Here is a 119491-nt window from a genome sequence, read left to right on the forward strand (position 1 = left end):
GTGCAACCCATACTCATCCTGTGACCCGTAATTTATTGTGCATCCTGTAACGTAAAGTATGGTGACAAATAAACAAAGACACTAAGATACTATATATATATTTGGTCGAATATACAGAAGTACACAGGTGATACTTTGGTGTGAGTTGAGCACACTGAGCGTCGGTACAGTATCTCGCAAGTGTCTGCTCTAGACCACACTTGAAAGTAGACTAGCCAATGTTCGATGAAGATTGATGAAGATTAAGCCACCCAAAAGGTGGCACGGGCATGAATAGCCCGTAAGTGGTGGCCCTTTTAAGCCATTACCAGTATCAAGAGCTGATACTGGAGATCTGTGGAGGTGCGAATGCACCCTGCATGACGGGAGATGTCTCCCTTATGAATGTGTTAAGATGAAGATGAAGCAACCCAAAAGGTGGCACGGGCATAAATAGCCCGAAAGTGGTGGCCCTTTTAAGCCATTACCAGTATCAAGAGCTGATACTGGAGATCTGTGGAGGTGCGAATGCACCCTGCATGACGGGAGATGTCTCCCTTGTGAATGTGTTAAAATGAAGATGAAGCCACCCAAAAGGTGGCACAGGCATGAATAGCTCGTAAGTGGTGGCCCTTTTGAGCCATCACCAGTATCAATAGATGATACTGGAGATCTGTGGAGGTGCGACTGCACCCTGTGTGACGGGAGATGTCTCCCGGACCAAATGGTGACCAGATGGTGTGTGTCCAGATCCTAATGGTGAGCCAATGTTCGCTACACCGCTGCTTATATTGCTTGGGCAACACCTCACCGTGTTGCCCGGGCAACGCCTCACCTCATTCATCTCCAAAGGTTGACAGGAATATTAACACTATATTTGGAGCGAGTATATTATTGGGATAATCTACTCGCTACAGAACTCCCCCTCCCAGGGGATGAAAGGAAAAAATAATTGATCAAGGAACTTAGCTGGTCGGTGAATTGTACGCCCTGCTCGCGTTACATAACCATCAAAGTTAACTTCCTCCTCTTCGCTGATGTCATCTAACTGGGGTCGTAGGAGGATCCTGTGCTGGGAGGTCGTCCGTCGTCGTAGGAGGGTTGTGGTGCAGCTGGTAATTGGGGTCGAAAAGTGAACTGCGTAGTCGGCGGATGTGTCTCTGGATTTAGCAGTGTCGCAGACGTTGAGACGAAGCCTGGAGCAGAGCTGAGTGAGGCCGGAGTCGTGGAGCTCAATGTGGGAGAGCGTGGCGGCTCGATTGAGATTTGTGAGTGTCTAAACTCGGGGAGCGAGAGCGTGGCGGCTCGATGCGGTCGTAGTCTGCTGTCTGCTCTGTGTCTAAGCTGTAGCGTCTTGGGTTGATTAGGACTGTACACGCCGAGTACTACATTGTTGACTGTGGAAATTGTAGTCTGGTACCAAAAGATGTAGGCAGTGTGTGGACAAGCTCGGTGTAGCAGGAGAGAAGAATGTGCATAATTGTTGCGTCCTTGGGTCGCTGGTGGAGCATTTAGATCCGGGGCGGATGGGCTCGGGCACCAGGACATTAGGAGGTAATGTAGGCACGTAGTTAGGACAACGAGGTAATCACTGCTAGAGCTGAATTGTCCTGGAGGCGACGAAGAGTCGGAAACGCAAGCTGTAAGTCCTGTATTGCACAAAGGGCTTGAGTCGGCTGAGTATCAAAATGCAGTGAACGGGTAAATGAATCTGATGACAGAGCAGCTGTCGTGGGCGTAGGACAAGCAGTGCTCTGGCAGCGACGGAGAGTCGGCAGGACAAGCTGTAGATCCAGCATGATGTAATCATTGATGAGGCTGTCAGATGAGTGAGTAACGATCGTGGAGCAGCAAGCCGTAGTAGATGAAACTGCAGAGATGGACGCGATGAAAATCATAGCTGTGGCGAGGGTGTTGGCAGTATTCCATCACAGCAAACAGTAGCACTAGAGGTCCAGTGAGAGTCCATGTTGTAGTCCATCGTGGCTGGGTATAGTCGAAACTTCGTGAAGGTCGAAAATAGCCTCCATCTGCATGAACCAAAATTCTGGCTCATCTGCGTTGTATGCTGGGAACCTGGTAGATAAATCCATGACGAAGATCTAGTTTGTGACTAGGTGTTCTTTTTCACTCACTGGGTCACCAATGTAACGGTTCTATTGTTACGTAAAGTATGGTGACAAATAAACAAAGACACTAAGATACTATATATATATTTGGTCGAATATACAGAAGTACACAGGTGATACTTTGGTGTGAGTTGAGCGCACTGAGCGTCGGTACAGTATCTCGCAAGTGTCTGCTCTAGACCACACTTGAAAGTAGACTAGCCAATGTTCGCTACACCGCTGCTTATATTGCTTGGGCAACACCTCACCGTGTTGCCCGGGCAACGCCTCACCTCATTCATCTCCAAAGGTTGACAGGAATATTAACACTATATTTGGAGCGAGTATATTATTGGGATAATCTACTCGCTACAATCCCATACTCATCCTGTTACCGGTAGTTTGTGCAGCCCATACCCATCCTGTGACCTGTAATTTATTGTGCAACCCATACTTATCCTGTGACCTGTAGTTTATTGTGCAGCTAATACTCATTCTGTGAGTCATAGGACATTGCGCAACCCTTTCTCATCGTGTGAATCTTTGTTTACTTTGCTCTCCATATTCATCCTCTGCGCGATAGTTTCTTGTGCAACCCATACCCATGATGTGAGTGGTAGTTTATTGTGTACCCTATATTCATCCTGTGAGTATAGGGTACACAATTCTTGTTTGGATTCTTGTAATGTTATTTGTCTATTTGTAGTCACAGTATTTGTGCGCCCCCTGAGGGACTTGAATTAGAGGGGGGTTGAAATAGCCTAAGCTACTCTATCCCTTTGAGATGTATTTATTGCTTATCTCAATAAACATACTTGAACTTGAACTTGGGTACACAATGAGTTCATTTGTACTCCATACTCATCATCAAGAAGTGTATTTTACCAGCATTGTAATATAAATTAAGAATAAAAGCTTAACTGGATTACGGACCCATAATCAAAATAAGAGTCATCACTAATTATCATGACAAATTCTCTAGGCTACACTTCCGCCTTCGACAAGCTGCCGCCGGATGTGGGTATAGTTTATTGTACACCCCCGCACCCCCAGTCCTGGAAGGGCGGGCATTGGGATGTGGACATGTGTACCATTATCCCCCCCCCTCACACACACACACTCCTCTCCTGTTAATAATAATACTAATAATAATAAAAATTAAAAATAATAACGTTAATAAATATTATAATTAAAACACTTACTGTAATACCCTAGTGCTTGAATGAAGGTGAAGGAAAGACCCAATAAATGTGTAAGTGTATTAAAAACCAAATTTTCGTTGGGTGAGCTGGCAGGTGAGCACCACCTGCCAGCTCACCCAGTAATGAACATCACCTGCACACTGCACCGAACCACTTGCCAGCAGGTGCAGAAGTACGATGGAAAGAGCAAAGTATACAATATTTCAAGTATAATATTGAAGATATATTTAGGATTTAATGTTTTCCTATAAAGTTTCAATAATACCTTTAATTGATTTTTTGTATTATTTTCTACCACAGACGTGGCCACACATTAACAATGCTAACCAGCATATATACATTTTCTTCAGTCCGCCATGGACTCTAACCCTTTCCACTACCGCCCACAAGATGGGTATAGGGTGCATAATATAAGAACTAAACTAACTAACTCCATTGATAGGGTTAGAGATTTGTTAAACATATAGTTCAGGGATTTATTGAACAATCAACCACATAAGGTGATTGTAGTGTTTTTAAAATGCTAGGCTAAGCTACATACGTAAATACATAAATACACAGATTTACGTATGCCCTACATAAAGTGTTCGATGTGTCTTTTACATAGTGTCATTAACGTGCATTTACAAAGGTGAAATTGAATTCTGACCAGCTTCCACATATACTTTATACACATACATATACACACACAGACGTATGCGTACATATACATATATATACATACATATATACACACATACATACACATATATTTGTCTCTTTTACTCTGACAAGGTGAGATAACTGATAGAGAAACTAGTGTGCAATTAAGCACTTAATCACTGAAGGTGATTAAGGTGCTTTCACAAGCTCAGGTTATAGAGTTACATCACATACATTCATTGTATAATTGATACGTTACATGGTCAATCTAGGGTACAAGTTCAATATATCATCAAGTGTTCCAGTACTCAAATAGTAATTACACAGTTCAGCATACCTTAGCCCAGGAGGGCGAAAGTCAGTCAGTATGGGACATTCTACAATATAATGTTCAAGGGAGTGCATATTTTCTCTTTCACAAAGTTGACACATTGTGTACTCGACATTTGGGTTTTGAGAAAGCTGCCAGATACGTCTATATCCCAAGCGTATTATGGCCACTATAACATCACATTGCTGGGTTCTTGTTCCATTAATCCTGTATGTGAATGTCTCCGCACGATATCTATCATAATATTTAATGCTACAATTTTCAGGTCTTTGTGAATTTGTTAGGTCGGTGAGATTTTCATTAGATGTTTGCTTAAGTATTCTCTTTGTCACTGCTAATGAAACACCCATATAAATTTCTACCACTGGTTTTCTACAGGCTGTCTTTGCAAGCATATCAACAGTGTCATGCCTTGAGATGCCAACATGTGATGGTATCCATAGGAATTTAATTTCAAATCTCTTTTCTTTGGCAGCTAAAATATTCATTCGAATATCACTGACTATTTTCTGGGTGTCACTACTATGTGCGTTCAATACCAGGAGTGCACTCTGCGAATCATGGCCCACTGCCTTTTGACGAAAGGCGGTGGAGTTTCTGACGGGGGAAGGAAGAGACAATTGCGCATCGCGTCCCGCAGGCGTGGTGCGGCCAGCCTGGGTGGCATAAAAGGCGCGGGAAGTCAGGTCCCGCTCTCACTCCCTCTCCCGACCAGGTCCAAGATTCACGAAGCGGCTCCACGCTCAGCACCACGCCTCATCGACACGTGGGCCAGTACCCTTACCACTTCTACGTTTTGTTTACTGTGTACACGGGATTTCTCAAGCAATCGGACTCCCTCTCCGCTACTATGGTCCCACAACTGATATTCTCCGATCCTTTGGGGCCTTCCACATCCCAGGCCGGTACCGCAGGGGCCCCCTGCCCTACCCAGCAAACCCTAAGGTAAGAGAGTTTCCTGTACAAGTTAGTCAGGACTACCCCCAGTGCTGGCGTGTGTTTGCGCCGTCCCTCGCGGCCCGTTCGTTCCGCTTAGCTAGTTCCCTAGGGCCTTCCGCCTGCTTGCCTCCCTGGGGTTGCTGGCGTTCCTCCAGGTCGGGACTGGTGCGCTGGTTATCTGCGGCGACTTCATGTGGCCTGGTTTCGGTGGTCCTGTGCCCTGGGGCCCGGCCCTATTGCGTGCTCGGTGGACCATTCGTCCCAGGTGTGCCCTCCCCGGTTTGCTGTGCCCCTAGGCTTGCCCTAGGGGCCATGTTTCGCCCGCGCCTGGCCGTGCGTGCGCGGCCAGGCTCCTTCTGTGGTCTGGCATCGCCCTCTGTGGCGACGCCACGCGGCGGTTTCCGGGGTTCTGAGCCCTGGGGCCCAATCCCGGTAGGCGGCGCCCACGTGGCTTTGAGCTCGGTGAAGCACTCGCCCCAAGGATGCCCTTCGTTTCCTTCCCCGTCCCAGGCGTTTTCCCCGGAACCTGGTTTGTTGCGCCCTCTTGGCTTGGCCCTAGGGGCCAGGGTTCGTGATGCACTTGGACGTGCGTGACCGGCCAGGTTCCCTGCGAGCGTCCTGGCGTCACCCTGGTGGCGACGCCTCCTGGCCGGGTTTTTTAGTTGTCTTTGTCCCTAGGGCCCGACCCTAGGGGCCCATGCCAAGGTCGGCATCACCCACGTGGCATGGAGCTCCAGGAGCGCTTGCCTCGGGCTGTGTTCGCTTCCTTCCTGTCCTTCTCCCTTTTCGCCCTCGGGCAGGAGACGCCCTTGTGGCGGCGGTGCCCCGGTGGGTAGGCCCAACACTTGCTTGTTATTGGCTGACTTGCGTCAGCCGGTGTCGTCCGGCATGTTCTTCTGATGTTTGTCTGGACGGTGATGCCCTGCTTGTTCGTCCCAGTTGTTTGTCCGTCCGGTGTTGCTCGTTTTGTCCGTATCTAGGCGTTTTGCCTGGCTGGGGTAGATCAGCCTGTTCGTTCCTAGACGTTAGTCTGGCTGGTGTAGCACAGCCTGTTTGTCCCTGTAGTTTGTCTGGCTGGTGTAACCCAGCCTGTTCGTCCTAGACGTTTGTCTGGCTGGTGTAGCCCAGCCTGTTCGACCTAGACGTTCGTCTGGCTGGTGTAGCCCAGCCTGTTCGTCCTAGACGTTTGTCTGGCTGGTGTAGCCCAGCCTGTTTGTCCTAGAAGTTTGTCTGGCTGGTGTAGCCCAGCCTGTTTGTCCTAGAAGTTTGTCTGGCTGGTGTTGCCCAGCGTATTCGTCCCTAGACGTTTGTCTGGCTGGTGTAGCCCAGCTTGTTCGTACTAGACGTCTGTCTGGCTGGTGTAGCCCAGCCTGTTCGTCCCTAGACGTTTGGCCGCTTGGTGTAGCCCAGCTTGTTCGTCCCAGTTGTTGTCTGGCCGGAGTAGGCCAGCTTGTTCGCCCCAGACGTTTGTCTGGCTGGTGTAGCCCAGCTCGTTTGCCCAGACGTTTGTCTGGCTGGTGTAGCCCAGCTCGTTCGCCCAGACGTTTGTCTGGCTGGTGTAGCCCAGCTCGATTCGCCCCAGACGTTTGTCTGGCTGGTGTAGCCCAGCTCGATTCGCCCCAGACGTTTGTCTGGCTGGTGTAGCCCAGCTCGTTCGTCCCAGACGTTTGTCTGGCTGGTGTAGCCCAGCTCGTTCGCCCCAGACGTTTGTCTGGCTGGTGTAGCCCAGCTCGTCGCCCAGACGTTTGTCTGGCTGGTGTAGCCCAGCTCGTTCGCCCAGACGTTTGTCTGGCTCGTGTAGCCCAGCTCGTTCGTCCCAGACGTTTGTCTGGCTGGTGTAGCCCAGCTCGTTCGCCCCAGACGTTTGTCTGGCGGGTGTAGCCCAGTTCGTTCATCCCAGACGTTTGTCTGGCTGGTTTAGCCTGCTTGTTCGTCCCAGTCGTTCGTCTGGCTGTTGAAGCCAGTCTGTTCGTCCCAGTTGTTTGCCTGGCTGGTGTAACCCAGCTTGTTCTTCCCAGTCGTTTGTCTGGCTGTTGAAGCCCAGCGTGTTCGTCCCAGTTGTTTGTCCGGTCGGTGTAGCTCAGCTTGTTTGTCCCAGTCGTTTGCCTGGCTGGTGTAGCCCAGCTTGTTCGTCTCAGCTGTTTGTCTGGCTGGCGCAGCCCTGCTTGCTCGTCACAGACGTTTTGTCTGGCCGGTGGAGCCCGGCTTGTTCGTACACGGATGTTCAGTCTCATCCGGTGATGGTGTAGCCCGATCTGTTCGTACCCAGTCGTCTGGGATGGCCGGTGTATCCCGGCTTGTTCGTACCCAGTCGTTTGGGCTGGCCGGTGTATCCCGGTTTGTTCGTCCCCAGGTGTTTGCTGGCCCCGGTGTCCCACGTTATGTTCGCCCCAGCCGTTTGGCCTGGTCGGGGTAGACCGGCCCGTTTGTACCTTTACGTCTCGTCCACTCGGTAGCCGCCTGTTGTTCCTGCACGTACACGTTCCCTCCTGTTTCCCTGTCCTGTCCTCCAGCGCAGGCGCATGCCGTCGGGCGGTCTGTCCGCTTGGGTGGGCTATGTTATGTTATTATCTTTTATTTAAGTTTCTAAATTAATTATTGCATTGTTCAGCTTAGTTATGCCTTGTATTTACTTACTATTCCTCTAGCAGCGTTAATGCAGTGTCCATTGCTGTGGGATACTCAACTAATTTTGTTTCACTTTTGAGAATATTATTGCTAGGCTAGCCATTCTCCCTTGATTAATACTGTTTTAATAACCATTCCATCCCTTGAACATTACAGTTTTACGCTATCCAAACCATACCATGCACATTACTGCTTAACCTACCATCCTATCCCTTGATTAATCCCGCTTTAAGCTACCAAATCTTCCCATGATTACCACTGTTTCTTTTATTTGTTCAGCTTATATGCAAGTACATTATATTACGGTCTTATTCTATTATTAGAATATATTATTCCCCTCCCGTTCTCACTGTTCTGTTCTACTCCTCCAGGGTAGGCGCATGCCGTAGAGCGGTCTGTCGGTTTGGGTGAGCTACGCCATGTTATCATTTATTTAAGTTCCCTAAATTATTTTATTACTTTGTTCAGCTTTCAGTTATGCCTTGTATTTACTTACTATTCCTGTTGCAGCGTTAAGGCAGTGTCCATTACCGTGGGATATGCAAATAATTTTGTTTTCACTTTTGAGACTATTATTGGTTTACTCTAGACCATCTATTCCATGAATAAGTACTGTTTAATTAACCAATCTATCCCATGAACTTTACAATTTTAATCTATCCAAACTATACCATGCATATATTACTGTTCAACCTAACCATCCTATACCTTGTATAGTCCTGCTTTAATCTACCCAAATTATCCATGATTATCACTGTTTACTCTTTTATTTGTTCAGCTTAAATACAAGTATATTATATCTTTTATTTGTTCAGCTTAAATACAAGTATATTATAATACGGTCTTAAGCTATTTACTTGTTCAGTTTCAGTTTGTCTTGTATTTACTCCGCTATTTATTCTCTGTTTCTAGCACTGCTTACGCCTCATGCCTTTCTTACTGTTTTGGCCTCGCTATGTTATTTATATTATTTAAGTTTCTAAGATTAATTTGTTACATAGTCCAGCTCCAGTTATGCCCGGTATTTACTTAATAACACTGTTGCAGTGTTAAAGCAGTGTACATTTCTAGTGGGATACTCAAATAATTTTGTTTTTACTTTTGAGATTATTATTGTTTGAATTCTTCTATACTATACCACGATTAATACTGTCTTAATATAAACAAACTATACAATGAGTAATACGGTCTTATTATAACCAAACTATACCATGAATATTACTGTTCAATCTATACATGAATATTACTCTCTTAATCTATTTTAACTGCTCAGAGTTTATTACATTGGTTTTATTACGATAGCATTGGCTATGTCCGGTATTCTCAATCACTATGGACACTTAACTTTACCTTGCTTTTGTCTACTTGTGTATGTGACGGTTGCCGGTGCGGCAGCTGGGCCTCCCTGCCTGTTTTCCCCCGTTAGACCTGTCGATGCTTACTTTTTCATTTTCCGCAGTGGCGAGAAGCCGGATCACGCAGCAACTGCAACACGGAAGAGGGCTCGGGCGACGTCGCGTGAGGACAACAGCGCAGTGGGGTGAGGACGCAGCCGGCCTTCGCTTCGCCTCCCCCCCTCGGGGGCCTCCTCGGGCGGCTCTGATGTGCACGGCGACCACACTTCCCAGAGGCCACTGCCGGCAAAGCGGCGGGTGGCACAGCGTCGCAGCCTCCACCTTTTTCGGCCGACGATTGGACGACGCTGCAGGCGCCCATCGCGCAGGCTCGGGGGCCCTCTCATGTCACAAGCCTTCAGGGCATGGGAACCACCGAGGCAGACCCTGCCGCGGCTGCTACAGCCGCCCCTGCCCCCCACCTTCACCGACCGTCGCCCACGGGCCAAGGCCAGGGGGCATAAGTCGAGGCGATGTGCGAGCTCCTCCAGTTTGTCCTCCTTCCTTCCTAGTTTTGTAGCGTAGTTGCTCTGCCTCCCTGAGGTTTCCCTCGCGGCCAGCGGGCACTCGCCCTTCGGGGGGGGGGGGTCCGGCCTGCTGGCCTGCGGGGTGGGGGTGCAGCGCCCGTCCCCAAGTGTTCCGCTGTCCGCAGCTACTACTTTGACTTTACAGACATTCTACTAGTAAGCCCTACCTTGTCAGGTAATTCCTTCCTTGGCGGCTCGGCCTCTGGCCTGGGGTTATTTTCTTCTCCAAATACATATCAGGCTTCCCCAGTCACTATGTTTTCTGCCGCCTGATTATTCTCCAGCTAGGGTTTCCCTTATGTTATGTTGTTCACTTTGGTGTCCTGTTATACTTAGTATTAGATTTGTTACATTCGCCTCACTGCTAATTCTAGACATTAGGACATTAGGTTTCTGCAGAGTTTGTTACTAGGCTATAAGATTACGTTTTACTACGGGTGTACAATTTAAGATGTTTCGTGTACTTCGCGTTAGCCACGGCTATGTTATACATTTGTTAAGTCCTATTTAAAAGCCTGTTTTACTTCTGCAGAATTATTTATCATGTCAATAAAATTACGCCCCCAAGGCTTGGTGTCTTCCTTCCCCTGATCAGAAAATGGCCCACTGCCTTTTGACGAAAGGCGGTGGAGTTTCTGACGGGGGAAGGAAGAGACAATTGCGCATCGCGTCCCGCAGGCGTGGTGCGGCCAGCCTGGGTGGCATAAAAGGCGCGGGAAGTCAGGTCCCGCTCTCACTCCCTCTCCCGACCAGGTCCAAGATTCACGAAGCGCCCACCCTCCTCCCCCTTTCTGCTGGCAGCCAGTTCTCACGGTTCTGACTACGTCAGTCGTTGTTCCTCACGTTTTCCTCCCGTTTCACTGGGGATGGGTGGGGGGGTGCAGCGCCCGTCCCCAAGTGTTCCGCTGTCCGCAGCTACTACTTTGACTTTACAGACATTCTACTAGTAAGCCCTACCTTGTCAGGTAATTCCTTCCTTGGCGGCTCGGCCTCTGGCCTGGGGTTATTTTCTTCTCCAAATACATATCAGGCTTCCCCAGTCACTATGTTTTCTGCCGCCTGATTATTCTCCAGCTAGGGTTTCCCTTATGTTATGTTGTTCACTTTGGTGTCCTGTTATACTTAGTATTAGATTTGTTACATTCGCCTCACTGCTAATTCTAGACATTAGGACATTAGGTTTCTGCAGAGTTTGTTACTAGGCTATAAGATTACGTTTTACTGCGGGTGTACAATTTAAGATGTTTCGTGTACTTCGCGTTAGCCACGGCTATGTTATACATTTGTTAAGTCCTATTTAAAAGCCTGTTTTACTTCTGCAGAATTATTTATCATGTCAATAAAATTACGCCCCCAAGGCTTGGTGTCTTCCTTCCCCTGATCAGAAAACAGTATATAAGTCGACTGCCTTTGTGTTTTAAAAATTCAGTGGCAAGGTATATGCCTGCAAGTTCGGTTTGAGTTGTACTTGCCCAATCATTGACGCGCTTCATTCATGTATGTACGAGAGAAGATTGTTCAAATATATTACATGCACATCCGGTACATCGTCCACCTTCTTCTACAGAACCGTCGGTATAGCACTGATACACATCGTTACCCATACTCTGAGTACTTTCAGTGATGCTTCACAGTGTTAACTGTTTTAATAATGTAGAGTGTACATTATCTTTCTTGGGTGCATTTACAAAATCAACTGCTAGATCCAAGTTATCCCATGGAGTAATTGGTTGATTAATCGTTAATTGAGTTGGGTACATATTTAATATTTTGATGGAGTTGGCTACCTTGTAGAACCAAAATGCATTCACGCCGAAAACTGTGCTAATAGACAAAATTATGTTAGAGATATGGGTCTATAATTATCTGAGTGTGCTTTGGGGATGTGAACAATGACACTGTCCAATCATCAGGTAATACTCCTTCACTTAAACTCATTCTGTACAACACTAAAAGTGGATTACCTGGTACTTGTGAGACTAATCTCAGTAAACTGTAAGTAATACCGTCCTCTTCAGGAGCAGTTGACTTATTTGATTGTGCTACACAGCCTTCCCGGCTTGGTGCCTTCTTTGGTAATTACTTATCAAAGGCAGCTCCATACGAGGAGCTGCCTCGTATGGGTCAATAAGTCTTTTGCAGTTACCTTCATTCTTATGTTCTTACTTACATTTACTGAACTTTATCATCATCATCATTTACAGAAAGAAATTAACATAAAAAGTAGTCATTTTAATACACAAAACAGAAGTAGATATTATGTAAATTATGATGCAGGATAGGATCACTATTAAGAACTTAATTATAAACCACAATATGTTTTATATCGTCAGAAATTCTGAAACATACCATATATTTTCAAATATTTACAATTAAAGTATTTATTTAGGAAATAAGTATTTTAGTTACCCTAGTTAGCTCTGAGAACACACATTCTTGCAGCAAGAATTTCTTCCCACTAATCTGAGCGATGCTAATGAGACCAGTCTCGACCCACTGGACAGGTCATGAACAACAATCAACTACAGCACCATCTATGTCAGAAGATATTCAAAATATTCTTGATGTCATTCAAATTGTCAATACGAGAACAGAATACATAAGTTGAGTGATGTCAAAGGAATTATATTGACTGACCGAGCCCCATTGTAAATATCCGTGGCTTCCTGACCATAAAGGTACCGACGCGGTCGAGGGTAAGAGACCGGATGTACCCATATACCTATGAGGCCATCAAAAATAGTGAGTCACGCCAAACAAAAAGAAGTACTGGTAAACAGGTCAGACACAACCAGTACTATGATGATGCTAAACTGAAAGAGCTTAAATCAATTGCTAGACAGACAGGTAAAGCATATAAGAGCCTTAGAACTCCTCAAATGTTAAAACTGTTTCAGGCCGCGCTTGCAGCGGCAAGGGAGAGAATGATTGAACTGAGACAAAATGAATGGGAGGGTTTTGTTAGTGGACTTAACCTGCATACTCCCCTGGGCAAAGCCTGGAAAGGCATAAACAAAATTATTGGTAAAAACAGTAGACAAGTTTCACACTCAAACCCGCTACAGAAAGCCAATCAGTTAATTGCAAAATGGGCTCAGGTTTCCAGCCTTGGAATGCTACCAGCTAGCACTGGGGAGAAATTGCAGGCGAGGTCCACAGACAGAAATTCTCTCATAAATTTCATGTTGAGCAAGCAACATGATGAATGTGATGTTCCATATACAGATTATGAATTGGATGCAGCCCTCTCCAGGGGCAGTAGCACTGCTCCTGGTGAGGACGGTATCACCTATGATATTCTAAGACTCCTACATCGTGTACCCGGTAACCCATTATTAGAATTGTTTAATGCCAGCTATGTCTCTGGGCAGTTGCCTGTATCATGGACCACCAGTCTTACGGTACCTGTACCAAAGCCTGGCCAACCTGATGCTTTCCGTCCCATCTCACTGACCAGTTGCATGTGCAAAACCTTTGAGAGAATGGTGCTTAATAGATTATTGTATAGAGTTAAAGAGCACATGTCACCTGATATCAATGGTTTCACACATGGTAAAAGTGTACACAACTGTATCACAACCTTTCTTACTGTTCATGGAGATAAAAGGCACAAGTACACAACATTTCTTGATTTAAAAAATGCCTTTGATATTGCTAATAGGGAAGTGATTATGTATGAATTAGCGAGAATGGATATAGGGGGACATTTATTACAGTGGATACGAGGCTATCTTACCAACCGGAAGTCCTCTGCGCTGTTCCAAGGCTACAAGAGTGAAACTAAAGTAATGCAACTAGGCACCCCACATGGAAGAGTACTTAGTCCTACCTTGTTTAATGTTCTAATTAATGCTTTACTAAAATCAATCCCAACTAGTCCGGCAAACATCACTATCAGCTATGCAGATGACATCCTTGTGCATACTAAAACCCATCGCAAAATGCAAACAGTCTTAAATTGTATACATACAGCTTGTGAGAGCCTTGGTCTTGTAATCAACGCTGCTAAAACTAAGGTATTTAACAGACAAATTGGCAACCGCAAAAGTGGACCACGAAAACTTAAGATAGACAACATACCAATAGACTATGTCTCTTCTTTCAAATACCTTGGTGTCTCTGTCCCTTGTACCTCAACTGCAGTCAATAAGTTACATCAACAATGTAGAGACAGACTCAAGGCTCTCAGAACTGTAGTGGGGTACAGCCCGAAATATGGTGTTAATATTAGAATAGCAAGAATGATGTATTTAGCGTATATAAGGTCTCTGATAGACTATCATGCACCAGCTTTGGTCCTGCAGAATGGCAAAAGTATTGATAGACTGGAAAAAATGCAAAATGAAGCACTCAGAATTATACTTGGCTGTCCTATAACTACCAAAGTTCTCAACATGCGGAAAGAATTAAATATACTTAGCATTAGAGATAGAATATTTGAAATTAATCTTATGATGGGACTAAAGCTGCTGCGTGATAACAAAAACAACATTGTGTCAGTTGCACTGTTAGAACACATACGAAATGGAACTAGCGAGTCTAAATGGATTCAAAGAACTGCCACTCATATTAAAATGATGGGACTGCACGATGTATATACAGATGAAAGAGTACAGCCCTTCCTTCCACCCTGGCAGATAGTACCTTTTGACATCCTGACCCCTGCATACCCCACCAAGAAACTAATCACAAGCAACCCTCATGCTCAGCTTGCTGCTAAATTAAGCACCATAGAACACATTCACAATATACAAGCTGAAAACAACATTGCACAGACCATACACACTGACGGATCACTCAATACAGCTACAGGGAGGGCAGGAAGTGCTGTTATTGCTCATCAGCCCGATGGCAGCACAATTCAAAGAAATATCCGAATTAGTAACTGGGCGTCCACAATGCAAGCCGAGTTGGTAGCGATACTGGTAGCACTCGAAATTATTGACAACACTGAAGTAGACAGCTTAATTATTTCTGACTCCCTATCCTCACTACGAGCAATAAACAGTTTGCAATCAAGTAATAACGTGCTTGTCTTGGAAGCTAGACGTAGATATATAAGAATACTTAGCAAGAGGGTAAATATAAAAATGTTGTGGATTCCTTCTCACATTGGCATGCAGGAACATGTCAAAGTTGACGCCCTTGCTAAGGCTGCAGTAAATAAAGACAGTATTGAATGGAATCTTGAGTTATCAAATAGGTCCCTTAAAAGTGTCATTAGACGAGAACTGCTAGATGGATTTGAAGAAAGTAGAACAGTGCAAACTGGAACTAGCAGGTCCATCGTTCATCACAATGAAATGTGTGAAATAAAACATGTGTATGGGGCAAGTAACAAAGTCAGTAGACTAACAGATGTTGTCACAGCTCGTATAAGACTTGGCTACAAGTATCTCTGGCAGTTCGGCTTGACATTATATATATATATATATATATATATATATATATATATATATATATATATATATATATATATATATATATATATATATATATATATATATATATATATATATATATATATATGTCGTACCTAGTAGCCAGAACGCACTTCTCAGCCTACTATGCAAGGCCCGATATGCCTAATTAGCCAAGTTTTCATGAATTAATGTTTTTTTCGACTACCTAACCTACCTAACCTAACCTAACCTAACTTTTTCGGCTACCTAACCTAACCTAACGTATAAAGATAGGTTAGGTTAGGTACGGTTGGTTAGGTTCGGTCATATATCTACGTTAATTTTAACTCCAATAAAAAAAAATTGACCTCATACATAATGAAATAGGTAGCTTTATCATTTCATAAGAAAGAAATTAGAGAAAATATATTAATTCGTAAAACTTGGCTTATCAAGCAAATTGGGCCTTGCATAGTTGGCTGAGAAGTACGTTCTGGCTACTAGGTACGACATATATATATATACACACATATATTTATAATATACACACACACACTCATCCTAGCGCAGTAATTTATTGTGCAACCCATACCCATCCTGTTACCAATAGTTTGTGCAACCCATGCTCATCCTGTTACCTTTAGTTTATTGTGAAACCCATAGTTGACAGAACTATTATTATTATTCACTATGATGAAGTTGCACACTTAACGCCTGAATATATATTTTGCTTGTATGTACTCGATATTTTTGTTCACTACCTTTTGTTCAAAATGGACTCGGTAAGAGATGCCGCTGTTTCGCATGATTACTGAATTGTCCTGGTTTCTAGGAACTGTGAGCATGGGTCTGAGGAAAAACTGTCCTTACTCTGAATACCGCAACGTCTGTGCTTATATGAATATATGTCACATACACATATTTTATAGCACACATTTAATTTGTATCTAGTTCTTTATTGTTAACTTACATAATCAAAGAACCTTGCAACATCTACATTCGAGGAAGGATTCCAGAAGCAGTTAACAACTGCCATTTCTTGTTTCTGGAATTCTTCTTTATGCTGTAGGTAAAGTAGTTAATAGAACTACTGTCTCCTGCTCCTGGGGTTAGTGGTTCGAGACTACTTGTGCCCAGGGTGAATGTGGAGGTCAGTAGTTCGACCTTGGAGGTAGACCTCGATATACACCTAACGAATAGACATGCACAAGCTGCCTGTCCTCAGTGTATATTTTACACACACACACACACACACACACACACACACACACACACACACACACACACACACACACACACACACACACACACACACACACACACACACACACACACACACACACACACACACACACACACACACACACACACGTGAGTGTGTGATTATGCGAGACTGGCTAACATCAGAACAGCCTTCAGGAACCTGTGTAAGGAATCATTCAGAACCTTCTATACCACATATGTAAGACCAATCCTGGAGTATGTGGCCCCAGCATGGAGTCCGTACCTAATTGTCAAGCACAAGGCGAAGCTTGAAAAAGTTCAGAGATATGGCACTAGGCTAGTCCCAGAACTAAGAGGCATGAGCTACGGAGAAAGGCTGCGAGAAAAGCACCTCACGACACTAGAAGGCAGAAGAGTATGGGAGACATGATCACTACCTACAAAATTCTCAGAGGAATTGACAAGGTAGATAAAGATAAACTGTTTAACACGGGTGGTACGCAAACAAGGGGACACAGGTGGAAACTGAGTACCCAAATGAGCCAGAGGGACGTTAGAAAGAACTTTTTCAGTGTCAAAATAGTTAACAGATGTAATGCATTAGGCAGTAATGTGGTGGAGGCTGACTCCATACACAGTTTCAAATGTAGATATGATAGAGTCCAGTAGGCTCAGGAATCTGTACATCAGTTGATTGACAGTTGAGAGGCGGGACCAAAGAGCCAGAGCTCAACCCCCCAAGCACAAATTAGGTGAGTACACACAGACACACTCACTCTCTCCCTCTCATAAGGGAGGTGGTGGCCGAGTGGACAGCGCTCTAGACTCGTGGACCTAGGGAGTAAATGTTACTCCTACTGCTATGTAACAAGATTTTGTTGGTACATTTTCATGTAAATTCACAACTCTTCGCGCCGGAAACAAGTCATGAGAGAGCCACACAATAATTTTCGGATCTAACCTTCATTCTTTCTCAATGTGTTGTATACAATGAAATGATTATACATTGCTCTGTTGTGAACATTGTATACAGTACCTCAAGATATACATCCCACAACAGTTAACTAGCTCCCAGATACCTAATTAATTCTCTACTCTCTGTAAATGTTAATGTGATGTCACCGAGCAGTAAATAGGTACCTGGAAATTAGACAGTTGCTACGGGTTGCTTCCTGGTGTGTGTGTACTCACCTATTTGTACTCACCTATTTGTGCTTGCGGGAGTTGAGCTTTGGCTCTTTGGTCCCGCCTCTCAACTGTCAATCAACTGGTGTACAGATTCCTGAGCCTACTGGGCTCTATCACATCTACATTTAAAACTGTGTATGGAGTTAGCCTCCACCACATCACTGCCTAATGCATTCCATCCGTTAACTACTCTGACACTGAAAAAGTTCCTTTTAACGTCTCTGTGGCTCATTTGGGTACTCAGTTTCCACCTGTGTCCCCTTGTTCGCGTCCCACCAGTGTTGAATAGTTTATCCTTGTTTACCCGGTCGATTGTTTGTGTGTGTGTGTGTGTGTGTGTGTGTGTGTGTGTGTGTGTGTGTGTGTGTGTGTGTGTGTGTGTGTGTGTGTGTGTGTGTGTGCGAGAGAAAAAAAATTAGTTAGTCAGTAATAGTTGATTGACAGTTGAGAGGCGGGCCGAATGAGCAGAGCTCAACCCGCGCCTGCACAACTAGGTGAATACTCTCTCTCTCTCTCTGTCTCTCTGTCTGTCTGTCTGTCTGTCTGTCTCTCTCTCTCTCTCTCTCTCTCTCTCTCTCTCTCTCTCTCTCTCTCTCTCTCTCTCTCTCTCTCTCTCTCTCTCTCACACCACTCACATATGTGTTGTATGTGGATGCTGAAGTTCAGTCTCTTGTCTATGTATAGGTCAAGGAACTTTCCATAATCATTATTGCTAATGTTAACATTGTGTATCTGAAGTTGAATTTGGTTTCAGGATTTATTTTCGAACAAAAATAGTAGTCGGTCTTTTTTATGTTTGATGTGAGTTTGTTAGTTTACATCCATGAGTGGACTTTTTAAATCTATTATTTTCATTATTATATAGTGCGTTTGGGTTGGGGTCTGAATAGAGGAAGGTAGCATCGTCAGCACTTATGTTTACACTTATTGGAAGTATCTAAGTATCAACTAAAGTATCTTCACACTTGACTTAAACTTTAGTAGCTATTTTCTGGACCATTCCTCAAGTTTCGGAGGTCAACGAAGATGGAATTCACATGAAATGGCTTATGTTACCATCACTAATAATGTTGTGTTTTCTGTCTAGCTTCAGACACGGTCATGTTACAATTGTGTCTTAGAGAGTTGCGCGCAATTAAGCATGATAGAAATCACTTACAATTAATGCAGGATGGTAGAAAATCACTTACAATTAATGCATCAAGTTTGGAGACTTGAATTGAAATTGAAATTGAAATAAGTTTATTGAGGTAAAATACACACAAATGGATGAGGTAGCTCAAGCTATTCTCACCCCGTTCAGTACATCGTGTTAATACATACATAGACACACACACTTGTACACATTTTAGTGTAACAAGCAAGGCAAATAGTTCTGTCTGATGGGTAGAGGCAACTGCACTTGCAGCTGCACCCGTGTGGCGGTGTAGGAAACCATCAATGTATATGATTTGAGAGAGAGAGAATGATCTGTAGACAGAGCATCAATATGGCGTAAGGTATTGGGCTTTGCCTCAAGATAAAGCATAATAAAGAACCCGAATATCAGGAGAAAAAATTACATTAAAAACTGTCCACATGATACATATATATATAATCACGTTTTAAACATTTTAATTGTATTATTTGCATATATATATATAATTAGGAAGTAATGTTTATCTGGGTAAGTTGTCAGCTTTTATGAACTAATAGCTAGTGCGGCTTGTATATGGGTACATCCGGTCTCTTACCCTCTGCGGCGGTAACTTTATGGTCAGGAAGCCACAAATATTTACAGTTCAAGTTCAAGTATGTTTATTGAGACAAGAAAAAAATACATCTCAAAGGGATAGAGTAACTTAGGCTATTTCTACCCCCTCTACTTCAAGTCCCTCAAGGGGCGCACAAATTCAGTAAGTACAAATAGACAATTAACATTACAAGAATCCCATTTAACATTGCAGGTTAATATAGTAAGTACAGCATACAATTGTTACACTCTTGGGGTAAAATTTTTGTAGCTCCTAAGTATACTGTCTATCATACCATTATCACACATACAAACAATTTGATGTGGTACATTACTTATTTCCTTATTTCTATAGTTATCAATAAGTTGACACTCTAATACATAATGTTCTAAGGTGTGGGCGTGCGGCATACTACATAATTTACACTCCTTATCTTTTTCACTGACATCAACTCCGTATTGCCAGATATATTTGTATCCTAATCTTAATCTCATGTAAATTGAATCCTTCCAAGTTGACTTTCCTTTATCATAGGTGAAGGACGAGTTTGTATTTATTACTGAATAATTCTTAAGTGTGTTACTACTATCCACTATTGCCATTCTTTTTATCATTTCTTCATCTTCATTTCCTCTTATTAATGTTATATATACATGTACACATAATCATACATACATGTACATATATATACATATGCGGTAAATCCAGAGAAATGAAATATGGAATTTTCCGCATACAAATGATTATTGTTTCGTGATCGTCAATTGCATATATACATATACATACATATACATTCACATACATATTCAATCACCCACACAAATACACACATCAATAATCTTTGTATCACAAGTGTTTCAACAAGAGGCTCACAAGTCACTATACTAGGCACTACATCTATGGTGAGTCGTCCAATTACTAGTCTTGCTCTACACCCACCCAACTGGGCGGCAGCTTTACAGTCATGTGCTCCACACCCACCCAACTGGGCGGCAGCTTAACAGTCATGTGCTCCAAACCCACCCAACTGGGCGGCAGCTTAACAGTCATGTGCTCCACACCCACCCAACTGGGCGGCAGCTTAACAGTCATGTGCTCCACACCCACCCAACTGGGCGGCAGCTTAACAGTCATGTGCTCCACACCCACCCAACTGGGCGGCAGCTTTACAGTCATGTGCTCCACACCCAACCAACTGGGCGGCAGCTTAACAGTCATGTGCTCCACACCCACCCAACTGGGCGACGGCTTTACAATCATTTGCAGGAATTACTTACAGTAAACAAATTTTAGATACTTCGCTAAGATTTCGGGCAGCACATCATTATAAATGAAGTACTTACACTTTTCTTGGACACCAATGATGGTGTTATCTCTGAATTCCGCGATTTTATTTAAATTCCAGTACTGTATATAATGACGCAAAGTATGCGAATAGTTCTGCAATAGTGATCCTATCCTGCGTCATAATTTACATACATATCTACTTCTGTTTTGTGTATTAAAATTACTACATTTTTATGTTAATTTATTTCTGTAAATGATGATGATGATAAATTTCAATAAATGTAAGTAAGAACATATGAACGGAAACTGGTCGCGTAAATGGAAATGGTTGGGTACATTTCCTTTCACCTACCTAATGCGAATATTCATGTGTCCGGACACTGGCGATGGTGTGGTATTGCCTATTTATTTGACCATATCTTTGCTTTCATTTAAGATATGTTTTCCTTGAAATGTATTTACATTATCGTCTACATCTGTCTTTATTCTGAAATAAAAACCTTTGACGTTACTTTGCATATATGTACATTAATTATAAAATTGATTGGCTTGTGTGCAGGCCTTCACACTCCCTGAGCGAGCCATCAAGTAACTATAAAAAGGCATATATCTTCACTTTCACTTCAGTTATATTTATACCAAAGTATTAACATGCAGCTTATATGTCTTTCTGATGACATAAAAAACTTCGTTTTTTACAATATATAGATTCAATTAACATTGATTTTCAAAAGGTCATAGTTCCCATCGAAAGGGAGAGCGTCGGCCAAGAAGCCTTGTTTAAAATATGAATATTTTTCCTCTCTAATAAGGTATAATCTCTGTGATGCATTAACACAAACTATTTTATATCTGCCTTTCTGATAACATATATAAATATAATCTTTATTTGTGAATATTTGTTAATTAAGCAATATATCAGAGCGTGTAGGGTTCGGTGTTCTATGAACGAAAAGGACTGGAGTAGTTTAAATAGCGAACGCATACCAACGAATAACGCTAGTATCTATATAACAAATTTATTGTCATGTGGAATTGATTTAACTTCCAGACACTTCTTTTTAATAAATATTAAATATTTTGTAGCTGTTTATGAAAAATATTATTATAAATACACATTCTACTTGTTAATATTACCAATTAAATTTGCGACAATTTGAGCCATGAAATACGACGACTGGATCACTGTGTTCAGGAGGCTGTTATGGCAGCAAACACTCTCCAGGCGACCATATATCTTGGATAAGTCGCTCCACACAATTGTCGCTTGGACCGTCGACTTCCTATGGCGTCACCTCTCACATATTTACGTCTCATTTCGTTATGAAATTAGATTATTTCAGAGTAAAAATAGGTTTGATCATGTTCTACGTGTAGCACCAACATTATAGTAAGTAAATATACCATATTTCTTCATTACTTACGTAATGCTAGGACGATTTGGGTAGTTTTGGCCTGATTTGGGCCGACTTGGGTAATTCTATGGACCGCTCCACACTTTCCGACTTTCATATTATTTCACCTGTCAGCTAATGATATTAGGTGAACATGCTTGTGCTTTAATTTTATTTAGTAGCCCCTCATATATAATATGGTATTAGTAGTAGAAGTAGTACATTGTACTACCTAAGCTTTTAATCAAAACAAAATGCATAAATTCACTACACAATTGAGGTTCTTATTTGCGTCTTATTTCATTGTAAAAGGAGTTAATTTCCAAACAGGGTTGTATAAATAAATCTTATCTTTGCATTCAATTTTGTACGGTAATTTTTCAAACTTAAAATGTAAATAGCTATATATATATATATATATATATATATATATATATATATATATATATATATATATATATATATATATATATATATATATATATATATATATATATATATATATATATATACCCCCTCTAAATGAAAAATGGCCTAATTTAACATGTGCTAAAAATATTAACATAAATAATTCGTTTGTTAGATAACAAGATATTCATAGCAATAAGGTTTCTTGAAATGGCCTATAATGCACGCAAATACTAGTTTACGCACTTTTCGGGTAGTACGCCTGGAATTTCAAAATGGCGTTCAAACGGCGGTTGGTTGAAGGCTCAGGCGCTCAGTATTGTCGCTGCCGCCAACGCGACAACATGTACCGCTGATTTCCATCAGCAACATTGCTCCAGGTAAGAGTGATAATTCTTTTTGACATATTTATATCTTATATATACACAGTATATAGAATTATATAATATAATGGGGTTTTGCGTATGGAGTTTGCTTCGAACAATGCCTATCAATGTTAGTTTAGTTCGTTTATTATGCACCCCATACCCATCTTGTGGGCTACCGGGGCTTCCGGGGCTTAGTGTCCCCGCGGCCCGGTCGTCGACCAGACCTCCTGGTTGCTGGACTGATCAACCAGGCTGTTGGACGCGGCTGCTCGCAGCCTGACGTATGCGTCACAGCCTGGTTGATCAGGTATCCTTTGGAGGTGCTTATCCAGTTCTCTCTTGAACACTGTGAGGGGTCGGCCAGTTATGCCCCTTATGTGTAGTGGAAGCGTGTTGAACAGTCTCGGGCCTCTGATGTTGATAGTTCTCTCTGAGTACCTGTTGTACCTCTGCTGGGCGGTAGTGGAAAGGGTTACAGAGGCACATAATGGGCTCAGGGACTGAACCCCACAATTCATTTAGCTAAGCAAGTTACAATCTTGATGAATTAGTTACAAAATTCAATATAAGTCGTCACATCAACAATGGGTTCGAGATCGACCTCAAGTACAGGTTCTAAATTAAGCACCTGACATATGTGGAGAGCTAGTGTCACAATTTATGTTTGTCCTGCACACCGCCCCCCATCCAGTGGGCAGCGGTGGATAGGTTACAATCACTCGGTTACTACCTACAGTTAGCAGACTGGGGATATTTGGCTAAAATTTCTGGTAGCAGATCAGGTCCCCCATTTGTTCCGATTTTTTTTCAAATTGGATTTTACAATTCAAGTGTTATGTTATTTACTGCTTTAGCAGATAGGCGGTTCCATGGGTTTATAACCCTGTGGGTGAAAATATAGCTTATGTTTTCAGTCCTACACTGCGGCTTGTTGGACTTGAAACCGTTGTTCCTTGTTTGTGTTCCATCTGACCTTTTGAAGTTCTCTGGATCCATATCTTCGAAACTGTTCAATATTTTAATAGGCAGGCGATGAGTCACAATAACGTGCCTGAAGTATGTTGACCAGACCACACACTAGAAGTTGAAGGGACGACGAGTTTCGGTCCGTCCTGGACCATTCTCAAGTCGATTCAAGTCGATATTTTAATAGTTTCGGTGAGATCCATCCTGACATGCCTAGTTTGCAGTGTTGTTAGCCCTGTGACCCTCAACCGTTCAAGGTATGAAACTAGACCTCATTCTGCAATTATTTTTGTCGCCTGGTGTTCAATTTTCTCCATGAAAGGTTGGGCGCGGGGTGGGTTCTCTGTCGGCCTCCAAGTGGGTTCTCTGTCGGGCTCCAAGTGGGTTCTCTGTCGGGCTCCAAGTGGGTTCTCTGTCGGGCTCCAAGTGGGTTCTCTGTCGGGCTCCAAGTGGGTTCTCTGTCGGGCTCCAAGTGGGTTCTCTGTCGGGCTCCAAGTGGGTTCTCTGTCGGGCCCCAAGTGGGTTCTCTGTCGGGCCCCAAGTGGGTTCTCTGTCGGGCCCCAAGTGGGTTCTCTGTCGGGTCCCAAGTGGGTTCTCTGTCGGGTCCCAAGTGGGTTCTCTGTCGGGTCCCAAGTGGGTTCTCTGTCGGGTCCCAAGTGGGTTCTCTGTCGGGTCCCAAGTGGGTTCTCTGTCGGGCCCCAAGTGGGTTGTCGGTCGGGGCTCCGGGGTGGGTTGTCGGTCGGGGCTCCGGGGTGGGTTGTCGGTCGGGGCTCCGGGGTGGGTTGTCGGTCGGGGCTCCGGGGTGGGTTGTCGGTCGGGGCTCCGGGGTGGGTTGTCGGTCGGGGCTCCGGGGTGGGTTGTCGGTCGGGGCTCCGGGGTGGGTTGTCGGTCGGGGCTCCGGGGTGGGTTGTCGGTCGGGGCTCCGGGGTGGGTTGTCGGTCGGGGCTCCGGGGTGGGTTGTCGGTCGGGGCTCCGGGGTGGGTTGTCGGTCGGGGCTCCGGGGTGGGTTGTCGGTCGGGGCTCCGGGGTGGGTTGTCGGTCGGGGCTCCGGGGTGGGTTGTCGGTCGGGGCTCCGGGGTGGGTTGTCGGTCGGGGCTCCGGGGTGGGTTGTCGGTCGGGGCTCCGGGGTGGGTTGTCGGTCGGGGCTCCGGGGTGGGTTGTCGGTCGGGGCTCCGGGGTGGGTTGTCGGTCGGGGCTCCGGGGTGGGTTGTCGGTCGGGGCTCCGGGGTGGGTTGTCGGTCGGGGCTCCGGGGTGGGTTGTCGGTCGGGGCTCCGGGGTGGGTTGTCGGTCGGGGCTCCGGGGTGGGTTGTCGGTCGGGGCTCCGGGGTGGGTTGTCGGTCGGGGCTCCGGGGTGGGTTGTCGGTCGGGGCTCCGGGGTGGGTTGTCGGTCGGGGCTCCGGGCAGGCTTTAGGTACTCAACTGGCGGGCGCTGGGTGGGTGACTGTTCGGGCTCCAGGTGGGTGTCTGTCCGGCTTCGGGTGGGTTCTTGGTAGGGCTTGGGGGGTGTGGGTTCTTGGTAGGGCTTGGGGGGGTGTGGGTACTTGGTAGGGCTTGGGGGGTGTGGGTTCTTGGTAGGACTTGGGGGGGGGTGTGGGTTCTTGGTAGGACTTGGGGGGGGGGTGTGGGTTCTTGGTAGGACTTGGGGGGGGGGGGTTCTCGGTAGGGCTTGGGGGGGGGGGTGTGGGTTCTTGGTAGGGCTTGGGGGGTGTGGGTTCTTGGTAGGGCTTGGGGGGTGTGGGTTCTTGGTAGGGCTTGGGGGGTGTGGGTTCTTGGTAGGGCTGGGGGGGGGTGTGGGTTCTTGGTAGGGCTTGGGGGGGTGTGGGTTCTTGGTAGGGCTTGGGGGGGTGTGGGTATTTGGTAGGGCTTGGGGGGGTGTGGGTACTTGGTAGGGCTTGGAGGGGTGTGGGTACTTGGTAGGGCTCGGGGGGGTGTGGGTTCTTGGTAGGGCTCGGGGGGGTGTGGGTTCTTGGTAGGGCTCGGGGGGGTGTGGGTTCTTGGTAGGGCTCGGGGGGGTGTGGGTTCTTGGTAGGGCTCGGGGGGGTGTGGGTTCTTGGTAGGGCTCGGGGGGGTGTGTGTTCTTGGTAGGGCTCGGGGGGGTGTGGGTTCTTGGTAGGGCTCGGGGGGGTGTGGGTTCTTGGTAGGGCTCGGGGGGGTGTGGGTTCTTGGTAGGGCTCGGGGAGGTGTGGGTTCTTGGTAGGGCTCGGGGGGGTGTGGGTTCTCTGTAGGGCTCGGGGGGGTTGGGTTCTCTGTAGGGCTCGGGGGGGTTGGGTTCTCTGTAGGGCTCGGGGGGGTTGGGTTCTCTGTAGGGCTCGGGGGGGTTGGGTTCTCTGTAGGGCTCGGGGCGGGCTCCAGGTACTCAACTGACGGGTTCCAGTTCACTCAACTGGCGGGCTCCGGTTCACTCAACTGGCGGGCTCCGGTTTATTAAACTGGCGGGCTCCGGGTGTTTGACTGGTCGGGCTCCGGGTGGGTGACTGTTCGGGCTCCAGGTGGGTGTCTGTCCGGCTTTGGGTATGTTCTTGGTAGGGCTTCGGGGTGGGTTCTTGGTAGGACTTAGGGTTGGCTCCCGGTCAGGCTCAGGGTGGGCTCTTTCGGGTTCGGGATGGGCTCTCGGGCTTGGGGTACCTCTGTAGGGCTCGGGGTAGGTTCTTGGTCGGGCCCAGGGTGGGATCTCTGTAGGGCTCAGGGTGTTTTCATGGTAGGACTAGGGGTGGGTTCTCTGTAGGGATCAGGGTGGGTTCTCGGTAGGGCTCTGGGTGGGTTCTCGGTCGGGCTCGGGGCGGGCTCCAGGTACTCAACTGACGGGTTCCAGTTCACACAACTGGCGGGCTCCGGTTCACTCAACTGGCGGGCTCCGGTTTACTAAACTGGCGGGCTCCGGGTGTTTGACTGGTCGGGCTCCGGGTGGGTGACTGTTCGGGCTCCAGGTGGGTGTCTGTCCGGCTTCGGGTGGGTTCTCGGTAGGGCTTGGGGGTGGGTTCTCGGTAGGGCTTGGGGTGGGTTCTCGGTAGGGCTTGGGGGTGGGTTCTCGTAGGGCTTGGGGGGGTGGGTTCTCGGTAGGGCTTGGGGCTGAGTTCTCGGTAGGGCTTGGGGCTGAGTTCTCGGTAGGGCTTGGGGCTGGGTTCTCGGTAGGGCTTGAGGCTGGGTTCTCGGTAGGGCTTGGGGTTGGGTTCTCGGTAGGGCTTGGGGGGTGGGTTCTCGGTAGGGCTTGGGGGGTGGGTTCTTGGTAGGGCTTGGGGGGTGGGTTCTTGGTAGGGCTTGGGGGTGGGTTCTCGGTAGGGCTCGGGGTGGGCTCTTTCGGGATCGGGATAGGCTCTCGGGCTTGGGGAACCTCTGTAGGGCTCGGGGTAGGTTCTTGGTCGGGCTCAGGGTGGGTTCTCGGTTGGGCTCGGGGCGGGCTCCAGGTACTCAACTGACGGGTTCCAGTTCACTCAACTGGCGGGCTCCGGTTCACTCAACTGGCGGGCTCCGGTTTACTAAACTGGCGGGCTCCGGGTGTTTGACTGGTCGGGCTCCGGGTGGGTGACTGTTCGGGCTCCAGGTGGGTGTCTGTCCAGCTTCGGGTGGGTTCTTGGTAGGGCTTGGGGTGGGTTCTTGGTAGGTATTAGGGCAGGGTTCTTGGTAGGGCTTGGGGGTGGGTTCTTGGTAGGGCTTAGGGGTGGGTTCTTGGTAGGGCTTGGGGGTGGGTTCTTGGTAGGGTTTGGGGGTGGGTTCTTAGTAGGGTTTGGGGTTGGCTCCCGGTCAGGCTCGGGGTGGGCTCTTTCGGGATCGGGATAGGCTCTCGGGCTTGGGGAACCTCTGTAGGGCTCGGGGTAGGTTCTTGGTCGGGCTCAGGGTGGGTTCTCGGTAGGGCTCGGGGCAGGCTCCAGGTACTCAACTGACGGGTTCCAGTTCACTCAACTGGCGGGCTCCGGTTCACTCAACTGGCGGGCTCCGGTTTACTAAATTGGCGGGCTCCGGGTGTTTGACTGGTCGGGCTCCGGGTGGGTGACTGTTCGGGCTCCAGGTTGGTGTCTGTCCGGCTTCGGGTGGGTCCTTGGTAGGGCTTGGGGTGGGTTCTTGGTAGGTATTGGGGCTGGGTTCTCGGTAGGGCTTTGGGCTGGGTTCTCGGTAGGGCTTTAGGCTGGGTTCTCGGTAGGGCTTTGGGCTGGGTTCTCGGTAGGGCTTGGGGGGGTGGGTTCTCGGTAGGGTTTGGGGGGGTGGGTTCTCGGTAGGGTTTGGGGGGGTGGGTTCTCGGTAGGGCTTGGTGGGGTGGGTTCTCGGTGGGGCTTGGGGGAGTGGGTTCTCGGTGGGGCCTGGGGGAGTGGGTTCTCGGTGGGGCTTGGGGGGGTGGGTTCTCGGTGGGGCTTGGGGGGGGGGTGGGTTCTCGGTAGGGCTTGGGAGGGGTGGGTTCTCGGTAGGGCTTGGGAGGGGTGGGTTCTCGGTAGGGCTTGGGGGTGGTGGGTTCTCGGTAGGGCTTGGGGGGGTGGGTTCTCGGTAGGGCTTGGGGGGGTTGGTTCTCGGTAGGGCTTGGGGGGTGGGTTCTCGGTAGGGGTCGGGGTGGGCTCTTTCGGTTTCGGGATAGGCTCTCGGGCTTGGGGAACCTCTGTAGGGCTCGGGGTAGGTTTTTGGTCGGGCTCAGGGTGGGTTCTCGGTAGGGCTCGGGGCGGGCTCCAGGTACTCAACTGACGGGTTCCAGTTCACTCAACTGGCGGGCTCCGGTTCACTCAACTGGCGGGCTCCGGTTTACTAAACTGGCGGGCTCCGGGTGTTTGACTGGTCGGGCTCCGGGTGGGTGACTGTTCGGGCTCCAGGTGGGTGTCTGTCCAGCTTCGGGTGGGTTCTTGGTATGGCTTGGGTTGGGTTCTTGGTAGGTATTAGGGCTGGGTTCTTGGTAGGGCTTGGGGGTGGGTTTTTGGTAGGGCTTGGGGGTGGGTTCTTGGTAGGGCTTGGGGGTGGGTTCTTGGTAGGGTTTGGGGTTGGCTCCCGGTCAGGCTCGGGGTGGGCTGTTTCGGGATCGGGATAGGCTCTCGGGCTTGGAGAACCTCTGTAGGGCTCGGGGTAGGTTCTTGGTCGGGCTCAGGGTGGGTTCTCTATAGGGCTCGGGGTAGGTTCTTGGTAGGGCTCGGGGCGGGTTCTCTGTAGGGATCGGGATGGGTTCTCGGTAGGGCTTGGGGCTGAGTTCTCGGTAAGGGCTTGGGGCTGGGTTCTCGGTAGGGCTTGGGGGGTGGGTTCTCGGTAGGGCTTGGGGGGTGGGTTCTCGGTAGGACTTGGGGGGGTGGGTTCTCGGTAGGGCTTGGGGGGGTGGGTTCTCGGTAGGGCTTGGGGGGGTGGGTTCTCGGTAGGGCTTGGGGGGGTGGGTTCTCGGTAGGGCTTGGGGGGGTGGGTTCTCGGTAGGGCTTGGGGGGGTGGGTTCTCGGTAGGGCTTGGGGGGTTGGGTTCTCGGTAGGGCATGGGGGGGTGGGTTCTCGGTAGGGCATGGGGGGGTGGGTTCTCGGTAGGGCTTGGGGGGGTGGGTTCTCGGTAGGGCTTGGGGGGGTGGGTTCTCGGTAGGGCTTGGGGGGGTGGGTTCTCGGTAGGGCTTGGGGGGGTGGGTTCTCGGTAGGGCTTGGGGGGGTGGGTTCTCGGTAGGGCTTGGGGGGGTGGGTTCTCGGTAGGGCTTGGGGGGGTGGGTTCTCGGTAGGGCTTGGGGGGGTGGGTTCTCGGTAGGGCTTGGGGGGGTGGGTTCTCGGTAGGGCTTGGGGGGGTGGGTTCTCGGTAGGGCTTGGGGGGGTGGGTTCTCGGTAGGGCTTGGGGGGGTGGGTTCTCGGTAGGGGTCGGGGTGGGCTCTTTCGGGATCGGGATAGGCTCTCGGGCTTAAGGAACCTCTGTAGGGCTCGGGGTAGGTTCTTGGTCGGGCTCAGGGTGGGTTCTCGGTAGGGCTCGGGGCGGGCTCCAGGTACTCAACTGACGGGTTCCAGTTCACTCAACTGGCGGGCTCCGGTTCACTCAACTGGCGGGCTCCGGTTTACTAAACTGGCGGGCTCCGGGTGTTTGACTGGTCGGGCTCCGGGTGGGTGACTGTTCGGGCTCCAGGTGGGTGTCTGTCCAGCTTCGGGTGGGTTATTGGTAGGGCTTGGGGTGGGTTCTTGTTAGGTATTAGGGCTGGGTTCTTGGTAGGGCTTGGGGGTGGGTTCTTGGTAGGGCTTGGGGTGGGTTCTTGGTAGGGCTTGGGGGGTGGGTTCTTGGTAGGGTTTGGGGTTGGCTCCCGGTCAGGCTCGGGGTGGGCTCTTTCGGGATCAGGATAGGCTCTCGGGCTTGGGGAACCTCTGTAGGGCTCTCGGTAGGTTCTTGGTAGGGCTCGGGGCGGGTTCTCTGTAGGGATCGGGATGGGTTCTCGGTAGGGCTCGGGGCGGGCTCCAGGTACTCAACTGACGGGTTCCAGTTCACTCAACTGGCGGGCTCCGGTTCACTCAACTGGCGGGCTCCGGTTTACTAAACTGGCGGGCTCCGGGTGTTTGACTGGTCGGGCTCCGGGTGGGTGACTGTTCGGGCTCCAGGTGGGTGTCTGTCCGGCTTCGGGTGGGTTCTTGGTAGGGCTTTGGGTGGGTTCTTGGTAGGTATTGGGGATGGGTTCTTGGTAGGGCTTTGGGCTGGGTTCTCGGTAGGGCTTGGGACTGGGTTCTCGGTAAGGCTTGGGGGGTGGGTTCTCGGTAGGGCTTGGGGGGTGGGTTCTCGGTAGGGCTTGGGGGGTGGGTTCTCGGTAGGGCTTGGGGGGTGGGTTCTCGGTAGGGCTTGGGGGGTGGGTTCTCGGTAGGGCTTGGGGGGTGGGTTGTCGGTAGGGCTTGGGGGGGTGGGTTCTCGGTAGGGCTTGGGGGGGGGTGGGTTCTCGGTAGGGCTTGGGGGGGTGGGTTCTCGGTATTGCTTGGGGGGGTGGGTTCTCGGTAGGGCTTGGGGGGGGTGGGTTCTCGGTAGGGCTTGGGGGGGGTGGGTTCTCGGTAGGGCTTGGGGGGGTGGGTTCTCGGTAGGGCTTGGGGGGGTGGGTTCTCGGTAGGGCTTGGGGGGGGTGGGTTCTCGGTAGGGCTTGGGGGGGTGGGTTCTCGGTAGGGCTTGGGGGGGTGGGTTCTCGGTAGGGCTTGGGGGGGGTGGGTTCTCGGTAGGGCTTGGGGGGTGGGTTCTCGGTAGGGCTTGGAGGGTGGGTTCTCGGTAGGGCTCGGGGTGGGCTCTTTCGGGATCGGGATAGGCTCTCGGGCTTGTGGAACCTCTGTAGGGCTCGGGGTAGGTTCTTGGTCGGGCTCAGGGTGGGTTCTCGGTAGGGCTCGGGGCGGGCTCCAGGTACTCAACTGATGGGTTCCAGTTCACTCAACTGGCGGGCTCCGGTTCACTCAACTGGCGGGCTCCGGTTTACTAAACTGGCGGGCTCCGGGTGTTTGACTGGTCGGGCTCCGGGTGGGTGACTGATCGGGCTCCAGGTGGGTGTCTGTCCAGCTTCGGGTGGGTTCTTGGTAGGGCTTGGGGTGGGTTCTTGGTAGGTATTAGGGCTGGGTTCTTGGTAGGGCATGGGGGTGGGTTCTTGGTAGGGCTTGGGGGTGGGTTCTTGGTAGGGCTTGGGGGTGGGTTCTTGGTAGGGTTTGGGGTTGGCTCCCGGTCAGGCTCGGGGTGGGCTCTTTCGGGATCGGGATAGGCTCTCAGGCTTGGGGAACCTCTGTAGGGCTCGGGGTAGGTTCTTGGTCGGGCTCAGGGTGGGTTCTCTATAGGGCTCGGGGTAGGTTCTTGGTAGGGCTCGGGGCGGGTTCTCTGTAGGGATCGGGATGGGTTCTCGGTAGGGCTCGGGGCGGGCTCCAGGTACTCAACTGACGGGTTCCAGTTCACTCAACTGGCGGGCTCCGGTTCACTCAACTGGCGGGCTCCGGTTTACTAAACTGGCGGGCTCCGGGTGTTTGACTGGTCGGGCTCCGGGTGGGTGACTGTTCGGGCTCCAGGTGGGTGTCTGTCCGGCTTCGGGTGGGTTCTTGGTAGGGCCTTGGGTGGGTTCTTGGTAGGTATTGGGGCTGGGTTCTTGGTAGGGCTTTGGGCTGGGTTCTCGGCAGGGCTTGGGACTGGGTTCTCGGTAAGGCTTGGGGGGTGGGTTCTCGGTAGGGCTTGGGGGGTGGTTTCTCGGTAGGGCTTGGGGGGTGGGTTCTCGGTAGGGCTTGGGGGGTGGGTTCTCGGTAGGGCTTGGGGGGTGGGTTCTCGGTAGGGCTTGGGGGGTGGGTTCTCGGTAGGGCTTGGCGGGTGGGTTCTCGGTAGGGCTTGGGGGGTGGGTTCTCGGTAGGACTTGGGGGGGGGGGTTCTCGGTAGGGCTTGGGGGGGTGGGTTCTCGGTAGGGCTTGGGGGGGGTGGGTTCTCGGTAGGGCTTGGGGGGGTGGGTTCTCGGTAGGGCTTGGGGGGGGTGGGTTCTCGGTAGGGCTTGGGGGGGTGGGTTCTCGGTAGGGCTTGGGGGGGTGGGTTCTCGGTAGGGCTTGGGGGGGTGGGTTCTCGGTAGGGCTTGGGGGGGTGGGTTCTCGGTAGGGCTTGTGGGGGTGGGTTCTCGGTAGGGCTTGGGGGGTGGGTTCTCGGTAGGGCTTGGGGGGTGGGTTCTCGGTAGGGCTTGGAGGGTGGGTTCTCGGTTGGGCTCGGGGTGGGCTCTTTCGGGATCGGGATAGGCTCTTGGGCTTGGGGAACCTCTGTAGGGCTCGGGGTAGGTTCTTGGTCGGGCTCAGGTTGGGTTCTCGGTAGGGCTCGGGGCGGGCTCCAGGTACTCAACTGATGGGTTCCAGTTCACTCAACTGGCGGGCTCCGGTTCACTCAACTGGCGGGCTCCGGTTTACTAAACTGGCGGGCTCCGGGTGTTTGACTGGTCGGGCTCCGGGTGGGTGACTGTTCGGGCTCCAGATGGGTGTCTGTCCGGCTTCGGGTGGGTTCTTGGTAGGGCTTGGGGGTGGGTTCTTGGTAGGGCTTAGGGTTGGCTCTCGGTCAGGCTCGGGGTGGGCTCTTTCGGGTTCGGGATGGACTCTCGGGCTTGGGTTACCTCTGTAGGGCTCGGGGTAGGTTCTTGGTCAGGCTCAGGGTGGGCTCTCTGTAGGGCTCAGAGTGGGTTCTTGATAGGACTCGGGGTGGGTTCTCTGTAGGGATCAGGGTAGGTTCTCGTTAGGGCTCTGGGTGGGTTCTCGGTCGGGCTCGGGGCAGGCTCCAGGTACTCAACTGACGGGTTCCAGTTCACACAACTGGCGGGCTCCGGTTCACTCAACTGGCGGGCTCCGGTTTACTAAACTGGCGGGCTCCGGGTGTTTGACTGGTCGGGCTCCGGGTGGGTGACTGTTCGGGCTCCAGGTGGGTGTCTGTCCGGCTTCGGGTGGGTTCTTGGTAGGGCTTGGGGTGGGTTCTTGGTAGGGCTTGGGGGTGGGTTCTTGATAGGGCTTGGGGGTGGGTTCTTGGTAGGGCTTGGGGGTGGGTTCTTGGTAGGGCTTGGGGGTGGGTTCTTGGTAGGGCTTGGGGGTGGGTTCTTGGTAGGGCTTGGGGGTGGGTTCTTAGTAGGGTTTGGGGTTGGTTCCCGGTCAGGCTCGGGGTGGGCTCTTTTGGGATCGGGATAGGCTCTCGGGCTTGGGGTACCTCTGTACGGCTCGGGGTAGGTTCTTGGTCGGGCTCAGGGTGGGTTCTCTGTAGGGCTCGGGGTGGGTTCTTGGTAGGGCTCAGGGCAGGTTCTCTGTAGGGATCGGGATGGGTTCTCGGTAGGGCTCGGGGCGGGCTCCAGGTACTCAACTGACGGGTTCCAGTTCACACAACTGGCGGGCTCCGGTTCACTCAACTGGCGGGCTCCGGTTTACTAAACTGGCGGGCTCCGGGTGTTTGACTGGTCGGGCTCCGGGTGGGTGACTGTTCGGGCTCCAGGTGGGTGTCTGTCCGGCTTCGGGTGGGTTCTTGGTAGGGCTTGGGGGTGGGTTCTTGGTAGGGCTTGGGGGTGGGTTCTTGGTAGGGCTTGGGGGTGGGTTCTTGGTAGGGCTTGGGGGTGGGTTCTTGGTAGGGCTTGGGGGTGGGTTCTTGGTAGGGCTTGGGTTCTTGGTAGGGCTTGGGGGTGGGGTCTTGGTAGGGCTTGGGGGTGGGGTCTTGGTAGGGCTTGGGGGTGGGGTCTTGGTAGGGCTTGGGGGTGGGGTCTTGGTAGGGCTTGGGGGTGGGGTCTTGGTAGGGCTTGGGGGTGGGGTCTTGGTAGGGCTTGGGGGTGGGGTCTTGGTAGGGCTTGGGGGTGGGGTCTTGGTAGGGCTTGGGGGTGGGGTCTTGGTAGGGCTTGGGGGTGGGGTCTTGGTAGGGCTTGGGGGTGGGGTCTTGGTAGGGCTTGGGGGTGGGGTCTTGGTAGGGCTTGGGGGTGGGGTCTTGGTAGGGCTGGGGGGTGGGGTCTTGGTAGGGCTGGGGTGGGGTCTTGGTAGGGCTGGGGGTGGGGTCTTGGTAGGGCTGGGGGTGGGGTCTTGGTAGGGCTTGGGGGTGGGGTCTTGGTAGGGCTTAGGGTTGACTCCCGGTCAGGCTCGGGGTGGGCTCTTTCGGGTTTGGGATGGGCTCTTGGGCTTGGGGAACCTTTGTAGGGCTCAGGGTGGGTTCTCTGTAGGGATCGGGATGGGTTCTCGGTAGGGCTCGGGGCGGGCTCCAGGTACTCAACTGACGGGTTCCAGTTCACTCAACTGGCGGGCTCCGGTTCACTCAACTGGCGGGCTCCGGTTCACTAAACTGGCGGGCTCTGGGTGTTTGACTGTTCGGGCTCCAGGTGGGTGTCTGTCCGGCTTCGGGTGGGTTCTTGGTAGGTCTTGGGGCTGGGTTCTTGGTAGGTCTTGGGGCTGGGTTCTTGGTAGGGCTTGGGAGTGGGTTCTTGGTAGGGCTTAGGGTTGGCTCTCGGTTGTCAAGCTCGGGGTGGGCTCTCGGGCTTGGGGTACCTCTGTAGGGCTCGGGGTAGGTTCATGGTCGGGCTCAGGGTGGGTTCTCTGTAGGGCTTGGGGTGGGTTCTCTGTAGGGATCGGGGTGGGTTCTCGGTAGGGCTCTGGGTGGGTTCTTGGTCGGGCTCGGGGCAGGCTCCAGGTACTCAACTGCAACCCGTTCTCGCAAATTCGTAAAGTCAATATTGACTTATTAAATATGTGCATAGGTGACATACTTAACATAATAGATACCCTTAAAAAGATTCATGGAAAACACCGACCTTACCTAACCTTGTTAGTATCTTAAGATAAGCATCTTATTGCTTCGTAATTACAATTATTACCTAACCTATAATAGGTATAGGTTAAGTAATAATTGTAATTACGAAGCAATAAGATGCTTATCTTAAGATACTAACAAGGTTAGGTAAGGTCGGTGTTTTCTATGAATCTTTTTAGGGGTATCTATTAAGTTTAGTATGTCACCTATGCACGTAGTTAATAAGTCAATATTGACTTTACGAATTTGCGAGAACGGGTTGTCAACTGATGGGTTCCAGTTCATTCAACTGGCGGGCCCCGGTTCACTCAGCTGGCGGGCTCCGGGTGGGTGACTGTTCGGGCTCCAGGTGGGTGTCTGTCCGGCTTCGGGTGGGTTCTTGGTAGGGCATAGGGTTGGCTGCTCAGACAAGTACAAGGGGAATGTTGTCTACGCTTATGTCGACCGTGCTCTAAGCCACAGCTCAGGATGGAAGCAAGTCGATGAAGAACTCTGTAGGGTAAGGCAGGTCCAAGTCAACAACGGCTTCTCCAATGGTTTCGTTGAAGACATCATAAAAAGGAAGGTGAAACACCATGCAACCTCTGAAGAGTCAACTAACACAACACCTGTACCCCCTATTAGACTATTTTACAGGAACTTCTTTTCCACAGCTCATAAAACGGAGGAAAGGGTCCTGAAAGATATTGTTAATAGGAACGTTATCCCTACAGACAAAAATCAGAAGATACAATTGACAATTTACTATAAAACCAAAAAAACAGCCAACCTACTCATGAAAAACTCTCCTGACACAAAGCAGAACGCCTTAAAGGAGACTAACGTCGTCTATACCTTCGAATGCCCACTTGGGGACTGTAAGCCTCAAAGAACTCAGTATATAGGCAAGACAACAACATCTCTTTCCAGGCGATTAACAATGCATAAGCAACAGGGCTCCATTAAGAAACATATCTCTTCCCACAACCAGGCCATCACCAGAGAAGTCTTAACAAACAACACAGAAATCATCGATAGATACAGCGATAGCAGGCAGCTTGACATCTGTGAGGCACTACACATCAAGAAGTCAACACCAGCAATCAACAGCCAATTGATGCACAACTATATTCTACCCACTTCAAGACTCCGTACCAATATAGAAGCATCAAGAGGAAGTATGGGTCAATAGGCCCTTTGCAGTTACTTCCATTCTTCCCTCTCATTTATCCAATTTATACCCATTGTTCCATGTTCTGCGTTGGTCAAAAGTTTGTTCACCTCTTCCAAAACTGTTGCAACACATCACCTCACCCAAATGCGAGTATATAAGACAAGCTGTTTAATGTTAGCATAAGTAAAACTCTGTTTAGTGTTCTCAGGTTACAGTTGTGTGTGTATAAACTAAAGTCTCTGAAAATGTAACAAGTTATTACGAAACGCGTTCAAGCCTTACGTCAGACTAGAAATAAAAATGAATTTTGGAGAATTGATTTTTCAATTACCATCCACAGTAAAAAAGAAACATAAGAAATATTGAGAAAATTCATGGTAGAATTATTAATCTTACCTTTTCGGTCATATTTAACAATATATACATTATATATAATATATATATATTACTCTTATTACAAATTTGGTACTTACCGCAGTTTGAATCTGGCAACCGAGGAGGTCCCCGTGGCCTGGAACCCTCGGCCTCCACCAGCACTGTTGTGGACCAGCAGACGACATACAGGAGCAGCTCGCCAGCAACATTCCCACTCAAAATGCAGACGTCAAACAACAGCTCTGACCCACGGAGAGTGGATAAGATTGTTAGGTAAGTGAATGTAAGGGGGGATATTGTAGTGCAAGATGTTATTATTGTGTAATGATGAGGATCTGTGTGTGTGGGGGGGAGGAAGTTAGTAGGTCATCATATGGACAATTCGTTCTTATATAGGCATGGGTTTTCTTGTCTCTGTACAATGCTTTGGTGTGATGTTTAAAGAATTACTTGTCTGTACACCTATATGGGTGGGATTTAGGGTATTATAGTTCGGTATTTTTGCTGTAGGGGGTATAGGTCATTACGTATACAAGATGCTTAGTTAGCAGACTTAAAACGATAATGATTAATGATAAAACAACCTAATCCATATAACATAACCAAGTCTAACTTAGTAGTACATTTTTATCAGAAAACTAGCCTTGTTGAAATGATTTTTTACTCCCATTTTGTTTGGAGTTTGAAAAGAAATGGCGAGGGTTAAACAAAGCTCATTTATTTATTTATATACAAGAAGGTATATAAGATTTTTACTTAATTTTTAGTTTTGACAGATAAGACCATATTAAATCAGATACAAGTCATACCACATACACGATGACTCGCAAACAAATGTTAAAACCTATCTAACCTAGGGTTTCCGGGTTCGATCCCCGGTGAAGGCAGAGACAAATGGGCAAAATGTTTTTCATCCTGATGCCCCTGTTACCTAGCAGTAAATAGGTACCTGGGAGTTAGACAGTTGCTACGGGCTGCTTCCTGGTGGGGGTGTAACAAAAAAGGAGGCCTGATCGAGGACCGGGCCGCGGGGACGCTAAGCCCCAAAATCATCTCAAGATAACCTAGCTCAACCCAACCTAAACTAACCAAACCAAGAATCAACCTAACCCAAACCAATGGAGTCCAGTACAGCTTAACCTAAGCTAATACATCCTACCATAACAGTATAGTGTATACGGTTTTAAGGGGGCATATCAATGTAAAATTAAAAGTGGTTCAATTTGCTTATAAATTTTTTTATGAAATGGTTATAGAAAGGGCTGCAGCTGGTCCAAGTTTCATCATCACACCCTAAACAGAAAAGGAGAAAAAAATAAACAACGAATTATGCAACGAATTTTCAAATAGTTTCAGGGAACACGTGTCAACTAAAATCATTTCTATAACACTCAGATATTAAATTAAGCACATAATAAAGGATTCTAGTGATCAGTTTTATCAAAAAAGTGTTTAGTGCAATAATATAATTTTTCAAAGTTACCCTTCTAAAAAAATATGCAATATATGATATTTATAAATTTTTATAAAAACAAATAGACTTTGGACTAAAATGTCTACTAGATTCTGTAGAAGCACAAACGCTACATATAAGGTGTAATTTGCATGTAAATTGATTAATAAATGAAAACTCTGAAGTAATTTGAAGGTGTAAATTACTTTCCAGAGTAAAATAAAGATCCAAGTTCGGCCACCTGTAGCTGAGCTTGACTTCGACAGATTTCGTTCATAATTGGCACCCTTGCAGATAGGCATCCATTGAGCAAGGTGTGCAAGTTTCATGCAAATCCCTTGATAACAAACGAGAAAAAAATATTGGCCAAAAAAAAAAGAAAAAAAAAAATTTAAACATAATTATATTGCACATACATATTACAATTATTACAAGAGTTTGTGCTTCTACAGCACATAGTAGACATTTTAGTTGACACATGTGTTCCCTGAGATTATTTGAGAATGTTGAACATTCGTTGCATAATACGTTGTGTATTTTTTTTCTCCTTTTCTGTTTAGGTGTGATGGTGAAACTTGGACCAGTTGCAGCCCTTTCTATAACCATTTCATAAAAAAATTAATAAGCAAATTGAACAACTTTTAATTTATAACGATTTAGAATGATATGCCCCCTTAACAAACGGGAAAACGAGCATCGTCGAATTATTTCATGTCCAAAAAGTACCATCCATAAAGTTTGATACGTTAAGATATATTAGCCAAGATTAGGCTGTGTTAGGCTTGGTTGGTTTGAGTTAGCCTGGGTAAGGTTAGATAAATTTTCCAATCCATTGGTGAACAGTCATGTGTACAGGGTGACACATTATTACAGACCGTTTTACTAGTGATAAAAAAGCAATGTAGGACTAACACAACTATTGGAAAACAACAGTTGTGTTATCAGTGTATAGTAGTAATTAATAATTTTGTACAAAGTTTGCATAAAAATGTTAGGTGTTTCAAGTAACTCACTAGGTTCTGGTAGACCTTTCATGACCCGTATAAAGGCCAGGCTGTGTGTGAAGAACTGTTAAAACCATCAACAGGTAATATACAGAAATGTTTATTGAACTAAATGCAGCTGGCCGAAGCAGCCATTGACATGAAACTGTTAGCGGCCAGTTTCATGTTAGTTACGTATTTATGGAAACTCTCCATCAGCGACCACATAACCAGATTTTAAAATGCACTATAATCTTAATTTAAATATATTTTGTTATTACAGTACTGTATCTGGTTTTCTTTACAAAGTACAGTATTTATATCATCCTACCCACAACAGTTGTTTAATTTCCGAGTACTAGCTCTATCTATATATCAATCCATTAATGTAACATCACTTGTATGTATATACCTTACCTGAATAAACATCTGAATCATCTAAACAACATCTACTGTACCTGTTTACTGCTAGGTGAACAGAAGAATTAGGTGAAAGGAAATGTGCCCAGCCATATCTGTCCTGACTGGGAATTGAACCCAGGATCCCCAATTGGGAGTCAAGGGGGAAGGCAACCGATTTTTACCTGACTTTACCTGAGGGCCACTAACGTATTAGTGGCCTCGACGAGAACAGAAAAGCTTGTCCAAAGTCCCTTCATTTGCCTTGATTATTTTTTTCCAGTTGGATTTTAAAATGTAAGAGTTTGGGCAATTATGTTTGGCAGGTAGGCAGTTCCATGGGTTTATAACCGTATGGGGGTAAAAGGCATCTCTTGTTTTCAGTCCTATGTTGTGGTTTGTTGAGCTTTTATAAGACATTATCTGGATCAACATCCTCCAAATTGTTCAGTATTTTAAAATTTCAATGAGGTCTGCTAAGTCATGTCTGGTTTGAAGTGTTGTTAGTGCTGTGGCTCTCAACTGTTCCTGGTATGAGAGTTGATTACACTGTGATACCCTCAACTATAATAAATTCTGTTTTCAGACAACATACAGCCTCTTTGCTCATACCCCTGGACATACTAAATATTTAATCCGTACTCTTCATTCTCTTCACATTATAAACACTTGCAAAGCTCTGTTCCTTAATACTAACTCAGATTTTAAACTTCCGAATTGTATGAAATAAAAATGTTTGTGATGTTCTGCATGAACATCACTGCTGAAATATCTCTAAGATTCTCTATGCAGGTCTCTATATAGAGAGACCAAATGTGTGGAATTTCCTAACCCAATGTCTTCACTTTAGTATCCCACATTGTGCTAATTACTCATCTAGTGCTGTACTATCTACAAATGCACTCCAACATAATTTCTCATCACCCTTATTACTACCTTACCTCTCGCTTAACAATTAGCTTAGCTTAGATGTCACGCTATTGTGATTTCTGTGTATAATGAAGTAAGGGCGAAGAGGTAGAACGGCCTATTGACATAGCTCGAGTGCATGGGGGGAGTTGTGTAAAATCCTGGGGCCAGATTCACGAAAGCACTTACGCAACCACTTACGAACGTGAACATCTTTCCTCAATCTTTGACGGCTTTGGTTACATTTATAAAACAGTTTACAAGCATGAAAACTTCCCATTCAACTGTTGTTATTGTTATAAACAGCCTCCTGGTGCTTCGGGGTTCATTAACTGCTTAATAATTGGAAACAAAGCCGCCAAAGCTTATGAAAAGATGTACAGGTTCGTAAGTGTTTGCGTAAGTGCTTTCGTGAATCTGGCCCCTGGTTTGTCTCTCGGAGAGGCTGCAGGATCCAAGTAAATTCAGAAGAATTTCTGGTTACGATTCTTATACCATGTCGTAGCTCAGTCGATTAAGGCAGCGTCTGGGATGCTCTTGGACGCAAGTTCGAATCCTCGTCACGGCCCCTTGTAGATTTGTTCTCTTAAGATTAACTGTTTCCCTTGTACAATAATTTAAAATTCACTGCAAATTTTGCGTTAGCTTTAAGATTTGCCTAAAATGCTATGCATGTTAGTGGCTTTACAAGAATGTACAGATAATGGCGATTCATTTGTACAAATAACCCATTGTAGTGAATAATATTGTAGTGTCAGGGGGGGCCTAACGGCTGAGTGGACAGCGCTCCGGATTTGTATTCCTAAGGTTCCGGGTTTGATCCCCAGTGGAGGTGGAAACAAATGGGTAGAGTTTCTTTCACCCTGATGCCCCTGTTACCTAGCAGTAAATAAGTACCTGAGAGTTAGACAGCTGCTACTGGCTGCTTCCTGGGGGGGTGTAACAAAAAGGAGGCCTGGTCGAGGATTGGGCCACGGGGACGCTAAGCCCCGAAATCGTCTCAAGATAACCTCAAAATACTGTAGTGTAGTGGTCAACACAGTCAGCTCGCAATTGAAACGTTCCGGATTGATTTCTGCCGCAGGACAGGGACGTTTGGCACGTTTGCTTTTGCCCGATGCCTGTGTTCACCTAGCGGTAAATAAGTACCTAGGAGTTGGGCAACTATTGTTGGTTGCATCTTGGGAAAGACTAGTAGTTGGCCTAGAGGGGACCTTGATAAACCTAACTGGCTTTGTCCCAATGGGAAATCATACTTAAGTACGATACAAGTAAAAAACTTTTCAAAATCTTTTCTGTGGAGAGCCTTGTAGGCTCCAGGGAGCCTCTGGGCTCACCCAGAAAATGGTGTTTCATTACATTCAGTGCTGTATTTTTTTTTTCAAATAATGTTACTTTTGTGAGGGTTTGTGTACAGTAATTATTGAACTTCATTGTTGTTTGTATTTGTAATATGTTCTCTCATCTTCCCTCCTGATTTTCCATAACTAATCACTTCTTGCAAAGAGAATTATAAAACCTGTGTTTATTGAATTCATTTTATTTGCCTTCTCACTCATGCTTTAATGTTACTTATTTGATCAATAACACCTTACTGATACAGTAATAATAATAATACATTAATATTACATTTTTATACATACCAACTGCAATATAATGTAATTTGACCATTGACAGGTACAAACCATCAGCACAAGGGACTCCAGGGGCCCCTGGTGAAGATCCAACTACTGACTACATGAATGTACTAGGCATGATCTTCAGCATGTGTGGTCTAATGATGAGAGTAAGTTTTGGGTTTCTGGCATTATAGGGTCTGTTCTGAAGCCCACGGTATCATCCCTATTGTCTACCACTATCATCCCTATTCATCCTGGCACTAGCTTGCTCAGTTTTTTTGTTTTCAACTCATATTTTATGAACTACTGTATATTGTATGTAAGTGATGTTGGCATTCATGGGAACATTTTCTGTGGGAGCCATGCTTTTTGTATTGTTTATATTCATGCTTCACTTGTCAGTTTAAGGCACCCATCTTGTGTGCCCTTAGCTGTTCATTCATTCTGATTTAGTTTCTCAACTCTCTGCCTTGTAGCTAGTTTGTATTACCCATTCCCACCAGTAATATTTTTCAAGATTCTGGGTGTTGTCCTAGTCAGGGCTTCTCCTTTTGAGTTGCCATTACATCAGTACTGCTTGGGACTCGGTCCACGTGGCCAGGCCTGTTGCTGGGTATTTTAGTGTGTGTTATGTCTGATTCTGACTCGTGTGCCATGTTGGTGCCTTGCATCATCTTCTGTGTGTACAGTTGGAGTCACACTAATAATACTTCAATACCTGTCACATAGGTCTGATCTTTCTAGTTTTTTAATTGATAGGAGGTTGGAGAACCGTCAACTCAACCCTTGTGACTAACATGGATGTCCATTATTCGGTAATTATTGTGCCGAAGATTGTAATTAAGTCAAAATACATTTTCACTTTACTGAAAAATTTATGGCATGAGCGTGAAGTGAGCCAAAAGTGTGACAAAGCAACAGCAGTCGGCTGAATGCTGGGCATGGGGAAAGAGGGAGGGAGGGTGTGAGACTATCCCTTCCTCATTTCCTCTCTCAAGCTTGGTGAAAAAGTTCTCTCCTTTTGAATGTTTGGTTTCAGTAAAGTTGTGTGTGTGTACATCTATAATTTTAATACCAAATTATCCGTGATCAGTATCATATGCCATAATCAAGACGCATCATAAAAGAATTTTTTGCGAATAATTTATTAATAATAATAATTCATTGTGTTGGAGGACTGGCAGCCAGGGTATACATACAGTACATGTTAGGTTTGTATCCAGGTTCCCTCCCCCCCCTTTCCCCCCTATCCCTAGGGTCTAATTACTGACCCTCCCCAGTATGCAACCCCACAATAAGCTGACTGACTTTTGGGTACCTATTTCCTGCTAGGTGAACAGGTACATTAGGTGATAGGATACACACCCGCCATTTCTATCTTGCCTGGGATTTGAACCCAGAATTCTAGATTGCGAGTCAAGAACGAACTCGACTATACTACCGGTACCCTCAATTTACTGGGATTTATGTCAAGAATGGTTGAGTTTGTGTAAATCCTGGTCATTATGTTATGTTGGGACCACCAATAATTGTCATATACTGTAATTATGATTTTTAAATGGAATTGTTTGCCAATGATTGCTCTATCATATGTCATTGTCAAAATGATAAGTACATACTGTAATAGATCATGTTGGACCACAAATTTTAGATAAATTTGGCATAGGGTCTCCATTTTTGTGCAACTCTGGAGCTCTTCTCAGTGTTACCTTGAGGTGCTTCCGGGGCTTAGTGTCCCCGCGGCCCGGTCGTCGACCAGGCCTCCTGGTTGCCGGACTGATCAACCAGGCTGTTGGATGCGGCTGCTCGCAGCCTGACGTATGAGTCACAGCCTGGTTGATCAGGTGTAATTATGTTTAGAGCAGGGTTCTTCCCAGCTGGTTTCACCATTTGTGTTGTCTTCAAAGATTGCCTTGATAGCATTGCTCTAGTTGTTTGAGCTGCTGCTGTGGGATGTGGTTGCATATTTACACTATATGCGGCCTGTCGTGCTTTCCAGCGTGCAGTTCTAGATCATTAGGAATCTTCTTAGTTGTATTCCTTGCGGTTTGCCTCTCTTTTTACACCCTTTCTACTTTCTGGAGGGAAAGGGAAGGGAAAGGAATTATTAGGAGAAATCACTAAATCATTATAACTATATAGCATTTGGAAGGGATCAATATAAGGATTTTTGATGGGACATGGGGACGAAATTGTGCCCAACCACTTGGACAGTCGGGGATTGAAAACCGGCTTGCAAAAAAATGGGCCTTCGCTCTACTGTCTAGCCCAAGTGGTTGGGCGGGAAGGGAAGGTAGATCAATCTTTGATAGCTGGCAGTGCAGTATTTTAGCCTCAGTCTGCTTCAGTTGAGTTCTTCGGATCCAGCTTTGGGCCATGTGTAGATCCATATCTCCTGGTTCCTGGCTGGGGTAAGGGTTCTAGTGCATCGTTCGCTCTGGACAGTGCTCCTGTTCACCCTTCGTTTTTGAAGTGTTGACCTTTTAGGCAAGTTGATTGAAACCTCAGGTAACCTCAGGGCTGTCATCTGGTGGAAGATGGGTAAATCAAGGGCCTACCAGAAAAAGATGTTTAATTATACAGTATTCAATGCTTAATTTTCACATATATAGTACAGTACATGTTTTAAGTAAATAATATCAGACTTTATCTTGGATCATTTTCTTATTTAGGGTTTTAATCTTATAATACTTATATTGAGGAATGTGATTTCTACTCACTTTATGAATTTTAATCCTCCAAATACTGCATTATTAAAACTATGATTATAGAAATTTTAGACATTGTTGTTATAAATGATACTCTATAGTGAACTCATTATTTCTTACTTGCAGTTGAGGTGGTGTGCTTGGGTTGCGCTATACTGCTCCTGCATCAGCTTTGCCAACTCGAGAGTCAATGACGATACGAAACAAATGCTCAGCAGCTTCATGTAAGGTTTATCTTGTTTTCTTCTGAAATTTGTATATTACTAAACCCATAAAGGTACAACCTGTCCCCATAGCATGTCACATTTTAACATATACTTTACTTTACACAAGGCCAAAACCTGGTGTACTAAGGCAAATAAACATTGCGACGGGGTAAATACCCTAACTGTGCAACCTGTCCTCTTACAAATTACGTCTGAATTTGGTCGTTTGCCCATATGGCCGAAAATGGACGTAATTTAAAAATCAAAAAATTAAAATAAATTTTGGATTTTGTTTCAAAACAGTAAGTTAAGGGTCCTCTCGTAGGTTAGGAGGGCAGGAAATTGTCCAAGTTTCAAAAGCTATGAAAAACGTTAAATGAAAGTTTCCTCTCCTAACCTTTCCAAGTAAGCCAGAGGACTTAGAGAAAACGCGACAGTATGTCACTTTCGTGGGCCAATTTCATTTCAAATTACGTTCATTTTTGGATATAGCATGCATTCGAACGAAAAGCGACGTTATTTTCAAGAGGACAGGTTATTTATTTATTTATTTATTTATTTATGCATATACAAGAATGTACATAAGGAATGTGAGGATACAAATATGGTAATTACAGTCTTGTAAAGCCACTAGCACGCGCAGCTTTCGGGCAGGTCCTTAATCTAAGAAAATTTTAAGGAGGTAAATACTTGCAAAATTTATAGACAAAAAAATAACAGATTACATGAAATGAAAAAAAAAAAAGATGAGAGAAAATTGTAGGTACAGTATATTAAAGCACATAGGTAGCTAAGATTGATTGCAATGACAGCTTAAAATGGTAGTTGACAACAAATGAACCATGATGTGCCTGACCACCATCATATGGTGGGTCAGGTCACCTAAAGTCCCAGCTAGCCTGCCATCCCCGCTCGTTGAGCCAAATGGAACCCCCAAATATTCTATAAGGAAGAGAACAGGACTGGGAGGTGAGCGATTGACTACATGCCTGAAAAGGGCATTTCATTACCTGGATCTGGATTTGTACCTGGATAAGGGGGTTCTGGGATTTTTCTCCAAGCCTGGCCTGGGCCAGGCATGACGTGCAAGATCTTGGTCCAGTAGACTGTTGCTTGGAGTGGCCTGCAGGGCCATATTCCCACTTACAATCTAGTTAGTCCAGCACTTCTTGCAAGAAACTCTAATTTTTTCTTGAAGAAATACTTTTGTTCCAGCCATACTTATTTTATTTGCTGTGAGGATATTAAGGAGCCGTGGTCCTTTGATATTCATAGTGTTCTATGATTGTTCCTGTGGCACCTTTATTCTTCACTTGCGCTGTTCTGCATTTCCTACCATATTGTTCGCTCCACTACCTTACCTTACCTTGAGGTTACCTTGAGGTGCTTCCGGGGCTTAGCGTCCCCGCGGCCCGGTCGTCGACCAGGCCTCTTGGATGCTGAACTGATCAACCAGGCTGTTGGACGCGGCTGCTCGCAGCCTGACGTATGAGTCACAGCCTGGTTGATCAGGTATCCTTTGGAGGTGCTTATCCAGTTCTCTCTTGAACACTGTGAGGGGTCGGCCAGTTATGCCCCTTATGTGTAGCGGAAGCGTGTTGAACAGTCTCGGGCCTCTGATGTTGTTGAGTTCTCTCTCGGAGTACTTGTTGCACCTCCGCTTTTCAACGGGGGTATTCTGCACATCCTTCCATGTCTTCTGGTCTCATGTGATGTTATTTCTGTGTGCAGGTTTGGGACCAGCCCCTCTAATATTTTCCACGTGTAAATTATTATGTATCTCTCCCACCTGCGCTCAAGGGAGTACAGATTCAGGCTCTTTAGTCGGTCCCAATAGTTTAGATGTTTTACTGAGTGGATTCTAGCAGTAAAGGATCTCTGCACACTCTCCAGGTCAGCAATTTCTCCAGCTTTGAAAGGGGCTGTCATTGTGCAGCAGTACTCCACTCTAGAGAGCACAAGCGTTTTGAAAAGTATCATCATCGGTATATCATCTGATTCAGATTCAGATTCAGATTCAGATGTTTATTCAGGTAAGGTATATACATACAAGTGATGTTACATTAATGGATTGATATATAGATAGAGCTAGTACATACAATGCCTAAAGCCACTATTACGCAATGCGTTTCGGGCAAGAAAAACATTAATATCTAGAACTTAATACTAATTGAGCATAAAGAATAAAAGATGTTGAGAACAAATACAAATAAAGATAAAAAAAAAAGGGGGAACATGACTGAAAAAGCAGCACAAATACAATAGGTTGACAAACAGTGTTGATTACAAAAAAGAAAAAAAAAAGAAAATAACAGACATGGGTTGACAATAGAGGAGTGAGGTAGATTACAGGGAATTTATTAGGTAGTGTTTAGTTTTTATCTTAAACTGGTTGAGAGAGGGACAGTCTTTAACATGGTTGGGAAGGTCATTCCACATTCTGGGCCCCTTGATTTGCAGAGCATTTCTAGTTTGATTAAGACGTACTCTAGGAATATCAAAACTGTATTTATTTCTGGTGTGGTGCTCATGGGTTCTGTTACAACCTTCTATGAAGCTTTTAAGATCAGGATTGGCATTATAGTTTAGCGTTTTATATATGTATAATACACATGAGAGAATGTGCAGTGACTTAATATCTAACATATTAAGAGATTTGAGTAGGGGTACCGAGTGATGTCTGGGGCCAGAGTTGGATATTGTTCTAATAGCGGCTTTGTGTTGGGTAATTAGAGGACGTAAGTGATTTTGGGTAGTAGAACCCCAAGCACAAATACCATAGTTGAGATAAGAACAGATAACAGAACAGATAATGATCTGTTATAATATTGTGCAAATTTTGGACCTGGATATTCATACAGTGTTCTATGACTGTTTCTGTGGCACAGTTTTTCTTCACTTGCGCTATTCTGCATTTCCTACCATATTGTTCGCTCCACTATGTTATAATACTGTGCAAATTTTGGACCTGGAGTTCAGTCCATGTATACAGTACATGATACCTCTCTTGTCTCCTTTCCAGAGTACATTTTGGGAGCTTCAAATGGTCCCAATAATTTATGTACTTTATTGTGTTTGTGTGCTGAGTATGTCCTCTGTATTCCCTGTGTTTCAACAATCTCTCTTGCTCTGATTTGTTATTTTTGGGAGAGCCCTGTCAGTAGTTTTCTGAGCTTACTTGTCAGTCACTATAGCATTGACCTCATGATTTTCCTAAGGGTGACAACACTTACATAATTGTCTTTTGTTATTGAATGGAATTTAAATAACATTAATCCAACCCATTGTTACTGGCTAATAGTTCTGATTTTCAAAGTAAATTATCATAATTAAACAAATATACTTTTATTTGCTTGTCACAAATAATTTACTAATTATATTAACATTTCAGGTTGTCCATTTCTGCAGTTGTGATGTCCTACCTTCAAAACCCACAGCCAATGACACCTCCATGGTCCAATATATAAACAGTTCTATATTATCGATTGTTTTTGGTTGAATGGAAATGTATAATTGCCTCACCATACTTGTATTAAAATTGTACTGCTGAATGAGTGACAATTTTAGTTTTAATAAACTAGCTAATGGTGCCAGGTTTGTATTATGATGTGCAATATGGAACAGTGCCAACATTTGATGATGTGCATGAGTTACAAAATGGCTTGGTTTGTTAATCTTTTAATTTGTGTAGCCTGCACTATATAATTCTTGTGTTATACTTCCTATCCAAAAGTTTCTTGTAAGCAGCTTGTCTTTTTTTTTCTTTAACAAATGGACAAATTTGTATTGTCCCATAACATTATCATGTCATTCATGCCAGTGTAAAAGGCAATAGCATGAAGGTCAAAGCTTGAAATATCCTGGAATATGAAGTACCATACGAGTTGATCCTCGAGTGACAACCACATTAGTACAGTAGATAGCCTCCATATTAGACATAAAAGGAAGACTTGATCACCACGTTAGAAATAGAAGAGTGAAAGGGAATTGGGAGTGGAATGGTAGGCAGTCAGTATGGGGGAAGGGAGACTTTTGGAGTACAGTACAGTACTGTCCATTCAGTAGAGCCAGGCTGTCACCTGATCGGATGACAGGCAAAGTTATCAGTCACTAGCACTGATTTTATAGTTTTCTTCGAGGTGACATCAACTGCATAATATCTTTTTGATCATGAAATTACATTAACTCCAACCAGTTACTGCTGGCTAATAATTCTTAGACATAAAGGAAAGAGGACAAATCAGAAGAGCATGTTAAGATAGGGCTACCTGAATAGGTTTCAGTTGTGGTTACTCCATCAGAGGGGCGTTCATGGGGATAAAGACAGATTCTACAGTAAATTGTTAATTCCTCTTTTAGGACTGCCTCCTCTTCCATTTTGCTTAGTTATGCACAGTTGTTGTTTTATGGTTACAAAGGAAACATATCATTCCTTAATTTCTTATTTTGACTGTATCAGAATTTAGAATTTCTAAAATATAGTTACAGGTTGTAAGTACAGTATGTATAACAGTTTATACAGTACTATACTTAGTGTATAAAATATATATTAATACAGGCCATATGTATTATTGTTAAATATGTACTTTTGTATTTCATAGTAAACCTTTTACCATAATATATAATTATCTTCTCCTTTCAATAGTGCATTTGTCATGTTGAATTATATGGTATATCAGGATTTTATCGGTACTACCTTGTTGACTGCGTGTTCCTCCCGTTACTATACTGTATACAGTATCTCTCCTTCCCATTACAGTATTACGCTGAGATGTATCAGTAAGGTGGTTGGGCTCACTGGCTCAAGCAAAGAATATTCACTATACAATACTATATTGAATATAAATTCAGTGGGTTTTGTACTACATGGGAACCTGGTCCAAGATAGGGATTTTAATCTAGCCAGTGACCTGTACAATGAATTTGGCATCTAGATAATGCAGAATTCCTCCAAGACTGATAATTTTAAATTAATATTACTAAAAAATTCAAACAGTGCTTTTTCCATGGTTTTCTGCATCAAATTATGCACAAATGTATGTCCTATCATGTGCACAAATAAAGGGTGAATGCCGTGGATCTTGTTGTCCATTAAAATCTGTACAATAAAGCTTTCAGTCACATGCCATCCCTAAGGTGTGGCGTTGTTTACAATTTCCCATTTAGAATCCTTTCATTAGAAAGTATTTACACCACAGTATTGTATGTCGAACATAAAAAATATTAAATGTATAAAGATATTGTACACAATGTGATAAATCAATGATATAATCTTTAGAGCAGGACAGCACGATCGAACCAATGTTGTGGATAACCACAGATGTGCACCTTAACCCATGGACTAGGATGTGCAAAAAGTTACACGACCCCCAGAATGCGAGTACAGTGAGGGGGTCAGAATGAGATTACTTTGAGGGGGGGGCAGAATGAGAGTACAGTGAGGGGGTCAGAATGAGAGTACAGTGAGTGGGGGTCAGACTGAGAGAACAGTGAGGGGAGGTCAATATGAGAGTATGCATGGGGGTTCAAATCGAGGGTTCAGCGATGGGGGTGTGTGAAGTGTGAGGGGGAATCATAATAAGGGTTCAGATTCAGTTGTTTATTCAGGTAAGGTATATACATACAAGTGATGTTACATTAATGGATTGATATATAGATAGAGCTAGTACATACAATGCCTAAAGCCACTAGTACGCAATGCGTTTCGGGCAAAATGACGGGATGAGGCGGAGGTAGAACGAGGGCTCAGTCGAGGGGAGCCAAAATAAGGGTTCTAATAGGGGGATCAGAATAAGGGTGCATGCAGTGAAGGGTTTCTAAATAAGAGGCCCTTTGAGGGGATTTGGGTTGGTTGGGTGGGGGGGGGGGTGTGGGGGGGAAATGGTGCGCTTGGCTGCCTTCAGGTGTCGTTGTTTACGTTTGTTTGTGGCTGGTGAGAGCGACGGAGGCGGGAGGAGCAGGCCCAGTGCACGAGGGCTCACCCACCACCACGGCGGCGCCATGGACGACAAGGAGGAAGGGGAGGTGTCCGATGGCAACGATGAGGGCTTTGACGTGAGTGTCGTAGGGAGGGGTTGTCGCCCCCTTTAGCCCTTAGGCCGCCCCTCAGCCCCCTACCCCCACAACTCCCTGCTAGACCTCTGGCCATGCTGGTAGTGTACACCACCTCCCCCTTTCCCCCCTTTCCTTGGGTTATGACCAGTATAGCAGCCCTCAGCCATAGGCTGCCATCCCTTTCCCCCCTTAGCCTAGCCTGTCTGCCCCCCTCCTTCCCTTAGCCTAGCCTGCCTGTTCTCCCTCCCCTTAGCCTAGCCTGCCTGACCCCGCTTCCCCTCAGCCTATTACCACACTGCCTACTAGACCTCTCGGCACATTGGTAGTTTACAGCCCCATGCCACCGCCACCAGCCGGGTTCTTGCCTATTCTGGAGCCGGGTCTAGAAGCTGAGAGCGGTGAGCAGGTTCCAGATTGTTTTTTTTTCTGCTACTTCCCGCTTTATTTTATTTGTTTATTTTATTTTATTTATATATACAAGTTCTTACATTCCTGTACAGTTACTAGAACGCATAGCATTTCGGGCAATTCATTAATCCTGTGTTCCTTGGATTACAACCCCGCCAAATCGTTTAACAATTAGGTATCCATGTTACTGTTAAGTAAACAGAGGCTACAGTTAAGGATTGATGCCCAGTAAATCCTCCCCGGCCAGGATACGAACCCAGGACAAAGTGCTCGCGAAACGCCAGGTGAGTGTCTTGCCACTACACTACAAGGACTTTCTCGATGAGTTAGGTTAGGTTTGGTGATGTTTTGGTATATTGGGTTTAGCAGAGCCAGATTTGGGTAAATCAGGCTCGGTTATGTCAGGTTGAGGTGTGTCAAGTTGAGGAGCGTCTGGATGGGGAGTGTCTGGATGGGGAGCGCCGGGATGGAGAGCGCTGGGTTGGGGTCCACCAAGTTTGGGTACACAAGGTTTGAGTAAGTATATTTAAAAAGTGAATTTACACATAGGATACATGATGTTTGGGTGTGTTGGGTTTGGTAGTGCTAAGTTTGGACATGTCAGGTTTAAGTAATTCAGGTTCAACCTGTAAACTACCTGTAGTAGTTTTCTGGCCTTCCTTCAAGATGATACCTTCTTGGAAGGCCCACAATATATTTGAAGTTGCATGGCGTTATGACCGCAGACTCTGCAAACAGCAATGGACAAAAATGGGACAAAAATCTAAAAGTCAGTGGCAAAGCAGATTCCAAAGAGTGGACGAGCACCACTTGTTGGCACGCGAGGCGAGAAGCAAAGTACAGAGACACCATTCAATAAGACAGTCGAGGGCCCGAGCCGCCAAGGCAAGCGCACCGGACGCTGACCCAGAACCCAGCTCCTCCACATCCTCCTCGAGCCAGTCCGAAGACAGCTCCTGCAGGGAAAAGAAGAGCAAGACCGAAGCCAAATGCCCACGGGCGCGCAAGTCCTCAGCTACCAGGGACGCCGGAAGGGAGGGAACCTGCATGTGAAGCTGCACCCGGCCAACATCCCGAGAAAGCACAGGGGCAAACAAGCACACATTGAGGTTATCCAACTCGCCCCCTTGGGTAAACCTGAATGACCGTAGTCAACTTCCGCCATTCAAGTGTGTGGGTCCGACAATGCATGCCATGCCCCCCCCCCCAATGAAAAGAAAGGGTAGTCTGCTAGCCAGGATGACTCCCCCTCGTAGCACACACAGCAAGGAAAAGAGGACCCAAACTCAAAAGAAGATGAATCGATTATTGAGGCGTAATCCGGGTCTTGCAGGAGGTAAGCTGCAAGGGCCTCCCGAACTTTCCTAGGCAGGATGCAGGAAACTGAAAAGCTCTGGAAGGAGGGAACGGAAGAACAGAGAGAAACCCGGAACCGAACCCGGGGAGGAGCTGAACTCGCATCAAACTCATACAGGGATGTGGGACACGAAAATCCCTTCCTCTGTAACAAGAAGTCCCATGCCGAGGGTACCAACACCCAAGCGGGGTCAAATGGGGCCCAAGCCCCCCAAGTCAACTCCTCCCCAACCCCGGGATCCTCCATGTCAGGACTGCCCGAGTCTCGCCACCAAGAAAGCCCCGCCCCAACTCTAAAACCCTCAGATCTTTGGGAACTGGGGGCAGGGAGGGGGGAAGGGGAATCAGGATGAACTACAGCAGGGAACGGACAAGGGGGGCATGGACGAAACCAAAGTCAAGGCTACTAACGCCCCCAAGTCTGGGTCCCTATAACCCAAGTGGGGTAGCCACGAGGTATCCGGAAAGGCAACCAACCAAGTGCGTTGCAGCAACCTAAACCTCGCATGCAACGCAGAAGCTGCCTGCACCCGAATATCAGTATCAGAGGATTACGTGAACTGGAGTACAAGTAAGGAACACCACTCGCAAGACTCCGGGTCAAAGGTGTTATTGACCCAACAGGCAGCATGGAGGAGGCAAAAATGGTGAGTGTCACTCTTGAGACCAGAGGACAGAGCAACCTTCAAACTCTCACAAAGCGAGATGAGACTCAAAAGACGCATCCATTTGACCAATGAACTCCAATGGGGTTTTCCAGGGCCCTTAGGCTGACTGCTAAGAGAAGCCCAGGCAAGGTACTGCTAACCAGTTAACCCAGAACTACCAAACTAACAAACAATGTTGAACCCCTGCGACGTGTGCAATCACGGGGACCTAGCGGAGGGCCACCAAAATAATGAGTGGTCCTACAGCCACACCAGACAGACCCTCCCACCAGGCAAAAGAAAAGAAACACCCCACAAAAGCACAGTCTCCAGGAGGAACAGAACTGGCTGCTATGCCTATTATAAGGTCTTATAATATGCTTATAATAAGACCTTATAATAAGATGTGGGGCACAGTACCCTGTGCCCCAGCCAACGACAATACTACCTCCTACCCAAGCCCAAACAGTGGTAGGAAAACTCCAGCTGACCCCAGTGCAGGCAGTCACCAAGCAGCAAAAGAATGCTGTGGAGGTAGTCCTTGAACAGTTTGTGGAAGGTAACCCCAAACTGCAAGGGCAGTACTTACAGGGCACCTAGGGAAGGTGACCCTAGGCGCAAGCAGCCCCATTACTTCTTGAATTACACCTAACTCGCACACCACCACACAGCAGAGGAACACCTTAACGCACAGCACTGCTGAAAGGATGGAACCAGAATCGATTGGCCGCCACTCAAGGCATCAGCCTCAGAACTGGAGTTGGGAAGCTGGTGCGGGAGGTCTGGGGGCCCTTTCCCCTTCCCCCTCCTGGGGAGGGGGGGGGGGGGAACTGCACAGACAGCAATGCAGCGGCTGTGGTGATGTCATGCTTGTTTGCTTGTTTTCTGATTGGGGAGTTTTGCTTGCTCGTTCAGCTTTCGGTTTGTAATTTTTAACCAGCTGTAGTTTGCTTTGGGATTCCTACCTTTCTGGGTGCTTGACCTGGTAGACTGCTTCCAGCTACATGGGGGAGTCTATAGGCCATAGATCCTTGTTCCTCTCTGGGGAGGGGGGGGGGCAAGGTCTGGCTCATGGTCCCCGGTAGGCTAGAACTCCACCGATTGACAATTTCCACAGTCTAATATATACACATCAGCCCGGTATAGCTCCAGGGAGTCTCCGGGTCTCGCCCAGAAAATGGCGTTTCATTACATTGAACGCTGGTTTTTTGTTTCGTGGTATTTACCTATTAGTACTGTATTTATTATATTTACCTATAGTACTGTTTGTAAGTCAGAAAAAATTGAATTTATATTATCAATTCATAGTTCATCAAATTTTAATTAATTGAAAAATAATGTAATATTGTATCTCCACCCTGCTCTACAGCTAGCATACAAGCCTGTTACTCGTCCTGATTCTTCACACTATCGTCATGTTGCCCGTCATATGCCCTCCAGCGATGAAGAATATTCCTCGGATTCCGACTCGGATACGCCAATGTCTGCCAAACGTAAACGGCCCAACATCAGCAAAATGGATACTTGTTACACAGAAAGGTAAATTCTCAGAGTCATCTTCAGTATTTATTAAGTTTTCAAAGGTAAAATTGAATGCTTACAAATATGCAAAATATATAGTTTTATCAATAAAAAACTATTGAATTATGTTGTTGTCTTGGCTTACCGGTTGAATAGTTTACTCTCAAATTTTGAAAGCATACCATAACTTTCGAGAATCAATGTTGGTATAGTGGATGGGTATTAATGTACAGTATAATAGTTTATGATTAAATTTTTTTAATAAAACTAAGTAACTACCTGTAGTTGGTAATGTATTATCTGTATTATCATCTTGCCTTGTAATATACTAGACTGTATTTTCAAAGAATCTTATTCATGGATATTTTAGGTATCAACAAGAAATTTGAGCCAAAATATGGCTATGCAATTTTTATTTGATTTGCAGGAATGAGATATCATTAGTGTTTATATACATTCTTCAGCCTTCCCTTGCCAATTGGCATCTCTCACTGCTTACACTCACTATTGCACACTCAACCTTATTAATCCTGTTATCTGTTGCTCCTCATGTAATCCATACACTTGGGCTGGTTGGAAGAATGGTGGTGTCACTTCTTGCAGGGTCAGCGTTCAATCCCCCTGATTGTCCAAATGGTTGGGCACTGTTCTCTCAATGTTCTTATGTTCTGGCTCCTTGTCATCTTATTCCTCCCAAGTGTTATATAGTGATACAGTACTAAGTTTAATGCTTTCTCTTGATATTTACATTTACAGTATTAGTTATTCACACAACTCCTACTATGCATTCATATTATGATACATATTTACTGTATGCGCTCGCTTATCCAGATTTCACTTAATCTTATACTGTATTTGGGTTATCCGGTCAAAATTGCATCCGGATAATTTTGTGGCAAAACTTCGCCATATCCGGACATAAACCCGGATAACCAGAGGTTTGGTTATGTAAATTTTCAAGAACACATTTCAATGTCTACAGTATCAAACAAGAACACAGACTACAACAATGTAAGCTGACCTTTCTCTTTAAAATTCTAAAATTTTATTAAAATAAATTTTAAATTTTGTTTTTGATTTATAGCGTGTCGAAATTCATATTAGTTTTATTTTGGGATTTATTATTTTGGTTATTTTTCGACTTCCCCTGTAAGAATTCTGCCTATCCAGATATCTGGCTTATCCGGTGAGGGGGTCCTTCGCATATACTGTAGTCCGAATAAGTGAGCTTAGACAGTACTGTACTTCTCTGAGCTCATATATGCCTTTTTCTTTAATTTTTCCTTCAAACATTCTCCACAAAAATTATTTTATTTTTCTTCTGTATATCTTGGTCAAAGAGTGTAATTACTTAAGCAATAACCAAAGTATAGTTACAGGATGAGACTACTCTCGTGATGTCCCATCTTCCCGATACTCTTTGTCAAATAACGACTTGAAACTACTGACGGTGTTAGCCTCTCCCACCTTCTCACTTAATTTCTTCCAACCATCTACCACTGTTTGCAAAAGAAAACGCTAACGTTTCTGTGAAACTTTTGAAAGATAACCAAGAAACTGTGTGCCAGTTTCATCCAGATAGGGATGCTGGTTAGATCCCATCATATGGCTTTGTGTCTATCATATGTGTCTTGGGTTTATTTATTATTCTTATTATCCTGCAGCCATGACCCCAAGGGCTGGGCCATTGATAATGCAACAAATGAGGCAAGACAAATTGCAAAACCTCGACGTCGTAACAATATTTGGTCGACTGTAATGGAGGAGCAGGTAAAGTATTTTAATTAAAGTTAACCTATTCTTAGGATGGACTAACATTGGTTTGTTATAAAGTGAATTGACATAGTTTTGGCAGAAGACTGATTGACAGAATTGTTGTTAGATTATATAGCATGTCAGTGTCATGAGATGGGTTAACATAGGATGGATTAACCTAGGATTTCCCTGTACTTCATGTGAGTATCTGCTCTGGGATAATTAAAAAAAATCATAATTTTCATAACAAAACTCACCCAAGTATTATTGTGCAAAATATTGGGATAAATTCTTTTCACTCTTAAGATGCTTACAAAACATGTTAGCTGTAAATGAAGTTTAAACATCTTTACATTGACATAAAATAAATATTTGTAATAATTTCAGTGAAGAAATAGAGATTAACAGATTATTTGGGGTGGAAAACACCCAAGATTTGGATTTAATTCAAATCTTTAACAAATTTAGGTTTTTCTAGAAAATGTTTGAACTTATCAAATTCTTCTTGCTCACTTAGGACCTCTCTCGAGAAATAGGGGGCTTTGGTCTTAAACGGAGACTGGATCAGGGTGATCGCAATGTTGAAAGCTACGATTACACACAAGCCTTAAAAGCCCGAGGCATTGAACTGGATGATTCGGCAGAGGAGGAAGAGGAGGGGGAGGAAGAACATGAGGATAATGAGCAGGAAGATGAAAATGAAGACACAAAGAAGAAAAGGCAAGTTATGTCCTTAACCTTTTAGTTGCGCAAGACATCATATGATGCGTTGAGTGACTTGCAGTAAATTGCGCTCGGCATCATATGATGTTTTGGAGTACTGTGCATGATTTAAACAGCCCGCGGATACACGGGGTTCACCACACCTTCATCAGGGCTCTTGTAAACAGACGCCATTTTTTTTTTTAAATCGTGGGCCAAATTCCCGGGTGTGAGGGGCTTCAGTATTGAGTGAGCAACCAAGCCTGATGCATGTAGCATGAGCTCACAGCACTGCTGTTCAGCTTGTGACCACAGCATCGCCTAAAAATGCCATAATATACACGTTCTTGCTATTATTTAGCAATGATATTATTACAGAAGCCCCCCTGACTGTGATAAAACTGACCAGGGTTCTGATAATAGCAGGATTGTGGTGATATTTAGCGCTGTGCTCCATGGAGGGAGCAGTAATGCTGTGGGAGGGAGGGTTGTGGCGTCATCTTCTGACTGTGTGTGGTCACCTTTTATTGACTGCACTCACCATACCAGCTTAGTGGTTCGCTATGGTGAACACAAATGTAGATACTTATATATAGCGTGTGTATAGAGGGTATAAATAGGAATAGGTTGGGAGCCGCCATTTTGGTGAGGGAGGTGCGTCGTCTGTACGACTTATCATGTTGTTTACTGGTGACCACTATGGTCTTTAGGCACCATACCAGTTTACTTGTACAAGTACTGTATGGTGAATAAAACAGGTAGATACTTGTATATAATGTGTGTATATAGCGTAATAACTCTACAAACAGTATTGCTGGAGGAGAAATATTAGTGTGTCTGGCCTTGAAGGCGGCCGCCACCAGCTGACTGTGTGAGTAGCTACGTCTTTGTGCCTTTACTCACCATACAAGCTTAGATGTACAGTTATGGTGAACAAAACATGTAAATACTTATATATAACGTCTGTATATAAAAGCAAAAACAGTATGGTGGGAGGAGAATGGTGGCAAGTGAGGTGAGGGAGGGAGTGGCAGCCAGTGGCGGGCTGCCACTGCCATTCAGCATACCAACTTAGTGGTTCGTTATGGTGAACACGAATGTAGATACTTATATATAGCGTCTGTATATAGTGAATAAAAGCAAAAACAGTATTGTGGAAGGAGAATGTCGGTGAGTCAGGTGACTTGAGGGAAGGAGGAAGTAGCAGCCAGTGGCGGACTGCCACTGCCACTCAGCATGCCAACGTAGTGGTTCGTTATGGTGAACACGAATGGAGATACTTATATATAACGTATGTATATAGTGAATAAAAGCAAAAACAGTATGGTGGGAGGAGAGTGTGGGCGAGTGAGGTGTTGAGGGAGTGGCTGGCTGGCTGGTGTGTGGCAGTCACTCCTCGTTACTTTTTGACTCATAATAGCAACTTAGTGGTTCGTTATGGTGAACAAAACATGCAGATACTTATATATAACCTGTGTATATAGTGTAATAACCAACAAAGTATTTGTTCACTGTTTGATGAACATAATTTAATCAACAATATGCACACCATATTTTTGAGTACAGCGATGATTCACTCATTTTATTATATAAATATATCACACTACACACTATTGAATAATATTACAGCAAAAAAATATGAAAAATCAGAGAAATTGAAATAATTAGGTAATTATCTCTTTGTGGCAACTCCGGCCTGACAGCTGGTGAGCAACAGACCGTCTGGGACACACGCTGAGTCAGCGCCTGTTTTTTGCCAGACTTCCCCGCCCTATAGCAGGCAATATATGCCACTTAGGATTTTTTTTATTATTTTTCCCATGATCAGTGAACACAAATTAACAGGTTTAGATTTTTTTTTTTTTTTATGCGCCTGTGGGTGACACATGCTAAATAGTCAGGCGCTATTTGAGGGTTAAGTTGCTGACGGTCTCCTTTGTTGTTTCCATTCTATATTGATATAATGTATACTTTAAATTTTTGATGTTCTGTTAGTTTCTATTCAGATGTCCCTTTTGAATCTTGGATGGTGGAAACAATGTACTTGGTGTAGAGGGATACCTCTCACGGTTGAAATTACTATATAAACATGCAGTATATTATGTTTATTGATCAAATCACTTGGCTAATTCAGCATTAATGTTTCAACAGACTGAACAGAAAGAGACATGTAAAAGAGAGAATCGGCTACAAGAAAACGAAAACGAAAAGTGGGCAGCGGAACTTGGTGGATGTGTGTGTGACAGAGGGTATGACTGATGAAGAAGTTGGTCATGCCTTAGCAGTGGGTTTAATGGAAAGGAAGCCAGAACTAATAGGTATGTAAAGGACTTGCCATCATTTTTATTACAAATATTAATTAGAAATATCTATTCATATTAAAGAATTAGCTTTCTCAATATTTATATTTTGAAAGCTGGTGTTGACCCTACATCTTAATCCCAATCACTTGGACTGGTCGATGGAGTAGTGGCTTCACATCTTGCAGGGTTGGCATTTAATCCCTATGGTCCAAGTAGCTGGGCACTGTTCCTCCACCCCCTTCCTCCTATCCCACTCCTTTTTGTCATATTCCCTACAAATGCTGTACTGTATAATCATATTGGCTTAGCACTTTCTTCTTTTTAAAATTCCTGTAGTTACCTTTCTCTTCTGCTGCAATTTCCATCTGGTCTCTTACCTTACTTCCCTGTTTCATTTCCTAGCCTTTGCTGGGACTGAATTCTAGTAGCTATTTGTTTGCTTATTTCTGAAGTTGCAGCAGCCTGCAGTCTTCCTCTGTCCTTACCCCTCTTTATAAGCTATGAATCAACTGCAAATATTGACATGCATGAGCGTGCCTCATGAGAAAGGTCTTTCACTTTGTATTCCTACTGTTTGTAATCTAAGATAGAGCAGAGCAGAGCCCTGCAGGGCTCTGCTTTCTGCCCTTGTATGTACCTGTTATTGGTTTTGAGAGTTCTTGTACTATTGAGCTTGACCTTGGGCCAGGTTTGTCTTATGATAACTTGATCTAAAAGGTCATTACTTTGAACGGCCTTCAGGCGCACATATTCATTGCAACCCAGATGATCTGGCACTTCCTGCAAGAACATGTCTAATGGATGCGCTCTGACAGTTCTTCTCAATATAACCATTCCCTCTCTGCAAGGTGCTTTCCTTATCCATCTTTTATCACAAGTTATCACAAGTCGAGCCTGGCCTCAGGCCGGGCTCGGGAGTAGAAGAACTCCCAGAACTCTTTCCAGGTATGCTCTAGGTATCCACTCATGCTCCTTCTCGATTATTTCTGCTTGCTTTTCATTCTTATAGTGAATGTATGTCAGGAATACTAGTTTTGTAATTTTGTCTCCTACGTGGGTTTCCTAAATATTGATCACAAGAATAATAGTCTGCCAACTTAATGACATTGGGTGGGGGGAGCATGGGGTCACAAGGTCCACCTCAGAACTAGTTCTGTGTTCGTCAGCAGCTCTGGCTCAGAGCAACCCCAACCAAACTGCTGTATGCTCGTTATACATTTTCAACCACTGCAAAAGTTAATGAATTGTATATCAATGGCTAGACCATCAAAAACTTGACCTACTTACTGTCAGGCATAGATCCACTTAACAGCCAGTACTTAAATTAATAGGCTTTTCTAAGTAACTGGATTGGAGGGTTGTCCTGGTCATACCCATATCTTGATGAGGTGCTAACTATAGCAGTATTTCTATAGTTAATTAACTCTTCCCACCAGCAATATATATTGACAGAATTATGTACAGAAAACATGTGAGGGAGAGTAGTTCTTCATAACTAAAGTTTGACAAACAGAAATGTAAAATAGCAGTCTATCACTTTCCCCCTTAACTTGGCAAACAAGTTTTTACTTTACAAAAAAATACATTCAAATCAGACCATTCAAATGACTTGAAATATAGGTACATACGTAGCACATATTTTGATACTATCCAAAACTAAAGCCAAGCTTTTTTATGGGAGGTAACATAGGACAAAATACTTCTCCTCCTCCCTAAGCAATCAACGGTTAATGAGAATTTATTTTAAACAATGTGTCAGAGTTTTTGGCAACGTACAAGATACAGTCCACCCACCCTTCTCTCCTATCGCGTCTTGGTGACTGTCGTAGAATTCATGTTGTTTGTCATGCATGCATTGTCCCCTCTGAAACCGTGTTGTCCTGGGTTACAAAGTTACTTCTCTAGATGTTTCACTCCTATTTTTGATTATCGTTTACAGCAGTTTGCAGACGTGTCAGGGCATAGGTCATTAGTTTAAGGCCTCTTGTTTGTATATACTCATTCTTTGATGCTAAATGTTGTCTTCAGTACGAGTTGTGGAGGTCTTGGGTCGTGAGAAAGCTGTGGAGCTCTACAGACAGACACAAACATTGGAACGTGAAGGTGGACTTATGATTATGGTGAGTCTCCGTTTCTTTTCATGTATACAATAACATTAAATGTGTATTTAATATATTTATGTATATTTTGGAGGCATGCAGTGCAACCTCCAAAAAATTTGAACTTTATCATTCTGGACCTAATCTGGATTTGGGATGAATTTGGTTTTTATGATATGTTTAATTTTTGTATTCTTACTCACATATTTTTGTAGCTTATAGAAAATCATAGAAGTGATCTCCGTGCATAATTAAATACTGTACAACATATATAATAATTTTAAATATAACAATACAAATTATAAAACTATTTTTTACTTAAAGAATATCATATTGTGACTAACAGTACTGTATAGTACACTCAATATTCTCCCTTCTGAACACCTCTGTTCCAATTGCGAGTGGATGTGTAGTCATGTCTGGACATGTGGTCAAATTACCCCCCTCCCCCCAGTCTCAAAAAAATTAAAAACAATTGTACAAAGGTACTGTACATAACAATACATTATTGTTTCACGAGATACTTAAAAAAAAAATATTGGTACAGTACAATAATACAATAACGATAAATATGGGCACTCACCAGTGTCCATATGTTTCTCCACATATAATCTTGGAATGATAGCTAGGTGATTATGGGGGTGTTAATTGAGGGTTGAAGCTGAGATGTTGAGGTTGAGCCCAAGATGTTTAGGGTTGAGAGTTACATGGCGGAGGAACACAAGAGACTTCAGTGCGAGCTCTCTTGGAAGCCCTCTCAAAAGTCTCTTTAAGAGTATTAATTGTCTCAAGCCACCTCTTTGCATTTTTGAAAACTGTGTAAAATCTGTAAAATGACACCAAATCTTCTCTCCATGAACTTTAAAATGGTTTCAAAGCTCTTCCTTACCTCTGCTATGCTTGCTCGAGTTGCTCTGCCTTCCTCCTCCTCCTCTTACTAATCTTCTGAATCCTGCAAATTCATTTAGCTATTTTCTGTCGCCAAATTAATGATATCGTCAGACGTGCTTGGTGAAGTATTGACATCTCGATCTCGCTTGATCCATGCATCCACTTCTTCCTCAAGTTTGGCCGCAATCAGTTCATTTTTCAGTTGTCGAACTTGTTTGTTTATTCCTTTAACATTGCAAGGAGTTTTTGTTCTTGTCTTGTTTTAATTTCTTTACCTCACTTTCTTTCTTTCCACCAAATCCTTCAAACTCTGCAGTATTGTTGTCACCGTTGCCAGGAAACAAATCAGCTGCAGGCTAAAGTTTGTTCCAGGCATGCTTCAATGTTGATTGCTTAGCTATCAACATTGCTAGCTGACTTTATAGTAAATGTTTTCATGAATTCCTTGATGTTACCCTTCTTTGCATTGAATTGTCTGTCAAATTTAGTTTTGAGGTGGAGTTTAAGGTTTGAAATTATTCCTTGATCCATGGGTTGAATCAAGGAAGTTGTGTTGGGAGGCAAAAATGTACCAAACATACTAGCCCATCTTCACGTGGATGGGTTGAGCTATTATCAAGAAAGAGCATAATTTTTACTGTTCTCTGGCAAGCCACTGCTGTTTAAATGTTTTTTCACAGGGATAATAAATTACAGGGATAATATTGTTAATACCCTTGGATTGCACTTTTGCCAATACCTGTAGCGAATAATTTTAATTTGTGTTTACCAGCTGCTTTTGCATGACAAAGTGCCTTTCTTTATTTGCCTTGAGCCCAGCTGAACCATCACTTTCATCCTGATGAGCGTGTGTGTGTATAACCATCCAACTTACGCCAGTACAAGCTTGTTTCGTTGGCATTATAAATTTGCTCGGGGGATGAAGAATTGTCCTGCTTGATCTTTCTCAAATTTCGACACACATTCCTCTGCACTTCTTGCATCAGTAGATTGCTTTTCACCTTGAATTTAACACATCTAATACCATGACGAACCTTAAAGCCATCCATCACTGTACTCACAATAATCACAAAGCTTTGTTTGTTGGTAAAAATGCTTGGCTTTTTCCTTAATTAGCCATCCCAGCACTGGCTTCTTTGATTCATCACATGTCTGCCTATACCATTCCCAGATAGCCTCATCAGCACTTTTAACATGAGTACTACTAACAATTTTTCTATTGCGCATTGCTTCATCACTCTCTCTCTCTCTTGACACTTACTTTTGCCATAACTTGCAAAAATCTTGTTTTTGGCCTTCAGTATATCATGAAGAGTGGTTTTACTAACTTTGTATTTGGCACACACAACCTAGGAATTCCAGTTTTAACTTCCTTAATAAGCTGAACTTGTGAAGAATTTTGTTTAAAATTCATCACAACGTTTTCTCTTGGCCTCACTGCTTGTTGAAGCCCTGTGGTGCTTCCCCGTGGAGAATTTTTGTCGTACATGGTCGTGTCAACATTTTTTACTTTATTGTGCTGGACTGTACAAAATCATTTTTTATATAGGATTTGTTTATCATAAAGCAAACCTGTTTGTTCATTTCAGTGGCAGAAAAAATAATAATAAAGTAGACCTGACAGATTAAACAAAATACCCCATGCAACAAATTGGCTCTGTCCCTTATACTGTAGTTTATTCAAGTGTCACACTGTAAAGGAATAATGAATGCACAGCACATTTTCAAGCAATGAGAGGTAATGGCACACCAACACAGGTTTGTTGGAAACTTGTGTAAGGAATCGTTCAGGACCCTGTATACCACTTATATCAAACCAATCCTGGAGTATGCAGTTCCAGCTTGGAGTCCATACCTAGTTAAACACAAGACAAAGTCAGAGAAGATTCAGAGGTATGCTACCATACTAGTCCCAGAACTGGGCGGTATGAGCTACGAGGAAAGGCTACAGGAGCCAAACCTAATGTTCCTGGAACACAGATGAGTAAGGAGAGACATGATAACCATGTACAAAATTGTCAGCGAAATTGACAGGGTGGACAAAGTCGAACTATTTAGCATTGGTGGAACACGAACAAGGGGACACAGGTGGAAACTTAGTACCCAAATGAGCCAGACACATTAAAAATAATTTTTTCAGTGTCAGAGTAGTTAACAAATGGAATGCATTAGGCAGTGATGTGGTGGAGGCAGACTCCATACACAGCTTCAAATGTAGATTTGATGAGAGCCCAATAGGCTCCAGAATCTGTACACCATTTGATTGACAGTTTAAAGTTGGGACTAAAGAGCTAGAGCTCAACACCCACAAGCACAACTAGGCGAGTACAGAATAAAGATCACTGTGCTGCTAAAATCACAAGACAGTAAAAATGATGACAAAATACGATAGGCTAGAAATTACTGTAAAGTACTAAATCGATTTGGTGATTTTGGGGTGATTTAATACAAATATATGGTATATGGAGGGCTTTAAGAGGTCGCTCACTGTGTGTGTGTGCAGTCTGGCCATTGGGCAGCCTTCCGTAGTGATTGTCTGTGAGGCTGTTTGTCTTCATATCCTGAAGCCCCACAGAGCTATCACAGCCTGGCTGCTCCAGTTACCCCGGCATAAACCTGTCCAGCTCTCTTGAAAACTTCCTCTGTTCCAGCTTTCACTTAATTTACAGCACAGATTGCCAAGAACATTTCTTAAAACATTCCTTCCATTTCATTGTGTTGTCAATGGCTGAGGAAATTCTGATTTTTTTATATTATTGCTTTGTGCAGGCCAGAAATACCTGTTTCACATGGTAGATATGTCAGTGAATGTTTATTGAATGTTTTGAACATTTTCATTGAATTTATGCACTTGTTGCAATTGTCAGTAAAGATAAAAAACAAAAGTCAGTTTAACAGGTTAGTTATGGAGAAACATATTATAATGTTGTAGTGCTTGAATGAAGATAAAGGAAAGACCCAATATATATATATGCAAGTGTATTCAGAACCAAATTTTTGGATGTAACCTACATCCTTTTTTCAAGGTTCTGTATACAGTGTTCTGCTATACATTGAACAGAACATTGTATACAGCATACCTTGTGAAAGGTTACATTTGAAAATTTGTTTTTTAATTCACTTACACATATATATTGGGTCTTTCCTTGTCAGGCCTGTCAGGCCAGGTCAGTTATTTTATTTTCTGAACATGAAATTTGTATTATTGTGAGTAGTCTTGTCTTTGCCATGGCTTAAGACTTACTTATGGCTAAATAAGACTGAAAATTTTGTTGTGAAATATTTAAAGTTTGTTGGCAGGTATTCCCTCTATCTGACTGTTATTGGCCACTGAAATGTTTAGGATATGATGTTTAAACTGGCACTATTTTAAATATTGAATAATTAAATTTATTGAATTAATTTACTTCACAAAAGTTGTGAGATTTTTTAACAAAGTTACGCATTGCTAATGGAACACATGATGCGCAAGTGTCATTTTTGATGTGGATGGGGGTTATATTACCCATATTTTTATTAATATAACTGATAGAAAAATGAGGAATCTACCATGGTGTTGCCAGAAGCGAGCAGATTTTCCTAGATATTTTTCTAAATTTTTTATTTTTGTTGAATATTTTCAGAAAATATGAGGGTATATTCCCTTAATATAGTTTTAAAGGTTATTTTGTTATTTTGTTTTAATTTGTTTTTGTGTACTTCAGAAATAACTTTTACATACAAAATGTTATTGGCAGAATGGCTCCAGAAGAAGAACATCTGGGGGAGTGTACTTGCAACTACTGAAGAACCTTCCAAGCATAGAGAAAGCTGATATGCTAAAAATATTCCCACAAGAAGATTCATCACAGCAGTGGAGAAAACGCAAGAGAGCTCACCGTAAACGTGAAAGACATGAATCAAAGCCGCAGGGCAAGTATTTACCATGGGACATATTTAAGTGTAATGGATTTAAATCTGATAAGATGTGATTTAAGAAAAGTCCTGAGTTAATACTGGTTTGGAAACATGGTTGTTGAAATATTGAATAAGTTGCTAGGTAACGTAATGGTTTTTGGATGTTGACCAGACCACACACTAGAAGGTGAAGGGACGACGACGTTTCGGTCCGTTATGGACCATTCTCAAGTTGATTGTCTTGTGATTTGACTTGAATCGACTTGAGAATGGTCCAGGACGGACCGAAACGACGTCGTCCCTTCACCTTCTAATGTGTGGTCTGGTCAACATTCTTCAGCCACGTTATTGTGACTCATCGCCTGCATATAATTTTTGGATCACTGGATTATATATTATTTGGATCACTGGATAAGTTTAAAAGATGTTGTAACATTTTGCATAGTACTGTCCTATTTGCTGTGTCCATGTGTATCAGGCAAAAGGGTTGTGTGATGAAGCATCCTGACATCAATGGCTGTAGATGTTGCAGCTGTATATAGTGCAGAGGATGTGGATAATGAGTGGGGGATTTTTTGGGAGGATAGGTTTGTTCTTGTCTTATTTTCTCTTCTATTCTTGAAGGGCTGATGCTTCCCTAGCCTTATGAAAGTGAGAGATGATAGTGAGGAGTTTGACATTGTGTGTGTGTGTGTGTGTGCTCCTGTTTGTTTATTATACAGTATTAGGACTTTGTTAGCAGGATTGGAGCCCACTGTACCAGTTTTCATGGAGCATGACCCTCTGATCAGTTTACAACTATGTTCTTAATTACTGCTGGGTGACCAGGGATAAAGAATTCAGTGTTAGTGACCTGGCAATCCTCCCTGTCCAGGTCTCAAACCCCGTTGAAATTGCTCAGGAGACGTGATGGCGCGCATTATACCTCAGTGCTACAGGATGGTTCTATCTTCATTTATCCCTGTACGAGACTGTTTTGCTCAACATTTAACACATACATTCAGAGGTTTAAGCATTGGAGGGGAGTGTGTGAAATTATGTACCTGTTTCATTATTTATATATTTTATTTATTTATTTATTTATTTTTTTTTTTTTTTCCACACAGGGGAAGATGTCACTGAGGAAGGTTTGCATCTAGGGGGACTCTTCTCAGATGACCCTGGGGGAGCCAAGTGCCCCGGCTCAACGCCAGTCACCTCACCACAACCATCGGATAATGAAGAGGAGGACCTTGCTGGCTCTCTGGTAACATTTGATTGACAATTTTTTTATTTCCATTTTTGTTTTCCTTAGACATTTTATAACCTACTTATTATTATTATCCAGTTTAATATTTTCAATGCTACGAAATCTGAGCAAGCATATGTGACCAAAGAAATTGTGAAAGTCATTTGGAAACGTGACAGTGAAACACACAGGATGGTCTGCCAGGTTGAAGATTATTAATTGCTCCTCTCTCTCTCTCTCTCTTCAGATTAATCAGCTGTCACCTTCAGCATTGCCCGATCTGGTATCCATTTCCACGCCTCCAGTTGTGGCTGACCCAAGAACATGTAAGCCAGACTCCTCTCTGGACACATTTAATGGAGGCTTCTTGAACGTTCAGGGTGACCCTCGGGCAGCTAAATTGGAAGATAGAACGGCTGAAGTGTACGATGAAGATTTCCTTGACATCCACACCACCGATGAGATGGAGCTCTTCTGATGCCATCCAGACTCTTCTAGAGTGAATTTATGGGTTATCACTTTTTATAACACTAGTTTAATTGTTTTGTTGAGTTACGAAGGAAGTCTGCTGATATTTGGCATTTCTCTCACGAAGTGTGAAATAAATGTTTTGTTTCCAAAAGTTACAGCTGAGGCCTTTCTATTTAGCCATTTGCCTAGGGCTCTTCAGTTTCTGACCTCATTAGTGGATGTTCTTCATGGTAAGGGAAGCATTCGCTCTAATGGTTCAGATGTAACATCGTGATTCTTGCTCTCATTGTAGCATCAGCCTTACTTGCTAGGGTGTCCTTATAGCATCAGCCTTACCTGCTAGGGTGTTATTATAGCACCAGCATTTCCTGCTAGGGGTGTCATTGTAGCATGGGACATCATTTGCTAAAATACCATTGTACCATCTGCTGAAGTGCAAGTGCCTCAAGAGTGTGTTGGGTTTGAAAGTAGTTCAATTACCCTTAAGCGGCTCACGTAATTGAAGGTCCCACATCATGGTGTGCATGAAATAATAATTCACAAAATTATTGATCAAATAAAAATGGCATATGCTGATTATAGCACAGGAAGTAATTGCAGATACTGTAGTGATTGAAGTCATTTAAGGGTTAAGGAGAATGCATCCTTGGGTTTATATATTTTGTGCGACCTGACTGGCAAGAGTGTATACCTTTCAAATGAGAATGCTGTATAAAATGAAGCTTAATAGTAGGCAGCTTGATAAAAACAAAATTCAGGACTCCAATGGAAGATTTGGGAATGGAAAAATTTTATGCGCACTTTTAGCTACTGATCTCTCTCAGTATCTGTATTGACGATGAAAGTACTAATGACACAGTTATAATGTTTGAATATACATTTTGTTTTTAAATACTTTTATATTTTTTTTTTAATATGAATACTGTATTGCTTATAAATTACTCTATAATTCAACATTGCTGGAATTATATACATTGCAGAAAATGTATAAATAAAAAATGAGTAACAGTACAAGCAGACATTAACATTATTAGTACATTAACTCTTAAAATATTGATGTAAAGTGAAAGTGTATACAGTAAACTGTGTGTGTGCGTGTAGTAGGAATGTCGGGTACATGGTACAGATTGAATTGGGATGCTGGTCTGATAAACCAGAAATGTCATGAGATGTACGAGTATAGTATGATGTACGAGTATAGTATGATGTACGAGTATAGTATGATGTACGAGTATAGTATGAAGTGTTGATGAAGGGTATGCTTGTGATGGGGTATATGTGTGTGCTTCTAGGTAACCGAGGTGGTTGGTTTGGAGAGAGAGAGGTGATATTTGCATGCGAGATGGTGTGTCTGTTGGTGTTGGCTGAAGAAACATGTGTTTGAGTCGTATCAACTGTTTGCAGCTGAAGTTTTGATTTGGAGATATACAGATGCAAAGTATGTTTCACATTTTTACATCATCATAAAAGCAAATTTGAAGGGAACAGTTTCTAGCAATTTGTTTAGTCCTGAAAGATTCTTGATTTTTGTGTTTAATGAATGGTTTTATTTACAGAAGTAATCCATGTCAACTTGCAATACTAGACTGAGTTCATCACTGTGTTGTATTTAATCCTTGATGTAATGTAGAGTTGGGTACTGTGAAGGACACATTTTTATTGATTATTTTATTTAGGTATTTTGATTATTTTAATTAAATTGTCGTGAATTTAATTAAATTTTATTCTTAATTTTATTCTGAAAGCTACGCTTCTTGGATTATTGTTGTTAATTCCAAAATAGTTATTTAGAATAAGTGTCATGTAAAACAGGGCCAATGAATGGCATACTAAAATTTATTTAAAAAATATTTTTTACTTGCTAGGTAAGGGTGTTATACTGAAGACTTAATGTGTGTGTTTTGTAGTTTGCCAACTTCCAGCACACTTTAATTTCTTCATTTCTCTACATGCCCATTTAAAATACTGTCCTACCCTTCTTGCTGAACAAGAAGGGGTAAATATTATTCTTGTTTAACCCTGTGTCAATATCCTGGTGCATTTCAACATTCCACACAATCCATTCACCAAGCAATAGAAAATTTGTATTCTTTTCAGCACTATGCATCACGATGACACATTAATGCTGAAAATCCCAAGATATTTCACTTTTGACATACATCCATTAAATTACATATATGAATGTAAAGAGATTGATTTTTTTAATTTTTTTTATGCTGGGGTAAGCAGACACCGCAGGGCATTAACGGAAAATGGACACTAGGGTACAAATGAAAGTTTGACACTCTTAAGGTATTTATAGAAGTTTGGGCATCCAAGGTTATTAAGGAAGGGTTAAGGAAAGAGGAGACAAAATTACTAATCTGTCCTGCATGTTGGACTAGGAAGACGAAGAGCGAAGTTTGCCGGTGGGTAAAGTGTGCCTGAGCCATGTTTAATCACTATTGATTTTGTCATTATATTGTCATTTACCTAAGGGGACTTGTCACTATTTTTGTGAAAAAAATTTCATGAAGATCTTGCCCAGATTTCGTGGCCAGATCCCTTGGAATTTGGAAAAATCTTGTATACTATAGGATGTATAATTTACAAAATTTACTGCTGAAAACAAGAGTTTACACTAAAATAACAACACAGAGGAAATAAGAGATGTGTTGGAGATTTTGCAAGAAATACAGTAAGGCATTTGCATGTATAATAAATATTTTTTGGGTGGGGGTATCCAAATAGTGGACAGATTTGAGAAGCGCTTATTTGAATCATACTTTCTCACGTACACGGATAAGAATGTGGTACTGTATGTGCTTTCTAATGAAGACTTGGTTTATATTTGTGGCTTGAAGTTGCTTGATATATCGAATCACAGATTTTGACCTGGTTGTGAATGATTTTTTACACTGATCACTAGTTCCATTGGGTTCAGAGCCGGAATCCCACCCTGGTAGCAATTATAAATTGAATTGTAGTTCAGGATGGGTAAACTGTGTATCTTAATGTCTAGAATATGAAAATACTGGTCAGTGTATATAGACACCAAGGTGCAGTGAATGATGTCTGCATCACTGGTTAAGCATGTGTACCTGGGTAGGTGATCTTGGGTACTACACCATTTTAATGTTGGTCACTCGTTTACATGGACCCCCTCCACCCGGCATTGATGGAAGCCTAGAAGCACCATTGGTAATGTGAACACATTGACACTGGTAGGCACGTATATTTGCAAGTGGTATAAGATTTGTAGACAGTGTGTCTTATTATGTTTTGCTTCATTGTTTTGAAATGTGGCACTTGTAATTATATTCTGAAGTTCACTACTTTTCATTCTGGCATATTCATTAGGGAGTCCACTGAAACTTCAAATATTTCAAGAAAATATCGTGGCCATAAAATGGGATCGAACCCACGTCCGTGAACTCCCAAGCACACGCCTTCCAACTGGACAATGATAGGGAGTGCGTCTAGGGAGTCCTGAGAGATGGGTTTGATCTCAATGTTCGTCTGGTCTCAATATTTTCTCAGATTCGCCATGTTCTTGAGATTTCATGATACTGTTTCAATCATTTACTCATTTTCATAATTTACATATACTGTATTTTGGTGTTTTTTCTGTGAATAGTTAATCATATGTAATGTGTTGTCTCTTCAGATCCCATTTTTATTTCTCAACTGCTTAATATAGGATTTTGTGTTCATTTTTACTTGTACAGTAGTTTAAGGTTGTACACAAGATTCTTAGTTGATCTTTATCATTCTGTACTCTGAATAAAAAATAAATGAATAACATTTGAAAAACTGTTGCATTTTAAATTCACATTTGTTATGATCTACTTACTGTAATGTTTGTTTATGTAAAATTAAGTCGAGGGGTTTGTAATCTCTACTAAAGTTGCTGTAAATCTTATTTCACAAGGATATTCTTGATACACATTTAATTATCAATTTTGGTGTTTATAACTGTGCATACATGTAGAATCTTTGCCAAATAATATTTTATTAAAATAAAACAAAATTAGTGTTTTGGCAGTTATAGCAAGCAATGAGAAAAGACAAAATGCAATGTAGTACTGTACCCAAAATCTGCTTTGGTAAGCACAGTCAGGTTTGATTTTATTAGTAGGATAGAAACGTTTTGGCAGCATTTTATTTCTCCTGATAACTCTGTTCACCCAACAGTAATTATAAATAGGTAACCAGAAGTTGTGTAATTGTGGTTTTCCTTCTGGTGAAGGTCAGTAGTTAGCATAGAAGTACCTCAATAAACCCATAACAGATTTATGGGAACCAAATTGAATTGTATGTGGTGCTACCTAGGATAGCACCTAGGTAGTAGTGCTCCAAGAGGTAAATATGAGTATTAACCCTTACATCACTTGTTACCCCAAGGTAGTGTTCTGAGCACTACTCTTCCTTTCCCTGCCCCAGCAGGATTTTCTCAGCCCTTTATGTTGATGAAATCACTCTGCTCTAACTGGCGACATGGCTTCAAGTTCTCTACAACAAAGACTTGTGCCATGACATTTACTCTGAAACATGTCATTCCTCGTTCCCCCCCCTCCCCCCACCTTTGTCACTATGGTAATCCTCTTCTGTATAAAGTATATAAGTAGTAATTATCAACGGAAAGCACCAAGCCGGGAAAATTATGTAGCACCGTTTGTGTTGCTAGATGTTCATAAGGTGTTAAAATTACTCAAGATGCCAATAAAAAAACAGAAGGACATATGACAAATGATATCAAAGGTGTCGGATTTACCATGGATTGTATTGAGTGACAGCCGACCCCTAGGGACATTGGGAAAGCAAAACACTCGGAACATCTTGAAATTTGGGGCAATCGGCCAGGAGGTGCACAACTGCAAGTGGAACAATACAGTTTGGACAAGAGGGAGCAGGACGTTGTTTCGTTAGTAATCATGAGTCAGGAATGTGTGACCTAGCCACAGCCATTTCTCATTGCCTATTATGGTGACGGAAGACAGGTCAAGGTGGTAAAGAGCATACAGTTTATAACCTGTAATGCCAGCCTAATGACCCTGCCAGCTGTTGTGGATTGCATCATGATTGACTAGGTAGAAATTTTAATAGGGAATCCTTGACCAGACCACACACTAGAAGTTGAAGGGATGACGACGTTTCGGTCCGTCCTGGACCATTCTCAAGTCGATTGTCGACCATTCTCACAATTGACTTGAGAATGGTCCAGGACGGACCGAAACGTCGTCGTCCCTTCAACTTCTAGTGTGTGGTCTGGTCAACATACTTCAGCCACGTTATTGTGACTCATCGCCTTCAATAGGGAATCCCTTTCTGGGAGATGTTGCAAGCACGAATGGCTTCCTTAGCTGTAGTGCCTGCGAGTTCATTCGAAGAAACTCCTAAATGACTGCGAACCCAACAAAATTCAACTGTCTTAAATCTTCCAGAGATAAGAACCAACCAGTATTGGATTTTGACTACCACAGGATGCAAAGGGTTGAACAACATAAGAGCCATGTGGGCACCGAGGGCAGTGTGAGTCAACAACAATGATAAAGGAACAGATGAAGTGAAAGGACCTCACGAAGAGTAAGCAGGCTGACAATTTAATATTAAGTGTAAATAAGTACAATTTCAGACTTCCATACATAGTACATAATTGCATTTATGGGGCTGTTACATTTACCTCCCCATTTTTGGAGGACGGGCTGACAGAATTGCATAAAGTTCTGCCATGAAGATGCTAGCCTCTTGGGGGCGGGGGTAAGTGGCAAATACAGGTTCGATCCGGGATAAAAACAGAGTAGACGACATCATCGGCAAACTTAGACCCATCAGGGAACAGAGCAATGAAGTGTGAGAGGGGAAAATTATAAAAGGAAAAGTCTCCGAAACAGTAGGTGGGTAGGGGGATGGGTTATAAGCTTTCACCAACTGGATCGAGGTCTTGCAAAATTTCACAAGCGGGACCTTGTGAATTTTTCTCATGGGAGTAAAGCAAGACCTACACGAGGAGAGACGTTGCCAGTACGAACTGAGAAAATCTTGCAAAGGAGCCATATTTGCAGAAAAAGAAAGGCAGCGAGAAGGAACAGGAGGAAGACCCTGGTTTGTCCGCTTCCTTGGGGGGAACAACACTACTCACTGAGGACACCGCCCACTGAAGACACCACCCATTGAAGACACCACTCGCTGATGACAACACACTCTGAGGGCACCATTCGCTGCGGACACCTCTCACATGTCAAGGATCCCACGAGAATGAGAGGCAATGATGAACCAGCAAGACTCGACCTAGTATTCACTGAACGATTCAGACATAAGGGAAATCGGTCTTGAAGTCCCCGTGGGTATGAGTGATCACAGTGTACTGTTGTTTGAGTATCTGTGTCGAAGAAGGGTTAATATACTCAAGAAAGGGACCAGAAAGCAAGAGGCCAGCATTCCGGAAGGGAAACTATGAGGAGATAAGAAAATTCCTAACTGAAATTGCTTGGGAAACCCGAGCTCAGAGGAAAGACGGTTTAAGACATGATGGACTACATCACTCAGAAGTGTAAGGGGGCAGCAGACAAGTTCGTCCCAGTCCAAAAGGAAAAAAATGAGATGCAGATGAGAAACCCATGGTTTAATCAGAGATGTACGTTAGCAAAGCAACTAAGTAAAAGGTCGTGGAGAAATTATAGAAACGACAGAAAACTAGAGAGCAGAGAAAGATACCAGAGCGCCAGGAATGAATACGTCAGGGTGAGAAGAGAGGTAGAGAGGCAATATGAAAATGACATAGCGAGGAAGACAAAGACTCAATCCAAACTGCTGCATAGCCACATCAGGAGAAAAACAACAGTGAAGGAACAAGTAATGAAACTGAGGATAGGGACAGAAAGATTCACTACAAACGACAAGGAAGTGTGCGAGGAACTTGATAAGAAATTCCAGGAGGTCTTCACCTCAGAGCAAGGAGCAGTTCCGAAGATAAGAGAGGGAACATCAAACCAGACACCAATAGAGGAGTTTGTGATTACCAGTGGGGAGGTGAGGAAGCATCTGCTAGATTTGGATGTGACAAAGGCTATAGGTCCGGATGGAATTTTGCCATGGATTCCAAAGGAAGGAGCAGAAGTTCTGAGCCTGCCACTCTCCATGGTGTACAACAAATCACTGGTAACAGGTGAACTGTCAAAAATTTGGAAGACGGCCAATGTAGTCCCAATATACAAGAAGATGATAGGCAGGAGGCACTGAACTTCAGGCCAGTGTCCCTAACTTGCATTCCATGCAAGATGATGGAGAAGATTGTGCAATAAAAGCTAATAGAACATCTGGAGCAAAAGAACTTTGTAACACAACATCAGCATGGGTTCAGAGATGGCAAATCATGCCTAACAGGTTTAATTGAGTTTTATGACCAGGCAACAAAAATCAGGCAAGAGAGAGAGGGCTGGGCAGACTGCATATTTCTGGACTGCCAGAAAGCTTTTGACACAGTACCACATAAAAGACTAGTGCACAAACTGGAGATGCAGTCAGGAGTGAAAGGGAAGGTACGCCAGTGGATAAGGGAGTACCTAAGCAACAGGACACAGCGAGTCACCGTGAGGGGTGAGGTCTCAGAGTGGCGGGGAGTCACCAGTAGAGTCCCACAGGGATCAGTCCTTTGACCTATACTGTTAGGATATACGTAAATGATCTCCCAGAAGGAACTGACTCGTTCCTCTCAATGTTTGCTGATGATGCAAAAATTATGAGGAGGATCGAGACAGAGGACGATAGTAGTAGGAGGTTAAAAGATGACCTAGACAAACTGAAGGAATGGTCCGAGAAAGGGCTACTAAAGTTCTACCCAAGTAAATGTAAGGTAATGAAACTAGGAGGAGGAACTAGGAGGCCAGTCACTGGATACCGAATGGGAGATGAAGTCCTTCACGAAACGGACAGAGAAAAAGATCTGGGAGTTGATATCACACCAAACCTGTCTCCTGAAGCCCAATTAAAAAGAATAACATCAGCTGCCTATGCGAGGCTGGCTAACATCAGAACTACTTTTCAGAAACCTGTGTAAGGACCTTCAGAACCTTGTATACTCACATATGTAAGGCCAATCCTGGAGTATGCAGCCCCAGCATGGAGCCCTTATCTAGTCAAGCACAAGACGCTAAAGTTCAGAGGTATGCCACTAGGCTAGTCCCAAAAATAAGAGGCATGAGTTATGAGGACAGGCTGCGTGAACTGCACCTCATGTCGCTGGAAGACAGAAGAGCTAGGGGGAGACATGATCACCACATACAAAATTCTCAGGGGAATTAACAGGGTAGAAAAGGATGGATTATTTAACACTGGTGGTACACGAACAAGGGGACACAGGTGGAAGCTGAATACCCAAATGAGACATTACAAAGAACTTTTTCAATGTCAGAGTAGTTAGTAAATGGAATGCATTAGGAAGTGATGTGGTGGAGGCTGACTCCATACACAGTTTCAAATGTAGATATGATAGAGCCTAGTAGGCTCAGGAACCTGTACACCAGTTATCTTGAGGTTATCTTGAGATGATTTCGGGGCTTTTAGTGTCCCCGCGGCCTGGTCCTCGACCAGGCCTCCACCCCCAGGAAGCAGCCCGTGACAGCTGACTAACACCCAGGTACCTATTTTACTGCTAGGTAACAGGGGCATAGGGTGAAAGAAACTCTGCCCATTGTTTCTCGCCGGCGCCTGGGATCGAACCCAGGACCACAGGATCACAAGTCCCGCGTGCTGTCCGCTCGGCCGATCGGCATCCTTGATTGACGGTTGCGAGGCGGGACCAAAGAGACAAAGCTCAACCCCCGCAAGCACAACTAGGTGAGTACTGAGGACACCACTCACAGATAACACCACTCACAGATAACATCACTCACAGAGAACACCACTTACAGATAACATCACTCACAGAGAACACCACTCACAGAGAACACCACTCATTGATAACACCACTCACAGAGAACACCACTCACAGAGAACACATCACTCACAGAGAACACATCACTCACAGAGAACACATCACTCACAGAGAACACCACTCACAGAGAACACCACTCACAGAGAACACCACTCACAGAGAACACCACTCACAGAGAACACATCACTCACAGAGAACACCACTCACAGAGAACACCACTCACAGAGAACACATCACTCACAGAGAACACCACTCACAGAGAACACCACTCACAGAGAACACCACTCACAGAGAACACCACTCACAGAGAACACCACTCACAGAGAACACATCACTCACAGAGAACACCACTCACAGAGAACACCACTCACAGAGAACACATCACTCACAGAGAACACATCACTCACAGAGAACACACCACTCACAGAGAACACATCACTCACAGAGAACACACCACTCACAGAGAACACACCACTCACAGAGAACACACCACTCACAGAGAACACACCACTCACAGAGAACACACCACTCACAGAGAACACACCACTCACAGAGAACACACCACTCACAGAGAACACATCACTCACAGAGAACACTGCACAAACTTACATACAAAATGAAAATAATTTTTTAAAATAATTTTCACGTATGGGAGAGATAGAAAATACAGACAGAGTAGTATTTTAGCTAAGAGTAGCTAACAAATAAACGCCTCAAGATCCACGTTAACGGACCTGAAACAAATCAAATTTTAAAACAAGAAAATATAGCGTCCTAGGAACTCTTTAAGAAAGTTGGGAGAGAAGCGCCCTGTGTCTCCCCTTCAAGGACCATTAAATCTAACTTGACTGGATGACTTACTTCGGCCGGAGAGAGAATTCACGAAGATGGTGTTTACAGACGATTAAATCTCCCGTTAACGACCGAAGAAGCCAACAAGGAATTACCCAGAGGGGGGGTAGGGGGGGGGGGGTTAATGGTTGTTACTGCAAGAAGTGCAAGAAGGGTTTTCTTGCAGTTTATTTGGGTCGTGAAGACCTAAACCATGTGGTTTCCTATTGCGTGTCTAAGCTCCTTGTTAATGGGAACAATCCAGTTGAAGAACGAGTAGCGTATAGGCTAACGAGATGAGAGAGAAGGAGGGGGGGGTTTGGAGGGGAGCTGGATATTGGGTGGGGGGATCTTTGTGACTGTTGGAATGGATTAAAGGATCAACAACACTTTGGCCTGGGTTCAGTATCGTAGCCGGGGAGGATTGACTGGGCGCCAATCCTTAGCTGTAGCCTCTGTTCACCCAGCACTGAATGAGTACCTGATTGTTAAACGATTTGGCGGGTCGTATTCCGGGGAAAAATTAGGATTAAGGACTTGTCCGAAACGCTACGCGCGCTCTAGTGGCTATACAAGAACGTAAAAACTCTTGTATACATATAAATACAAAATAAAAACAGGTTACAACAAGGAAATGGAATAAATTCAGGTGAACATGAAGCAAAATAAACGTATTTGTAAATGTATTCATGTTTGTGTGGAAAACAACATTTAAGTATAATCACACTAACGTGATTGCAACAATGAGAAAATCTGTTGGGGCTGTGATAAGGGTTCGAATCTATGTGTTCGAACCCGCCCGGGACGACTCGCGAGACGACACACACTCCGGGAGGAACGACACACTCCGGGGGAGGGCAACGGACGCTATACACAGGAACTTGTTTGGAAGTTTTGGACAAGTTTGAGGCTGTTGTAATGGGTTGGTCTTCCTCCACACAACTTATGACCCCGCGCCCGGCTGACGGAGGGAGGAGGAGGAGGAGGAATAGAAAAGAGAGCAAATGAAAGGGAAAAGAGAAAGTCAAACTCAAGAAGGGATTAAAAACAATAGAAGAAGGAAATAAAGATAAGAACGGATAGGAGGAAATATAAAAATGGGGAGAAGGGAGAAGGAAGGATAGAAGGAGGCAAAGGAAGAGGAGAACAAGGCGCATAAGATTAGAAGAGAGAGAAGGAGGAAGAAAAGAGGCAGAGATGGATATGGAGGATGGCTAAAACTAGTCACAAGTCCGTTCTACCGAACTCCTCATCAAGTCCAAGCAGCCGAAGACCCATCAAGTCCATGCAGCCGAAGACCCATCAAGTACATGCAGCCGAAGACCCATCAAGTCCATGCAGCCGAAGACCCATCAAGTCCATGCAGCCGAAGACCCGTCAAGTCTATGCCCGAAACGCTTTGCGTAATAGTGGCTTTAGGCATTGTATGTACTAGCTCTACCTATAAGTCAACCAATCTTTGTAAAAATTTTCTTGTATGTATGTACCTTACCTAAATAAACATTTATTTATTTATTTATTATATAAGTCCATGCAGGCGAAGACCCATCAAGTTCTAGTCTCCGTGGTGCAGTGGTAAGACACTCGCCTGGCGTTCCGCGAGCGCTTTGTCATGGGTTCGTATCCTAGCCGGGGAGGATTTACTGGGCGCAAATCCTTAACTGTAGCCTCTGTTTAACTCAACAGTAAAATGTGTACTTGGTTGTAACAACGATTCTTCGCGGCAGGGGATCGTATTCCAGGGACCTGCCCGAAACGCTACGCGTACTAGTGGCTGTACAAGAATGTAACAACTCTTGTATATATCTCAAAAAAAAAAAAAAAGTTCATGCAGCCGAAGACCCATCAAGTCCAAGCAGCCGAAGACCCATCAAGTCCAAGCAGCCGAAGACCCATCAAGTCCATGCAGCCGAAGACCCGTCAAGTCCATGCAGCCGAAGACCCATCAAGTCCATGCAGCCGAAGACCCATCAAGTCCATGCGGCCGAAGACCCATCAAGTCCATGCAGCCGAAGACCCATCAAGTCCATGCAGCCGAAGACCCGTCAAGTCCATGCAGCCGAAGACCCGTCAAGTCCGTTCTACCGAACTCCCGTCATTGTGTAGCCTAAATTAGTGTTCGTTTGTTTCAACTTGGAGAAACTCGTCTCTCTCCTGTGACGGAGAACGACAGCAGAGCCGTCTGGTGGAAGTATCTGGCAGCTGGACGGACGCACCAATACATCGTTCTCTTAGACGCACCGAGACATCGTTCTCTTAGACGCACCAAGACATCGTTCTCTTAGATGCACCAATACATCGTTCTCTTAGACGCACCAATACATCGTTCTCTTAGACGCACCAAGACATCGTTCTCTTAGACGCACCAACACATCGTTCTCTTAGACGCACCAACACATCGTTCTCTTAGACGCACCAACACATCGTTCTCTTAGACGCACCAACACATCGTTCTCTTAGACGCGCCAAGACATCGTTCTCTTAGACGCGCCAAGACATCGTTCTCTTAGACGCACCAAGACATCGTTCTCTTAGACGCACCAAGACATCGTTCTCTTAGACGCACCAAGACATTGTTCTCGCCAAAGATACAAGAGTCTCACCCTCCAGCACATCATGTTTACATTCCGAATCCATTCTTATGGTCATAAGTCTCAGTTTTCGGCGCATAATTTCAGCCATAGTCGATATATGGCTTTTGTGTCTCAGCGTGAGAGAAATATTTCAGCTACGCTCAACAGGGCGCTTATTCACTCTTATCATCTTATTCACCATCTCATCATATTCTACTTATCATCTCATCATATTCACTCTATTCACTCTTATCATCTGTTTGTGCCGGTAGGATCGTAAACTGGTGGTTGGTTTCCCGTAGACTTTATACATCTCTGGACTAATTGATTGAAGATTTACCTGAGGCCACATGTGCTTAATATTGATAAATGGGAAGTCTGCAGCATCAACCTTGATTGTTGGGGTTTGTAATAGGGGTACACAGGCGGGAGGGGGGGGGGGGGTTGCAGGTACACATTAGGGGGGAGGGGGGTACACAGGCGGGGGATACATAAGCAGAGGCGGGGAGGCACATATATAAACTGTGCATCTACTACATATATTTCTCTCTAAAACACGCACACAATCTTCAGAGTTCCTGGGGATTGTGTGTGTGTGTGTGTGTGTGTGTGTGTGTGTGTGTGTGTGTGTGTGTGTGTGTGTGTGTGTGTGTGTGTGTGTGTGTGTGTGTGTGTGTGTGTGTGTGTGTGTGTGTGTGTGTGTCTTAGAGATAAATATATGTAGTAGATATAACAGAGGAAAAATAGATTGGTGTAGAAAGGCGGGGTCCAAGAGCTAATAGCTCGATTCTGCAGGCACAAATAGTTAATACACACAGACAAGGGGTACACACAGAGGGGGGGGGACGGTGGCTCAGTTGACAACACGCTGGGCAGTAATCCTGTGGTCCAGGGTTCGATTCCCGGCGCCGGCGAGAAACAATGGACGGAGTTTCTTTCACTCTGATGCTCCTGTTACCTAGCAGTAAATAGGTACCTGGGAGTTAGACAGCTGTTACAGCCTGTTTCCTAGGGGTGGAAAAAAATAATTAGTAACAGTTGATTGTTTGACAGTTGAGAGACGGGCCCAAAGAGCCAGAGCTCAACCCCCGCAAGCACAACTAGGTGAGTACACACACTCACACATTACACACATGTGCTTCCAACGGTATTTAAAAATGCACAATAAATTGTCCTTAATTAACTCTATTTCAAATTTTTTAATAATTCAGCAGGTGACACATCACAGCTCTGAACGATAATTTTTAAAATAATCCGTAAATTGTGATCTCTGTTCTCCCTAACATTCTGCTCTGTATTACAAGGCGCAGAATGAAGCGAATAGCAGAGAAGCAAGAAAAGAGGGAGGAGGAGGAGGAGGAGAAGGAAGAGGAGGAGGAGGAGGAGGAGGAGGAGGAGGAGGAGGAGGAGGAGAAGGAAGAGGAGGAGGAGGAGGAGGAGGAGGAGAAGGAAGAGGAGGAGGAGGAGGAGGAGGAGAAGGAAGAGGAGGAGGAGGAGGAGGAGGAGGAGGAGGAGGAGAAGGAAGAGGAGGAGGAGGAGGAGGAGGAGGAGGAGGAGGAGGAGGAGAAGGAAGAGGAATTAGTTACGTCTTAACAAGTCCAAGAAAGAGAGATTAAGGTATACTCTCTTCATCCTCCATGCAAGGTATACTCTCTTCATCCTCCATGCAAGGTATACTCTCTTCATCCTCCATGCAAGGTATCTCTCTTCATCCTCCATGCAAGGTATACTCTCTTCATCCTCCATGCAAGGTATACTCTCCATCCTCCATGCAAGGTATACTCTCATCATCCTCCATGCAAGGTATACTCTCATCATCCTCCATGCAAGGTATACCCTCATCATCATCCATGCAAGGTATACTCTCATCATCCTCCATGCAAGGTATACTCTCATCATCATCCATGCAAGGTATACTCTCATCATCCTCCATGCAAGGTATACTCTCATCATCCTCCATGCAAGGTATACCCTCATCATCCATGCAAGGTATACTCTCATCATCCTCCATGCAAGGTATACTCTCATCATCATCCATGCAAGGTATACTCTCATCATCCTCCATGCAAGGTATACTCTCATCATCCCTCCATGCAAGGTATACTCTCATCATCCTCCATGCAAGGTATACTCTCATCATCCTCCATGCAAGGTATACTCTCATCATCCTCCATGCAAGGTATACTCTCATCATCCTCCATGCAAGGTATACTCTCATCATCCTCCATGCAAGGTATACTCTCATCATCCTCCATGCAAGGAATACTCTCATCATCCCTCCATGCAAGGTATACTCTCATCATCATCCATGCAAGGTATACTCTCATCATCCCTCCATGCAAGGTATACTCTGAAATATGCTCATTTGTTAGCACATTCCCTCTGCCTCCGAATATGTTAACGAGAGCTTCAGCGAAACACTCCGTCAGCGCCACCAGCCACGGGAGGCCAGTTGTCACTTGAACACATGAGTTAATTTGGAAAGTTTATTCCCAAGGGAAGACCATAAGAAATATAAAGAATATTTGTGGTTGAATCATTGCCATCATATTCAATGGTTCGATCTTCGACAACCCGCCGGCTTCCTATCCCCCCTTCCAGGCCACTAGAGACATAGTGACCCCTCAGGCAAATTCAGGTAAATATTATATACGGGTTCTGCAGCACAGTGGTCTACGTTCTCGGCTCATAACCTAAGAACCAAGAGTTCGATCCCGGGCGGGATACACGCAGACGGCTGAGCAAGTTTTCCTTCACCTGATGCCGCTATTCACCTAGCACTAAATAGGTACCCCCAGAGTTAGGCGACTGTTGTGGGTCGCATCCTGGTGAAGGGCAGCAGGTTATGATCTTAGGCTTCGGGAAATATAAGAGATATAAACAAGGAATTTAAAAATAGCTGCCAGAAACGAGGGAGAAAAATAAGCATATTGACATCCTGTCATTATGTCGTGACAGTAGGTCCGTCTCCCCGGAGTGGTGGCGCGGGCCTCCCTCAACCCGTCCCTGCATCAATCCATCAACTCAATTCCCTTCCACCTTGTTACAGCTCGATTAACAGCCCTTAGACCCTCCCTAAGGGTCTCACGGCGCACCCTTAGGGAGAGGGTGCGCCGTGAGACCTCGCCTAGGTGCCAGTAGGCCGTGTTCCGCCCCCGCCACCCTGCCAAGACTGCTTGTCTGGTGTGATGGAGGGAGGGAGGGAGGGAGGGGAGAACAGAAGGAGGGAGCGAGGGTAGGATGTATATGAGGAAATACATAATACATTAGGGTCATACACGAATACATTACAGAGTATACATTAAGGTCTATTTTGCACAATAGAGGAATGGAGAAATAGGGAGGCAGGTAGATCATGATGGTGAGGGGTGAGAGTGATGGTGAGGGGTGAGAGTGATGGTGAGGGGTGAGAGTGATGGTGAGGGGTGAGAGTGATGGTGAGGGGTGAGAGTGATGGTGAGGGGTGAGAGTGATGGTGAGGGGTGAGAGTGATGGTGAGGGGTGAGAGTGATGGTGAGGGGTGAGAGTGATGGTGAGGGGTGAGAGTGATGGTGAGGGGTGAGAGTGATGGTGAGGGGGTGAGAGTGATGGTGAGAGGAGAGAGTGATGGTGAGGGGTGAGAGTGATGGTGAGGGGTGAGAGTGATGGTGAGGGGTGAGAGTGATGGTGAGGGGTGAGAGTGATGGTGAGGGGTGAGAGTGATGGTGAGGGGTGAGAGTGATGGTGAGGGGTGAGAGTGATGGTGAGGGGTGAGAGTGATGGTGAGGGGTGAGAGTGATGGTGAGGGGTGAGAGTGATGGTGAGGGGTGAGAGTGATGGTGAGGGGTGAGAGTGATGGTGAGGGGTGAGAGTGATGGTGAGGGGTGAGAGTGATGGTGAGGGGTGAGAGTGATGGTGAGGGGTGAGAGTGATGGTGAGGGGTGAGAGTGATGGTGAGGGGTGAGAGTGATGGTGAGGGGTGAGAGTGATGGTGAGGGGTGAGAGTGATGGTGAGGGGGAGAGTGATGGTGAGGGGTGAGTGTGATGGTGAGGGGTGAGAGTGATGGTGAGGGGTGAGAGTGATGGTGAGGGGTGAGAGTGATGGTGAGGGGTGAGAGTGATGGTGAGGGGTGAGAGTGATGGTGAGGGGTGAGAGTGATGGTGAGGGGTGAGAGTGATGGTGAGGGGGAGAGTGATGGTGAGGGGTGAGTGTGATGGTGAGGGGTGAGAGTGATGGTGAGGGGTGAGAGTGATGGTGAGGGGTGAGAGTGATGGTGAGGGGTGAGAGTGATGGTGAGGGGTGAGAGTGATGGTGAGGGGTGAGAGTGATGGTGAGGGGGAGAGTGATGGTGAGGGGTGAGAGTGATGGTGAGGGGTGAGAGTGATGGTGAGGGGTGAGAGTGATGGTGAGGGGTGAGAGTGATGGTGAGGGGTGAGAGTGATGGTGAGGGGGAGAGTGATGGTGAGGGGTGAGAGTGATGGTGAGGGGTGAGAGTGATGGTGAGGGGTGAGAGTGATGGTGAGGGGTGAGAGTGATGGTGAGGGGTGAGAGTGATGGTGAGGGGTGAGAGTGATGGTGAGGGGGAGAGTGATGGTGAGGGGTGAGAGTGATGGTGAGGGGTGAGAGTGATGGTGAGGGGTGAGAGTGATGGTGAGGGGTGAGAGTGATGGTGAGGGGTGAGAGTGATGGTGAGGGGGAGAGTGATGGTGAGGGGTGAGAGTGATGGTGAGGGGTGAGAGTGATGGTGAGGGGTGAGAGTGATGGTGAGGGGTGAGAGTGATGGTGAGGGGTGAGGGGGAGAGTGATGGTGAGGGGGAGAGTGATGGTGAGGGGTGAGAGTGATGGTGAGGGGTGAGGGGGAGAGTGATGGTGAGGGGGAGAGTGATGGTGAGGGGTGAGAGTGATGGTGCCATACAAAGTGGGGTATACCAAAAGCCATACAAAGTGGGGTATACCAAAAGCCATACAAAGTGGGGTATACCAAAAGCCATACAAAGTGGGGTATACCAAAAGCATACAAAGTGGGGTATACCAAAAGTCATACAAAGTGGGGGTATACCAAAAGCCATAGAAAATGGGGTATACCAAAAGCCATACAAAGTGTAGTATACAAAAAAACGGGAAATAGAGACTAAAGATATAGGAACTGAAGAGACAGAAAAGTCATAGAGCCTAGAGAGTTAATGGTAAGTCAGATCTTTGTTAAGGACATTACTGGATCATTTATGTTCAGGGAATGGCAAGAGTCAACAGCAATACATCTAAGACCAAGTGACGAGAGGCTCTTGAGGTGTATGAGTGCCGCTGTGACGAGAGGCTCTTGAGGTGTATGAGAGCCGCTGTGACGAGAGGCTCTTGAGGTGTATGAGAGCCGCTGTGACGAGAGGCTCTTGTGGTGTATGAGAGCCGCTGTGACGAGAGGCTCTTGTTGTGTATGAGAGCCGTTGTGACGAGAGGCTCTTGTTGTGTATGAAAGCCACTGTGACGAGAGGCTCTTGAGGTGTATGAGAGCCGCTGTGACGAGAGGCTCTTGAGGTGTATGAGAGCCGCTGTGACGAGAGGCTCTTGAGGTGTATGAGAGCCGCTGTGACGAGAGGCTCTTGAGGTGTATGAGAGCCGCTGTGACGAGAGGCTCTTGTGGTGTATGAGAGCCGCTGTGACGAGAGGCTCTTGTAGTGTATGAGAGCCGCTGCGACGAGAGGCTCTTGAGGTGTATGAGAGCCGCTGTGACGAGAGGCTCTTGTAGTGTATGAGAGCCGCTGTGACGAGAGGCTCTTGTAGTGTATGAGAGCCGCTGTGACGAGAGGCTCTCGTAGTGTATGAGAGCCGCTGTGACGAGAGGCTCTTGTAGTGTATGAGAGCCGCTGTGACGAGAGGCTCTTGTTGTGTATGAGAGCCGCTGTGACGAGAGGCTCTTGTGGTGTATGAGAGCCGCTGTGACGAGAGGCTCTTGTAGTGTATGAGAGCCGCTGTGACGAGAGGCTCTTGTGGTGTATGAGAGCCGCTGTGACGAGAGGCTCTTGTAGTGTATGAGAGCCGCTGTGACGAGAGGCTCTCGTAGTGTATGAGAGCCGCTGTGACGAGAGGCTCTTGTAGTGTATGAGAGCCGCTGTGACGAGAGGCTCTTGTAGTGTATGAGAGCCGCTGTGACGAGAGGCTCTCGTAGTGTATGAGAGCCGCTGTGACGAGAGGCTCTTGTAGTGTATGAGAGCCGCTGTGACGAGAGGCTCTCGTAGTGTATGAGAGCCGCTGTGACGAGAGGCTCTTGTAGTGTATGAGAGCCGCTGTGACGAGAGGCTCTTGTAGTGTATGAGAGCCGCTGTGACGAGAGGCTCTCGTAGTGTATGAGAGCCGCTGTGACGAGAGGCTCTTGTAGTGTATGAGAGCCGCTGTGACGAGAGGCTCTTGTAGTGTATGAGAGCCGCTGTGACGAGAGGCTCTTGTAGTGTATGAGAGCCGCTGTGACGAGAGGCTCTTGTAGTGTATGAGAGCCGCTGTGACGAGAGGCTCTTGTAGTGTATGAGAGCCGCTGTGACGAGAGGCTCTTGTAGTGTATGAGAGCCGCTGTGACGAGAGGCTCTTGTTGTGTATGAGAGCCGCTGTGACGAGAGGCTCTTGTTGTTTATGAGAGCCGCTGTGACGAGAGGCTCTTGTGGTGTATGAGAGCCGCTGACACGAGAGGCTCTTGAGGTGTATGAGAGCCGCTGCGACGAGGCGGCGCCTGTTAAGAGGAGAGGCAGGACACATTAGTTTGTAAGAAGAACAGTCTAGAGCATGGTATAGTCTCTAACATGACCCAAGACAGCTTTAAGTCTTTCACTAAGTCTTTGAGTTCTTTAAGTTCTTGTAAGACTTGTAAAAGAGAGGAACTTGAGCACCAAGAAGGTGAGGGTCAATGAAGGTCTGGAGGAAGAGAGAGAGAGAGAACACCTGTCTCAACATACAGGGGTGGAAGGAAGACTGGTGAATGCGATGTGCATGTGTGTCACGTCCTGTATTGTGAGTTGTGTGGGTTGGCCGCAATAAAAATAATATTTGTGAGAAGAGCAACATGTTGTTAGGAAGAGCAGTGTAACGAAAATATTTATATATAACCTCATTAGTGTATCTCATGAATGAGGGAAAGTGGAACAGTTTCCTGGATGTTACTGAATTCCTCGTAGCTCTGTTGCTATAGTCATTAGTCCTCGTAGCACTGCCTGCTATAGTCATTAGTCCTCGTAGCTCTGTTGCTATAGTTAGTAGTCCTCGTAGCTCTGCCTGCTATAGTCATTAGTCCTCGTAGCTCTGTTGCTATAGTCAGTAGTCCTCGTAGCTCTGCCTGCTATAGTCATTAGTCCTCGTAGCTCTGTTGCTATAGTCATTAGTCCTCGTAGCACTGCCTGCTATAGTCATTAGTCCTCGTAGCTCTGTTGCTATAGTTAGTAGTCCTCGTAGCACTGCCTGCTATAGTCATTAGTCCTCGTAGCTCTGTTGCTATAGTCAGTAGTCCTCGTAGCACTGCCTGCTATAGTCAGTAGTCCTCGTAGCTCTGTTGCTATAGTTAGTAGTCCTCGTAGCACTGCCTGCTATAGTCAGTAGTCCTTGTAGCTCTGTTGCTATAGTTAGTAGTCCTCGTAGCTCTGCCTGCTATAGTCATTAGTCCTCGTAGCTCTGTTGCTATAGTCAATAGTCCTCGTAGCTCTGTTGCTATAGTCAATAGTCCTCGTAGCTCTATTGCTATAGTCAATAGTCCTCGTAGCTCTGTTGCTATAGTCAATAGTCCTCGTAGCTCTGTTGCTATAGTCAATAGTCCTCGTAGCTCTGTTGCTATAGTCAATAGTCCTCTTAGCTCTGTTGCTATAGTCAGTAGTCCTCTTAGCTCTGTTGCTATAGTCAGTAGTCCTCGTAGCTCTGTTGCTATAGTCAGTAGTCCTCGTAGCTCTGTTGCTATAGTCAGTAGTCCTCGTAGCTCTGCCTGCTATAATCAGAAGCATAACATTTACTGATACAGAACTTCAATATAGAATAATATTGATGATGTGAATCATTATCATAGATGCATTAAATGTCAATATATTGTCAACTATAATACGATGACCAATTTACTTTCATGAGATAAGAGCGGAATTTTCGGAAGAAAAGATTTGATTTATTGAGGATGTTGCAAGATATATTGCTTCGAAGTTTTCAATTTCTTTGACAGTCAGATATGCACATCTGGACTAGTACATATGTATCATAGTAAAACATTTATGGAGTTTTCTTTAGGACACTTTAGAAAGCACTTAATATTTGGCTATTTACTTAGGCGTCCAAACAATAAAAAGATGTGAAAAATCCTTTAACAGGGTTTAACAGATTATGAAATTAACGTGAAACATTATGGAATGTCTGTAAGATGGTGGCATGTGGCATCTGCTGGAGGCCGTGAAGGAATATATAGAGCCACCTCTACAGAACCTTGTCAGCTCTAGGTGGTCAGGTGAGGGAATATCTAGAGCCACCTCTATAGAGACTTCTCAGTCCCACGGCGTAAGGTGAGAGGTATATATATATATATATATATATATATATATATATATATATATATATATATATATATATATATATATATATATATATATATATATATATATGTGTGTATATCAAGAAAATAAACACGTGATTAAGAATGTGACAATGTCAGACCACGGAGGAAAAATGAAACAGGAAATTTCCTTAAGTACTTTCGTATATTAAATACATCTTCAGAAGGTCATTTTACAGATCGAGTGATGGGTATAAATAGGCAGGAAGGAGTGGTGAAGTAAGGTGAGGTACTTGGACACTTGGACAACGCAGACGGCCTATTGGCCCATCAGATGCACCCAATTGGCACATCCGATGTAGCACAATGGCCCATCTGATACAGCAGACATACAAGCATGTATATATTTACTTCTTTATGTTATAATTACCTATATATTATGCTTGTATGTCTGCTGTATCAGATGGGCCATTGTGCTACATCGGATGTGCCAATTGGGTGTTATTTACCTGTACTAGCCTATCCTAATATAACTTACCTATCCTAATATATATATATATATATATATATATATATATATATATATATATATATATATATATATATATATATATATATATATATATATATATATATATATATTAGGATAGGTAAGTTATATTAGGATAGGCTAGTACAGGTAAATAAGGTTAAGTTAGGTTATGTAAGTTAAGTTAGTAAGTTAGGTTATATAATGGTAGGGGAGGGATAGGTAAGTTACTTTAGGATAGGTTAACTCAGGCAAGTAAGATTAGGTACATATGTGCAAGTTGGGTTGGGTAGATAAGTTATGATAAGTTACATTACGAGTAGACTAGTACAGGTAAGACAAGGTTAGGTAAGGTTATGCAGTGATGTTTAGAGAACAGTTTTAAGATAAAGTGACTAAGAAAATATATTTCAACAGAATAATTAATAAATAAAATGAAAGTTTGATATGAAAAATTGAACTAGTTACTTAAAGAATCGTGTTTTTGTGAAAGAGTTACTATTATCAGAGATATGAAACAGTAAAATGCAAAGATCATGCTGGTCTTAGTACCTTTGTATTAAGTTGATAGAAAGTTTTTAGTCATTCATACATGATGTATAAGTTTATTAGTACCAAAAGTTGCCAATGTTTAGATATATTACATAAAGTTGTTTGTGGCTACATAATGATATGTCTCAGCTTACATATGCCTTGAAAAAGAGGATTTGACTATTTTCTGATGAGTGAAGAGCAATTTAGTTACAGTGAAAGTATTACTTAATGTACGAAGAGAGAAATTCTTTTATATAAAGTTGCGTATAAGAGTGCAAATGACAATTAAATAACCTTGGAACGTATTATTGAGGTCTTGTTGCTGTTGATAATATTTGACAAAGAAATGGTTACTGAATGACAGAAACAATTGCACATTTAATTTTAAAGAACATGTAAGAGAATGCGATGATCACAGTGAACGTGAGGGGAATTTGTACAGAACATGAAAGAGTATGTGAAAAAAATATGGTATGATTATTGGTAATAGTTGTATTTCAATTTCTTGAGGGTACAGAGTTGTGAACGAAACTGGGGAAGAGGGAGTTAGGGAATGAGCGAGAAGCGGGGAAGTAGGGGGTGAGGGAGAATAAGATATGGGTGCTGGGAGTGGGGGAGATAAGGAAGGGGAAAGGTAAGGGGTGAGGGAGATAAGGTGTGTTCTGACCGTGTGATTATTACCTGGTAAGTAATTATTTACATAACTGAGTAAACAAGAGTATTAAAGGAGAGGACATGTTTACTTTGAATAGGTGATGGAGAGGGAGTGAGTCTGATGCTCTGGAATAATTAAATTTGATAAACGTTGAACTAAGGCAGAGGACAGGAGTTGGGACTTGATAACTTTCTTGATCTTATTTACTAATAAGATCTAGTAAATTCTGACTTATTTACTAAGTCAGAATTATAGCAGTTTTAAGTTTAGCTAGTGTTTGAACTGATAAGAGCAGTGTTGCACAGATTAACTAGGAGGGGGCCAGAGCTGAAACTCGGTATTTGTTTTTACTTGATTTTACTACGTTAGAAATGTAGCGGGTTTAAATTTCTGGAAACTTGGGCTGAGAGTAGTCAATCTGCAGAAGTAAAGTAAGGCGAAGAACGGGAGCTACAACTCGGTAACTCTATTTTCTTTACTTACTCCGCCAGAAGTATGACTGTTTTAAATTTTAGGGGGTTTGGATTGATAGTAACAAAGTTGTATGAATGAACTAAGGCGGAGGACAAGAGCTGAAACTCAGTAAAAATCTTGGTTTATTTTACTTCATCTGAAATACAGCGAAATTAAATTTCAGGGAAAGAAGTTATATGAGTATAGTAAGCGATGGACAAGGGCAGAAACTCGATAATTGCCTTGACCTTATTTAATATGTCAGAAATCAACCCGTTCTCGCAAATTCGTAAAGTCAATATTGACTTATTAACTACGTGCATAGGTGATATACTAAACATAATAGATACCCTTAAAAAGATTCATAGAAAACACCGACCTTACCTAACCTTGTTAGTATGTTAAGATAAGCATCTTATTGCTTCGTAATTACAATTATTACTTAACCTATACCTATTATAGGTTAGGTAATAATTGTAATTACGAAGCAATAAGATGCTTATCTTAAGATACTAACAAGGTTAGGTAAGGTCGGTGTTTTCTATGAATCTTTTTAAGGGTATCTATTATGTTAAGTATGTCACCTATGCACATATTTAATAAGTCAATATTGACTTATTAAATTTGCGAGAACGGGTTGCAGAAATATAGTGGGTTTATTTTTGGGGGGAAACTAGAGTGATATTAAAGAAGTTGAATGAATGAAGTAAGGCTGGGGGATCGGAGCTAAAACTCGGTAACTGACTTTATCTGATTCACTGAGTCTGAAATATAGCAGGTTTAATTTTCATGGGAATTGATTAGGTATTAACAAAGATACGAGAGGGGGATAAGTTGAGGGACAGGAGCTAGAACTTAGTAATTCTATTTTTATTTATTACTACATTTGAAATTCAGTGTGTTTAAATTTGAGAAGATTTGATTGATACTAACAGAGTTGTATGAATGAACTAAGGTGGAGGACGGGAGCTAGAACTCGGTAACTGCTTTGATCTTATTTCTTATATCTGAAACATGACTTTTAAATTGGGCTAAAATTGGGCAATTAGTAGCGAAACTACACTTATAAACATATATAGCTGGGGTCCAAGAGCTAATATCTGATGAACTTTTAAAAAAAATCTGCTCAACCCCGTAGAGTTTATTTACATCCATAAGAACTCTTTTTAAGAACGTAGGTATACGTAAAACTCTAAATAAGTATAAGTAAAATTATAAATAAGAAAATAATTTGGTCTTAAACAGGTCTGTAACAGATTTAGGTCTTAAACTGAACCCCTGATAATATTTGAATTTCTTCAATAAGAACTCTTACAGAATGCAGCAAGGACTAAAACACTGACACAACAAATTTTGGTCCTAAAGTTGTCTCTGATTAAGTTCAGTTTTAAACTGGACTCTAAATAATTTTGGTCTTCAACGGGTGTGACAACAGTAAGTGGATATTATAACTAAAAGTTACTGCTAAGATGTCTATTTTCCTTAACAAACTTCTATGAACATACTCTCCGAAAAATGTTAGTCTTAGAATGGGTGTTATAGTGCGAAGAATAGAACTCTGAAAAAAGTAGGGCTCAAATGTGGCACAGCGACGATATTTTGGGAGTTCGTTAAATCGGGTGTGACAAGAAATTAAAGAAAAACAATTGCCACTACGCCTTCAACCCTACTGGTGTGTGGTATGACTGGTTCTCCATGATGATGCTGGTGTGTGGTATGACTGGTTCTCCATGATGATGCTGGTGTGTGGTATGACTGGTTCTCCATGATGATGCTGGTGTGTGGTATGACTGGTTCTCCATGATGATGCTGGTGTGTGGTATGACTGGTTCTCTGTGATGATGCTGGTGTGTGGTATGACTGGTTCTCTGTGATGATGCTGGTGTGTGGAATGACTGGTTCTCTGTGATGATGCTGGTGTGTGGTATGACTGGTTCTCCATGATGATGCTGGTGTGTGGTATGACTGGTTCTCTGTGATGATGCTGGTGTGTGGTATGACTGGTTCTCTGTGATGATGCTGGTGTGTGGTATGACTGGTTCTCTGTGATGATGCTGGTGTGTGGTATGACTGGTTCTCTGTGATGATGCTGGTGTGTGGTATGACTGGTTCTCTGTGATGATGCTGGTGTGTGGTATGACTGGTTCTCTGTGATGATGCTGGTGTGTGGTATGACTGGTTCTCTGTGATGATGCTGGTGTGTGGTATGACTGGTTCTCTGTGATGATGCTGGTGTGTGGTATGACTGGTTCTCTGTGATGATGCTGGTGTGTGGTATGACTGGTTCTCTGTGATGATGCTGGTGTGTGGTATGACTGGTTCTCTGTGATGATGCTGGTGTGTGGTATGACTGGTTCTCTGTGATGATGCTGGTGTGTGGTATGACTGGTTCTCTGTGATGATGCTGGTGTGTGGTATGACTGGTTCTCTGTGATGATGCTGGTGTGTGGTATGACTGGTTCTCTGTGATGATGCTGGAGTGTGGTATGACTGGTTCTCTGTGATGATGCTGGAGTGTGGTATGACTGGTTCTCCATGATGATGCTGGTGTGTGGTATGACTGGTTCTCCATGATGATGCTGGTGTGTGGTATGACTGGTTCTCCATGATGATGCTGGTGTGTGGTATGACTGGTTCTCCATGATGATGCTGGTGTGTGGTATGACTGGTTCTCCATGATGATGCTGGAGTGTGGAATGACTGGTTCTCCATGATGATGCTGGAGTGTGGTATGACTGGTTCTCCATGATGATGCTGGAGTGTGGAATGACTGGTTCTCTGTGATGATGCCGGAGTGTGGTATGACTGGTTCTCCATGATGATGCTGGAGTGTGGTATGACTGGTTCTCCATGATGATGCTGGAGTGAGGTATGACTGGTTCTCCAAGATGACACGTGGCCCGAGATTCAATGGATGTCCTGGAGAACAGTGTATTCAGCACCCTAGGAGAGGATGATTGCTACAACCGAAAATTTGGTTTTAATACACTCACACTTATATATTGGGTGGTTCCTTTACCTTCATTTAAGCACTGAAACTCACTTACTGAGGTAAAACAAATTGTAGTAATTTATCAATAGAAGTTTTATATAGTTTTGACTACATTAATATTTTAATTGCCAGTTTTAAGTTATTTTATTTTTTCCATAGAACGGGAGAGGTGGAGAGAACGTTACGTGAGAGCATGGCGTTCCCTGCTCCTTGGCTTCTCATGCTGCTGCTGGCACCAGGTACCACTGTCTAAACCCATACATCTTCCCTCTATGTTTTGTTACCTGCTGCACCCTGTATAGCTGGCTGGTGGTCCAACATCACCTCTAGCATCACACAAAACTGATCCCTTACACACGGAGTACAAAACCATTCAGCTCACAAACTGGGAACATGGCGATGCTGTCCATCCGAAACCCCTTGATTATGAACCCACAAGCTGTTAGATGATCACATGCGGCCCCCACAAGCTGTTATGTGATCACTCGCGGCCCCCACAAGCTCTTATGTGATCACTCGCGGCCCCCACAAGCTGTTATGTGATCACTCGCGGCCCCCACAAGCTCTTATGTGATCACTCGCGGCCCCCACAAGCTGTTATGTGATCACTCGCGGCCCCCACAAGCTGTTATGTGATCACTCACGGCCCCCACAAGCTGTTATATGATCACTCGCGGCCCCCACAAGCTGTTATGTGATCACTCGCGGCCCCCACAAGCTGTTATATGATCACTCGCGGCCCCCACAAGCTGTTATGTGATCACTCGCGGCCCCCACAAGCTGTTATATGATCACTCGTGGCCCCCACAAGCTGTTATGTGATCACTCACGGCCCCCACAAGCTGTTATATGATCACTCGCGGCCCCCACAAGCTGTTATGTGATCACTCGCGGCCCCCACAAGCTGTTATATGATCACTCGCGGCCCCCACAAGCTGTTATGTGATCACTCGCGGCCCCCACAAGCTGTTATATGATCACTCGTGGCCCCCACAAGCTGTTATGTGATCACTCACGGCCCCCACAAGCTGTTATGTGATCACTCGCGGCCCCCACAAGCTGTTATGTGATCACTCGCGGCCCCCACAAGCTGTTATATGATCACTCGCGGCCCCCACAAGCTGTTATGTGATCACTCACGGCCCCCACAAGCTGTTATGTGATCACTCACGGCCCCCACAAGCTCTTATATGATCACATGCGGCCCCACAAGCTGTTATATGATCACTCACGGCCCCCACAAGCTGTTATATGATCACTCGCGGCCCCCACAAGCTGTTATATGATCACTCGCGGCCCCCACAACCATAACAGTGTACACACTGTGTGAACCATAACAGTGTACACACTGTGTGGACCATAACAGTGTACACACTGTGTGGACCATAACAGTGTACACACTGTGTGGACCATAACAGTGTACACACTGTGTGGACCATAACAGTGTACACACTGTGTGAACCATAACAGTGTACACACTGTGTGGACCATAACAGTGTACACACTGTGTGGACCATAACAGTGTACACACTGTGTGAACCATAACAGTGTACACACTGTGTGGACCATAACAGTGTACACACTGTGTGGACCATAACAGTGTACATACTGTGTGGACCATAACAGTGTACACACTGTGTGGACCATAACAGTGTACTCACTGTGTGGACCATAACAGTGTACACACTGTGTGAACCATAACAGTGTACACACTGTGTGGACCATAACAGTGTACATACTGTGTGGACCATAACAGTGTACACACTGTGTGGACCATAACAGTGTACTCACTGTGTGGACCATAACAGTGTACACACTGTGTGAACCATAACAGTGTACACACTGTGTGGACCATAACAGTGTGCACACTATGTGGACCATAACAGTGTACACACTTTCGTCCAGTGAACTGGACGAAAGGGCACAAGAAGAAAACCCAGATGCAATAGCACTCACAGAAACTAAATTGTCAGGCATCATAATAAATGCAGTGTTTCCCTAGGACTACTGAATCGAAAGGAAAGTGAGGAAAGGGAGAGGAGGATGAGTGGCCTTGCTGATAAGGAAGGACTCGAGTTTTACCTGAGAACCACTAACACTAGTGACCTCAACGAGGACAGGAACAGGCAGTTTGTCGAATGTCCCCTGAGTTGCCTGGATCTTTTCCAGCTGTACTTTAAAGTTGCATTTTACAGTTTCGGCGGGTAGGCAGTTCCATTGGTTTATAACTGTGGGGTGAAAAAGCATCTCCTTTTGTTACATCTAACCTTTTGAATAAATTGTCCAGATCAACATCCTCCAAATTGTTCAGTATTTTAAAAGTTTCAATAAGATCGGCCCTGTCATGTCTGGCTTGTAGTCTTGTTCGCCCTGTGGCCCTCAACCGTTCCTCGTACGTGAGTTGACTATCTCAGGCTGTGAAGAATTCAGAGACTACATAACAGAAACTTTGACAATAGGTGGACCTAAGATAATAGTGACAGTCATTTATAACCCTTTATTAAGGGGCCAATAGGAAGTTTTTTTTTAAATTGTTCGATTTCAATCAAATTGTTTTGAGGAGTTGTATATGAAAAGGATTTCATCTGGTCCAGGTCTCAGCATCGTAGCATAAATAGGAAGGGCGAAAAAAATATTGAATTATGTGTTAAAATTTTTCCAAAATGGTAAAAAACGATTATCAAACACAAGTGTCAACTGAAATCATGTCTATGACTCTCAGCTATCACAATAGCATATATTAGAACAAAATTATAATTAGTTTTATTAAAAAAAATAATAAGTTAAAAAAAAATTTGATTTTTTTTCCAATTTAATTGTTCATATTTGTTTATTGGAAGATTTGATTTGCATGAAACGTATACACCTAACTGCACGTAAGCCTATCTGTAAGGGTGCCAATTTTGGAGGAAATTGGTTGATGTCAACCTCAGCCACAGATGGCAGCACCTTAGACTTTATGTTTTACTTATTTATTTCAAGTAACATAAACGTTCATATAACTCTTTCATTTTTGTTCAATTTACATGAAACTTACACCTTACATGTAAAGTTGTCTCTCTAAAATCTGGGGCCAGCGTTTTTTCCTAAGTTCATTTATTGATTTTATAATGGCAATAAACATGTTACACTTGCATTTTTTTTTTGGGGGGGGGGGTCTTTGACTATTAGTATTAGGAAAACTAAACGTTTTGGAAAATCTGCAGCCTCAGATCCTTTATTATGTGCTAATGTGTCAGAAAAGTGTCATAGAATGATTATATCTGAAACATGTGGTTGTATATACACACTTGAAAATGTGTAATATTCGTTGAAAAAATAAAAAAAAAAAATAAATCTCCCTTTCTATTTTGGCTGCAGTACTGAAACTTGAAACAATTATTGGTCCCTTAAATGATAGAAGACCCAGACAGGAGTTTGATAGAAACAACATGGCAACCATTAATATAATTGAGAGAGCAGCTTCACTATGGAAACAAACATAGGAATGTGCCTCAGTGCCAACAGTGACTGCCCAGACAGGTATAAGAGGAGTGTTGTTAATGCTTATGTCGACCGTGCTCTCAGCCACAGCTCAGGATGGAAGCAAGTCGATGAAGAACTCTGTAGGGTAAGGCAGGTCCTAGCCAACAACGGCTTCTCCAATGGTTTTGTTGAAGACATCATAAAAAGGAAGGTGAAACGCCATGCAACCTCTAAAGAGACAACTAACACAACACCTGTACCCCCTATTAGGCTGTTTTACAGGAACTTCTTTTCCACAGCTCATAAAATGGAGGAAAGGGTCCTGAAAGATATTGTTAATAGGAACGTTATCCCTACAGACAAAAATCACAAGATACAATTGACGATTTACTATAAAACCAAAAAAAGGGCCAACCTACTCATGAAAAAGTCTCTAGACACAAAGCAGAACGCTTTAAAAGAGACCAACGTCGTCTATGCCCTTAAATGCCCACTTGGGGACTGTAAGCCCCAAAGAACTCAGTATATAGGCAAGACAACAACATCTCTTTCCAGGCGATTAACAATGCATAAGCAACAGGGCTCCATTAAGGAACATATAATCTCTTCCCACAACCAGACCATCACCAGAGAAGTCTTAACAAACAACACAGAAATCATCGATAGATACAGCGATAGCAGGCAGCTTGACATCTGCGAGGCACTACACATCAAGAAGTCAACACCAGCAATCAACAGCCAATTAATGCAAAACTATATTCTACCCACTTCAGGACTCCGTACCAATATAGAAGCATCAAGAGGAAATATGGGCCAATAGGCCCTTTGCAGCTACTTCCATTCTTCCCTTTCATCTATACCCATTGAACCGTGTTCTGTCTTGTGTTGAAAGTTTGATCACCTCATCCAAAACTGTTGTAACATATCACCTCACCCAAATGCGAGTATATAAGACAAAAGCTGTTTAAATATTAGCATAGTCATACTCTGTTTAGTGTTTGCAGGTTATAGTTATGTGTGTGTAAACTAAAGTCTTTGAAAATGTAATAAGTTATTATGAAACGCGTTCAAGTGTCGTGTCAGACTAGAAATTAAAATGAATTTTGGAGAATTGATTTTTCAATTACCATCAACAGTAAAAAGGAACATAAGAAATATTGAGAAAATTTGTGTTAGAATTATTAATCTTACTTTTTCGGTCATATTTAAAAATAAGATTAATATATGGTGACATGAGATACATCATATACACAATAATCGTGATACGAGGCTATCAACAAAGATATCACTGTATAGTTTGAGTACACTTATACACCAATCTCAGTATAATCATACTGATGTATGCATGGTTATAACAGGTGCTTAGTGCTATCGCTGTCAGTATTACCTCTAAGAGGCTGGATTGGGTGATTAGGGCTACGACTATTTTGGTTTAAAGTTTCTGTTTCCGCTTCAGTCTTTGATTCAACTTCAGCCTTGGTTTCAGCTTCAGCTTCTGTTTCAGCTACAGCCTTTGTTTCAGCTTCTCCCTTATGCTCACCTTGGATCATAGTAATTCAGTAGCCTCATGTATTGAGTTTTCAGAATCCACAGAGAATATGTTGTTGTTGTTAAAGATTCGCTACCTGGAACAAGAAGTTTCAAGTAGCACGGGCTATGGTGAGCCCGTAGTGGACTTCTTATGTACAGAGAATATGGATAAGTTGTCTGAGAATTATTCAGTTTCTGTTAGTGTAACATTGGGTGAAGATGTGTTGGATGAGGCTGTAGTGAATGAAGTTTTAACCTCAATAATTGAACCAGTGTAAGGATCTAATCTGAGTAGAGGATCTCAGGATCAATATGAGGATGTAATCCTCATATTGATCCAGATCATCCATTTCATGTAATGAGCTAGGTGTTTGCCTTTGTGTGAGTTTGCTGCAAAGGGGATCCTGTCCTGCATAAATATCCTCTGGTGCAAGCACCTTGTTATAGTGATCCAACCTGGTTTGAATTTCGCCTTCATAGTTGGCCAGGTCAGATATGATTTGATCTATTTCATCAGGATGAGTGTTACTGACAGTAATTATACCTATGTACGACCCAATCATTTCTTTTGCTTTTTCGAACTTTTGATTAGCCACCTTTATGGAGATTTCTAGCATCATGACATTAACTGGATGCTCTTGTGACCAATTATCACATTTAGTGAGTAATCTTGTCAGTTGGTTTTGAAAGCCTATCAAGATTCTTTTTACCTTTTCTGGTGTAGCCATGTTGGCTGTAGGTTTAAGCCTTGTAGGGCTTATATGGTTATTACTGATATAGCTGGGGTACTGTTCATATAGTTAGAACAAGTAGTGTTGGTGATAGTCTAGTATTTAATTTTTATCCTTTACTAAGCTATATTATCCTACCTCACTTAGAGGCTGGCACATATGTTAATTATTGAATATATATACAAGATTTGAGTGGTACTATGTATCACTTCAGGATGTTCCTCAGGTTGTCCTTCATTTTCAATATTGGATGGAGTAGTAACACCTTGTAGCACTCAAAGATGAAATACAATAGAAATAAAATTTTAATTTTAAATAAAATGTAGAAACACAATTCGTGTAGTTGATAATTCCCACCCTATTTCGGGTCTGCACAATAGATTAAATGTTAGCTAAGTTGTACATTCCTTTGTACATCACTTGATAAATGATAATCCAACCCTTGTTGGGTTAGCACAAATAAATGTATTAGGCTACGTTAAGCATTACTTAGTTCAGCTCTAGCCCAAAGTTGTCCTACCCACATATAAGGGTTTGCAAGAATATTATATAAGTTGTGCAGGAAATAGTGTGCGCAATATTTGTTTGATTTTGTTTTGTTTTATATTAAATGGCTCTTTAATTTAGAGAGATGTTTATACAATTGAAATTGGTAAACTCTCATCAACTCTGTTGTTTGATTAGAATTTATTAATTTGTTAGCGACCTTAACGCAAAAATAATCTACACAATTATTGGATAAATTTACGTGAAGGTTTAGTCACAATTTGGTTGGATTATAATGTGCGCGTCAACTCTGCGGATTTAAAACACCACTATTTTCTGCGGATATTTTTTCTTTATTTATATACAAGAGTTCTTACATTCTTGTACAACCACTGGTAGCGTAGCGTTTCGGGCAAGTCCTTAATCCAATGTTCCCTGGAATACGATCCTGCGAAAATTAGTTTTTACAACCAAGTACCCATTTTACTGTTGAATTAAACAGAGGCTACAGTTAAGGATTTGCGCCCAGTAAATCCTCCTCGGCCAGGATACGAACCCAGGACAAAGCGCTCGCGAAACGCCAGGCGAGTGTCTTAATTAACCACTACAGCATGGGGACTGCAAATAGTTTTCAACTGTGGAAAGTTTACAATGTAAACACTGTAAAGCAAAAGTCCTCACAGCTAATCTCAAATCAGTAGGAATTATTCCTTAGCTATATATGTGCTGGGTTGAGTAAATCACCTTGGAGATATTGGTTTCCATGCAGTCTAACCGATGGATCACTCAAATACTTTGTTATATGACCATACACAAACAACCAAGTATATATATAACCGATCGGATACCTTGTACTTTATAGTCTGAAGGTTGCAGTAGCATTGGAACGTTGTAGAACCACGGACGACTTAGATATCCGTCACTACTAATTTGTTTCCCTCGTGATCGAGACTTGATCCTCTCAGATCTTTTGCACAAGTGCGTCTTCCTCCTCCTATCGAGGTGTATGTCATAATAATAGTTACGCTACTAACTTTAACTCGTTCATTAACTAGAACAGTTAGGCATTATTTTATGCTTTAACGAATTGATTCTAAATCCAGAAAATAGTTTTTATTGTTCCTAACGCTGGACTAGAAGTTTGTGGGGTTAAAGCATATCTGGTATGTGCTAGACTCGTGGCGTGACTATTTCACCGGCAGTGAGATAGCATTTACAACTGCGGTAATTTACCACGGGTGGAAGATTACATTAATTCTTTCTAAATCTTAGTTAATTCCAGTCTAAAATAAAGTTTTCTAATTTAAAGAAAATAGTAGACCAGAAATATTAATAATATAAGAAGATTAATAATAGCGCTGCTTCGATGCTGGCTAACGCAATCATCCGTAAATTTTCTGAGGGATTTCTAGATGTTTCCTAACAGGAAATTTATAAGGTTAGTAGTGTTACGTCTCTGATAAAACGATTTTAACTACTTGTATCAGTTATTAATAGTTTTGGGGTCGGAAATTTCCGATACCACCCACGGTCAAGCCCTCATCACCTGCAGTAGTCAAGATAAATCCCGCAATGGCCCATAAAGTCACTGCCACCCCTGCTTCCGGACCCCGTCAGCTCCCTGGCCTCCACATCATCAACAACTGTCACCCCCCTCCACTTCCCTGCATCGCCAACTCCTACAGTGCAGCCCGCGGGCCCCACGATCTCCACCACCGGACATTATCGAACAAGAATGAACACTTCGATTTGTCAGACAATGAAGTCTTTGTAGGGTAGCCGTCACACCACCATCGTCAAATACGCCAAAACCACACCCACCATTCATGTCACCCCAGGAACAACCCCACAAACCTAGGAACACCGACAACAGACGCGACTACAGCTACCATTGCAACAAGGCGCACCGTAAACAAAACAAGTGGACCCTACCATACAAGTTCTACATGCCCCCAGACATCATCGACCGATTATGTGTTCCAGTTACTTGACACACGGTCCTCCAGAATGCCCCGATTCATGGGATCTGACACCAGCAGCATGAGAATCTGAAGCCAAGCTTGCAGGAGAGCAGCGATGAGGAAAAGGGGAAAAATACGCCCATAACAGCGTAACAACAGCCACCCACCACAAAACAGGAGGTGAAAACCTCCATAACCCTCCTTAGGGGGATAGGGACCTAATTTGGCTCGTTTTGTTTTCCTTGCTTGGTACCAAATCCGCCTCTGTGAAGATCGCCACAAAAGACAGAAGACTCCACCATTCAAGAGGACAAAAGTCTACATTTCAAGGTCCCCCAACAAGACGTTCTTATTTATTTATTTATATACAAGAAGGTACATTGGGTTTGAGAGAATACATAGCATAGTATTTACAATCTTGTAAAGCCACTAGTACGTGCAGCGTTTCGGGCAGAAATCTTATCTTATTCTAACCAGCCCTGTGAGAAAGCCACGAGAACGTCGAGCAGCCAGGTCAAGCCTTGACACATTTTATAAGACTATGACGTTTCCACTCACCTTACTATTCTTCAGCTATACCCACTTTCTCGCTAGCCTCATGGGTATTTTGACCTATATTTGATCGATTGAATGACATTATGCATGTAGCTCCTAGTGCCAGCAGCTGGCTTGATGTTTCAGGAGGCTCCATAAGAGGCTTGCAACCAAAATACTTGCGCAAAAATATATTCGTCTGCTTGCCCTATCCTTAGCTTCTCCATAAAGAAATAGATTCTGTGCCATTCCAAATGAATGTACAGGTGGAATAACCCTTATACAGGCAAGGTGAATATTAAGATCATCAGGGAAATATACCAATGCATATTTTAGCTCAATATCATCTATTATTGGTTTTGAGGTATCCTCGATAGCCTTTCTGTATGAAGAGAGAGGGGATGTTTGGACGAGTATGGGGTTGATGGAGAGAAGTATAGTGTCATGGGAATGTGATGTAGTGCTGAAAATGTGCTAGTAATCTATTAGTAATAATTAGAAAGTAATTATCAAAAAGAAGGCATCAAGCTGGGAAGACTATGTGGCATTATTAAAGTTATAGGAGATTCAAAAGGCATTAAATATCATAAAGGATGTCAATACAAAAACAAAAGTACATAAAGGGAGCGATATTAAAGGTATTGAATTCACCAAGGTCACTTTCGAGGGTCAGGTGACTGGGAAGGACAGTCGGGAAGCAAGATACTGATATCTTGGAAGTCAGGACATATAACAAGGACATGACAATGCATGACAATGTAAGAGGGACAATGCACTTTGGACAATAAAGAGCAGGGTGGCGCTCCATTAAGTGCCCGTGAGTTAAACAAGTATGGCCAATATGTAACCTCGCCAGAGCCGTTTCCCACCGTCGGTTACAGTGGTAGGAGGAAGGCCATGGAGATGCGCTACCCCCTTAAAAGCACACAGTTATTACAGAAGACCCTACCAGTTGGCAGGGTCTGCCAATGGGCACGTATTGAGGAATGAATGAAGGTTAGAAATCGGAATAAGGAACACCTTTGTTGGAAATAAGCCAAATGTGGATAGCCTCCATAGTGGCAGTGTTCACGCGCTCCTTTGAGCAAATACCAATATGGCCGGGAATCCAGCAAAACTCAACCTGTTTAAATATGCTAAGGATTAGAAACAGCCAATATTGCATTTCAACTACCACAGGATCTATGATATATAAATCTGACATTTATGTATCAGCAAATATTGTTGAAGTTTTTACAGACCACACTCCCTTGACCTTTATTGCTAATATGAAGAACTCAAATCAAAGAATATTTGGATGGTCTTTACTGTTGCAAGAATACATTACTATTACAATAGCAGATGCACTTTCTAGATTGCCAAAACCTGGGATGACTTAAAGTTATACCTCTGCACAGAGTTGTATATATTGATCTATTTATGTTGTTTATTATTGATTATATACAATTTGGGTAAAATTATTTTGAAATCAGTTTTAGTTGCTGAAATGATAAAAAACAACGTGAAATTCACTTCCAGAAAAGGAGCAGTGTGTTAGGATAGCTGTCAGTGAGTTATATAGTAACATGTGTCTGGGTCTCTGGAATCTTTCGGGCAAGGTTAGCACCAACTGACGAAAAGGAGCTTGAGATTTTTCTCTACGCCTACCTCCCTTAGGAGGTGGACTACAAGTTTAAAGGCTGCTCACGGCAGTTAAGCATGAGTCCAATAGAAAAAGGAAAAGTGGGAGCAAACCGCCAGGCCTCCACCACTAGGGGTGAAAACCTGTCCACAATAGGCCGCTGGCTCCTCCTAGTTAAACAGGACGTTAAAACTAATAAAGGGTAACCGACGGGTTCTCACAATCAAATATTTATATTTGATGTGGCGCTATGAATTGGAATTCGAATTCCCAATGACAGCCGTCATATCAAGATCACATCAACATTCAATCGTATAATGCAGAACATGGGTGGAAAAGAATGGTTGAAGGGTTGACATCAAAGACCGTTTTCTATAACATAACAATTTATTAATAACAAGAGACTAAACTACTACATTACCGAGTTTACGTTACGTTAATGTCTATCCAGTGGCACGATAACAAACAACTAATTAGCAACCCTTGCTGTGCGGCTGCATACTGAACTAACCTGAACACAGGTGTGCCCACTAATGACGCAATATTGCAAATCAAAAAAATATCACAGACTAAGTTACACCACAGCGAGTGGTTACGTTATTGTCCATCCGGTGGCAATTGCAACACAGCTATTCAACAGCCCCTCGAGAAATGACAGCAGGCTCCATCCTGCTGACACTTCGGGCTGACAAGTGAACTAACTGAACAATGATGCCCACTGATGATACAAGCTTGCAATCAATATTGTCACGGCTTCACGGTGACAGAATACTATAATCACAATCTTACGGGTCCTCCTTCCATAACAGGAGAGACCCACGTAACTAGGCGGGTAGTCCAACAGTGACTCCCCTATCACAACCAATGAGAACACTCTTTGCAACTCCCTACAAGAAGTTGCACTGTAAACAGTAACCAAAGTCAGGCAAGGTGGGATTCTAGGACACAGCTCCAGTAATCCCTAAGTTACTTTACTCTCGTCAGCAGACGATGAACAAAAGAAATTGCCTTAATCAATTACCAAACTGATCATGTGTTTAATTACGTTAATTGACTGATCACAGCAGTCAGCAACAAAGTACTACGTTAATCACAACCAATTGTCTCCCTTAGACAACAACATGATGGTACTCTACGTTAATCATCAACACTTGTCTCTCTTAACACAAGTCATCTTGTTAACAATAACTCAAAACTCTCTTATATTACATCACACTTGACTCCTTGCAAGTATTCAGTGAGTAATTCTTAATTAAGGTCAAACGGACCACTAATTACATTCCCATTGAGTTACGTTAACTAAGCCTACCCTAACTTGGTAGCTTCTCAACAGTCTGTGTCAAAATTTACTTTACTGAGTGTTAATTACCATAATTAACTCCGAGCAATTAATTAACTGTCACCAGGACCGATAATTAATCATACCAAAATACGTCTCACTCCGCACTGCCTAAGCAGGTCTCATCAAACACTGTGAATTCACGGGAGAAGAGTTAATTACCCTAATTAACATGAGTGCAATTAATCCACTGTCCTCAGACAGGTTATGATTAATATAACGATTTATGCTAGCTCCATGACCTCGCTTTACTGAGTCATCTGAGTCCTCAAGACTCCAGACATTAATTACTCCACTAATTATCATGAGCCACTAATTGCTATACCCCAGAAAGGTAATTAGTCCCGAGCAAATTACGTTAACACAAACACTGACAGATCCTCTCCCACTACGTGAATTCATGATGAGAAGGCTAATTACATAATTAGCTAGAGTAGTCAATTAGTTGTCACACGGACAATTAATTGCACCCGAGACGTATCTCGCTCATGCTCAACACTGTTCTCCTATAACAGCTCTCACTCACTCAACAATATATGTGCACCCCTTATCCAGTTAATTACCCCTTTAATTAACTCACTGAATCCTTAAGTCCTCAACACAACTTAAAGAACAAAGTAACCCCAGTGTTACATAGGTCACACTTACTACGGCATGCAACAACACAAATGCACTGCCCACATACGGTTGCGGCTACTGCAACTCGTTAATTACTGTGCCCACACAGTAATGACACACGGTTGTGCAACAACAAGAGTATACCAATATTACTGCCCCCCTTATCTTGCAACCGTTGCAAAGGACTACTTCAGCAAGACAATTTACGTTAATATAAAGCACCGTCGCTATGCGGACAGCTGGCACTAATTTTCTTAATTAGGCAATTAACAAATCAATTGCTTGCTCTCATTAAGTACTGTGAATTCCCCTGAATAATCAAAGAGGCCCCTAAAAGCCTCAACACAGTTCCTAGGGCAGTAATATGGTATACCTGATAACAACACTGCACAAACCCCCAGCATAATGATGCCGTCAGCATACCCCACATGCTAATGACATCATTAGGCAATCAGTCAGCAATCACACCTACTGACTCACCACACAACACAGTACATAAAAACATGCAAATGAACACATAGAAATGGCATTCACATGATCAATGAAAATTATATCACCAGAAAAATGTATCCCTAACTACACAGACCTTAGGGTATCCACTGACATCCCTGCAACACTGGCCTGCCTACCTCTGCAATGATATAAATTTACATGCGGTACTCTATAGCATTAATCCAGTCTGACCGATTATATAGAATCGACAACTGGATCATTTATATGGTTGATCTCTACACTGACCGGTTACACACCCGAGTCAGTCTACACACTTATATAAATATACATATAATTACTTGTGTGGTACCGTGTACAACATCCATCTCCAGGTACATCCCAACCAGTCACCTGGACGACAGTACAGACAGCTGTCTCTCAGCTGCTTCCTCACTAACAACTTTTATTGTACTCACGGCTCCTTAAAGCCTCAACAATCCTTTCCCTGGTCACTACCTCTCTGGCTGTAAACACCTAGCTCGCTCCTCGTGCGAGGTGTGGCCCTAGAATGTCCAGGGAAGGTGGCCAAAACATGTGGCCACCTCGTGGCCCTAAGGGGGTGACCACGAGTTGCGCGTGACGACACAGCACCCCACCCAGGCTGAGCTGGCGCGCGGGGTGGGGTGGGGGTATGGCCGGGGTGGCCCCCCCCCCTGGGGGCTGGCCAAGGTGGGCGGCGCGGGTGGCACGCACATAAGGCTTGCCTCGGGCTGGCTGGTTGGCGCCCACCAGCATACACACGTGGATGGGAGATAACCTACACTCCCATCAAACCAGCATGCTCGCTCGTACACTCGGGTGACAATGGCCGGCGGCGTCACCACATGGCAGACCAACTAGGTGGAATTCAAAGTACAACAGGGGCCTGTAATATCACCACAATTACGCTGCCCATATTCCAACAATTGTCCATTGTCCATTAACACTAGACAGGATACTCAGACCCGAGGGATGAGGGATCAATCTGATACACCATGAGGCCTGCCAGCTGCCTCATGGGTTAACACTGTAACTGTCTCTTAGTTTGTCTCATCGGCCCCAATTTCACGCAAATTGGGCCTTGACACAACCCAGGATGGCAGGAGTGCCATCCACGATGAGTAACAAGGGATGACACAGTAATTAACGGGGGGGGGGGTGTGTGGAGGTGGCAGGCTGCCACCCCCACCCAGCTACGTCTTTCTCAACTTGCTGCCCAGCTCAAACTGAAGATTTAGGGAAACTCAAGATGTCCATATCTCCCCCCTACTTTGTCTTGACCAATCAGCACAAAGCCGGCAAAGCCGGCACACTACAAATCACAGCTGTTCGCGCCAAAACTCAGCTAAGAGCAGAGATGCCTAAACCAATCACAGGCCTCCCTCACCCTCACCCTCAGGCGTCCTGTGACGTCACAAGGAGGAGGAGGAGGAGGCCTAAAGACAATGTCTGCCTGTCTCACATGTTGGGGGGGCAACGTTCACCCCTCTGTCCTTCCCCTCTCTAACGATTTGAGAGTCAAGTACCTACTCACACCACATCACTCTCAACTCCCATCCTATTTTCACAGAAACAGGAAAAACTCTGTAACTTCCTCTACAGAGTAATCACAGACTTCTGGCTAGCCTCAAATGATAGCCCATAGCATGAGCTTTCATCCAACACCCCACAAGTGTATGTTAGTTTGAAAACTTCTTGACTAGAGTCCCTAGAGCGACTAGCTTAATCTAGAAAACTAGGAAAACTAGCTGAGGGAATCTACATTCCCTCACAGAGCTAATAAATTCAGTTGTCATTTATAAGTCTGTTTCACGTGTATAACCATCCGTGAATAGTTTTCTCTGTTTGTTATGTGATTGTTGTTTAGATCTTAGAATGTTATAGTTGGCTTTCGTGTGCTTTTCATGTTTCGTTTTGCTTCTTTGAATTTACTCTCATAATAGGAAAGTTTCTCTCCTCATATTATACTGGTAAGCATTGATGAGTATCTCCTAACTACTTCTTTTGTAACTGTGGGAACCGACCTGTGAGATTTATATTTATTTAATTTATATGAATTTATATTTACGTTAATTTATATACTTCGATAGCAATTTGTATAATGTTAAGTGGACTGTATTTCTGCAATAATCTCATAATCTCACAAATCGATCCTCTACACATTAGGGGGGTTTATATTTATATATATGCAGCCAATCAAATTACAGTAATAGCTACATACATTGATGAGGTTCCTTCTCTTATAGTACAGCAGGTTAGTCCACCAGGTATAACTAGAGTGTAGACACCAAATTATCCTCTTTGAGGTAGCTTCTATCACCCAGTAACTGGTGCACATAATCTTGCATCCTCGTCTTGACCTGTCAAAAGTGCGCTAGCTGTGAAGCCAGAATCCTATATATGACAAGTATTTCAGAGAAAACAGTATACAGGAACATTAAAGACCTGGCTTAATTACCTTTAGTTTGAGGCGATTTCGCGTTCTAACCGGCTAACCCTATATCCTGACATTAATGGCCATAAATGAATGATAAACGGGTTTCGGATAGACACTTAACTTGTATTTGTAGACAGCGTGTTGACAATGGTACACCTTTGGGTTCCATAACACTACGTCCAAGTAAATTTAACAGGAGCCGAATTTGCTCCCGTGTGAGCCTCTGGTCTCAAATAACAATAATGGCTGCCCTCCTTCCTCCCTCTGACGCCTGGCTTACATTGTCCAGATTTCAGAACATGATAGAAGGGTCACATTTACTCTACTTTAATATTGATAATTAAGTTAATTTATATAAGATGTTTTTATGATGGTAAAGTCCAAAGACTAATGTATTTAAGAATAATTCCCAGCAGAATAGCTGGTGAATTATAATAGTATGTGGTGATGATATCCCGTTTTCTATAGACGGTAATTCCACTACAAGTTACGTTTTCTATGGGTAACTTGTTGGTAATACAGCAGAAATTATTATCTGTCTGTATGATATATTAAATGGTGTCGGATTTTCCGACATAATTCCCCAGGGGGCTGCTCACGGGTCGAAGTCCTCTTTAGAACAGACGAACACCGATACTCCTCCTTCGAATTATTTGATTAATTTGATGTTAGTAGTTAGTAATCACACATTTGTGCGTCTGTTCGTACAGGACGGATGTCCCGTACTAGAGTTGCAGGGGTTAGAAGTCCAATGCGATTTCACTTCCCTGTCAACTCTTGAAAGGCTAATATTCAAGCCTTATTACATATTATTTAACCCAGAAGACTGGATGTGATCAAGTACTACAGTCAAGTATGATTCAGGGACTGCAGTGAGATCAGTGACATTAGATATAACTTGAAGTTTCTTCAGGTAACTGGTCACTGATATATAAACACTGAGGCCCATGGAATACATCTTGATTAAATAATAAATGTATCAAATCAGTCATCAGATTTATTGGGGTTTAATTTAGTTAATTGATTCAGAAGATTGAATAGCTCATCATGAAAGTAAAGTATGGTTCTGAGACTGCAGTGGGTTCAGTGACATTGGTCGCAGTGACTTGTAGCTGTTTTAGGCTACTGTTCACTGATTTGCCACTGAGGCCTCATGAACTCATCTTCAGCTTTAAATGATGATACTAACATCAACTTCTGTTACTATAGTCAGCTGTAATCTCCTTAGTATAATGCTACTGGAGAAATATAATCAGCTGACAAATTTAGATTTCTACTGGTATTGTTTATCTGCAGGCATAGGTCTCCTCAGGCTTGATACTGGGCCTGAGAGTAATTTACCTCCTGCAGAGTTTAACATGGTTATACCCTGATATTTAGTAGGGCTACCGATGAATCGATGACAATAGTCTGTCCCAACAAGGAGACCGAAGTCAGTGAGGAGATCAGACTTAATATTATCTGCCAATTTTATTCCTCTATTTCTCAGGAATTTGGCTGTTGCTCGCAGACCTTGAACTTGTAGGTCTACTGGTATTTTGTCCACCACAATGGCTTGTACTCGACAGACGTACCTGCCTAAGCGTACTGATGGTTGTACCACCTGGTAGACTTGAGGTCCTGCATCTGTTACAAACCCTGAGATGTTGAATGACATCTGGGCTACAGGCCTTAATTGTAATTCATCTGCCAACTTTTTAGTAATATATGTTCTCTGGGATCCTTGGTCAAACAACCCACGGGTATGGACCTTGGCCCTCTTATTCAGGATGGTAATTTGGGCAGTAGGCAAAGTCGTATTACCTTTAGACTTTGCCGATTGGACACTCTTTGTTTGTTGCACCTTGCAGTACTGTACTGTGGTGGGAATGCTATCTTCCACCTTGGGTCTTGAATACGTTAATTTCGTATATTTGCACAGTGCTGCATGGTGTCTACCTCTTCTACACCTGTTGCAGGTGTTGAATTGGGTATCACAATAGTCTATGTTGTGTGACTTGAGACACCTTGCACATCTCCCTAATTCCTGGAGTCGCTCCATACGAGTGTCTCTGGTTGGATAATTAGCACAACAGTATGTTGAATGTTTCCTTTTGCAGAACATACATGTTCCCCAGCCTACTGCACGTTTGGAAGTTACCGGTTTGGGTGAACTAGTAACAGTAGGCTTGGAGGATGCTGCTGCATTGTCAGATTTTCTGCAACTTGATGTTAGAGTAATTGACTGATGTTTATTTGGGGTAGTTGTTTTACCCTTTAATTGACTCTTATTTTCTATTTCTGAAGGCTTGCAAGAGGCTTTAACTTCCTCATTTGCTCGTCGTTTGTTTATGATGGAATGTAAACCTTCAGTGATGTCCTGTACTGTCAGGATGGTGTTATGTTGATGTGCATATAATTCATCTAGTATATCGCTGGACAATTTTCGTTGAAGGACTACTTTGGTCATCCATTCACTAGTAGTTATATCAACCTTAAGACTGAATATTCTTAGTAGTGACTCAAACTCCATGCTGAAGGATTGTAATGAGTCAGCAGTCTGATCAGGTTGAGGTAAGTCCAGCAATTGTAGTACTAGATGTATGACAGTTCTCTCATTGCCAGCATTATCCATACTGGCTAGTTGGTGAAGCCTTGTGGGGCTTGTACTTGGGCTGCTCATAATACTGAACAAACACTAATGGTAGCCTAGGGTAAATTCTGAACTCACTAGGCAATAATCCTACCTCTACTAGAGGTTAGCACTTAAAATTAATACACATTATATATATACAATCATCCACACTAATGATTTGAGTGATAAACCAGTGTCACTGGAAGTACCTTTAGGTTAGCTCTTCTATATCACCCTAGGATGGTAGAGACACTAATTAATCACTCAAAGGTGTAATGATCATAAGTAAATTATTATATATACAACTCAACTCGAGTTGATAAAAATTACACCCAAAATAGGGTCTGGACCATTCACTATGGTAATAATGGGACTAGGATGAACGATAATAGTTCAACTAGTCAATGGTTAATATCCTACCCTGTTGTGGGTTGGCAATTAGTAAATATTATACTGTGATCACTAGTGCAATATATATTAAATAATTCTCTATCTTGGAGAAATAATATACACAATTATTGTTAATAGCCTCTTAATTAGCCTCTATGAAACTTCTAATATTATCTAGAAGTATTAAATATTATTAGTGACCTCGCGAAATAAAGTCCACAAAATTCGTAGATAATCTCTCGCGAAATGTAACACCACGAAATCCGTGAACAATCTCGCGAAGACACAGTCACTAATTTGGCTGGATTTATATATTAGCGCTGTCATTTCACGAAATAACACGCCACCAAATATCTGTGGGTGTGCATGAAACCGCTGATGAGGCAGATCTGGGCTGAGGGAGGCTCCTGAGCTCCCTCGAGGCTACGCTGCCGTCTTGACTGCTGGCTTTGTTTAAATAACACTGCACTAGTATATTTAATGAATCCACTGGATAACTGGTTCATCCGGTACTAAGATGACCAAATGTGGGTTCAAAGGATCAAATAATCCGTCATCCGGTTCGAAGGACCAAATAATGTGGGAACCGACCTGTGAGATTTATATTTATTTAATTTATATGAATTTATATTTACGTTAATTTATATACTTCGATAGCAATTTGTATAATGTTAAGTGGACTGTATTTCTGCAATAATCTCATAATCTCACAAATCGATCCTCTACACATTAGGGGGGTTTATATTTATATATATGCAGCCAATCAAATTACAGTAATAGCTACATACATTGATGAGGTTCCTTCTCTTATAGTACAGCAGGTTAGTCCACCAGGTATAACTAGAGTGTAGACACCAAATTATCCTCTTTGAGGTAGCTTCTATCACCCAGTAACTGGTGCACATAATCTTGCATCCTCGTCTTGACCTGTCAAAAGTGCGCTAGCTGTGAAGCCAGAATCCTATATATGACAAGTATTTCAGAGAAAACAGTATACAGGAACATTAAAGACCTGGCTTAATTACCTTTAGTTTGAGGCGATTTCGCGTTCTAACCGGCTAACCCTATATCCTGACATTAATGGCCATAAATGAATGATAAACGGGTTTCGGATAGACACTTAACTTGTATTTGTAGACAGCGTGTTGACAATGGTACACCTTTGGGTTCCATAACACTACGTCCAAGTAAATTTAACAGGAGCCGAATTTGCTCCCGTGTGAGCCTCTGGTCTCAAATAACAATAATGGCTGCCCTCCTTCCTCCCTCTGACGCCTGGCTTACATTGTCCAGATTTCAGAACATGATAGAAGGGTCACATTTACTCTACTTTAATATTGATAATTAAGTTAATTTATATAAGATGTTTTTATGATGGTAAAGTCCAAAGACTAATGTATTTAAGAATAATTCCCAGCAGAATAGCTGGTGAATTATAATAGTATGTGGTGATGATATCCCGTTTTCTATAGACGGTAATTCCACTACAAGTTACGTTTTCTATGGGTAACTTGTTGGTAATACAGCAGAAATTATTATCTGTCTGTATGATATATTAAATGGTGTCGGATTTTCCGACAGTAACTAAGCCAATCCTATTTTTTTTCATATTGATGTTTTTGTTGATTGCTTTGAGTATGCCACCTGTGAGCCAGGGGGGTTATTAAATCTTTTGGCAGTTACTTGCTTGGCGAGGAAAGGACAGTGTGTGTTGTAGAGGCCTAAGGTTTTGGAGAGAAAGATGTTGGCATGTTGACCAAACCACACATTAGAAAGTGAAGGGACGACGACGTTTCGGTCTTTTCTGTGTGCGCGATGTTGGCTTCTCTTTGATCTCCTTAGAGTCAAACTAAATCTATGTAAACACTCCATACAAACAAAAGGACCCAGTCTATGGAACTCACTCCCTAATGAATTAAAAAACTGTCCAACCTATGCCCTATTCAAAAATAAAACCAAAAAGTACCTAATTTCATCCTCATAGTTTCGTACCTGGTGCTTTAAACTCGCACTGTATCTTGTGCTGCTCCTTCCCCAATGTTAGTAATTGAGACATGCAGCTTCACCAGTATAATTAATGCTATCAATATATATTCTAGTTATTATGTAACTAATAATAACTTAGAGTCACTATGCCTGCTTTTACCAACTTCAAGGTAAACTTTGGAGCTGAAGCCCCTAAGGCAGTTCGTTGTTGCCTTCAACCTCGTTCTGATAGTTTCTGCGACGGTGCTGGACCAATTCGTATTTGTGTTTGCCTTTCCATGGGAGACTTTCGGTGCTGTGGAGAAGGGGGACCTGCTGCATGGGTGACAACTTCTCTCCCCATATCCACCTACTCTGGCTTTACACCCTGGAGAGGCCACTCCAGACCAACAACCAGAGCGCAACTCCATAGTCTCCTGAGACTGATGGATGCCTACTACTACCACTACTATTATGTTCACCTAAAATTTTATTACATGTACTTTTAAATACTCTTAGTTTATCTGTTAGATTAAGAAACTGCCCGAAGCGATATGCGTGTTAGTAGCTTTGCAAGAATGTAAGAACACCAATTTTATGTACTCACACAAACCCAATAATCTCTCTTATACATAAATTGACGTAGCCGGGTCTGGGGCCAATGTAACCGGGGATACGGAGCCCGGCCTTCCATCACGGTATGATTCGGGGGGCCTGGTCCCCGAATCGTTAGAGAGGAGGAAAGTGTGTCTGAAGTCGGCATAGAATGAACAAAGAAAAATTCATCCATGATTAAACCTCCACACCCACCATGTAGCCACAATTAGGGGAGTCGGAAAAAACTGACATCCCTTAATAATCTTTAATACAAAATACAGTTAATAATGCTGTTGTTCTTATACTAACAAATTAACCCACACTAACACAAATTATTTTATTTATCCACACAAATATACCAGGAATAAAATGACTTGGGGCATTTTCCCGGATAAAACGAGTAATAATTGCCACGCCACCAGAAAATATACTATTAAAACATAAATAAGCACTTAATACACCAGTCTAGCATTATATTCAATAAAAAAAAAGTATTCTCAACGACTGGAACAAATAAAATAATAAATAAAATCAACACCTCCCTACGTTTGTCCACAAATGAACCGAAAATTGAACCGGTTTCAAGTGACATCAATAGACCGGTGAACGAGGGAGAATGCCATCTGAATTTACATCCACTCCCGCAAGGACACGAGCAGTATCGTCAATACTCGTAACCCGAGCCATCTTCTTGTTCATCTACTGCCGCAACCTCATCATTACGGGAGACCTCATTTCCGGTTTGCTATAATATTGAGCTTTTATTACAGTGCCATTTAATATAAGTGAAACCAGTGATGGGGCGGGCGAAGTCCCAAATAAGGATAAGCCCTTTATAATAATTTAACAATAATTTGTGTTCCATAATATCTGTTATTAGGATGTTATTTGCATTAGTTATAATGTATACTTCCGGCAGATCTTCTGTGGCAACCTGAAGACATTAGCAACGTGATGCAACACGTGACGCTCATGGACGTCATGAGCCCGTGACGCTCATGGACGCCATGAGCCCGTGACGCTCATGGACGCCATGAACACGTGACGCTCATGGACGCCATGAACCCGTGACGCTCATGGACGCCATGAACACGTGACGCTCATGGACGCCATGAACACGTGACGCTCATGGACGCCATGAACACGTGACGCTCATGGACGCCATGAACACGTGACGCTCATGGACGCCATGAACCCGTGACGCTCATGGACGCCATGAACCCGTGACGCTCATGGACGCCATGAACCCGTGACGCTCATGGACGCCATGAACACGTGACGCTCATGGACGCCATGAACACGTGACGCTCATGGACGCCATGAACACGTGACGCTCATGGACGCCATGAACACGTGACGCTCACGGACGCCATGAACACGTGACGCTCACGGACGCCATGAACACGTGACGCTCATGGACGCCATGAACACGTGACGCTCATGGACGCCATGAACACGTGACGCTCATGGACGCCATGAACACGTGACGCTCATGGACGCCATGAACACGTGACGCTCATGGACGCCATGAACACGTGACGCTCATGGACGCCATGAACACGTGACGCTCATGGACGCCATGAACACGTGACGCTCATGGACGCCATGAACACGTGACGCTCATGGACGCCATGAACACGTGACGCTCATGGACGCCATGAACACGTGACGCTCATGGACGCCATGAACACGTGACGCTCATGGACGCCATGAGCCCGTGACGCTCATGGACGCCATGAACACGTGACCACAAATCTGTCTAGCCACTCAAGTGTTGTACGCCAATACCTGAATGTTGAAGCCTACTAGTTAGATAAAGCTTTCAATTATTCATACTAATCCAAGTAGAGTAACCTATTAACAATTAATCTAAATTTTCCTGTCAATCGATAATTTTCGATTGATAGGCTATAATTAATTACCCCCAACTTGTGTAGGATATGACATGTGGGATAATTTAATACCATACAGTCTACTACTGAAATTAATTAATTAATTATAAAATATTAATTATAAATCCTTAAGTAAATAAATTAATTAATAATTAAAATATATAATAAAATCCTACGAGTCAGTATTCCCCACAAGGGGACCCGACAAGAAGGGCCTCCTCAAGGAAGCATCGTGGATACACCCTGCAAGCGTCCAACCCGTTCTCGCAATTTGTAAAGTCAATATTGACTTAACTACGTGCATAGGTGATATACTAAACATAATAGATACCCTTAAAAAGATTCATAGAAAACACCGACCTTACCTAACCTTGTTAGTATCTTAAGATAAGCATCTTATTGCTTCGTAATTACAATTATTACTTAACCTATACCTATTATAGGTTAGGTAATAATTGTAATTACGAAGCAATAAGATGCTTATCTTAAGATACTAACAAGGTTAGGTAAGGTCGGTGTTTTCTATGAATCTTTTTAAGGGTATCTATTATGTTAAGTATGTCACCTATGCACATATTTAATAAGTCAATATTGACTTATTAAATTTGCGAGAACGGGTTGCAGCGTCACCTTAATCGAGATCGGGTTCAGCAACGAGGGCAGAGTATCATAAAAGTTTCCCATCGCTCGACCACGTCAGGTACCACAGTTCGACGGACGAGAGAGAGAGTGCCGTCTCAACTCGCTCGACATCAGGACAGGAGGCGGCAACTGAAAGAATATTCAAGAACGGAACTGAGTCGTTAGGAAGGAACCACAAGAAAGGAGAAGGGGGTGGAGAGAAACACTTAAACAAGTGGAAGAGAAATGGGATCCAGCAACATTAGTGATAAAGGCCGGAGGAGCTCAAGACTTAAAGGACAGAAGAGACCCCAGCCCATCAAACATCACACTCCAACATCCGCCCACCAAGCCCCTCTCACGCCCACAACGGGCTGGTCAATGTTGGGGTAGTAATAGTAAGATCAGCTTTACCACATCCAGCTCGTGAAAGACAAACTGAGACTCTAGAAGAGTTGTAGGTGTGGGTGGTGTAGGTGTGGGTGGTGTAGGTGTGGGTGGTGTAAGTGTGGGTGGTATAGGTGTGGGTGGTGTAGGTGTGGGTGGTATAGGTGTGGGTGGTGTAGGTGTGGGTGGTATAGGTGTGGGTGGTATAGGTGTGGGTGGTATAGGTGTGGGTGGTATAGGTGTGGGTGGTATAGGTGTGGGTGGTATAGGTGTGGGTGGTGTAGGTGTGGGTGGTGTAAGTGTGGGTGGTGTAGGTGTGGGTGGTGTAGGTGTGGTCCAGGGAGTTGTTGTTCTGGTGGAATATATGATGCTGCAAGTTTTGGTCTGCCATGGGAATGACATGCAAGTGTGGTTGGAGAGTTGTTAGGTCTCACTGGTTGGCCAGTGTTTGGGCGAATATTTGTTGAGAGGAAGTTCATATTTGAATGCAACTTGTTAGTATTGATACTCCCACATGTGCCTCACGAGGTGATGATGTAGCTGTATGTCCGATTATATGAATGTTTTTAATGTATTTTCTGTTTAAAATCATCACTTCAGGTCACCAACATCAGGTGTCAAAAGTTAAGTATATCCTATTATTTATTTTCATAATTTATAGGAATGTCCTGTTTAGTCAGTATTGTGTGAATTCTTTGCAAGTGGAAATTTGTTAGTCTATGTTAGTCGTTCCATCAGGGTGCAAGTGTCTTTATGTATCTCCGGTATTAGAGAGACTCGTGTATTTTATTATTTTATTTTATTGATTTATATACAAGAAGGTACATTGGGTTTATGAAAGTACAGAACATTGAAGTTTTACATGCTTGTAAAGCCACTAGCACGCATAGCGTTTCGGGCAGATCTTTAATCTAACATAATTTTAAGAAGGTAATTTCTAGCAAAATGAAATTTTTTTACAGGTTCATTGTAAGAAAGTATAAAATATATTGTAAGAAAATATAAAAATTCATTAAAAGAAAGTATAAAAAATACATTGTACAAGAAATTAGAGGATTAGTAGTGTCACGGGGGGGTGGGCCGGGGCTTTGCTAGCACTCAGCTGCTAGGGGCTCAAAAGGCCGAATACTCAGCCCCTCCGACTCCCGGGATTCACCGGAGTCTCCTTGGTCACACAGGAGAAGACCAACAATGCCCATCTCCGCAGGTCTTTGCTTCCACCACAAAAGGGGGTGCCACTGATTCACCCTGGAAGCCCTTCAGTCAAACACGGGGAAACTGCTGTTAACAGTTCCGGCCTAGACCCGGGGAGGAGTGAAGGAAGATTCAGGCTTACCTTATAACAATAACCTCCCTGAGTCTTGCCTGCCAGACAAAAAGGTTGCAGGAACTCCTTTCCCGCCTGTCTTCTCTATCTTCTTCTTAACAAGGTCGCCAGCTGGGTTATTATATCTGCACCCCAGCAATGCAGTTCAGTGGGTGTATTATATATTGTTTGTAACCAGAAGGTTGCTACTCCCATAGATCTGCTACTAGACTGTCGGCCCAGGGTACTCTCCCCGGAAGGTCTGTGTGGCTTTACCTCTCTCTAGCCACCACGTTACTAGTTGCCACCATTCAGGCACTGATACTGATCGGATGGCTAAGGGTACACTTTTATGTAAGTCCGTGCTGTCTTTACCACTCTCCAGGCAATAAGAACTTCTATAGAGAACGTAGTGTTCCCTAGGTGGTACTATGATAACCTTCGTGTATGCTCATAGAGAAATATTATAATGGAGGAACACTTAAACACAATGATAAAATGTGTGAATTTACTGATGCAAATTACATGAACGCACATA

General features: G+C 43.9%; 2 protein-coding genes and 2 long non-coding RNA genes across 4 annotated transcripts; 3 read left to right on the top strand and 1 right to left on the bottom strand.

Annotated features, from left to right (window-relative positions):
• Positions 1–6043: 6043 nt before the first annotated feature.
• LOC138367362 (uncharacterized) lies at positions 6044–11108 on the top strand. Its single transcript, XR_011229329.1, has 2 exons — positions 6044–7086; positions 7166–11108. It is a non-coding gene; the product is annotated as an uncharacterized lncRNA (long non-coding RNA).
• An 11565-nt stretch (positions 11109–22673) lies between these two features.
• LOC123758893 (protein Asterix-like) lies at positions 22674–48932 on the top strand. The gene is made up of 5 exons (XM_045743664.2): positions 22674–22766; positions 36513–36682; positions 41831–41939; positions 44607–44704; positions 48078–48932. The coding sequence occupies exons 2-5, from the start codon at positions 36630–36632 to the stop codon at positions 48151–48153; spliced, it is 336 nt and encodes a 111-aa protein (XP_045599620.1). The 5' UTR covers positions 22674–22766; positions 36513–36629; the 3' UTR covers positions 48154–48932.
• On the bottom strand, positions 41676–44728 carry LOC138367364 (uncharacterized). Its single transcript, XR_011229330.1, has 2 exons — positions 44601–44728; positions 41676–44299 (listed from the first exon to the last, which is right to left on the bottom strand). It is a non-coding gene; the product is annotated as an uncharacterized lncRNA (long non-coding RNA).
• A 1650-nt stretch (positions 48933–50582) lies between the features above and the next one.
• On the top strand, positions 50583–71810 carry Phax (phosphorylated adaptor for RNA export). Its single transcript, XM_045743675.2, has 9 exons — positions 50583–50740; positions 54521–54690; positions 56337–56442; positions 56945–57147; positions 59281–59447; positions 61461–61552; positions 66160–66334; positions 67426–67565; positions 67795–71810. The coding sequence occupies exons 1-9, from the start codon at positions 50687–50689 to the stop codon at positions 68023–68025; spliced, it is 1338 nt and encodes a 445-aa protein (XP_045599631.2). The 5' UTR covers positions 50583–50686; the 3' UTR covers positions 68026–71810.
• Positions 71811–119491: the final 47681 nt, after the last annotated feature.

This window comes from Procambarus clarkii, chromosome 22 (genome assembly GCF_040958095.1).
Source record: "Procambarus clarkii isolate CNS0578487 chromosome 22, FALCON_Pclarkii_2.0, whole genome shotgun sequence".
Taxonomy (NCBI): domain Eukaryota; kingdom Metazoa; phylum Arthropoda; class Malacostraca; order Decapoda; family Cambaridae; genus Procambarus; species Procambarus clarkii.

Excerpts from the sequence above, each read along its gene's own strand:
- LOC123758893 (XM_045743664.2), top strand. The coding sequence starts at position 36,630 with ATGCAGACGTCAAACAACAGCTCTGACCCACGGAGAGTGGATAAGATT. Across the intron at positions 36,683-41,830 it reads AGAGTGGATAAGATTGTTAG|GTACAAACCATCAGCACAAG; the intron begins GTAAGTGAATGT and ends GACCATTGACAG. Across the intron at positions 41,940-44,606 it reads TGTGTGGTCTAATGATGAGA|TTGAGGTGGTGTGCTTGGGT; the intron begins GTAAGTTTTGGG and ends TCTTACTTGCAG.
- Phax (XM_045743675.2), top strand. The coding sequence starts at position 50,687 with ATGGACGACAAGGAGGAAGGGGAGGTGTCCGATGGCAACGATGAGGGC. Across the intron at positions 50,741-54,520 it reads GCAACGATGAGGGCTTTGAC|CTAGCATACAAGCCTGTTAC; the intron begins GTGAGTGTCGTA and ends CCTGCTCTACAG. Across the intron at positions 57,148-59,280 it reads GAAGACACAAAGAAGAAAAG|ACTGAACAGAAAGAGACATG; the intron begins GCAAGTTATGTC and ends ATGTTTCAACAG.